The sequence below is a fragment of the Cyanistes caeruleus genome, chromosome 2 (genome assembly GCF_971803275.1).
Source record: "Cyanistes caeruleus chromosome 2, bCyaCae1.hap1.1, whole genome shotgun sequence".
NCBI classification, from domain to species: domain Eukaryota; kingdom Metazoa; phylum Chordata; class Aves; order Passeriformes; family Paridae; genus Cyanistes; species Cyanistes caeruleus.
The window spans coordinates 50,231,260-50,345,290 of NC_141702.1; the positions used below are offsets into that span (position 1 = coordinate 50,231,260).

The 114,031-nt window shown below is 35.3% G+C and overlaps 1 protein-coding gene across 15 annotated transcripts; it reads right to left on the bottom strand.

The window, feature by feature from the left end:
* Positions 1-26,088: 26,088 nt before the first annotated feature.
* TBC1D32 (TBC1 domain family member 32) lies at positions 26,089-99,565 on the bottom strand. Of its 15 annotated transcripts, XM_086876904.1 has the most exons (36): positions 98,931-99,210; positions 98,259-98,352; positions 96,957-97,111; positions 93,523-93,684; positions 92,149-92,326; positions 91,457-91,528; positions 90,151-90,276; positions 89,211-89,289; positions 88,950-89,050; positions 88,802-88,863; positions 88,160-88,304; positions 87,379-87,438; positions 85,548-85,647; positions 85,144-85,281; positions 83,713-83,805; positions 83,313-83,455; positions 82,466-82,590; positions 81,318-81,519; positions 77,966-78,048; positions 76,996-77,134; positions 76,397-76,484; positions 74,827-74,945; positions 74,104-74,220; positions 70,575-70,663; positions 60,307-60,429; positions 58,913-59,021; positions 57,983-58,076; positions 49,588-49,713; positions 42,763-42,846; positions 34,142-34,211; positions 33,231-33,346; positions 32,097-32,251; positions 30,517-30,657; positions 28,534-28,722; positions 26,761-26,872; positions 26,089-26,261 (listed from the first exon to the last, which is right to left on the bottom strand). In XM_086876904.1, the coding sequence occupies exons 3-35, from the start codon at positions 97,109-97,111 to the stop codon at positions 26,792-26,794; spliced, it is 3,864 nt and encodes a 1,287-aa protein (XP_086733030.1). In that variant the 5' UTR covers positions 98,259-98,352; positions 98,931-99,210; the 3' UTR covers positions 26,089-26,261; positions 26,761-26,791. The 15 variants fall into 15 exon arrangements, 11 of the variants coding, with proteins under 11 accessions (XP_086733030.1, XP_086733026.1, XP_023779786.2 ...); XR_015283151.1 differs by lacking the exons at positions 98,259-98,352; positions 98,931-99,210 and adding an exon at positions 99,239-99,565 and having other exon boundaries at positions 33,231-33,403; XR_015283153.1 differs by lacking the exon at positions 26,761-26,872 and having other exon boundaries at positions 33,231-33,403.
* Between the last annotated feature and the right edge of the window lie 14,466 nt (positions 99,566-114,031).

Sequence of the window (114,031 nt, forward strand, 5' to 3'; positions counted from 1 at the left end):
GAGAAGCATATGTTTGCTCTCTGAGGACGTGGAAACTAAATCACTTTTTAATGTGAGTACTAAAACTCTGAATTCTGTCAAGCGAGCTGTGTTGCATTGCCTTGAAATTGCTATCACACATTCATGAAGAGCAAGAACTGTGTCTCTGCTTTCATCAAACAGAATTTTATGTCTACCAGGTGCTAAGTAAAGTTCAGAAGTGTGAGTGACAGGCACATGGCACAGACAGGGGATTTGGAGTGCTGTACAGGCAAAAGTAATTTTGGAACCTTTTGAATCAGTGTGTGGAAGCATACAACCTCACCATAAACCCAGGAAGGACTGTTCAGAAAAAGAAAGTGCTAGTAAGTCTGAGATCAGGTCATCAGCCAAATCTGAAGCTGTTTAATGATGCCTTGGAGTGGCTATCTGAAACAGAAACTCATCAGAATAAAGAGAATTAAAGTGGGTATTTATAGAAGACCTTCCATATGTGGTACACCTTGGGCAGTCAAAAGCCTCTGAGAGGGGCGACACCAGAGATAGAAGATGGTCACGAGTTTTTCATACAGTTATAAGTTTGGCCCCTGTACATATCAGGAGTTAATCCTCCAATTACAACTTCAGGTATTGAAGTAATTTACTCCAAGTTATCCCCCCCCAATTTATTATTTACATGTCTTGGGGCCTGAGACAGTAAGGTGTCCTTGAGTTTCAGGTCTAGAGAGGAATTGTTTTCTAGTAGTTGACAGGCTGTGGAGCTTTAGAGTTATACACTAAAACAGTATAGGATCTGAAAAATGTAAATGTTAAATCCTAAGGCATCAGCAGCAGATTGGAACATCTATTATATTTTTTTTTTCCGTTCTCAAGTGTTTTAATAGCAAGGACTGAAAGATATCTGTCTTCAAGGGGAGTTTCAGTAATTTTAATAAACTGGCAAATATCTTGTAGAAAACTGTGTTGCTTTTATGACAGATAAAACTTTCAAGTTTTTTGAAGTTGAGTATTTGTAACATTTATTTTAAGAAATGCAACCTTTTACCACTTTATCTTAATAGCTGGAGCAGACTGAAACTGGGTTTAAAATAACTTACCAGGAAATAGCACCATTTATTGAATTTTACAGACAGGGGTAATCTTAATCTAAACCACTTAACAGGAAAACCTTTCTCTTCCAAAGTATAATGGGCTTCAATTTAAACAAGTACAACATTTGGTGCAAACCTCTGTTGTTCCTTGAGGACTTACACACTGGCTTTGTCTCTGATGTTTTCAAAACTTCAGTGCTTCACTGTTAACAATGAAAGAAAAGTTAGACTTTCAGGAAGGGCTACTGAATACAGTTGATATTTTTATGTATACAGAAAAATATTCAAACATGGATGCAGAAATTAAGCCTTAAACCAACTTTTGTAGTCATTTGAAGTTAGGACTAGAAACGTAATTTATAATGAAATTCACAGTGTGTAACATCAGATGACAGGATCCCATCTGTTCATTTGTATTTCACAGGTCACTGACTGAAAGAAATTCACTAAACTGTTTAATCAGTATTTGATAGACAAGTCTGATCAAGAAGGCACAAGATAATGATGTGAAAATGTTACGAAAATCAGCATTTGCCACTTATTTGTTTAGCTTCTTTCAAGTCCTATCCATGCCTGATTTAAAATATGCCTACTTCTAAATTGGAATACTTTGGTATGTTCTTCAAGACTATATCAACACTGAATGCTCAAAGTGCTGAGGAAGTAAAGGATGATCTTTCTAAAAGTCTTCCTTAGAACAAAGAGTTGTGATATTTGGATGAGGATGTGAAGTTTTGAGAGCTGGGTCTGCAGGGGTGTACAGTATCTTTGCAGAGCATCTAAACTTGATCCTAAATTCTGCCACCAACCTCCTGTGCAAGTACATAATGCTGTTGCTTTACAAAGAAATTTAGAAATCTTTTTATACCATCTTTAGAAGAGACTACATTGGAAATCCTTTATCTTTTAATGTAGATACACCTTTTTCATGTGGACTAAGAAATATTTTGCCTCTAGTTATAACAGGATATGTCATGTCCTGATGTTTTACCCAGTGCTAAAAAAGCAGGGCAGGTTCTCAGTTAGATCAAGGATAGCCTTACCAAAATCATTGGGACCATCTGATCTCACGAAGAGTTAGTTGTTCTACTTGAAAATCTGGCTGTCTAACCTTAAGATGTTGTTTCATTTTCTTCTTTTGAGACTTCTATTTTATCAGATTATGATTTTTGCTTATGTCTTTTAAAAGATTCAGAACCTCTGGGGAAAAAAAATCTACCAAACAAGCACCAAAACAAATAATACTGTTTATAATGCTGTTTTGCTAATTGTTATCGACATTTGGACAATATGAGTAATATATTAGAAAATGTTTAGGCAATACCAGAGGGTAAGAAGATAAGAAAAAAATGTCTGCTAGTTTCCTAGTTGAAAAGTACTGTGTAATTTATTTCAAATTATAGGAAAGTTTATCCTACAAATTACAAAAACCAAGCTACTGACAGCGTAGGTGTGTTACTTAATTTGTTTTAATTTAGTGACAGGCTTTTGAGTCTAAGATGTTACACAACTACATCTCCTGCTTTCATTGCAAAGATACAGAATGTTCTTGTGCATTCAAGGTATAAAATTGCCCTTTGTATAGCTCAGGTTAAGCAGTTTCCTGATTTTGAGGGTACCATAAATCTTTTAAGCCAAGGTACTGGTGAGCCAGTGTCTTTACATGATTGTTTTAAAGCTGCTGCATATTGCTAGTTCTGATTCTTCCATTACACTGGGAATGAAAGAAGCTTGTTTAAAGACTGTTTACTGCCACCTTTTAGCATAGAGTACTAATTTGCCATTGAAAAGAGGATTAAAAAGTACAGTGATTTGTCATCTTCTTGGGGTTGCGGTTAAATTAGGTCTTGTGAGAAGAGAAAGGGATTTGGGGACAATTCTGGAGGATATGTAAAAATATGAAATGGGTCATAAAGCAATGGAAGTTATATTTGAGACATACTGGTCACTATGAAGTAGAATGAGAATCTGTTTTTTTCTCATGTAGCATCAGGCCTTATTAATAATGAAATGGTGCCTTATCTCCCCAGAGATGCATCAGTGAAAGAAATTATCTGGAAAAACAGCCCAAGACATCTTACTAGCTGAAGGCCTAAGAGCAATCATTTCCTAAAGAAACCTGTTTATTCACAAGCTGAGGGATTTCAGACAAAGGAGGAATGTATGCCCTTTCTCTAGTTTCCCTGGCCAGATACAGCTTTGCTGAGAGGTTACAGAGGGGCCCTGGTCAGCATTTTATCTAGACTTCTTCACCTAGCTCAGCCCCTTGACAGAAACTAAGAGCTGAGAAGGTCTCTATCCTCAGGTTCTGCAGTTCTTACACACAGTTTCAGAAGGTAATTTAACATTTTAAATTACTCTTCGGAAAAAGTCAGGTAAAAACTTCATCCACACTTGTGATGACTGTACTTTTCAAAGTTTCAATCAAGAACAGCAAGCAAGATACTTTTAACACCGTTTTGGAAATTTTAAAATTTTACTCTTGCATTTCCTATTGTTAAATCATTAATGACAGTGTGATCTGATCTTTAATGCACCTTCACCAAATAAGCTAGTTATGCATAAGATATTTTTCCTGTTACTCAGACAATTAGATCAGGGCAGCTAGCCCACAGGAATTTTTGTCTTTTTTTGTTTATTTTTCCTGCTGAAATCTTTTCTCTAGCTAGCTTAATTTATGTTAAATTAAATGGGGCTCCAATGCTTCTTCCTGTTTCTACTTTGCTTCTCTCAATATTCATAATTTTTGTTGAAAGATGTTTGTTGAAAGAATCTTCTGCTTCTTTTTCAGGTTTCCTGAGCCACTTTCAAATTAATTAGGCAGTGTAATTTCTCCTTGTGTATCTCCACACCTGATCCTTATTTTGGCAATTTTTACACAGGCTGTATAACACTTTTAAATAAAAGCATAGAATAATTTTAGGTTAGAGATATCAGAACAGGTTCTCTAAAACAGGAAATAGGGCCCAGAGACTTTATTTTGCCTGTCTTTCTCTCCTAGAATGCTTTTCGATATACCCCTAAGATGCGATTGATATTGGACAGCTGAAATGCCTCAAATCAGTTGCCTCATTTAAATGCCGTACTCTGGAAATACTGACAACATCCAAAAGACAGAGCTTTTTTGACCTGAAAGCTAAAGCATAATATTTAACTTGTTGGCCCAATAAAAGGTATTGCATTATCTACCTTGTCAGTAGTCACTGACATTCATAGTGCTTGGCCCTTATCCTAGGATACATAAAATGCTTTTGATAAATGACTCATGAAAAGGCTGGATAGAGAGTGGGCACAGTGACAGCAGCATAGCTCTCTTCCCTGCCTCATTCGAACAGGAGAGATGGTGTGTTTAGTTTCTGAAGTACGGGATGTTTCAGGATGATTACTGTAATTGAATCTGTAGCAGACACATTTTTGGCTTTGCAGAGGTTGTAAAATAGCATTTAATGTTTTTTTTCTGTCTTGAGTCCCTTGCAGAGGCCCCAACCTCTTCCCATCCAGAGGAGTACCAGCTGAGGTAATAGCATTTATGTTTGTGAAGGCCCTCAAAGTGCACATCAGACCAGCTTGTTTTATGTGCTTATTGGCTTCCTGTAGAATGGCAAGACAAAGCTGGGGACTCAGCACTGTCCAGATTGTGTTTCCAAAGCCATTCCTTGACACCTGGCACTTCAAGGTGGAAGCCTTGTCTCAAAAGTTGACTCAGGTAAAACAGAGGTTTCTACAGGAGAGTAGAGGAGGAAGAGAACTCACTGGCTCTGGCCCAGTGCGATGCAGGAATATTCTGAACTAGTCTTGAGCAGGGCTTAAAGTCAGCATCACTCACTAAAGAAAACTCAAATCTGGGCCCCACTAAAATAAAATATGCCTTAGCCATTCCTCTGGAAAGTCAGCAAAAGACTGGACACTGTTTATGCAGACAGTGGTCTATAAATTTGGGGACTGTGAAAACTGCTTGGATGCTACAATGAACTGTGTTTTTAGGGGTCTATGGAAGAGATATCATTTCAGTACAGGCTGTGTAGATTTGAACTGATATATGGAACTACTCTATCCTCATCCCCAAAGATTTACACCCTAACTAGCAAAATCTGAGGGCAGAGAATGATATGAAAGATAATTTATTAACTGCTGAGAAATGCTGCATGATAGTAAGTTACAAAGAAAAGAATCATTTAGGTTGGAAAAGACCTTTAAGACCACTGAGTCCAACTGTTAACCTTGCTCTCCCAAGTCCCTAAACCATGTCTCTAAGTGCCATGTCTATGCATTTTTAAATACACTGGGAGATGATGACTCCACCACTTCCTCATGCAGCTTGACAACCTTTTTGGCAAATGATTTTTTCATAATATCCACTATAAACCTGGATGATTCTGTGTTGCCACTGGAGCACTGTCTGGGTAGCTGGATCAGTCATGGTGTGCGCAGAGCTTGGTGAGGCAGCAGCTTTCTGCTCAGTGGGTAACAGTGCTCCTTGGTTGAGCTGTCTGGGCTTCAGTGCCCTTCCTATGCCCCTTTCTGCTCAAGGTGTCATTCCATGCCCTGGCTGACACACCATACCCTGGCTATGGGCACTCCCCAAGGACTTCTTTTATAGGGTTGGGGTGCTCGGTTGATATGGCTTCTGGCCTCACCCAGGTCTCATTTGCCACTGTGGCACAAGCTGTGAGCTCCTGGCAGGTGTCTCTGCTCCCCTGACATTCCCCTGGATCGGGAAACACCCATGTGCAGCACACTAGATCTTCCCACTGCAGCAACTGAGAACAAATCTCACAGGGCAAAAACAGCTACCTTTTAAAATCTCTCAGGTTTTTAAGTGTAGGTATGGTTGATGGACTTGCTTTTCAGATGTATTAGTATTATTGTTGGCCTCTTTTGTGGTCTCTTTTGTTTGATTGTTTGGGTTTTTCTTGAGGAAGTTATTGTTTCTTTTCCCCCCCTCAACATATTTTAATGAAACAAGTGAAAATGATGTAGAACTTTAAAACTTTTCTTGAACTCACAGAAACTGACTGAACTTGCATGTTGTGGACCTTCTTGGGTTGGAAATTGCAAAAATATTTAGTATTCAGATATTTATCTTATTTTAAATGCTAGAGACAGCATTTAAAATAAGGCAGGTGCTGTATAAACAACTCCTGTGTCCTGAAGTTCAGGTGTATTGAGTATTAGTAAGAACTTTTCATTAGGGATCTTAGGGATGAAAGAAATGGGATTTAATTAAAATGCTACTCAGAAAACATGACAAAGTTCATATAATAATGATGGGAAATAGTCTGACTGGGTCCTGCTGAAACCTTGATGTGCCTTCAAAGAATCTTGGATCTAATTCAGTTTGGTAGGTCAGAAAGTCATGAGCACAAAAAAGGGAACCTGTAATCTATGTGGGTTACCATTTGAATACAAAAGAAAGGTTGTGACTTGCCTTTTATCTTCTCTTTCAGGCCTTTCAGATGCAGAATGAATTAGAACACAGTCATTTATATTTCATTTGAATGCAAGTAGTAGGTTGAATGCAGTGGTATGTCCAAGCTAAAGCCTTGGACTTACCACTTACAGTGAAATGTAACTTTGGAACTACTTTACAGAAAGATCAAGCTTGTAATAAGTAAATATTAGAAACTATTTATCTGCTCATATTTTATTTCTTCAATCAAACTAGCTATTCATCTGTTTTCCACCTCTTGCCAATTTTGGTCTTTTTTCCTTAGAGAAGTAAAATATTAGCTATTACTTCTCTTTGGTGCAAGGAATGTTCAAGGGAAAATTTCAATATGTATTTTAACAGACCAAAATCTTAGGGAGGAATTTTTACTGCAGAAGGTTTTGTCAAAAGAAAACCTTGATGACACTACATAAAATGTATCTTTCTGGTAAACTGCTGGGAACTGTTTGTTTTTTGCTTTGTTTTTACAAAAAAAAATACATATTTTCATCTGACAGGTCAAATAACAGGTATGGTTCTCTTACTTTTTTTCTGGTAGTTATACCTTTATACTTATCTGAAAGGTGTTTACATTACTTTAATATCATAACCCTCTTATAGGGCAGAAGAATGTTAGCCTTCAGTCATGGACAGGAGAAGTGGGCTAAATGCAGCCATTCAGTAAATTCTGTAAGTTCATAAATGGAGTCACTGCAGTGATTGATGAATATATTCTTTTATCTCTTGGGCCTATTCTCACATAAAGGTCAAATTGTCCCCACGGATCATGGAGGTTGGTGTATCAGTGGGAAGGTTTGTCATCTCATAAGTGGTAGATGAAATTATGAAAAATATTTATCCAGTGGGGCATTTTGCTTCATTGGGAAGGTTGAAAGGAAGATAATATTTTTATCCTTTAAAACAACCAAACAAGATGTTTGGCATAGCAGGAGTCCTATGAATAATTAAAACCAGTGATCATTCATGTAAAAGTTTTCATGGCAGAAAGACCATTTTGAAAAAAGAAAAACTAAAATAAAGAAACCAAACCTAGAAGCATAGTCCAACCTTTCTGATGCATTATTTGGAATAAGAAAAAGATATGTGTAAAATGTGTGCTCTTCTTAAGGAGAATTCTGTTAGCGTTTGTGTTCAAAATTTGTATTGCAGTTTGAACAATTATTTTCGTTTTATGCTGTTACATTTAACAATTGCAGGTTGAAGTTCTCTTGTAAGTTCATGTATTTATAAATAAATTTAAAAAACAAACAAAAAAACAGATTACTTCTACAAAAGGCACCTGGAGATGAGAATGAGTCATGGTAGGTTATCAGTCCACTATGAACTATTGGCTCCCTCGTGTGCTAGGACAGATTGTGGGTGCAAGAGCATGGATCTATTAAAGAAGTTAAATGGTCGCAATGGAGCACACTGAAAACTTGGTTTAATAAAGAAATAAGAACATTTTAGCTCTTAGAGAAAGAAGGGGGGGGGGGGGAAGTAAAAACTGTACAAAAAGAAAAACAACCCTAAATTTTTTTCCACCTTAGAGAGAGAAATCTTAGAAGCCCTGTCAATTTGGTATTTAATTTAATTTGAAGCAAATTAAAAGGTAAATTGATTGAAATACAGAGGTACCTAGCAGTTGGGGATTTCTGAAAGTAAGTAGCTTAATAAAGTAGCAGAAAAAATTGTACACCACTGCAGAAAGGCATAGTCTAAGCAGATGTGTTTCCATAACAAGGAATACACTGCTGCTTTTCAGTTTTCTTAAGGTGGGCAATTAAATAAGACCATCAAGAAGCATGAGAACCCCTTAATGCTTGAGCTTTAAGATTTATAGATCAAACAGAGCAAGTTTGGATAGTTGGGTGAGAAGTGTGGCCTGTGTTGTGGTCAAGTACTTGATCACAAATCACTTATTCAGCCTGAAGATTTGTGGCTTTTCTGTAAAAGCTGTTTTCTTACTGGTGCTTTAATTCATACTGTAAAAAGTCTCTTAATCCTCAATTTACTTACAGATAGGCTTGTTCAGAGAATTTATGTTTTTTAGGAATGCTTGAACACTTACATTCTAATTCCCTCAAAATCATCCATCCTTGTCAGTTTTGAAGGTAAAACTGTACCCTCTGCATCCCTAGCTGGATGGATTTGGGATCAAGCTGCATGGGTCCTTGACTATGCGGTGGTTTGGGTTTTGGGGCAGAAACAAGGAAAGGCCCTCACAGAGCATTGCCACATTTTTGTACACAGTGTGTGTCTGGCCACCTATGGAGTCATTGTGGGCCTGCTAGTGACAGTCAGAGATCTCTATCATCATTTAATTTAGCTTCCAAATGAAGAGATTTGGCCAGATTTCATTCCAATGTGGAAATCTTTTAACTGCACTTCAGATAGAAGAAAGTTGCTAACTTTGTTTCTGACTGAAAACCCAGCAGGGAAGAATGATTTTTGAAGTGGTAAGAACATAAACAGTCTGTGCCATCTTTACTCACCCTAGTAAGATTAATTTCTTGCAGATCTGGTCATTAAACAATAGTCTGAGGTGGACTATCAGGAAACCAAAGGCATTGAATAAGTCAGCTTCACTAACTTGCAATGCTGGCTATATCTGGGTTTATAGTGCCCCTGTTAGCTAAATCAGAAATGTCACATAAGTCTGAACTCATGACATTGCTTCCCAAAAAAAATTGGAGAAAATCACTAGCTTTTATAATGAAATGTCATTCGTGGTGTGGACTGTGCTTTCTAGATGTGGCCTGAAACAACTTTCATAACAGTTGAAGTGTCTATTTATAGAGTGTAAGGGAACTAGAGACCAAATGCATTACATCTTTTCAGCTGAATTCAATTTGTGATTCTAGAATGGAGACTAGGCTTTTACTAACAAAGCTTGTAGTGAAGAAGAACAGAACAGAAAAGATAAGCCCTTTGCTCTTTTTGCTATTCATTTCTGGGACAGAAATGTGTGTGAACTTTTATGAAGGTGCAGAACAGCACTTCAGGATATTTTGAATAGTCTAATCTTCTTAACGAGCTTTTAAAATATCTGTTGGTGTTTTTCAAGTTGCAGCCTATTTCAGCTTTTATTTAGCACTTCTGCTTTTACTCCACTCCTGCACTGTCATAGCCAGAGACTCCATACATCTGTGTTTCAGGGGAAGGCAGATTAAATACCTGTTTTGCTTTGTTGTTTTGTCTTTTTTTTACCTAAGTCTTCACATTTTTTAGAGTACTGTGACATTTACTTGTTTGTGCATTTTCACATATCTTATTCCTAAAACCACTGTTCAAATTTAACCCTGATTTTGCAGTCTTAGTAGAAGAGCCTCATATGGGTTAATTTCTGTAGCTGCCAGATATTTTGATGAAGCACTGACCACTTTGTCAGAAGAGCATTGTCTCTGCTCAGGTTTAATATTCCATTCATCCTGCTGCGAGTTTTCTCATCTCTTCTTGAAGGAAAAATGGAGTTATAGGAAAGAGACAATATCCTCTGCAACTGTAAATCATTGTAGGATTGATTTTGGTGGGAGGATGAGATGGGGAGACAACAGTATAAAGGTATAAGAAGTAAGATATTTGGCCATAACAGGCAGACAAAATGGGAAATTTTTGCAGTGCAGTACCATATATTGTTTCTTTCAGGAAAGATCTTTCTCACACAAAGGTGGCATCTGTAAGAGTTTGTACATGTCCAGCCTGCAGCACTGCAGTGGGTGAGGAAACTGTGGGGAGGAGTTCAACTTAGACCTATCTGCCATGAATATTCTGCCCCCAAATGTGCCCCTAGGGTGTACAGTGAGACCTCAGTGCACTAGAAAATGCCAGTGGATGAATTAAAGTCAGGAAAAGGTGATTTTCTCATCAAATTGTGCCTACCTATACAGAAAGGCATCAGTATTCAGTCTGAGCTGATAACAGGTTTAAAAGATGTAGTATAATCAGTGCTGCCAGGAGACAGCGTAGACACATCATTCCTTGTGTGCTGCTGTAGAATAGAAATTACATTGTCCCAGAAGGCTCTGTTGAAACAGAACTTTGAGCTTTGTGCTTTATGAAAAGTTGTGATACTTGGAGATCAGTGAACCAAAAATTTCTTTTTTTTTATTATTTTTTATTTTTTCATACTTATCTGAGGAAGTAGAAGTTTTGGCATAGTAATATTTGCTAAAAGGAGTTCTTGAAGGTGGCCTCATACTCTAATGCCTACAGCAGGAAACAATAACCTAAACAGCCTCAGGGAAGGCTTTTAAATGGACTCCAGGATACCCAGTAGACTCTGTTTTGAGGCTTTCTCTTGATTTTACTGAAGCTAAAGTAAGGAAAGAAAAAATTTAAAGGAAACATTTTCCCAGTGTACATCTTTGACAGGATGTCATACTCTCTCTCAAATATGTGTCTTACTCTCCAGTCTCTGCTGAATGAATAGTGCAGGGACCGATGCTGCCAGTTGGGATGCATGCAGAAATAAATAACAGAATGTGGAAGAGAAACAGTTTTATGTACTATAGTTAGAGATTATGAAAGTTACGGAATCACATAAGGAGTGTAAAAATCTTCACAGTTTCTAGGAAGAAGCACTGTCTGGGGCCTTTTTTCATTTAATTTTCATTTATATCTCTGACTAGTTTTTGAGAGAACAGCAATCTAACATTTGAAACCCACAGTCTCTTTTTAGTGTTGTGTGTTACTGTGGAATATCACTTTTGCATAAGTCATGTGAGCATTGCTGAAAAGTCAGGAAATGTCTCAGCTATGAAAGTTGGATCCTTAAATGGTGATTTATAAAAAATTTTAAGTGTCTGGGAGTCTTTTATATGTTTGCATAGAATCAGCTCTTGTAAGAAGATAAACATGAAGCCATAAATAAGCTTCAATGTTATTAAAAAATAAATCAGAACTTAACAATAATGGAAAATGTATGATTTCTCATTCTTCCTAAAATATAAAAAAATGTATAGAAAATTTGCCTTACAACTTCTGTTAGAACTGAGGAGGGTGGAAATTTTTTTAATTTTTGATACCTTTATCCACGTATTGTAATGATTTCTGCATGCACTGATCACAAATCGTTACTTCTATTTACAGAAATGAAATCTTCCTAGATGTTTGGTAAAGACCAATTTAATTCTGAATGAGGATAAGGAGAGTTGATCAAATGAGTGTCAATTATTTTGACGGCAAATAAGGGACAACTTGTAAATCAGCTGTCCAGGAAGCATGGCATCAGTGCTTACACGGACAGGGAAAGCAATATGAGCAGTTCCTTGTTTTCCTCTTCTGTCTCTTTAGCTGTCTGTGTTAGTTTTGCATCAATTCATCAGCAATGGCATTCTGTAAGAGGTGTCTCATTGCCTATCAGAGAAAGCTATTGCTCAAGACTATAGTGCTAGGCAAAATGGACATATTCTATTTCCCTTCTTTCTCAAAATATGAACTTTTGATGCTGGCTGTTACTTTCTTAGAGGGGATTATGTTTCTGATATTTCTGAGAGCCCAGAGGATGATCCTAAATACCTCAAAGAGGCTCAGGCACCCAGTCACTCTCTATGAGCTGAAGAGCAATCAATTATTGATCTACAGGAACCAAATGTCAGTTTTCCCTGACACACTGAACGCACAAAATTGATACCTGTTCTCCCCTCTTTCTTGCAGCTGCTATTAGATTAACAGGCATCCTCACAGAAAAAAACTGGTCCATTTTATGCCACATCATGGTGTGTTAGAAAACTTAGGTAGGATGGCATTAAAAAGCCTGGAATGAGCTAATCATCTGGGACCTTCAGAAATCCAACTTCTGGCAGAGCTGACCTTGTCCCAGGTGTAGCTATGGCATGTTAATGTCTGGTTCAGAGCTTAGGGCTGAATTAGAGCTGAACATTGCAGACAGCATAGCAGGATAGAGCAAATAGTGACAAACAAATAGAGAAAAACAAAATTGTGCTAAGGAAAGGCATGAATGACCGGCTGTGTTTCTTTATTATTACCTTGTAATCAAAAATTTGAGTTTGTTACTGACCTGCTGCTAAAGCCAGTACCATTAAAGTGGAACTGGAGTGTTAATAGCGCAGGTATTTATTTCTGATGCTTATGGCTTAATGTACCTTTAATTAAATCATTTGGAAGAACTGCTTTGCTTTTCTTGAAAAGGTGAAAAAATGTTGGTAATAATCCATTGTTAATTTAGGAACATCATTTTTGTAACCTTCAATGCAATTAGGAAAGGTTGCTTGGATATTTTGAAGCAAAATGAAATGTTGGAGCTTTGTAACGCATTCTGTAATCTTTTCACATGTGTACCTCTTAGCATGCTGCTAAAACAGCAAGGTGATAACAGTAAGATAATTTTTTCTTTTTGTAATTTTCTCAGTGCTTTCCCCATAGCAAGTACTGCTGAGCCTATGAAAGATATGCCACCAAATATTCCCTTTTACATACAAATAAAGATGGAAGAACAAGTGTGTTATCAAGACTGTTGAAGTAGATGGGAAAATTACCCTGATTAATCAGAGACCAGTGTGAACTTAAAATGAACTCTTAAGTGACTGAAAGTTCAGTTCTGGCAGTACTGAAAGCATGGCTGGCTGGTCGAGACACCTGAGCTTCCCACTGGCACCCATTCACTTGCCTCTAAGCTGAAGTCATGGCTCAGGTGATGGTGGTAGAAGGGCAATGAGCTTGGGTAGGGTCCATTCCAGAGGATGTACATCCCACTCGTTTGCTATTTGTGTAGGGACAGTGGGGAAGGGAAATCAGAATTAAAAAGTGAGGAATCTAAACTTTCTAAATTTTTTTCCAAGGGGAAGGAGAGATGTAGTGCTTAATGGATGATGGTAGATTTCTTATGAGGTCTAAAAGAAGAGCCTATTTGTTTTTATTAAAGAATATAAATGGGGAAGTTTGCCTTTTGCTCTGATACCCACAGAAAAAAAAAGATAAATTTACTGTGAATATTGCTGATGCAAAAAGAGCTTCTGTTCTCATTAAAATTCTCTCCATGCTAGCATATAGCTCAATTTGCTTCTACTCAGTCTTATTTCAATACCTGGCATGATGCATCAAGAGAAAAAGAATCTTCCTGAACTGCAATCACTGGCCTATGGCAATGGGTGGTGGTAATGTCTCCCCTGGGTCTATTTGTAGACAGCATTCAGGTCGGCCAGGGTGTACCCAATATTGCTTTGCTTAGGACAGAAGAGTTTGCGCCAGTAAAATGCCTTTAAAACAGAATAACTGGTGTCCAATGAGACAATATTTGTAAGATACTTCTCTTTTTTCCAGACCGGTATGGTTGCGTTGACTCCAACTGGATATGGAGTGCCCACCAAAACTTCTTTATAACTCCACCCTTCAGATGGACAGGGGAGAGGGAATATAATGAAAGCCTTTTGGGTCAAGAAAAGGACAGGGTGTTTTGCTGGGTGTGAAACAGTAATACCAATGGCACATCTCCTTTCCAGGTGTATTTTTGGTCAGGAACATCAAATGTTCCTAAAAGTCATTAACTGGTCATGGGCTGGGAAATTTTTTATTTTTGGGAATCTATATTTTTCCGTGCAAAAATAAAGGATAATAAATGCATGCTTTGTACTGATAGATTATCTTAGTGAAACGCAGCTATAAAGAAAAATTTTCAGCTGCCCTTTAATAAAAGTGCATACCAGTCTGCTGGTGCACAAGGTGCATAAGGTCTGCTGAGTTTGCACTTCAGGGCAAAGATAATTTAGAACCCTTAAGGAAGTCAAATTACAATCCTGAGATTGCAACAACAGTCTTGAAAGCATAGGCACAGGACCATGATGGTCCCTAAGACCATAAGCACAAATGAATACTTAATGATCAGTCTGGATGCAGTCTGCAGAGAAACTTGTTTTAGGGTATAAAAGGAAATGTCATTTGGCTTACCTGGGCTGACTGAAGAGGCTGTAGTGGAACCGAGGTGTGTACTCTGAACAGTGCTGAAAACTAGAGTCTCCTGCTAGAAAATCTGTATATTGTGAAAAGTGGTAAGGAAAATCAGCAAACGTCTGTTAATTCTTTTGCCAAGTACTGTATGCAGGGTTCAGATAGCTTAATCAAAAATAGAATTGTGCATAAGCCTGTGAAAATTGACTATAACTTATTATACAGGTGTCTCTGAATTGTTTTTGCAAGTCTGCAAGACAAAGCTCTGACTTAACTGTTTCTATACTTCAGAAAAGGACATGCAGAATTTATCCGTGTGATAACCTCTGCTGTACTGAGGCACACACAAGTATCATCACTAAAAAAAATCTACCCAGGTATTTGGTCAAGGTTTGGTTGGTTATGTTCTGGTCAATTTGTTTGGTTATATGCCTTTGAAAACTGGATATTAAACATGAATGCAACAGGACTTGGGGAAGGGCTTCAAAATTTCAGTCTGTATTCACTGTCATAGACATATATTTTCTCTCTGCATTTGGAAATAATGCCCTCTTAATGCAGCCACTGTAGAAAATCCTGCTATCTGTTCAGTTGATCACGCATTATGATTTGGTTTATCCTTTCAAGTGGGTTAGAATAAATGAGATTTTCCACAGCTGAATTCTTAAATTGCCTTAAGCTGAACTTGGCTATTGATGATGCAGTGAAAATGGTGAAAGTTGCATGACACCATTCATCAGTATACTGGGAAAGTAACACCTGAAAGGATGGGACGGAATGAAGTAAATGTTATCAGTTTAAAAAAATATATAAAAAAAGGCAACAAAACCCAAACAGTTACATTATTTACTCCAGTGTTACAAAAATGTGGAAAATACCAAAAATAGCTGTTCATTTTCTGTGTGGAAGAAAAGTGAAGCTGCAAGAATTGGAGACAATGTATTTGATTTCCCGTTAAAGTGCAGAAAACAGGTGATTAGCAGTAACAGAAGAAAACAGACTGTGTGAGGTTGATATTGGCCGGCTGCTAGACCATCAAGGTGCCACTGTTTCATTCTGGCACAGAAGAGATGTTGGGAGAGATACTGGGAGGAACATGGGGGGGAAAAAAAAAAAAAAGAGAGAAAAAAAAAAACAAAACCCCTGTAGTAATAATTTATCCATACATCTAGAAAGGATGGCTAAAATGTTCTTACTGTTATTTTCATAGTGTGGTTCCCACACTAGCCTGCTGGACCACCTGCCTTACCTTGCTGCTCTTTTGATTTTTAAAATATTGGCTTTGAATACCAAGCTCAGTTTTAGCAAAGATTCAGAAAGACATCAAAAAAACAAAAGGCTTCTGTGTTTCAAATGATCTGCTGGGAACTCAGCAGGTTTGAAGCCATGTTGGAGGTGGCATGTGTCATCATAGAGCCATGGACAAGCTGGGCCTCACACAGCCTGCAGCTCTGCTTGCTCCTGCCAGGCTCCTGGAGATAAAGCAGAAAGAGGATGAGGAGAAATGCTACTCAAATAGGTATTTGTCTAAGTGCTGATATAATTTGGGGTGGGCCATTAGCTATAAAGCTTATGTTGAAGAACTCTGGCCTGCAATCCATTAATCTCTACTGCTTTAATCCACAGCCATTTATGAGCTTGCTGCAGCTCTGATGCCATGGGCAAAGTGGACTCTAGGTAAAGCAAAGCAGCACAAATAAGGATCACTGTCATGTGCATGAACATTACAGACAAAGAGGTGAAGTTGAAAAGTGTTCCTAGTAAACACAGAGGCCTTAGGTTGTGAAATTACAGATCCTTACAGTTTCTTTAGAAATGTTATACATGTAGCAATATTAGCTGGCATAAATTTCTTTTATTGACCTCTTTGGTGTGCAAGCAGGCTGACATTACACCCAAGATTTAGGCATTATATGGTATAGATCTAGGAATTATAGAAGAGCCAAGTATTAATGTTAGAGTTTGATTTAGGTTTGGAGATCTCCCTGCCTGAAGTTTCACAGGCTGAAACGTCTACAGAGTTAGATCAGAGAACAGCAGTGAATCTTAAAATATCAAAAGCAGATTAGCCTAAATACTCTTAATAGTCGGGTCTCAATTCTTTTGTTATTTTGGGAAGTGGTCTGTATCATGATTTCATCAAGATCAGAAATTTTACATTTCTCCCATTGGCATTAGAGAGTGGTGTAGAACTGAAACTTCAAGTCATGTTAAAAAACAATCAGCAAAAGATCACTATCGAGCTCCATTTTTATTTCTTTGTAGTGGTCTGAGGATTTTCTGTCTTTTTTCTTTCCCTTCTTCCTTCTCCAATTAACTTCTGGTGTTTACTTGGAAATTTGAGAAACCAAAATATTTTGTCGTTTAATTCCTCTTTTGAAAACTTCTCATCTATATCAGGTTCTAATACTCGTGTTTCACTTTCAGTCTAAAATACAGAAAGGGATGTGTAATCTATCAAACTATGCATGTGCTTAATACCTACATTTTTGTTAGTGAAGGCCATTAATATTTTTTCCTGAATTTTTTACTTTTTTTTTTTCCTGAACTCCTTCTCTTTGATGAACAGCCTTTGCTCCTTAAGAGCTTTTGTACCTTTCATCTCTAAACCTGGTGAAGTGCTGCATTGCTGCATTTCTGAACAGATTTTCTCTAACAGCATTCTCTCTTCACAAAGAAATGAATAGCTCTTGCAGAATGGTATGGGGCTAGTCACAATTTGAGGAGAGTGAGAAAGAAAGCAGTCTCCTGAATGAATGCTTTCCTACTGTAAGTGGCTAATTAAAATCCATATTTGCTTCCTGCTTTGCAAAAAGCAATTGAGATATGGATTATTGGTGGCTTGTGGATAAAGTCTGAAGAAAGCCACATGGTAAAGCAGTGAACAATTTGCATCTAGATATTGAATGGTAATGTCTCAGTGATGTATATTTGAACTAACTGAATGACCAAAATACTGTAAAGCAAAACTGAGCAAATTCTTATGTCACACACCCATGGCTAGCTGTGAAACATCCAAGCATTTTTAAAGGTTTCAGTATGAACCACACCTTCAGAAGGATCTGAGTACATATGGGAATTTGAATGCCTACACAAGGAATTGGATGCTAGATGTTGAGTGGTGCCCCACACTCTGAAACAAATCTGTTCCTCTGAGCTATGCTCCAAGAATTACTATCTGTTGTAATGCTATTGGAATAACTGTATCTAAGCAAATTAATTGAGACTTCAATCCAAATAGATTCAAATCCAGTAGATTTTTTTTTTTCTGATTGAAAAACCTGGAATTATTTGAGCACTTCTGATTTATAAGAAGGTATTCAGAGTTTGCAGTTTTTCAGTGAGTCTTGAACTGGCTAGGCTGACATGGAGAAGGGAAAAGACAAGCTAGTTCAAAGCTGATCATTCTTGCCTGTAAGTCTGTACTTGGTATAGTTGCCACCACTTTTGGAGGAGCCAGACTGGGAGGGTAGGAAGAGCCTGATCTCAGGTAAGGCAAGGAGAGTTTTCCAAATACTGGCCATGTGTTTATAGGGAACTTTCACTGTAAGATGTTTCAGAAGAGCTGCCTCAGTTCAATATACTGGTACTTTAAAAAAAAAAAAGGGTTTTGTCAAGAAATTTTTGGTTGTGTAAACATAGCAAGGCATTGCACAAAAAACACCATTCTACAGTAGGGTAAGAGCTCATGTACCCCTGGGGGCTGATTGTTGTTTCAGGGAGATGATGCTTTCATATCCATTGAAACTGCAATTTTAAATTCAGATGGTCTCTGTTGTGCTCTGATTATTTTATGAAGGGCCTTGCTTTCCAGCTCCATGCTGGCATACTAATTTGATAGTTATTTCTTTTCTAATTTCTTAGTCTCAGACCTAATCTTCACACTCCTTCTAATTGTTTTTTATTATTACATTTACTGTTTTATGCTCTGGTTTCTCTCTGTACCTTAAGCAGCTTGCTGCCAGTGCAGCATCTTTGCTACACTACTGTGCACACAGTGTTCACTGCCTGTATTTGCATAATGAGCTAATCTTTGTTGGCTGATTACTTTGTGGAAAGAATTGAACTTTTAACTGATAATAATTGCAATCTATCAAACTGCACAGTCACCTCACAAATGATCAAGGTATGTTTGCTCAAAGTTCTGCTGAAATTTATGAGCTCTCACTCTATTGACACCCAGCTCTAGAAACTTCACCAAACATTCAACTCTGTCAGAACAGAAATTGGGATCTTATTAGGTCAGTTGCTCTGGAGTTAATAAAAGTAAGATATTTCTAAAAGAAATCCCAATACTGTTCTTTGTATAAATAATGATGTATCTTAATATAATTTAATTTGAGACCAACAGAGAAAAGCACATACTTTTCCAAGCTATAGTTTTAAACTATAAAGTGTATAGAGTGCTTTGCCTTGTGCACTGAGCTTATGATGCTAAAATTTTCTTTACAAGCAGAACGCACAAAGCTTTAATTTCTTCAGACAGATTAAGTATGTCTAAAGCTACGTATTAAGTTACCCATCACATCTAGCCTAAATTGCTTAATTTACCTTTTTTGTGAAAAAGATTGAGTGTTAGCATTGCTTTATCTAGTCACAGATGAAACTTTTGAGGTAGAATTTGCAAATTATATAATCTTAGTGAAATTGTCATCAGGATTAAATAGAACAAAAATGTATCAACATTGGCCTTTACTACATGGCAGAGTTGAATGTTTTGCTACAGTCATAAAGAGCAGTTAAGTCCCTTGGTTTTTGTTAGCAGCACATCCTTTTTGTGAATGACTTTTTCATAAACACAGTCCATGAGATTGATACTGTATTTCAAGGAATTCTTCATACATTCTGTCCCATGTCCTGAATTTTTTTGAAAGTGCAATGGAAACTGCTGGTACAAATACTAAGGAAAAGGCTCTTTCCTTAAGAGCCTTTCTTTAAGCTAAGGTGGAAAGGGACAAAACATTCTCCATGTTCTACAGTTGTGGATCTGCAGCACGGAGAACTTGATTTGCATGCTACTGCCCTTGAGGAGGGATGTGGAATGAAGAACTGAGCACAACCCTTTCCTCACAAAAGACATTTGAAGACATATATGTGGAGTTCTCCATACTGCTCATACTTTTAAGTAACAGAGTATTTAATTTATTACAAACTTCCAGACAGATTTGTTAGGACCTGTGACAACTTTTAAAGAGTAGCAAGTTGGACAAATCCTTGTGTGAAAAGGCTGTGGTTAGTGTCAGAGAGGCTGGAGAAAAGCTAAACTTGGCTCATCCAAAGCCACATTATGAGAGTCCAAAATCAGAGTTGACTGTATTGTCATCAACCTGGAATTTGCAAGTAATGGTACTTGAACCTTTAGAATTTGTACCCCTAAGTACCCCTAAGATGAGTTTGTTATCTTCTACTATTGTGTAACTTTGCTGTTGTTTTTTAAAAGATTCAGGTAACATGGGTGTACAAGGACCTTAGAGATAGACACTGGCAGCTGTGGTATATAATGGAGGAAAAGGACAGTTCAATAAGCAAGCTGAAATAAAAGCTATATGCCAAAGAAAATCTGCTGAGAGTCTCAGCAGGGTTTTTCTGAAAGGAAAACTTTTGTTTTGTTATAGGTGCTGAGCTTGTTTTCTTAGTGTCCTGGGGTGACTTTATGATGCTAAATTGTATCCCCATTCATCTATCCAGACATAAGTTTTGGGCCTTTAAAACTAGATCTGAGAGTGAAGTGGGGGTTGGGGAGAAGGAGAAACAATGGAATGTCTGAGGTGTGTGTATTCAAAAACATAGAAATAAGAGCTTTGGCTCTCTCTCTGTACGTGTTCTCCGCAGCACAGACAGGGACACAGCTCACCTTTGCTTTTAGTTCATTTTTTTACCTAGCTGAGGCAGAGAAGTTCCCCAGACTGTGGCTTTTCTTTTCCTGGACCCCTTCGGAGGTTTCCTCCCTAAACTAGCCCTAAACCAGGACACTTAGAACCACAAATAACATTTGGATTTTTTCAGGTTTTTTTTATCCTCTGCAAGGGTTATTTGGAAGACCAATTCTTACATTTACCTCCTCTGCTCTTCAAAGTCAAACTGGCTGCTCACAATCCAGAACATGATGTACCATAAAGAATGTTAATGTATTCCTTTAAATCTTTGAAACTTCTCCAGTGGCTGAAAATTACAATAGAAATAAGTTCATATTGGGGGAAACAAACTATTCTTATTTTGGGATTTTGACACTTTCATCTTCTTTACTGTAACAAAAGACAGTTTAAGTGCTTGTGACACAAGTAGAGGAGACATTTTTCCATGTGCACACTATTATTCATGTTATAGGTTTTCCTTGTAATCCTGATAGGGCTCCCACACCCCACCAGAACATCTAGAAAAAAACCCTCACAAAATAAGATGGTGTCCTGCTGTTTTAATTATACAAACCAGCTAGTGGAAGGATCTGGTAAGAGTCAGAGTGGTGCAAGCAGTGAGAGTATTTATTGCAGAGGCAGCGATTACAGATGCAGCTTGTTGTTTTAGCTGCCCAAAACAGCATGTTCCAGGAGTTCTTTATTACTGTTTTTCTGTAGTGAGTGTTACATTTTAAATAATTCCTTGTAATTTTGGGGGGCAGTGCTGATGGGGAGGTGGGCTACTTTTTCATAAGAGACATTTAAAAGGATTTGCCACTCTGAATAGAATCACTGTGGATTTGGAAAACATTTGATAAAATCCGTTGTCAAAATTCTGTTGAGGCAAACTGTCTCATTATTATTCAGCACAGAGGATGAGCTAGCTGATTCAGGATGGAAAATATCCCTGTTTTCCTCAACATAGCATGTTAGTATTGCATGATATTGCCCATAGCTGTGTGAAACAGCTGGCACTAAGAATAGCCAGAGTGGTAGCTGCAGCAGTGTTGCAGGCTAAAAACAGAACAATAGCTGTTAAACACTGGTATTCTCACACTCCTTCAGTTCAGGATGGTTTGGAAGTTTCAAGTCTACTGCATATTGAAGGTCAAGGCAATTGTTCAGGATATAATTAGTTTCTCTAAGGGAGAAAGTTGCATGGCTCCAAGTGACTTGGCTGAAAATTCATCAAATTTAGTTTTCATGGGAGTCTGAAAGGTTTGGGACATCTAGAGCCCATGGTTTCCTGTCACTTCCAGATTCTGTACAAAATTAATTTCCTACAAATATCTGAATGACTCCAAAGCGATTTAGACAGATGGTCTAACTGGCTTCATGGGCCTATAATTTCCCTCAGAAGGAATTCCTTGCCAAAGTTGTATTTGTTCCAAACTTTGGTTTCTATTTTCTAACAGGAGGCTTTTCTCTGTTGATTTGGAGCTAGAGGAAAAAGTGCATTATAACCAAACACCATGCTGAATCAACATGGGGAATAAGTTATTTTGGAAAAGAAATCTTTACCTAGAAAATCCATGACAGAATTGTGACAGTACATTGCTCACAACAGTGGGTTTTACAAATCAGGAAAAGGTTGATCTGAAAAAAACCACTTGTCATTTGCCTTGTAAGTGAAAATTGTGTGGCAGTAGATAGTCTGGATAATTCGGTAAAAATTTACCATATCTAAACTATCAAAAACTTTGAGGTGAGGGAATTGTTGTGCTTGTGAATGTCTGTATTAAAACTAAACCAGCATTTTAAAAACTGAGTCAAATTTTAAAGGAGTTAATTCCCACAACATGGGTGCATCTGATTCCATGACAGGCTTTGAGTTATAGCAGAGAAAATACCAAGAGCAGATAAAGTCTTTTGAGAGAGTAAACACTAATTTCTTTTAAGTGGTTAATTTCCCTTGGAGTTCTTTATTCCTGTGGTGTTTGTTTCCTTAAAAACCTACTCCAAAAAAGCCTGCTTTCCTCATTCATCATTTTAAGTGAATTTCATGTATTCTCCATGTCTTGTTCTATTTCTGAACAGGAAACTGACCTTATGAAATATTAGTCAGGTGTCAGTTCCTGATTTAGCACCATCTAAACTAATTTTTCAAACCATGTTGAAACCTCCCTATGCACCACTGCTCTGTATATTATGCTTTAAGGCCTTTTGTTTTTTGTAAGGAAACAGAATCAAACAACATTATGCTCTGGAGCTGTGGGGATTTTTTAATTTACTGGTGTTTTCATATCAGAGGAACAGGGAAGATGTTTTTTCCCTGATACACTGCTGAGTATACAAAACTTTTTGAATCTGTTCTTGCTAGGTTAATAAAACTGGTACCTCATTCACAATCTGAAATGTAAAGAATTGCTCTCCTTTAGCTTAGGTTTTGAATAAAAATGAACTCTAAAAGGACAGGATCCGTGTATATGGAAATGTCATTTTAAATCACTCGAAACTACCTTGAGTAATCTAGCTTGAAAGAGTCATATCTCTTGTCTACTTATGTTAATAAACAAAATGCTGGAAGTGTCATAAATATAGTCCACAGATTTGCAGAAACAGTAAAAAACACTGCAGTTCTCCAAATTACTTCCTCATGGAAAAAAGAATGATAGTTACTCCTCCTGGTACAAATACACTGTTACATCTCAAAAAACTTTTTGATTTTTATCTGCTCAACTAGGTAAAATTTTATCTTCAGATCTAGCCCAATGTGATATATAGGTAGATATTATAATTTGAAAGGCAAAATATATGATATTACCATCTATTCTTAAATCTATGGACAATTGCTATGGATTAGCAAAAAATTACTTTAAGACAACACAAAATGGTTTGGAAAATCGGAAACTTTTTATCTGTTGTCCTAGTGATTGACCTGGACATATTAACTATTTTGCATGCAACTATTTACCATTGATTTATTTTTTTCCCTACCACATCTAAAATGTTTTGTTTTAAAGTTTCTAGTTGCTTTCACTGCCACTATTTCTCTTGTTGCATGAACACTATATATAGTAATGGAGAAACTGTTTCCACCTGCAGAATTGTCATAAAAAAAAAAAGGCAAGCATTATTGTATTTTTTTTTTTTTTTTTTTAGAAAGACACTCAAAGTTTCCAGAAATAAAATAATTTGGCAAGAGGCAAGTAGGCAGACATGAAGAGGTAAAAAGTAATTTTGGATATTAACAGTTTTTATCCCAAAAGGCTGACTCATGCTGCAGAGACTAGAGGTGGTAGTTTGGAAACTGTGTATCTTTAAGAGACAACAAAGATGTTTCTATCCAGCAGGACATCCCAGCTGATGGTCAGGGAGATATGACAGACAGGCAGAGGCAGCAGTGCTCAGCTACCTCCAGTAGGAGCCTGGGTCACGACTGCCGACGATGTATTTGGGAGGGTCTTGTCTTCCTAACAACCAGCTTCTTAGTTTTCTCAAGTTGGGGATTTATTTACTGTCTTGTTTTGGGGGTTTTGCACCATTATGTTTATTTTAAATCAAGTTTAGTTACACATTTTAGATACTAGCAAGGAAATACTTCTTATCCTTTAGTGCTTGGGCTGTCACTGGGGATTGGGAACAATGAGAAAGCAGAAAATAAGAGAGAGAAAAAGCCTGACAGAGGTAAATAAAGTCATGATGGAAAGCAAGGAGGAAGCAGCTGGAAGAGGAAACCAGAAAAATACAAACAGATTTTGAGATAGAAACTATCTACATCTCAGCAGAATAGCTCCTTGACAAAAAATAGGGAACTGACTGGAGAAACTTATATATAAACCAGCAAATCTGGATAAGGGAGTCTTCAGACTGGAGGTAATATAGCATGTGAGCATGTCTTCAGGTATCTGTTGCTAAAATGGTCATTTGTTTTCAGACCGTTATTGATCTAAAGAAGATGCCATTGGTTTCCCCATCACTTCAAGCTTTATTTCAGTCTACTTGTAATAGGCATCAATGTCCTGTTTCTGTCATAGAGCACAATGGAATTTGAAATTATTATCAGGTATTAAGATTTAGCATTTACATAAAATTTTCATGCACTCTTTTATGGATGTTCTCTAATTAATAATCTCAGCATATACAGACTGTATGAAAATATAGCTGTTTTGTAGGTGGGAAAATTGCAGTTGATTGAATTGCTGAAAGCAATGCAAAAATTGCTTTTATCAGTAGCACTGCTTAGTACTGAGGCTTCGCTTTCTACTATTTATATTTGACTTTTCTTTCTGGTTATTGTGTACTGGATCTCTTTGGATTAATTTGATGCAATAGTGATGAAAGTTGTTAATATTAAGGGTCAGCTTTGCAGCACCTCTCTCTTCTTTGTTGCGGGACAAGGAATACAAGATGAGAACTAGAGTCATGGCTAGAGTCCCTGGGTTACTCATATGGCTATCACAAGGGCCTATTGTCCTGAAAAATTTCTACTGCTGCTAAAGGAACTGATGACTTACTTCATAATGGATATTTAATCAACCATGGTCTGTCCAGAAACATGTATATGTTAGTCTTCGAGTGTTATTCACCACCAGGATGTTTGTTATTTGTTGTTTCTTGGCTTGAGATATATGCCAAAATAGGGTTATTTAAGAAAAGAGAAACTGCTATTAAGGTTAAAAGAATGAGTATCATGAGAGTCACAACATTCACTGGCCTCAGTGTCAGGCAAACACTTGGTTCTATCAGTTCTCATCATAATTCCCTCCTCATACTTGCCAGCCTCTTTTATTCATGTAGGTGAGCTAACATAGTTCACAGAAGTGCAAAAATATTTAAAACATATCTTTGCTAGACAGGAAAAAAGCTAAACTTGTGAACTCATGAAATGCAGAGTCAGGGAAGTAGAAGTTAGTGGCAAAACCTTTGTCAGTGTTCACTCTTAGGTTGCATATCATTTCAGAAATTTCACTGCAGGTTCTAATGTGTTTTCTAATTTGAATTTGAGTATGTGCTCAATTCATGTATATATCCATTTTATCTAGAAAAGTTGTTTTTCAGGAACTTTGCCGTAATGTTTAGTTTGTCTCCCAGGAATGTGGTAACAATATTGGATAAAGCTAAATTCAACATTTGTGGTTTCCATTGGACTTCCAAAACACCTACTTTCTCATTAATTTCTAATCAAAATATTTTGAGATTCTGGACATTCTGTAAAGAAAAAGTTACTACATGTGTTGAGAAAACATAGTATTTTCTTTTTTACACAAATAATAATTTTTAAGGATTCTAATTTCATTCAGAACAAAGGCTAATAATACTTTATTACATAAAATTATTTTTTTAAAAAAAGACAGGAATAACAAGTCTTTTTTCATTGCATATATTTGAACATCCCATTTTCTCAACATTATGCACAAAGTTGGAACAGATAATTTCATTTTCATGTGTTGACTTTTCATGCATATGAATGCACAACAGCAGTTATGACTGGATATAAAAAATAAATCCTTTTGTCAGACCTGAGCAAAATACGAAGGCTTTAGGATGGTGCTACAAGGAGATGACAAAGAGACAATGAGTTGAGAACAGGTTCAAAACTTTATAAGGAAGACACTTCAGCATCCTACAGGTGGCTTCTGAAGCTGTCTTCTGCTAACTGAAAATGAGGCTGTGCACATATTCTGTCAGGGAAAATCTGGTTATCAAAAGTAGGTTATGTCTTATTGAAAAACTATATTATGAAAACACCTCTTATTTATTTTACAGTATGTACATTTCAACAGCCTGGAAGATTTTAGGAGAGACTGATGTATCAATCAATCAATCAATCAATCAATCAGCATCCTTTTAAAGGATTTAATCAAAACTGCAAAATAAAGTGCTTGTTTGCTTCATCTATGTATTCTGTGCTCTTATAGTCTTCATGTCTTTCAGCAGCATTGGTCTGTAGAGCTCCTCCAAGCTTTCCATGTAGTCTAAATAATTACTCACTCGAAATCCATGCAGTGCTTCCTCCTGCACAAATACACACAGAAAGCATTCATTAGCTAGGGAAAAAAAAAAAAAAGTACAACTCAAATTTAATCAGTTCCAAGCTTCTAAAGATAGCTCATTTTGTTCTGATTGTTAGAGCCTGGCTGTTTAAAATGGATTTTATTATGTTTTATTTAGGAATACAGATTTGGCATTATTTGCTTCCAGGCAGTTTTTTTCTAAACACACTTGCATGGGGACACTGTTTACCTCATTTTTGGAGAATATTTCATTGAAGATTTTTAAGCAAAACAAAGTAAGCTTTAAGAGAAAGTCAGGTATTAAAATAGTCTTTTGAAAGAAGATTTCTACATCAGCACATGGCATAAGTTTATAAGTGTGGCTTTTATATCCAGCTAGATTCTAAAGAAAAACAATAGATGTGTATTTTTAAAATCATTGATAAAAGAAGATCTTTCTGAAGTGCTTAAATAAAAATAGAATAAACTGTTCTGTACCACTACAAGTGAATAATTCTTACTAAATCCAAAACACAGTAGAATAAAGTGTCCTCAGGAAACAAACAGGTAATGTTCCTCCTCATGGCTACTGTATTGGAAGGATAAGGAAGATGCACCACAGAACACAGGATCCTAAAGAATGGTTAGGTAAAAAGCGTTAATTTGCTGCTGTTGTGTACTCATCATCTACTAATCAGTATTACCGCTGCTGGCAGTGTGTGCTGCAAAAAACTCTCTGGAACCAGTCTCTGTGGACATAAGCTGTACCTCTGGAGTATTAACTGTGAATCTCTGCTAAACAGAATTCTCTTGAGAGCATCTGCTCAGGCTTGGAAAACTGCACTTTGACATCTGAACAGGAATTCAAAATAGTTTCTATATTTCTTCTCCTCTACACAGAAGCAAGTGAAAGTAAGATTTTACCTTCCAAGTTGCTCCTCATACACTGTGAGAAGGCTGACTATAATGGAATATAAAATTTTATATATATATATATATACACATATACACACACATATCTGGAACTAAATGGCATGTAGAGAGAGGACAAGGGGGAATGGTTTCAAACTCAAAGAAGGTAGGTTTAGATTAGGTATGAAGAAGAGCTTTACTGTGAGGATGGTGAGGCACTGAAGAGAAGTTGTGGAACACTCTAGAAGTGTTCAAGGCCAGGTTCAATGGTGTAGTGGAAGATGTATTGGAACTAGATGATGTTTAAGGTTCCTTCCAATCCAAACTACTCTACAGTTACAGTTTTTTTGTTTCTTTTTTTAGTTTCAATTAATTAAGACTTACAGGAGGACGAGTTAAGTATGCTCATTTTTTTCTGCAGTGGTCACTCAATAAATTGCAAATATTCTAGTACTGCATTAATTTGCATTCTTTTCTCATTAATTTAACAATACCATGCAAAAACTTTAGTCTGTTTATACTGCATGTTGCAATATGAATTCTCTCTTCAATATTTTACATATTCTATCCAGTAATGCCATCAAGATATACAAGATTTTTAAGACACGTCCAAAATCAGGGAAAACAGAACAATACATTCAATTCTACTGTGGATACATTCATTAGACTGTGTACCAAACATTTTCAAGGAAGCTGATTGGGCTGAGATTTTTTCGTATTTTAGAATATGTAAGTTGGATGCAAACCAGTTTGAAAACTATTATCCTTAGGGCAGACTATGATGCAGATATCTAGTTCTCAAAAATTTTTTGACAGGTGAAAAAAGACCAGAGAAAAAGACAAAAATATCCCTGTGAAGAAGAGCAGGATACTGTATCTATTTATGACTACAGCTATAGCTATGCATTACCCTTCAAAAAACACCAGACCCAAACATAATTTATAACTGGGAAATAATATGAAATTGTGAGGCTGGTAATACAGTAATTGGTATTTCATCAAACTATCAGCTTGCTCAGCTTTGTGCCACATCTCTACAAGCTTCAGCAAGAGACCACAGTGCAAGCCCATCTTTCTGGAGAGCATGTTGTTCAATGAGATTGAGCCCATGTACAGAGAACTGAATCAAATGCTCTCATGACTTAGTGTGCCTATTTTCTTTGCTCATGAAGGAAATCTCTCATTCCAAAATGCAGGAAAGCTATTTTCTAGAAAATACTACACATAATTTCCTTCCAGGGAACAAATTAAATTAAAGTACTATCACTCATTTAAAATGACTGAGTGAAATTCAGTACGAGTTTCAGATTAAGTAATGTATATATCCTCAGTATTCAGATATTTGCTTCTCCTCAGCAGTTGAAAAATTAAGAAACTCTTACTTTCAGAAAAACCTGAAGATCTCGGGCCTCTGTGTGCTTCAGGATGTCTTGCTGTAGGTGTCTGAACACAGAAATACACATATATATTTGATAATCAGGACCAAGGAAAATACATATGGCAATGTAGTGACAGATCTCACTCCAGTCCATGTAATTCCAGAAACACTGAGTTATCCATTGCAGACAGATCTAGATGAGAATGAAATTGTATATAATTAAATCATTCTATACATTCAGTCATAATGATCAGCTTTATCTCTTTTCTATATTAGAGAACCTTTTCCCTATGACATTACCATAGTTGTGAAAATAAAAGGGATAAAGTACAAAAGCCAAGATTCACCATTTTTTAATGCAGAGCCTCTGAATAGACTCCTAGTGAGTTTGACTAGATATAACACCGACACAACACCCTATATCTATGCATCTCACTTGTATGAGTATATTCTGGCACCTCCTGAGGTTGAAACTCAAATACCAATGAAAGCAAAAGTGATTTTTTTTCAAGATTTTGTTGTAAATGTGGCCTAAAGGGTAATGACAGTGATGAAGGCATGTTCAATGTGGGTTTTCCTTTCAATTAAAGTACTTCTCTGCATTATAAATGAATGTTAGGTCCTTCTCTACGACACATTTTCTTTTAATGAAGTGAGTACGAACACCGTGACTCCTTTGCCCTGTTCTAAATTACAACGTATTAAGAGGTATAATGCACATTTCATTTAGTTCTAGGCCACAAATCTTCTTCTAATCATTTCTTAAAGTGTTTAAAAATACGCAGCAGAATTACCACAATTCTAATTAGATGACAACAAATATAGTATGGGAGTAAATCTGTTTTGGGGTATTTATTGAGGCACACAATCACTTTTAAATACATTAGAACTGTTTCCACAGTTCAAACATTGTTTTAAATGCTGCAGAAGAACTGCAAAATCACACAGAAGATACAGTGACACCCACAAGTGGCATTTCAGTAACTCATTAAATAAATGAAAAAAATCCTTGCTAGCAGTTTAGAACAGTATCTAGACTATTACTAAGTTTACACAATTAAAAAACAGTGTAACTTGCACAAGAATAGCTGGTAGAGTGCTTGTCCCCATGTGTTTTCCTCATCCCAAAACCTTATTACAAGCACCTTATTCCTATGCTGAGATAAATTCCTTTATCTGCTACTCTTCTCTCCTCAAAAACCAAACCCCAAGCTGACTACTTTAAGCAATGTTTGTACCACACTGGCATCTGCCAGTCTCTTCTGATGGAAATCTCACAGCAAAAAGGAATTTTGAAGGCATAAGATGAAAAGTATTTTTCTTGCCTGGCACAGCAATGCCTTTTCTCACTGGTGAGATGTCCTTTGCACACACAATCTAACTCACTGCATGGAGCTCTTTACCCTTCATCATGAATGCAATCTTTACAAACATGCTTCATCCATAGCTTTCCATACTACCAAACAATTGTTTGTAAGCAAAATGAAAGTTGGTGTTATAGATAATTATTATTCTGTTGTAACACCTCTTTAATATGAAAGAATAGTGTGTTACCATTTTGTAATAGTTGTGGTAGCTCATATAAAATTATTTTTTCTCTAATATCACAGGAATGGCTTACTAGTATGTAACTACTAAAAATTATTCATTTGTCTCCCATGGGAAATTGAGATAATAATTTCAGGAAATGAGATATTCTGTTTAAATGCTAAATATGAGGATTTAGTATATATTATTTTTAGCAATTTTTCTGCATGAACATGTAATAAAAGGTCATCAGCTCGAGTACACTGGTATTATTCTATGAGTCAGTTACTTTCTATTTTCAGAAGCTCTAAGTCATTACATGTTCTTATCTCTTACCCTGTTTTATAACCACCACACAAGCACCATTTAGGAAAAATGGACAGTGGTTCCTCTGTGTTCTTGATTTTGTAGACTTATGTCAATAGATTGATGATTACTTTAATACATTTTGATTGGTTACCTGGGATGGAGTGAAACCAGACATGTGGAAGGCTGAACAGACAAGAGGCAACTCAGCTTTCAGCAACATTTCAACGTGGTGGGCAATGCAAAAATAGACTGGGTGGATGCCATATTCCACTGTTGTAACAGGCAGGTGCATCTGGTTAACAACAACAACATCATCATCAACAAAATTGAGGAACAGGATTACAGACTATAGAAATGTGCTGGTTTTTAATATCTTGCTGTGAACAATATGTAAAAATATATATTTTTATACGTAAGATAAGTAATTCCAATAATTTTAGAGACAGGAAACAGCATAAACAAAAAAGGTTGTACTTCCATCAAGAAAACCATGTAGGTAATTAAAGAAAATTGTTGATAAACATATCTTGATTGTTACTGTGCATTTGCACTCTAGTTCCTTATTGTATACAGGCTTTAATTGTCAAAACAGTGATGGAGAAATTGCTGTTATATTTTAAGCAGGAGAACAAAGGGGGGAAAAAAAAGACTGATTTCTGTTGGATTTTTTCCTCCATTTAGTGGTGGAGCAGAACTTCCATGATATTTGAAGTTGTTTTATGAGTGCACATATCTTTGCAGTATGTGTGGATGGTGTGAGTGAAATTCTATTATGTGCAGCAAAAGGAGCAGAGGTTTTATCACTGTGGAAGGCTCTGAATATCAATTCCCAGTTCCAGTTACCCTTGGCACCAGTGGTTTTTCAGCACTTGCACAATGGAACAAATTTCAACACAAATTTCATTATGCTGGAACAACCTCAGGCCAGGCTCATTGCTGAATGGACCGATACCGTCCTCTCTTCTGGTGACAAGACAGATCACTTGGTATTACTACAGAAGCCTCCATGCAGAAGTACAGAATCTAGACTGTGTTTCTTGTACCCCAGAATTCTCTGATAGAGACTATAGTTTAGGGTTTATGTTCAAAACATTCAAGACAACATGCAAATGTACAAAGGGTTTTATTTTAAATAGCTGTGATATAGAATGAAAGATAGAAATGATGCTTCCTATATTACAACCTCAATTCAGAATACTGACAATTTAAAATTGTCAATCATAGAGTATTTTTGCAGTAATAATTTTTAAAACGTACTAAATATACTCAAATGTATTATGTAAATTTCAAAACTGTCACTGAAAAAAAAAAATCAAAAAAATCAGATGGATGGACTTGCTCTCTTACTGAACTAATTAAAATAAAAGGTCATTCAGCAGTATCACAACCTCCACATGGAATTTAATGCCACTAACAAAGTTCGTTTTACTGCCAGCTTTAAAATTTGTAATCACTGTCTTCCTATTAGTCTACCTGCTACATCTCTCCTTTTATGCAAAAATTTGACCCAATAACAGACCTACATTATCCCATGAATTTTTCAGGGTCATGTATTTAGCCAGGGGGCCTTAAGGAAAATACAATGCATTAGAAAAAAATAATAATAATGAAAAAAAACCAAACAAAAACAAACAAGGAAACCCAAAAAAACCAAACCAGGGAGATTAATAAAGTCTCATTTGTAAACTTTCAAAGCAGACTTTCAGAAAGAAATAGGTTGTAAATTCTTACGGATAAATGCAGTCTTGGTGGCCAGAGAAATGCTGAAACAAGAAGTTGTGAAAATTGCTGAAGAAACGTCAGTGTCTTCTCCCTGTCCCCTGACATTATGAGGAAAATAGAAGATGCAAACCAGTCATAACCTGCAGAGTGCTCCTGCAAGCAGCCTGAATGGGAAGGTTAAGGAACTTGGGCAGAGATCTCCTCCTCACTCTCCTGCATCAACCACAGCTTTCCTCCTTCCCAGGCCCAGACATACAGAGATGGGAGCTGGGTTGTTAGACATAGCCAGGGGGAGCAGAGCTACACAGAAGGCATCATTAAGAAACAGTTGTCTCTCAAACTGAATTAAGAGAAAAAATTTAAGCTGTTTTCCCCATATACTAATTTTTTTCAGTCCATATGTATTCAAGCTAAATCAATAAAAGTAAACAAAAAGCAAGCAAATGCAAAAAAACCTGCACCAAGACAAGTGTGCTTATAAAGTGCAAGAAAGGAGAATAGTGGAGGAATAAAACAGGAGTTAAAATTATTGAAAAAAAAAAAGTAAAAGAAAGCCTTAAAATGAGACTTGGCACATTTTGACTTAATATACCTGAAGTATAATTTAATAGTGGTATGCAAATCTAACAGAAAAGAATATAACAAAGCTTGTTGAAAAGCTGTTATCTGATTTATTTTTTTCACAAGAAGTTCCACAGTAGATCCAAAAGAACCAAAAGTCTAATTGCTCCTGATGATCAGACTACATCTTCTTATCACATTTATTACGCTTATATAGGCAGTATCATTACCAGTGTTGGGATTGTGAGAGTACCAGAAATACTCATTAATGTTCAAAGGTACATTGCTGTGGGCTCTTTATCACATTCAAAGATGAGATCCCACTCCAAAACAGCTGATGACAAAAATGAATGAGGTTTGCACTTCTAACAAAGTATGGGAACCAAAATGGTGAATATTTTCTTGAGTGCATTTGGTATGCATTTAACTTAACAAAATTTCAAAGTAAAAGTGTTCTTTTTTTTAAAAAAAATAAATTCCATAAATGTTACACACCTACACCTCTATTAAAAGTACAAACAAGGAGGTCAAATTCAACTGAAATTAGAAGACTATAGAACTTATACCATCAGGAAAGGATACGAAGTGAAGATACCACAGTTCTTCGCTGTTGTTTCAGAAACTCCTCACAATTCATTAACACAAAACACAGCCCACTTTCAGCATCTTCTTTTAGCAAGTTTAAGTATTTTCCATATCTATCTCAAAAAGTTTAAAAAAAAACCCTCTTTAAAGATTACATATTTTTTAAATTCCTAAAAAAGAAGAACTCATATTTAATAAACCTTTATTTAAAACTTAAGCTGTCATAAAATTGTTCATCACTAAAACTATGCTGTAGATATAACCTTCTATGCTCTATCTAGAAAGGGTACACAGCAACCATCTGTTGCTCATTGTTACAAATCCTGACTCAAATTCCCTTTAGTTCAGTTTTAAGAGACTGGGCTGGGGAGAAACAAGTACTCTAATACACACAACTCCATTTCTTCATGCACAATATTTAAAATTTTATACAATTATTGTATGTGTAATTATTATAATCAGAATTCAAACATTAATGCTAAATATAGGAATCTGTAGAAATACAGACATCGAACTTCTCCATCATCGCAACTCTGCAAATTACCAGCCAAATAGATTGTTTAAATGGCATATAACTAAGCTTAGCTAAACAGAACCATTTAGAGAAGTAATGTGAGGGAAAAAAAGACACATAATTCAGGGTAATGCAAATTTATGGTAAATCTTACTAGCACGTTACAATTAGTCTTTACAAAAGTAGAGGATAATAACATACACAAACTGTAAAGATAATTTAATTATGTACTAATACCTTTTTCAATTCCAGTTAGAATTAATTTTCTTAAAGTTTATCTTAGATTTAAACAGTATAAAGAAATGAGTTGATGGATTAAGTATTATTAAAGTCATTCCATGAAAATCAAACAAATCCTAGAAATACTCCAGGGAAATATTTTAATACCATGTACCTGACTGTCATTTCAACACCAAGCTGCTGCACAGATGAAAGATTTTCTTTCTTCACATCTGCATCCATGGCTAAAACAAAAGGAAATAAATTAAATAAAGTATCATAAGAAATATGATTTGAACTGAATGCTAATGTAAAGCTCTTTCTGTGCATGAATACCAATTCTGGAGAACTGTTTCCTATTCAAAATTATTTTGGTAGTGTTTGGAAAGGATTCATAAAGAATCTGCATTCTTCACAGACTTTTTTTTAAATCAAAATCACCCTCTTTATAAGGAAATCTTCATGGTTAGTATGGTTATCATGACAGTTATCAATACGTTTACAGCAAGAGACATCTTTTCCAGCCCCAAATCTTAGCAGAATTTTGTTCTTTCTGGCCTTGAAATCAGAGAAGGCAACCTACTCTGATCCACTTTCTTCCACACCAGAGGCCTCAAAATTTCCTAGCTGTAATTCCAACTTTTGTTAATAAAATTCTATTTCGATATGAATCACAGGAAACTCTAGAACTGAATGACTTAAAAATTAATTCAATCCTGTATTTACATGCATTTTTTCATACAGTAAAATATACTCCATTTTCTTCAGTTGTATAAATTAATTTAGAAAAATTAATAAATAATGATTTAAAGCAACCATTGATGTTGAATTTGCTCAAAATATTAAATTCTAAATTAAATTTTAAATGGGCATTTTCCCTATAAGGTACATGTTATCATCTAAGATAACTATACTACAGATAAAAATTGAAGTCTAATAATATTATGAGTTACAAAGCTGAGGGAATAAACCTTTAATATACGTCTTTGAAAGTGCTACTAAAAAAACCAGCAGGAAATTAAACAAATGAAAACCCTTATTAACTGACATTTGTTAAATATGTAAATAATTGACATGGCAGCAGCAGTTATTATATTAATGTAAATGATAAATGTAAAAATCTAATTAAGTAGATCACACAGTAACTTCTTATGTATTTTTCCTATATTCTCAGACAGAGAAATCAAAGTGAAGGATTCTCTGGTTATTCATGTGGGTAAACACCCTATTTTCCTGGAACACAAACAGGGACTAAGGTATTAAAGATGAAATAGTTAAAAGTTCAGAGAGGAAAGGACTCAAAGGCAAAAAAAACCACAAACAAATAACAAAAACCAAACCAAACTAAAAAACCCCACCAAAACAAGAACAAAACAAAAACCACAAACAAACAAAACCACAAAAAAATCCCCAAAATCCCTCAACCAAACAAAACAAAAAACTGCAAAACAAACAAACAAAAAACACCAAAAGGAAGATTCTGTCTGGTCATATGAGATGCGGTAGGTTAAAATTTTTATGAAGAAAATAATATAGCAAAATTACACTCAAGAATGAAGCAATAAAATTCAGCGGAGGAAGTATGGAAAGAATAAAACTCCACTCTATTTTATAACTTTGACAGTGAGCAATAATTTAAGTGTTATGATTGTGAGAAATTAACCTTATACCTTTGACATTATACATAATAAAAATCAACTGCTCTTTGAGTAAAATGATCTTATTCAATAATCTGGTGGGACTGAGCAGTAAACCCACATCAGAGAGGTTTTTTGCAACCCAAAAACAGAAGTTCAAATATCTTTTGCATAGCACACCAGCAGAGCAATCTTTGGAAGAATACATATAAATTCACAGGGCATTTCAATTAAAATCCCACAGAAATAACTGAAATATTCATAACTTTTAACAGCTTTTGTTCCAAGTTACCTGTTTACTCAGGCTGCAATTGCCAAACTAAATCAATTCATTTTCAAGTTTGTGTGTGCAAGTAGGAAGGCAAGAGGCATATATACATCCTAGAAAATAGGGGGAATTTAATTGAGTTTGCTATGGCTAATGACTAATTCAGTCCTAACACCACCAGGTTTAATGGCAGCAGAGGGCAAGAACAATGAGGTCTAAGCTCCAATGCAGTCCTGCTTCCATTTTGAGGTGGAAATGCAGGTATCCCAGGCCAGCAAGGGTGCAGTGAGGAAAAGCTGTATCACAACCCACTGTGTGAGTCCAGTATACATTCTGTAAAAGTTTACAACAAGTACTGAATGCTCATTGTCCGTTAACATTGAAAGAATACAACTCCACTGATTTTCATTAACTTTTCTCCTCTGTTGTAACAATTTCTTAGTGGCTGGAAAGGGCTTTTTTTCCCCACCACACTTCCCTCTGATATTTTCCTCTGTATTGTGAAGGAAAATAAAATTAACTTGAAGTCTGGATTGAATAATAGTTCTCTATCACACAGTACTTTATCAAGGCAAAACCTCTTGCTTTCAGATACCACTGTATTTGACATAATTACAGCTCCGTACTCTGCTAATCCACAAATTGTGCTTTTTTGTCATGGGTCAAAAGTTTTTATTTTCCCTTTTGTTTTTCACTTAAACTGGAAAGAGTAGGCTTAAGAACACTGCAAAGTCATTTAGAATACTCAAAGGACTACTTCCCACTGATTAAAATCTGGACCTAGAAATCTTAAATGCTCCATTAGTGTTAGAAAAATGCTATGAAAAACAAGTGGAATATTTAAATACTGCATATTGCAATCCATGGACAAAAAGCTTGCTTGTTGTGACTATTATTGTGATGATGCCCATACATGTGATTCAAGGCACTAACTTAATTTTATACAAGAGTTTTTTGACCACTATTTTTCAATACACCTGATATAACTGTCCCGAAACACAAAAGGTTTTATAACAAAATGTCATGGAGAAAAATCAGTTCTCTAAATAAGAATCCCATTTATTCTCAAAGACTAGATCACCTCTATGAACCATGAATTAATAATATGATACAGCACTCTGGCTATTATTAAATGGAATGAACAAGATACTTTGGCAGCTTCCTTTTTATTTGTCTTAAAGCAAAAAAAAAAATCTATGGTGAACAGATATTTCACACTTCTTTCTTTAAAAATGGAAAACACTGTAAAACAGAAGCCAAAATTAAACTAGTGACTTGAAGGATATAGGAATTCCCTAGGAGCTGATTTAGAATTTAAGAAAATTCTTAGAAAGCACCTCAATGGGCAGCACTTTTCAAAATGTTTTGTGGCATTCAGGAGCACAAAAAAGAGACTCCCATGAGGCATGATTCCCATAGGCAAGGATGTATTATTATTATTATTAAACTCAGTCTATAACTAAAAACACTCCAGCAGCGCAAGTTAACTGCCATCCATAGTCCTGTGACATTCTTTCTGATCAGCCTACACTTCAACTAACTATATAATTTATATTAAAGATTGGTTCTTATTCATTTTCCCTCTTACTGTGACAAAGCTTTCATATGTTTGAGTCAGAAAATGGGCTACATCACATTCATACTGAAATGACAGGATGCCAAGCCGAAACAGACTTACAGCATATTTCATGTAACTTGTGTGGTCTTTGGGTAATATTTAATTTATTTCCCTGTTTAAAGTGCTGTCACTCTGTCAAAGACACCACTGGGTTCTCTTTTGGCTAAGTAAAGAATATTACTAGAGCTGTCACTCACATTATTGGTTTAGCTCTTTCACTTCCTGATGTCCAGGCCAAATGGTTTTACGTCTATATAAATAATCTTTAGAATATGCTAACAGAAGCTAAATTTTAACTTCAGTGACAATAAGAAAGATTAGGTTTCTTGCTATGGATGAAAAAGACTTTTGAGTCAAAGAAAATATTTAAGTAAAGATTCTGAAAACATCTGAAAATACCAAGATAGCTAGAGCCACCTGCATAATTCCCACAGATGCTTTAAAATACTTATAAGTATATAGGTATACTCGCTATCAGATTTCTAGTCCATGGCTTTGTCCATATAAACTGAAATTGTGAAACTCATATTTTTTTCCTATGATTTATTATTTTTGTTAACAAACCAGAAGGTTTTAACTTACTTTTCAACAAGTACTACACACTGACCCTGCCCACTGGCAGATACCCAAGCAGTCAATATTAATCTTTATGCTTTGTCAGTAACTATCCTTTCTCATTCTGACATTCTTATGGAAGTTTTCTATTTTAAACATTATTTGGAATTGTGGCAGAGCAAAATTTATGAGTTTCTCTCTATACTCTGTTCCGCCATTTTGCTGCTGTTTCTTCATGATGTCATCTCTGTAACCAGGCTACTCATCTAGAACACTTCTGGCTGTCTGACCTCATATTCAGTTAGAATTATCTATAAAAAAACCTTTTTTCAAAGTAAAGTATTACTTTTGTTGGATTTGAACTGGGAATGAACACAATGTAAACAAATCCAAGAGCAATTGCTGAAGAATGCTGATGGCTTCTTAGAGGTAATCTCATGTGCAATTCCACATGGACTATCCAAAGTATCTGTTATGTCATCAGTAGTCTTGTCATAACAATACAAGACCAAAATATTCATATCTAGAACTTCATTATATAATGATCATCACAAATACTCAAGCTGTTTCTGGCAACAGCTTCATTAAGAATGAACCACATTTTCAGTCCTGTTATCTAAACTGGCAATGGGTAAAATGCTTTCTGATAACAGCATCTTCAAAATGGTGGACAGTTTGAAGAACTGCATTTATCAAATGATTCAGAAAAAAAATGGAAGAATTCCCTTCCTACCCCCTTCCCTTTCAGCCCAATTTCAGGATGTAATCCCATATTTCTCATTTGCTGCTTCTTCTGAACAGCTCTATACTGATACCTTCCCACTGGTGTTTTTTAAATTTCTCAGTTTGTTACCCAACCCACCTGACCCCTCAAAGATTAAGAGCTCAATAAATGGCAGAAAGTTCCTATGAGATTTTGTTCCGTCAGAGAACTAAAGCTCATCTAGGAGATGGAACACACCATGACATTTGAGTTTTATGGCCACGACCTGAAATCCCTGAGGTTCTGTCCCTTTGGCAGTACACAACAGAGCTGTTTCAGAGACAAAGTCCAGTGGAAACAGAGGATTTGACTGCAAGGTCATCTGCAAAAGCAGAGCCACCAAAAAAAATCTGCTGATCACAAAACGCTTCAGGAGTCCCAAGTCTGGAGAGTCGCAACACACCATGGAGCTCAATTAAGAGGCAAAGACACCAATACATTAGATGACTTCACATTTCTCTGAATAGTTTCTCTAAATGGGTTTGTTGAAACCTTGAGAAAAATATGACATTTTCACAAAGTGTTTCTGTTATATTGAACTGGAATTTGCTAACAGAAAGAGCAAAAGGCTATTTTAGGAACTTCATATCCCTAATATAGAATCTATGGAATTTTACTACTACAGCAAATTTTAGTTTCTTGCCATTTTATTACCTATTACAGCTAGACACCAATGATTTGGTTTTCAGTGTTTTAGGATTTGTAAAGGAGAAAGAAAAAATAAAAGCAAGCTAGAAATTATTAATTCTAGAAAAGGAGACAGACAGATCATTAACATATACACAGATTCAGTCATCTGAATAAACGTCACAGCAGTATCATTGCTGCTAGCAGAAAGTAAACTTCATGTAAAATTTGTGTTACTGTTTATAACTGAACATTGCAACTGCATAGTGTTTTATCAGATATTTTTTCCTCCTCTCTTATCTTGAAAATGGTAACAACCCAATCTAATTTAATTTTTCCATATTTGCAAATTTTATGAGAGACTGAAATCCTGAGGGGATCCATAGCAGATGGATGACTGTGTTATTCTAATTACAACTAGCTACAGGTTTACAAAGCTGTCATTTTTTTAAGATGATCAAATTCTCATTTCAGGAAACATGATAAACGCTGAATATGTATGTGCTGTACTGAATCCACTTTCATGAAAAATGTGACTTTTCTTCATTGAAATGAAACAACAATCAGAAACTGGTTTTCAGTTCCCAGAACCAAATTTATGTAAGAGAATGGTGGACACACACAATTGTCAAGTTCATGTTGGCTTACTTAGATGTGAAGCTAGAAAGATGTTACCTTCTAACAACTCACTAGCTTTACCTTATACAGAAAAAACATCTCTGTAACTAGTTTTAGAATTTAGGTTGGATGGCTCTTACAGGAGCATATGAAAATAATACTGTGAAATAACATGGCATTCAGTAATTCTCCTTGAAGAAACTGCAATGCTTCACAAGGACTACCAGAAAACCTTGGCAAATGCACAGAAATCTGGCCAGTCGTTATTCAATCAGTGAGAAATCTAATTTTAAACAAACAAGGTCTGATAAAGATTTGAGTGTGTTTTGTTGTCCCTTTGGTACAAACATAGGAAGCATAATTCATACCTGGGTTCTCAAAGTGCATTAACCTTCCTTCATAGGAAGACCATACTGTTTATTTTATGATGTAAAAAAGAACCCAAAATGAATGTAAATTTAGATATATATGACCGGTTCTTAAAATCATGACCTTTTACTGTTTCAAAGCAGAATTAGAATATGATCACAGATTCTGTTTTAGAGCCAGATTTTTGCTTCATGTCAATCAGCATGAATTTATTGGTCTAAACTAAATTCCCTGGTTAACCCTTATTGCTATACCTGTCTGAAAAGGTGCTATGACATTTTAATAACTATTTTCTTATAAAAGTTAGAATGAACCTTTGATGAAATGTGTTGTTTGCTTGAGCAACACTCTTTCCTGGGCTAGAGAGCTCTTCACAAAAGAAGTCTGTGATAATGTTGTTGCTGACAGGGAAAGAACTCAGTAAGGCACCAGCAGTCCTTTGCCTACCTCTTACCACCAGATTACTGACTACCCTTGAGAAGACTTCTCACTTTCCCATTTCTAAACTTGTTTTCATTGAAGCACATGGACTATGAAAAGCACTTGCACATGGAAACTGTTCATTAGACAACCCTACAAATGTTGAAGCCTTTATTTGGTAACTGATCAGGCAAACTTAACCAGAATTAATGTCTGATAGTGCCTGTATAAGACCCAAAAAAAACCCTCATTCAGAAAATAAAAAAAATAAAAAAAAAGTTTATAAATGCAAAAAGAAATATGAGTTAGTTAATCATTAAAAGAAAATCTTTAAGGCTCAAGAAAACCAAGAAGTGAGCTTTTCACTATGTTATCTTTGTTTCTGTATCTATTCTTTCAGATTTTTCATTCTAGATAATTAATTGAATAGATGCAATTGTCACAGGATTTTCAAACTTGGTCTTTTTTCAAATTTTAGAGAAATAATGCAATGTTTATGCCACCTCCATTTAATCAGTGGTTCATGGTGAAATCAATTAAATAGAAGATCTAGGTTCAACCTTCCTGAATGAATTTTAAATCCTAGCTTTGATCAAAAGGTTGAGGAGAGTGGATAAAAAGTTAGGTAGTTGACTAAGTGAATGGCATAAGGCCTACTCTTTGTCTTTAGAGATCTTGTACATTAGTTGGAAGCACTAAGCTATCATAATTAAGGAAGAGAGGACTGCTGTCTTTTCTGAGCAAGACATCCATTTGGAGGATGCACAGCCAGATGTTTGTTCTTCCTCTAGTTAGTTTTAGCATTTTAAGCTTTTGAAGGAACAGCCAAAATTATTATTTGAATTAGGAAGTCTCAGAAATATGTAATTAGCAAACCTTGTGAGTCCATGGAATTATTTTATTGCTCATTATGCCTCATGAGAAGTTGAAAAGTAAAACAGGACAAGATACACTTCCAGTATCTTTCAAGAAAATATAAAATTGTGATAGAAATAACTGTCCCATCAACAATTTTCTTCATAAAACAAAGAGATTCTTAAATTAAATTAAGGGTATCCTGTTAGCAAGCTTTTGAAAGGTAAAGGCCACTACATAAATAGAAAGACAGCTTCGAAAATTTCTAAAGGGGTTTTATGCTTTGAAACTTCAGAGGCAGGCCCCAAGTCTCCAAGGATACTATATTTGCATCCTATAGATAGAAGAGTAAAATATCAGTATAAATAACATACTCTTCCCCAAAGCAGGCTTGATTCTCCACAGTTAGAACTGTATCTAAATGGCTGAACTACAACCTGAGAGAACAGTCGTGGACAAACAGTGAAGAATGAAAGTGCATTTTCCAGCAGATATTAACAATGGTTCTAAATATTCTAATTTTACCTGTGCTTCAAAGTATTAAAACACATTACTTTACATTCAGAATAAATCAGCTTTATCATTCATCCTTTATTCTTGGCTGTAAGCACAGTCTCTGTATAAAACTAACACTCAGATTACTCTGACAACAATTAATACATATCCTTTAATACAATATAAAGTATATAAAGTATGTATCTTTCTGGGGCTTTCAAAACGTGAGTCAGATTGCTTACACCATCTTAAATATTTAAGCCACCAGCTTTGTAAATCATACATAACAGGTGTCAACAAATACTCTGAATCACACCCTCACATACTCTGCATCTTCATTTTTCTATTATACATAGAAATGTGAAAACCCATCACTAATAATTATCTGTTTTATTCACTCAAACACATCATTTTCTTCTCCAAAGTGAGGTATTTCCCACCAGTGAAGTAATGAATTTCTGAGCTGTTAAAGTACATTTTAAACAACCCCCAAAATGATACAGATACATTTAGAAGAAAGGCAATTTAAATATGAAGAGGTTGCATGGCAATAAATTATTAGGAGACTGACCTTTATAGCTTCCCATGCTGAAATAACAATCTGTTCTGCTTTCAGAAAGATGTGACACGAACTTTTCAATTAATTTTGCCAAAACTGCAAGAAAAAACCCATTAAAACATTAGAGGCAACAAAATATGGAACTACGTCACCTAACTAAGTGACAATATGTGGGAAAGTAAAGCTATTTAAATTCCTGCATATTTATTCATTTTTTTATGGGAGAACAACTCAAAACATGCATTGCACTTTTACATTCCTAAAACCATTCCTAACTTAAATTAAATTTTAATAGCTTTATTGAGAATATATTCAGTGCAAACAGAAAGGGAATCTCATATTATCTTTATATCCTCCAAGGATTACTTCAGAATTTGTTACATGCTTTCAATATGAAATGAAAATTAACTATAATTAAACTATAATATCTTAACACATTTGTTTGTGTATGGAGACAGGAAAGAAAAACAATAAAACAAACTAACCACAAAACCAGTCAACCAACCAAAAAACCCAAATAAACCCAACATCCCACATAGAACAAAAAGCTGATACCATCCCAAAATTATGCTAACAAAAAGCAATTGAAGTTTAAGGGCTGTTTCCAAAAAAATCTCAATATAAAGAGGCTTATGCCATCATAAGATAAAAATTATTCACTTAAATTTATGCAATAGGAATATTTCATTTGGGAAATCTGCATTTAATGATGACCATAATGTTCTTAATTTCTTGCTACAGAACTTTGAGTCTGCAGATACTGCATAGCTAAGTCTGATGCTGGTATCTGTTCACTAGGGAGGAAATCTTATCTCCCACCTTGAAAGAATGTTAGCCAGGAAGTTAACAAGAACTCTTGGTGACAAATCGTTATCCAAACTGTCCCTGATTCCTCAATTCTGCAAGTCTGAGGCTATAGCAACTGAACATGTGACACCACACAAGTTTAAACAAAAGTTATGAGAAAGCCTTCACACAACCTGCATAGAAGAGGCCCATATGAGGTAAAACATATTAGGAATTTAGGATAGCAACAATGAACTTTTTTAATAAGTAAATGCTATCCTAAAACAGCTGCTGTTGACTCCATAAATACTGATACTTCTCACAAGAATGCAAAGCTAGGGAGTGTATTTAGAGGGTAACAACTGCTGCTACCTGTGGGATTTCCTGTTTAAAGACCATGTTACCATTTCCCTGGCAGCACTTCCAGTTAATAGCAATGAAGCAGATCCTGTTCCCTCATTCTTGCACATAACCAGGCACCCACTGCCCAGGTGGGTTTGCTGGTTTTAAACTGAATATTCACAGCATCATAGAATGGCATGGGTTGGAAGGGACCATAAAGAGCACCCAGTACCACTATATCCTTTAAGTGGACAGTGGCAGGAGCAGCTGCAGCACTGCAAGTGCGGTGGAGCAAAAACACATGCTGGAGGTGGAAATGGAGAAAGCTAGAAACCTCTTGAGCTAGCCATGATGACAGGAAAACTGATGAAAAGCAGTTAAAGAGCAGTGCAAGCTCCTTTGGGAACGAGGAGGAGGAGAAAGACAGAACTTCCACCCACAGTCTGACGCTTGTTATGCCAGAAAAACAATGCAGAAAAAGATTATATAATAAAGACAATTGAGTATTTTTCTAATTATTTTAAGCTAACATACTAAAATTAAATCACAATTTTTCTTGGTCTTAATTGCCTAAAACATTTACAAAAATTTATTTACACTGAATAAATCCAGAAAAAGTTTGTAAAAGGTTGTGCTTAAACTAATGTGTGTAATGCTAAAAAAAGTTTCAGTACAACAGCTAAACATGAATTTACAGTTAGAGCTCCAACTCCAACAGTAACAAAATTAATTTTGCATTGCAAAGGACTACTAAATTAAAACTAAAAAACTACATGTGTAATTTATATTCTTATGCACTCTTATAGTGAAAAGAAACTGCTAATTAAATATAATACAGCTATTTTTAATCATGGTTAATAAAACATATGGGGCTAAAAAAAACCAATTTACTGCATAGAAGAACAATAATTTATTATTTTTTGAAGAATATACAAACACACTAATCCTCACTAATATGCTTAGTGGAATTTGGCGCACAAGCAGCATAGCAAATATTTGTGTAAAATGAGCAAATGTGTCTATTCCTGAAACCGTAGACAGCAAAAAGCAGAAATTAGACTTTAAATTTGTAACTAGCTATATATTTTCTGTAGGACTATTAGTATGGTGATTACTGAAATATGCCATACTGTAATAATAAATGGGAGCTATGTTAAGACTAAAATGTCCCATAATTCAGAAATTTTTAAGCCAAGTTGGGACATTGTACATTTCTTCCTTTTGTGTCATAAGGCATCCACATGTTTGACCTAACAGGTGAATACTTCAGTTCAGTGCTTGAGTTAATAGAAGTGACTGTTCAGCTGCTAAGCAGTATTTTGAAACTCAAGTACTAAATTGATTTTCACCATTTGAAAGTATTTATCTAAGTGCCTATAAGGATCTTTGAAAATATTTTAATCAAGTTTGAGGGACAAAGACACACAATAATGTGTCTCAAAACACATGTGATTAATACATAAATAGAGGGAGGACACTGTCTTTTCCAAAGGAACATCCATGTGAAATGACAAGCAGCTATTTTAATTTTTGTCTTTTACTACTGAATCATTTAGCTGCCATTTGGACACTGTAGAAACTGGTTCAGTGATTCTTCATTAATTGGAAAAGAAGACAAATGACATTTAGGCAGGTTCATTGTACAGTACAGCCAGTATTGCTGTAAAAGCCAAAATTTTCAGATAAAGTTTGTGGCCTACCAACACAGTGAAAATGTTGATTTTCTTAAATTATGGTAGCTTGGCTGTATTAGTATTGAAGTTTTTAAGAGTCAAAATAAAGAGAATTTTAATTTAGGTGTGTGTAATCATATATGAAATAAATGGAAATGTTTTTAAATATCTTAAATTACTGCAGTATGCTCATAAAACACCTAGATTCCTGCAGGATTTTCTTTTTCCTTGAAGAAGTAGTGTACAAAAGGAAGGTAACTGAAACAGCTTCAAAACTGGGTAAGAACACTGCTTTGGAAAAAGCATGTGGTTAAAACTTTCAATAGGTAACAACCACAAGCACTAACCTAATTCCTACTCTGAAAGTTTTAAGCCAAAAAAGGTCAAAAAATGCAAAAAGCATCAGTCTTTTTTAAATCCTCTAATATAACTAGTGTAACTGGATCATATTCTATGACCCAGATGTTTCAGAGGCTTTTAAAAGAAAATACAAAGGATTCTTTTAATAGCAGTTCTGCTCTCAGGCACAAGGTGTGACTCCTGGGGATGGTCCAGTGCAGGGACAAGAGCTGGATTCAATGGTTCTTGATGGTCCCTTCCAACTCAGCTGATTCTGTGACTTCAGTTAGAGGCTAGTAATTCAAGATTCTAAGATAATCTTAGATTACTTTTTTGCAAGAGTAGTGTCAGAAATTTTTAACTCCATCAACCATATTTCAGTTTAATAAATATATGAAAAACAGAGTTAGCAATTTCATTATTGATGGCAACAAGGAGGATTTTCAATTATTATATATTAAAATGACAAATGAACAATGTACATTTTCTCTGAAAAGAAGAAAAGTTAATAAAAATTCTGTCAATGCTTCCATTAGAGATATATATTTATGTAACATATGCAATGTTCAAGTATTTTCCTTATTAATGGAAAAAACAGCCCTTTAAATCCAAACCAAATCTTTACACACCTGCACACACATTCACATGCACTTGCACTGCTTAGAGTGGCTCCAAACTGATTTGGGGGACAGAAGAAAGAATTTCTGCTCTGAAATTGTTCTTTCTGCGTAACATAAAGGCCCACTGTTCCATTTGTATTCTGACACAAGCTTCCTTGGAAAATCAAGGACATAAAAAGGCAAACTTCTATTCTATATTATTCTAAAAGCTTCTTTTGCAAATACAGTATCAGCATTTTGTTATCCTGAAATAAATCAGCACACAACAGTCACTGGTTCTTTATCCTATGGGGAAATTCTGTAGTTAGTTTCAAGTTTTTGTTGCAATTGCTAAAGGCTGCAGCACACATACATCACAACGACACTGCGTCAAAGGCTCATTGTATTTTTTGTCAACAGGTTTTGATAGAGCTATCTTAGATGATGCAGAGTTCACAAAATATTAAAGGATTCCAGAACACTGTGTTGACTGTAACCACTCTGCTTCCATCAAACATTTCATTTACGAAAGCTGAAGAAAATTCCTGTGTTTTACTGTAAGTTCTCACATGCAAGATCACGAGCTGCTATCTTTTCTTTTCTTGATTGGTTGATTTTTATTTAAAAAAAAAACAAAACAACGATTTGGAGGTAAATTAATAGGCCTTAAAGAATGCTGCAGATCAAAATCCAGATCCTCAGAGAGACAGGTGATGGAAAATCTGAAAGACTCTATGGAGTAAATAATTTTAGCTGAATTTACTATCCCTATCCCCATCACATATGAAAGCTTGAGAAGAATAGGATTTGGGAACGGAATATCTCATTATGAGGGAAGAATGTTAGCATATAATTGATATTATCTCTGCAACACCCTTAATTTATTTTGCTTTGGGTTCAAAGTCTCCTAAAAGGGGAGAGAAATAAGGCTGTTGAATCTGCCCAGAAGTCAGCTGCTGATACAACATTAACTGGGAACAGATGAAAAAAGAAGTTGCTGGAATGGCAAACAACAGAAATGCCTTCTGCCATATCTGAAGGACAAAAAGGAGAAGATAATTGAAAAAGGCATGGCTAAAATAGTCAAGATGAGTTCAAGAGAAAAAAAAAACGCAAAACCATAAGCCACCTCTCTCTCAATCATGTGAACTATTTGAACATGCACTAGGCTAAGCCTAGATTCATACAGAGTAATAATTTTCTACATAAATCTAAGCTATTGTTCAGAGGAGTTGATTTGCTCACTTCTTTTTCTGCAAAATCTTAGATGCCTGTACACAGAAAGCTATTTTCAAGATGTACTAAGGACACTTCAGGGAGGCTACAAGTACTATAAAAACTACCAAATACTACCAAAAGAAGCCAAGACAACCAAAGGCTCTGACCATGGTTCTCTAGCTGATAAGTGACCCAAAGAAAACAAGGAGCTATATACCCTAACACCCACAAATCTGTGGCACCTTTAAGGAAGGAATGACTGGAAGATTATTGTGCTTAGAACAACAGACTGTAGGAGCTGGTTAACTACAATATGTTTTGCTTTTAGGAGACCAAAAAAATTCCAGACTTTCAGTCCTAACACATTAAAAGACATGCAAGCCTGAGGAAGGTTTGTATCCCCTTTTAGAAGTTAAATAAAGCCTTTCAAAACTGCATCTTGATGTTTGAGCACAGAAATTATTTAAAAGCTACAGTTGGAGGTGATGCTTTAGCAGAGAAAACACCAGTCTAAGGCCATCCCAAAAGCAATGCATTACCAAAGCATTTAGCACAAAAGTATTGACCAAGTTAATGGGAGAGTAATCAACATGGGAATGGTGAATTAGAGATATTGATAATGTATAGTTTGCTCAAGAATTTTTGGATGGAGTTCAAGCAGGTTCTATAGATTCAGAATCTGGTAATCGTGACACCAGATCACAGAAAATTTTAAACAAATCAATATACATTACACTATACAGTCCTTGAATCTAATGTTGTCTTTGCTCATTATATATTGGTTTGACTCCTGTTCCTGTCAGTCCCCCTTAAAATGGGCCCAGTACAGAAAGCACAAGTGTACATCTTTGTTCTGTAAACCATGGAGATTGCTCCATCTGTAACTATAGAGAAAGCTTTGATTTCTGGACATCTGGACTGAAGTCACTCACTCCTCTGAAATCTGGGAGAGCTTCACATTCTGCAAAAGATACACAGTAGCACAGCTGTCTCTTGTAAAATGGATTTTCTTGTGAAAGTGAACATGAAGCTGTCTTAAACCACAGAGCTGCAGATATTTTGCTGCTTCTGAAATATCTCCAAGCAGATACAGAACTGAAGAGCTTTAAAACAGACAGTTGTATTAACTGCTTATCTAAATAACATAAAGGGAAACCTTGGGCACCGATAAGCAAGTTAGACTACATACTGACCATCTGACCATAATCAGAATTCCTAAGGGAAAGGAATCCAGCAATTTCTGAGAACACCTTGGTTCTTTATGGCTACACAAGCTTATATGACATCACAAGGGAATTATTCTACTGATTTATGTCATATAGATGATCTGTGTTTTTGCTTTGGCTACTTTGTTTTTTTAACTGAGCTATAGCAATGCTCCTGCATGATCACACTGATCATTAGAAATGCATATGAAAATTAAGAAAAACCTGAATGAATGGGTTCTTTGATATTTAGTATGGCTTACTTCTGATATTTTTATTTAAATTTCCCATTAATATAATTTCCCAATCCATGTTAACTCATTCACTGATCTCTAAGCATCTGTTTTCTTTCAGGCTTTCTTTTTCATTTTCTCAACAGCTCAATAATGGACCCTTTAGAGATCTGTAACAAACACTTGTATTTGAGCCCTCTTTCTCTGTCAAATTTCACTGACAACATAAAGGGATAACAGTCATAAAGAGAAAAATAGGACATAAAAGCATAAACCTTATTTTCTTGGGAACATCCCATTGAAATGGCTTTTAAAATCAACACAAAATTATGGACTACTTAGATAATGTATAGATAATGTACTCCTCAATGAAAATAAGAAGAGTTGCTTACTAGTGGCATTTTGCCTGCTTCCTTTGTTAAACTTCTTAACTCATACTCACTTGGTCCACTGATGCTATCTGGTTTGGTTTTCATGACTTTGCAGAACTGCTTTCTACAAATTTCTGCCCACTCAGTTGGCTTGTCTGGACTTTTCAAGACTTTTAAGAGCTTGTCAAGATCTTTATCTAGAAGAAATGAAAAATTAGTGTTATTATATAATGATCATACACTGACAGAATAGTTTGAGTTGAAAGATCATGTAGCCCCAATTCCATTGCCACGTATATTTTGGCAGACCTCATAAGACTACATAAATATGCCTTTTCCTAAGACAAACTGGAGAAGCAGTCCTAAAGCTGAAGACATTCTGCTTTATACAAAACAGACATATTCTTTCTGCTTACTGGTAGGGTTTTGTACTTATTTTGGCTGGGGTAGAATTAATTTTCTTTGCAGTGGCAGGTACAGGGCTGTGTTTTGGATTTGTGCTGAACACAGAGTTGATAATCTAGAGATGTTCTAGAGATCCTTCTTACACAGACTCTGCCTTTTCTGCTTTCATACTGCTACCCTGGCAAGGAGGCTGGGGGTGTGTGGGAAACTGGGAGGAGACACAGCTGGGACAGGAGACCCAAACTGACCAAAGGGATATTTTACACCACATGATATGCTCAGGAAATAAAGTGGTGGGGAGAAAGAAGAAGGGGAGGAACATTCGGAGTGATGTTGACATTATGACAGTTGACATGGTGGCGTTCAGTCAAAGGTTGGACTCAATGATATCTGAGGTATTTTCAAACCTAATTGATTCTGTGTTTGTATTTGTCTCCCTAAGTAACCATTACGGATGATGGGGTCAGACTCTCCTGCAGATGTCTCAACACCTGCCTGCCACCAGGATGCAGTGAATTAATTCCTTGTTTTGCTTTGTCTGTGTGCATAGCTTTTGCTTTTCTATTATACAATCATAGAATAAGTTGAGTTGAAAGAGACCCATCAGGATCATCAAATTCAACTCCTGGCCCTATACAGGGGATCCCAAAAATCACACCATGTGCCTGAGAGTGTTGTCTAAACACTTCTTGAACTCATAAAGGCTTGTTGTTGTGACCACTTCTCTGAGAAGCCTGTACCAGTACCCAGCTGCCCTCTGGATGAATAGTATTTTCCTGATATCTAATCTAAACCTCCCCGACTCAGCATCATTCCATTTCCTCAAGTCCTATCATTGATCACAAGTGTGAAAAGATCTGTGCCTGCCCTTCCGCTTCCACTCATGAGAATGTTGAAGACCACAGTGAGGTCTTCCCTCAGTCTCCTCCAGGCTGAAAAACCAAGTGGATCTCAACCACTCCATGTATGGCTTCCCCTTCTGGCCTTCACCATCCTCACTGCCCTCTTTTGGGCACTCTCTAATAGCTTAATGTCTCTTTTATGTTGTAGTGCCCCAAACTGCCCCCAGAACTTGAGGTGAGGCTGCCCCAGTGCAGAACAGAGTGGGATAAGCCCCTCCTTGCCCAGCTGATAATGCTGTGCCTGATGTCCCCCAGGACAGGATTGGCCTTCCTGGCTGCCAGGGCACAGGTAAAGTTGCTCCTGGAGTACTTGATACTGATATGAAATCTCTTCTGGCCATCTTGAGGGGAAAAATAAAGATGGTACCTGAGACAAGAAAAGTGCACATGCATTTGCTCCAGCTGTGTACAATTCCTCTGCTGTTGGATCAGTTCCTATCATTAATCTTGGATAGATAATGCAACCTACACAAAGTATTCACTAGGGTGAAGAAAATTCTTTATACCTCACAAGATCTCCTTTCTCCTGTTTCTATATTTTGGATACTACAGAAATGAATGTTGCCATGAAAGGTGACACTTCTTATTGAAGTGTTGTCCTAGCGTGACTTTATGATTCTTGTATCCCAAAGCAGCTCTTCTGTTTACGCTGGATATTAAGTTCTGCACCTTTAAGACTGGTTCTAAGAATGAGTGGGGGAAGAAGCAGTGCTCAGTTTACTTGCAGACACTGCACTTGCTCCCCCGCATTCCTGCTCCCGGACTGTGCTGTCCTGCAGGACAGGGACAGAGCCCTCCTTTGCTTTTAGTCCATTTTTTTACCTAGCTGAGGCAGAGAAGTTCCCCAGACTGTGGCTTTTCTTTTCCTGGAACTGCTCAGCCTGCTCTGGACCGAAAGCCCAGACAAACCCCAGAGCTCACACCTGTGGCCCAGCGGGGCAGGGACGCGGCACTTTCCAGCGCAGGAGGGACTCACACCAGCCTGAGCGAGCCGAGCTACACCCCACGAGAAGGACTCTCTCTGCATTGGCCATCTCTTCACAACAGCAAGAGGTTCCATTGCTTAACAGTATTCATTTTCTCATGTTTGTGAATACTTTGCTTGTTAAATAAACAGATTTTTTTCCACTTTTCTCCAAGCAGATTTTTTTCTCCTGAACTGGTGGGAGGAGGGGCTGCTTGAATTTGCTTTCTAGAGGGACCCCTTCAGAAGCTTCCTCCTTAAATTAGCCCTAAACCAGGGCAAGCGTCTACAATTTGTTTGAGCCAGTCTATGGATATTTAGAATATCTGCTGTCACTTTTGCTTATTTATAGCATTTCTGTTTCAAAACACTCTTTTCAAATGATCTTATTCTTTTAAGATTATTAGAATATTTTCAACAGAATTATGATTTTGTATGTAATTTAATTTAAACTCATCTAAAGAGCTTAATGATTTCTAATTAGTAGTTTGTAGCCCTGCCATTGGAATTCATTATACAGTACATAACATTTCAAAACAATCTTATTATAGTAACTTAATTATTATCATTAATAATGACCCCAAATTAATTAACCAGAGATTTCTTTGTTATCCTCAAATAAATAAGTCCTAGTGTCTTCCCAAATAACACGCAGTGATGCTTAGAACAGCTTATTTATGAAAATTTCATGTGAAGGATTTAACTCTTAGAGTATAATCAGTATGATTTCTAGTTCTTCCTCTGCAATTTTTTGTTATTTCTGAAACAGGTGAGTATTGAAAAAAATCCTAGAACTGCAAAGAAACACACCTCGATATGAGCTAAACAGTTATTTTACTTCCCAAGGATTGTAGTAATTCAGTTTGGCAGACAAGGACCAGAGACTACAAGCTAAGATTTAATCAGTACCAGAGACCCATGCAACCACAATAGTGTGGTGCAGTCATGTATTTAATATATCCATTACGAACTGTAACTGGTATCATATTGTGGAAACTTACTTCAGCTTATTTTCTTCCAGGTAAACCACCTGTTTCCCTTAAGTTGTCATTAAATGTGGACTATCACTTCCTCCAGCAGGTCATCACAGTAAAAAAAAAAAAGACGACAGAACCTCGGAGTTTTTTTGGAATGACAATTCCATACAAAAACTCATGATATCAAAAATGCCAGCTCACTTTCACAATTTAGTAGGCAACTATAACTTGCCCAACAGTATTACCTTGCAGCTGAAACTTAAGCAACAACACAGTTCTGGGCTATACACATTACATGTTTCTGAGGGCAGGCTGTCACACTACCACTACCACTAGAGGTATTCTAAACACAACAACACCCAGAAACAGAAGCCCTACTTTTATTTCTTCTCTTTTCTGATTTGTCACTATATGAGTTCACTAGTTATCATAAATTAATGACCTGAATTCTACTTTTTTCCTGAAAAAATACTAGACCTGCTGAATGATGTGAGGAATAGAAGTGAGGGAACATGCGATGGAGAAAAAAAAGAGAAGAGAAAATATGAGGAAGAATATGACTAAGACCTTCCTCTACTGACGCTAACAAGCTCTTAAATATGGTCATGATTGAAAAGAAGCTAATGTCAATTTAATTAATCTACTGCACTCCTTCTCTCATCTTCATATGTGCTTATATTTTGCCATCCCATCTCTTGCTTGGACTTACGTTGTGCTAGCATTGGCTGTTCTGTGTAATCCCATGAAAAAAAAGCCAAAACCCCCACATCTACTAGTTTATGAAGCTCTGAAATTGTAGCATAAATAAGCTACACATACATGCATGTATGGAATCTAAGCCACTACATCATAATAGCAAATTTAAATTGATCACCCTTTTCTAAAAGATGCTGCTTTATAAGTCTTTGACTAATTCTTTAGCTAGCTTGTTTAGCTCTTCAAAAGCAATTAAGACCTAGAAAAATTCATGAATGTTTTAGAAAATACCAGAAAAGAAACAAACCCCTTCTCATCTGACTGTGCTTTGTGGTAGAAGTGGTTTTTTTTGTGATTAATAACTAAGACCTGTAAATCCATGCATATCTTATTCAAAATCTAAACTGAGAGATGAATAACCTGACTACAATTTATTTGACATAGAATGTACAGAGATAGATAATTTAGGAAACTTCATTTGCATTTCTACTTTCTACTCATTCATCTTTATTTAACTGACTGGACTTAAAAGGAAAAGGCAATAGTCTCATACACGAATACCACGACCATGAATACCAAATATAAATAGGAGAACAAGTGAAAGAAGTGTAGGTGATAAAGGCATTTATGCGACAGGGAAGACGACTGATTCTTTGACAGAAAGTTTAGAAAAAAAATTAATGAGACTGCTAATACTAGGTATTAAAAAAAAAAAAAAAGGCTGAAATCAGATTTAGAAAACAAAATCAAACAAAACAAACAATCAAGAAACTCTCAATGAAATCAAAACTGAAACATGGCAGCAAGTTCCCATTCAAGTTAGAAGTATAAAGCAAAGAACGCAGAGAACAGTGGCTGAGATAAAGTATCAAAATATTTTTGATAAGATATAGCCACAGACTTTTGGACTGTAGAAGAAAATAAGATTAATGAATGGTGGGATACCCAAGTTTAGGGAAATGCTAAGCAGTGAATGCATCATTGCAGGACATTTAGGGACAATATTCTTCAGCCATAGTCATTACCAACTGTCATAACTTCAGAGCTAGGACTAGAAAAGGAAAACATATTCTGTGCAAATCAAGAATGAATATTACCATTTAATAGCCTTCTAAATGGTTTAACTTTTAATAATCTATACTATAATTAATACAACAAGTAAAAAAAAACAACAAAACTTTTCACAGTTGTATGCTGAATATGAAAGGATTATATCATTCTTTGAAAACCACTTAATAGCTCTTCTTCAAATTACCTTAATGAAACAATAACTGAACAGTTAAAACAAGAAAATCAACAGGCTATCTTGCTGCAGTGTAAACAGGTAGAAATGGCAGAATTAATTTTCATATATAAATAATGATCCACGTAATCATTTGAAGTTTCACTATAAATTACCTTTGACAGAAGTGAATCATTAATATACTACTATCCAATAGCTTTCAAACTCTAACTACCAGCTCAAATGATTAGAGCATATTAATATACAATCAACCAAATTTATTTTTCCATAAATCCTTTCCTGCAGACCCATAGACCACACAGACAAACACCTAACATCTGTAAACACTGATACACTACAAATTTACCTCAAATAAAAATATATGTTTTGAGTGAGTCTGCTTACTTAAAGTGTCCCCATGAAATGGAAGAGATACTCCACTACTCAAATTCAGTTACTAAATTTACCAACACAAATTGCATTAGAGTCCTTTTTTATTCAGTGAATCAAAATACGCACTTGCCAGTATCTGTGATCACCGTAATTATATGAATAAAAGCAAGAGTGTTAAAAAAAGATTTATGTTACAAAGTCTTCTGCCTTGGTGCTGGTAAACATGTTCCATACACTGTCAGAATTACCACTGCTCTGCTTTTTATTACAGCTCATTAGTTCTCCTCCCTTTGTACCCCAGACTGAACCATAAGGTGTTGCATGTTTACCACTTCAAAAGAATTTGTAGAATAAAAACCCTACCCACTTCTTGGGTTTTCATGCTAGAAAACTAAGTGTGAACAAGTCCTTTTAAGTAACCACCCCTCATAAGCTACTTTCAGTTTTATCCATGGTTTCCATTATACCAGATACAGTCACAGGATAAACGAAGTCCAGGGATCTAGAAATGAAGCTTCCTTTTCCCTGATCTAGTTTGGCCACACTCGTTCCAAAATGTTCTGTTATGGCATCTGTCATTCAACTCCATTTGAAGGGAGGGTTAGAAACAGAAGTATTAGCAGTATCATATTCAAGAGCACATCTGCAAATATTTTTTTTTACTCTCACCAGCCATCTCCAATATCTATTATATAAATATATTAAAAAATCAACTCAGGTTACTTTTTTTAAACCTGCCATCACAATTACATGATGGATATAGGATGGATATAGGATCTTTGCATTTTCAGAAAGAAAGAAAAGGTAAGCTTCTCTTGAGGTGTCCATATGTCTTGAACAATAAAAGAGGACACAAATACGAGTCAGGACAGACAGAATAAAACCTACAGATACAGCTTTTTCAGCCAAAGAAACTATACATTCTTTAACAGTACTAAGAATCCACTAGTCTTAATTATTCATGTCATAGAAACACTCAAATTAAGAGGACTGGAATGATACCTCACAGGTTACATAATGAAATACCACAGTATGAAATCTGAGGACAGACAGGTTCAGGGAACCGGAGACATTGAGCTGGCCTTCAAGCCTTGTCAACAGATACAATGAAGCAGTCATGCATTCCCACTCACACCATGGCTGCAGAACCCTTGCCAGTCAAAAGTCTGTGTGAACCCTGTCCATCTCCTTGCACTAAAGCAGAATGAAAATTTAACAAGTATTTTTCTAAACTCCAGATAATCTCCAAACACACAACATGCATTCTGAATATTCACAACAAAGTTGTAAGATCTTGTATAAATGTATCTCATGGATCCATCTCGTAATCATATTTTTAACATCTCTTTGTGAAAGAAAAAGTCTATCACTTCTATATCATAGTGTTTAAAAATATAGTTCACACATTCTCCATTTTCTATTCATGCTCTTGATTTCTTTTTTTGCAAGCACTACAACAGCAATTTATGAATTTTATTCTTTTATTTTTTTGATCTATTTATTCTAAGGCTTTCTTTCAAAATAACTTACATATCCTGAAAGCTTCAATCTGACAAATCATATGTTCACAGTTCAATGATCTGTTGTTTTTTTTAACCTAGTACTGAAATAGAACACTTTCAATGGTTTATTTCCCTTTCATTTTCAAACAAGAAACACATAATATTTTGACTCCACTACCAAACCTTCTGTTCATTTTGCAGTTATACAATCTTTTACTTCTGTTACCATTAACATCAAAAATTTGCAAACCTTTGAAACTTCATTTCAGCAGACTTACTGTTAGCCAAAGTTTTTACCCAAGTTTTCTTGTTGGCTCTCATCCACAAAAGTGACATCTCTAATATCAGTTTCATTATCCCACCGGGTAATGATGAGCAACAGAATTATTCTGAACAGGAGAACACAGGGATCCTTTGAATACGTCATGAGAATAATAATAACAATACAAAATGTGTTTCCAGCCCAGAAGTGGTACTACTGCCTCCTTGAAGACACCCACTTTACCATTATCTGATTGCTGTCTTATGAAACTTGCCTTGGGAAGCCTGGAACAGTATTAAAAAGCTAAGATACAGAAAACTTCCTTCTTTTATAACTTATATGGCCTTTCCTCTAGTCAGAGCAGGAAATCACCTTTTAAATTTTTTTCACCCAGATATATACAAACAGACTATTTTATAGTCCACAGTTCATGCAGAATTTCTATCACTTCTGCAAATCTGTCTCTGCTAAGGATATTCACAAATAATTTCTAATAAGTTCATCTCAGGGATATAGTAAACATGAACAAATACAATGAATTATTTATTTACCAAACCATTGACCAGATTCTTCTGCATTGTCTATGCAAACTAAAACCTTAAAACAGTTTCTCTGTGTGAAATAAACTGCTGTGCCTAGGTAGTTCTTCAAAGGATTCTTCAGTCTGCTCACATTCCAAATTGATGTTCAGTGTGGAAACCAACTATCCTAAGCACTGTCTATTTCACACACCACCAAGCTCTGTAAACACAGGGATGTGAATCACGAAAATAGTGTACAAAAAACTCTGCAGTTTAAGCAAACTGTCTTGCTTCAGTTACTAGAGAGATGATATAAATGTACCTTATGAGTCACCCACCAGAGACGAGCCAGGAGGTTAATCTTGAAGTTTGCATAAGAATTAGATTACCAAACAGAGCTTTGCAGATTGACAGCTGCACAAAGCCAAACAAGCAAAACCAAACCAACTTATTTAGCTACAATTGCAGCCAACACTGAAATAACCTTAAGTACTTAATGAGATTATAATCTCTGGGATGTGAGGGTGGGGAGCAGAGTGCAGGGAGAAAGGAAAAAGAATTTTTTTTAAATTGACTGAGATGTTTTCATGAAATCTACACTGCTTGTGTGCTTTCTTCATACCTTGTCTGAATTCATCTTTCCTAGGTATTTCTGCAAGATAGCACTTTGGCACAGGCAATGATGAAAACATTGGCCAAGGATATAGACCACTGCCCTAAAAACAGGACCAGAAACAAATTAATTTAGCAGAAAAATTAATAGCTTTTTCTCGATTAACACGCAAAGGTACAGTTCCCAGAATTACTGCCTATGCACTAAAATTATGCTTGATACTACAATTTCCAATGAGATGTGCTATAACTAAAAAAAAAGATAGCATTTGAGAATACAATTTTTTATGGTGTATATTCCACTGACAGTTTTGATTTTACAGTTCCTTTTTTCAACCACAAAGGAAATTGGAAGTTTTATAAAAATTATTAAAAAAATCCCCAACAACCTACTAAATCGTATTTCCAACTTTATACATTGCTTTAGGTGTCTTTGTTGTGCTGACAGTAATCTGCATTTCATCTTTATGAGACTGACAGCCAGTGAGAAGTAGAACATTAAAATAAGTTGCTTAACAAACACTCCATTGTTAAAACATCAATGAAAGCTCCACGTATTAGATGCTGCATATGAAAATCCAAGCATGGAAAAAATATCAAATACAATGAAGATAAATGGAAAGCTAGTAAAGAAAACACAGAAATATAAAAGTAAAAGAAAAAAATCACAGACAAATTGTATTTGCTTAAAAGCAACATTAAAATGGAGCAAAATAAACATGTCATCAGAATGTAATATGTCCTAGGTACATGACAATCCCCAGACAGCAGGAGCAATGTATTTGCTCAGTGTATCCCTTCTTTAAAATGTTAACACTTCATAAAGCCAAAGGTGTTCTGGTGCTAAATAATTTTTCATATGCTGAATTACCAGCAAAAATGTTCAGTTAATGAAGGCAGATGTTACAGAAAAAGAAACTTGTAAACTTTAGGTTCTAACCTTATCTAATTCTCTCAAAGGCAAAATCCTTTCCTGTGGTCCTCCGATCAGATTTATCCTTACAAGAACATGGTTTCTCTCCACTGACAGACCATCAATTATAAAAACTCTGTGCAAAAAAAGCCCAAACAAAACACAACAAAATTAGAAACTTAGATGAACTGACTATTTAATTTAAAAAAAAATTAAAGAAGCAAGAATATTTTGAGAAATATACTGGAGTTAAAACACAGCCTGGAATACATATAGGCATAAATAAACAGAAACATGAAGCATTTTGAGATGTCTCCAAACATTGTTCTAACTTTGTGCTTCCCTACCTGATTAGAAACATTTGAGCAAGTACCAGACCCAGAAGAGTAGAAAATCCCACAAGTTTTCTTATGTCACGTAAAAATTATATAATTAGGGCAGTGACAGTTAATCTACCATCAAAATTTGCTCCTTAATTGGCCTACCAGTATACTTCCGCTGTCACAAATAAGCATGGTCATTCACTATTTGAAACACAGACAACATGCTGTATGAAGTCATTGTGCAGCCCAAGGTACAGGATTTCTGAATGCAGTAAAAATTCACAAAGTTTCTTAATAAAAGTTATTAAGTTATTAAGCATTAGTAGGGAAATAGCAGGTTTCATCTTCAAATAGAAAATAACTATCATCACCCACACTGTTTGACTTACATTCTGTAATGGTCCCATATGACAAACAGGAAAATACTTAAAACTCAGCATGCTGTGAGAAAGGAAAAAAATGTCTGTAACTAAATGACTGTCCTCTTCTGTCCCAAAAATACTCTTTTCCTTTTGAAAGGATGTGCTGTGCAATTTCTTTTAAAAGACAGCAGTGGAAAGTCATAGAAGCTGGAGAGCTGACTGATCTACAAGTAAACTGTTGGAGTGTTGACAAAGCTGCAAACCAAACAATAAAAACAACAACAAAAATACTCACCCATAAAAACTTCAAAGTACTGATGATGCCTTTAATTCATTAACATTAAACCAATACCCTGATTTTATATTAAATACATAGCATTAAAAATATTAAATTAAAATTTTAATTAAAATTTTAATAAAATACCTACATACACAAGTCTTAAACCCTTTTTGTTTAAGAAACAACTTAAGAGTAATATAACTAAAAAGTAGAAAAATAATTCCTTTTTTATTTCTTACACTATTGGGGTGAACATGGGAGAAAGAGAAAGCTATTGCATCTTTTCATAATTTAATACTGCTGGCAATCCTGCATGTAGGGAAACTTACATTAGGAAATTAGAAGTCAGCTTAAGTGAAAGCATTTGTATGTTTAAAGCCACTAAGGCATTCATGTACTTGTTCTCAGAAGAAGAGTTTGATAGTTAAAATAACATTTACATCAATCATTTCTTACCCTGGTCCTTCTGAAGTTTCTGTGACATTTTCCTCCTGAGCAGTTAGTAAAACTTGAGACACCTTATACTGAGTCTCCAAGAGTAAAAGGGTATTGAGCTCACAGCACAGCACATTTAACAGCCTGCAGAAGGACACATTGAAATGGCAACACATCAGTCGGGACTCCAGTAACGCACAGAAAGACAAGGGTGAAAATGTTTATGAGATCTTGCAATGGAAAGGAAGGGGAGGAAAAAACAACAAAAAAATCCACTTGAAGTGTCTGAAAAAAAACAAGACACAACTAAGTTAGGAACACTCTTTTATATCCCTTTTAACCACTAAGGTGACACAACCCTAAGCAAACAGGGAATGGTTCCCAACAGTTTTTTCATGTGCACTGAGCAACCAGAGAAAAACTCACTGGTCAGCTCAGGCTGCTTTTGAGTTTACACCACAGTGTAACAAAAACGATACAGGCTTAGAAAGACATTCCATATGAAATGTAAGGAAATTATACAATAATAGGCTGGTAAGGCAACTCAGAATTAGGTCGTCTGAAGGAGGAGAAAGGCAGGGAGGTAAAAAAAAAATATATATATCCTTTAGAAAAAAAGACTTTTAAGCCCTTCTGCATAAGCAAATTTAACACAGTTCAAAAGCAATAAAAGCTTCAACATGTAACATAACCAATAAATCTGCTGGGTAGGGTTTTTTTAGAGAAACACAAATAGGAAATGAAATTAATAATAAGAAATGTGCAAGACAGTACATTATATACAATTTTCTTCCGTAACTTTGGGGTAAATTAACAGGGTAAGTACTCAAATATATTTTCATATAAATCTGAAATAAAGCAATCCAAATCATATTACATTTACTTTTAAGTAATCTATTCATTCTAAAATCACAACATAATAATTTCATTGAAGGCTTCTAGTTCAAGGAAAACAATGTAACTAAACATTCTTGTTACTGATTTTATTTCCTACTTTAACACAGTCATAAAATGCAACATAAATTAAGGCTGATCATCATTATATTTTGCATTCACATAAGAATTGATATGAACCAGAAAATACACTGTTTTAAATTCATAGTCTGTTAGTCAAAGTTTATTTTCTTCCCTGTAATTCCTAATACATTTCCAAATATGAATTTCCTATTTCTGACAATAGCAAAATTCATAAGCCATTCTCTCAATAATTTAACACCTGAAAATTCATACAGTTGTGGCCAAGGATTAAACAGTCAAGATGAGAATGTGTCTCAGTTTTTTTCCTGTTTTTTTAAAACAACTTGATCTGTTCAGTTTCAGTACTCTTCAGCTTTATTTCTTTTACATTAACTCTTTTGTGACATCAGTTTGTTCTGAGTACTTTTCTAAGTTACAGAAGAAATGACAGTTCAACTATAATTTTTATTATTTAGAAGAAAAAACCCAGATAATAGCACTGAAACCATTATGAAGAGGGATAATGTTTTCTGTTAAGTACAATAAATGGCAAAGACCTGTTTCCAGCAGTTAAAAACCACTTGGGAGAAGACTAGTAGTTGAGAATGCTTTATAATATCTCTTCTGGTAGGCAAGGCAGAGTGAAAAAAAACCAAACAAGAACAACCAACCATGAGCAAATAAAATTAGATATATGGAACTGTGGTGAAATAAATGACAAGATATACAAGATCTAGTGTGAGAAGCTACTCAAATTCAGTTTTCACCTATACAGAAAAATATATTTAAAAATGCTATTATGGAAGTACAGGTTATTTGGTTTAATGTGATATTACATTAATTACCTTCCAAAGTCAGAAACATATAAAGCTTACAATTAAAAACCACAAACACGCTTTATAATGAGTATATCTGTAACCATGTTTGAATAGAGCTATGAAGTTTTTTGTTTGTTTGTTTTTGGAGCATAAGAACTGGTACAGACTGCCCATCTCAGTATCTCATCTAGAAGAAGTACATGCTTATGAGAATGTATGAAACCTTTTAAGATATAACACAATAAGATTAAAGCATATATTTCTGAGAAATGTTTTAAAAATTTCTTTGGAAAGCAGAAGACAGAATTCCCAACCTGAACAGTGCTGAAAATTGGAAGATACACTTTGATAAGGTTCTTGTAGCTGGGAAGAACCCAATGCAACAATATAGTCTGGGGATCAATCAGTCAGAAAGCAGCTTTGCAGACAAGGACTGGGGGGCCCTGATGGCATGAGCCAGAAACATGCCCTCCTGGGCTGTGTAATGAAGCCAAAAGTCGCTTGAGGGAGGTGACCCTGCCCCTCTCTTGGTTCTGGTAAAGTCATTCCTGGAGTGCTGGGTCTAGTTCTGGGCTCCCCAGTAACAGCATCACACAGTCACACTAGAGCAGGTCCAGCAAAAGGCCAAGAGGATGACTAAGGCTTGGGCCATCTGACATAGGGAAAAGCTGAGAGAGCTATGACTGCTCAGTCTGGAGAAGAGGCTCCTCAGGGGACATCCTGTCAATGTATATAAATATCAAACAGGAAGGTTTGAAAACTGAGTCAGACTCTTCTCAGTGATACTCAGTGAAAGGATTAGATGTAAATGGCATGAACTGAAAGACAGGAAATTTCATTTTAATATACTCTGATGGTGGTAAAATAGTGGAACAAATTGCCCAGAGATGCTGCAGGATCACCAGCCTTGATAATATTCTAAACCAGACTGGACACAGCCCTGAGTAGTGCTCTGTAGTTGAACCCACTTTGAGCAGAGCAGTTGTACTACACAATCTTCCATTTCCCTTTCAATTCTGATTATACGATTCTGTGATCACTACTTATATGATATACCATACACCCAGGAACAAACTGCATTGCATATAAAATAAAAGATTATCTGAAGGCAGTCCTTTATAGAAGAGTAATTTCAAAGAAATTCAGAAATATCAAAATACATATCATAGTTGTGAAAATATTCTAGAAGTAATTCTGTTCTGCGTTTCCTGCCCTATCTGTCTGTCTTGAAAGGTGCTCCCTGGATTCTGCCTCTTCAACTATGATTTCACAACTAATACTTCACTGTAGAAAATCCTAATCTAAAAGAAGGTATTCCAACTAGTGCTTTGTTCCACAGGCTATCTTCTTGGTTTTGGTATGTGGAATCATAATGACTTCTTTAATTATGACAGAACAAAAGGTCCTTTATGGAAGATAAATCAGCAAGTAAATAAACCTTGCTATTTTTATGTTGTCTCTCTAATTTTTTTTGCCTGAAAATAATATAATTAAACTGCCCATTATTTACTCTGAGTTGCTAAAAATGTGTATTATGAGGATAGCTTATTAGCATCTCAATACCTTTTATACGAGTTCCTTTTAAGAACACAAAACATTATGTCCTTTGTTCTTTTTCCCAATGTCAAACCACGTTTCTCTCAAACAGGACTCTTATTATGGTAAACCCAATTCTATTTTTCTGTAGTTCACACTACACCACTATACACTATTCTTCCTTACTTTCATAATGTATGTTCTTTCCAAAGCCACTCTGATGTTCTATCCTCACTGCAGGCATATCTGCTAATGCTCAGCTGGTGGTGAAAGATACAAGATACTATTCTTGAACACAGAAGCTGTAGAAGTCTGTGGTGGGTTGGCACCAGTCAGCAACTGAGCCGCTCACTCCCTTGCCACATGCGCCTGGCCAGTCTCTGACCAATGAGACCTGCAAGACTAACCTCCAAGCCCCTCAGTTTTTATTACTGAGAGGGATATTGTATGGTATAAAACATTTCTCTGGTCAGTTCAGGTCTGCTGTCCCAATTGTTTTCATTCCCAAACTCTTGCACATTCCTAGCCAACTTGCTGGGTATTGTTGATAAAAAAGCGAACTCTGTTGCTGAGCAGTTCTTACACAGCATCAGTAGAAACATGCTGTGCTATCAATACACTTTTAGTCCCAAATTCAAAACGAAGCACACATGTGGGGTGCTATTAAAATACTTAACCCCAGTCCAGCAATACAAAATTAAACTTTATGCTATAAGCAGCATGAAATTTCCACCATGTAGAAAAAATAAAGCAGCTCATTCAAAGTAAACTATACTGTAATCTCAGTAATAGATGTGTACACGCAGCATAAAATGGCCAACTAAACACAAAATACTTACATCACTGCTACAGACAGTAACATGATGCTGGCATAGAGAACTAAACTGGTCTTTAGCAAAAGCTTTTCTTTTGGCTTGTAGTTACTGCCTTCTACAGATATAGGCATGGCTGAATCAGGCCAGTGCAAAATACATAGCATGAGAGCTCAGCTGTGGGACAAGGTAAGATTGTGGGGTTTTTTATCTCTCAGGAATAAATATTAAAATCTGAAGAGCAATAAAATAAGGACTGGAAACTCTTTGCATTAGCAGGACCTCCTTTTCACTAAATGAGTATGTAGAACAAGAGTGAAATCCAAGGCCAAACTTGCTTTAAAAAATTCCAGTGTCATCATCGTTTGGGACAGCCTCAAAGCATTTAACATCAGAGCTTACATTAACAATTTGATTTATTCTTTATTATGCTTTGAGTAAGAGCCTAAACATCAATAAGGACGTGGATCCATACAGTGAATGGCAATTATTATCAAGTACCAGACCAGCAGACAAAGGCAATGGCTAACAAAAAAACCCTAAAGAAGTCAAAAGCCACTCAGTTAGTGTTAGAACATGAAGGACATTTGGAAGCTTCAGCCAAACAAAGCTTTGCACACTGCCTTTGCAAACTGAACATAAGGCATTAGCAATGAGCAGATAGAGAATGCCTCTGCATTTGGTCTAGCTAAAGGATTGAGGCTTCTAATTGTTCCACTGAAGGAAGTGCATGGTTTTGAAAAAGATATGAATTTCTGGCTACAGAAGTTATACCTTTAGTGCCTAGGGTGCTGGAAGGTACTACCTCAGGGCAGTCATGTTTTTCCCAGAAAGAAAATTCAAAGACTAATGTATTCCTTACAATGTTTTCCACATGAAAAAATTTTCAAAAGAGCACCTGCTTCAGCTATCCAATGTACCTAAAAATGACATGTAATGTGGTTGTTAATGATAAAAAGTTTCCCTAGCTAAATAAAAATGCTTTGCATGAACATCACTTGCCAGTCTAGAGGACTCAGAATTGATGAGTTTTAATTTCCCTCAGTTAAGTAAAGAAAAATAAGAAGTCAACAAGTGGCATCTGATCACAGAATATACAGTTCCTATTTTATTAATAATTACTTGTTTTAAATTACTAAACCTAACAAACTTCTATTAATGTATAAAATTAGCAAAAAATTGTATTAACTATGTAACTACATGATCACAGATAATGTGGAAGCACTGTGACATAATCCTGTTGCAAATCCCCATCACTAGTAGTCACTAATCTAACCCATACCCTGTCTCCTTTTACCTTTGGATTCTTCTACTCATAATGCTTTCAAATAAAGAAAAAGGAAAAGAGAGACTAAATATAAACAACATTGTGTTGAAATCATTAAAATCACACATTCTCTTAATTAACAATACACATAATGCAAATACAAGTAAGGAATGACCTATTTCATATACTCAGGCTACCTCACTACTAAAATTCAATAAGATAAGGTGGGTTATTTACAATGCAGCTGACAAAAGTAATGGAGGTGTTTATTATTTGTATTTCCTAAACTCACCAAGTTATCTTTTTCCTAACATTTTTTCTTTTCATTTAATTTATTCACCTGGATTTCACTGAAGTGTTCTAGATGAAATTTTGACAGATACATACTGCTTTAAGGCAAATTTCAAGATGCTGACTGATTTTGATGTCACTATAGTATAAGCCATTTAAATTTTATTCCCTAAATCTTTCTCTGCTAGTTTTTCAGGGCAACAGAAACAGATACACTGCATTTTCATCATTTTCTGCACTCATTTGGTAAGCGAGAAAACATAAAAAATATATTTACCATGATATTTCATATAACAAAGAAAATGTGACCTAACAATGTCAAAATCCCTATTACACAAACCTGAAAATAACAAGCCAATAATCTTTTTATATTTGCAGCAGACAGTAGCTTTACAATCCTGAGGCTGATAGAGATGAGCGTATGACTTAGACTAATATTTACAATTTTCTATAATTCCACGGAAACAGAAATGCATTTATTCACACAAAGCATTGTAATAAAAACTGTGTTTTCAGCCTTCCCTTACAAAAGCCTAAAATAAATCTATTTCTCATTGCAGTTCATATTACACTTCTACAAAATGGGTTATCTTCAGATATCTCTTATGATAGGCAAACACATTGTGTCCTTCAAATTAAACAGTCACAATCTGCATATCTGAAGGAAAAGGGTTTACCCTTAGAATTTTCCAGGTATTTCCCTGCAGAAGGCCAAACTCTTCAACAGAGTGCTCTCCTTGTTGCTTGATGCTCATTAGCATTAGCACCTTAGTGAACAAGTGCGGAGCTAAAAAAGATTCTTCTGATTCAGCATATATATACAAAAGACCTTTTAACTTCACAGTATTTAAGAGTTTTATTGACTTATGGTCAAAATAAGACAGTGGGGAAAAACTAAGATAACCAAAGAAAGAACAGGTCTACTCTTTAAAGTATTCAAATACCCCATACTGCCATATTATCATATATCCACAAAAAAGAGATTCCAGGAACAGTGTGTTACAAAAGTATTCTATTAAGTAAAGGGAATTTTTTGCAAACTACCTGTAAACCGGCTCTTATCCCCTCCCACTGCCCACAGTCTATGCATATTTCAATAATGTTGTTTCTCCTGTTTTTCACTCAAGCCAACACTAATTGAGTATCTTTGAATTTATTTTGGGGTATTGATAACTGTTTAGACAGGAACCTGTTTATCAAAGGTAGAAATTTTTACTCTGCCACACTAATTCAGCTAACAAAAAGGTGTCACTAACATTCACAGGAAACTTATTTTCTGAACAGAGGGAATAGCAATATGTAAATGCCTGGATAATGCTTCAGGCAAAGACTTTGAAAGTATATATATTATGCATATAATTTCTTGGCAGGCTGTAAAAACTCAAAACCCATGAATATATTTACTGTACTGAAATACTAGACAAATTGTGTTGATAATATATAAAATCATTAATCTGAAAGATTCCTTTATTAATGTAAGTTAGACATTCAAAGAGCTTGGCCTTAAATGAGAGGTGGTGAAGACTTCTAGTGACACATTTAAAGAATACTGTTATTTCTGATATGCAGTATCTTTTAAAATCAGATCAATGGGTACACTTGTATCAGAGAAATAAAGTTGATCAGTAAGTTCAGAAAATACTCTGTATTTAGTATGTTAAAAAAATATTTCTTTAATTATGGCTCTGAATTTCCTTTCTGTAAGATTTGTGCTCAAAACAAAGTTCAGAGCCTCATAAACCAGAAAAAACACTGGGAATTTCTGCATTAGTTCCTGTGCATCCAGATTTTCAACCTGTACAAAAGAGTGGCTGAGACAGCCTTCAGTGTTCTTTTTTCAACTGATATTGGCCAACTGGGAGACTTATCAATTGTAAGTAAGTGTAAATCTGCTTTGAAGCTGAAAGCTGAACTGACAGTTTGAAAATCTTTCTATACACAAATTAGGGACTGTCTATATAGTTGCACATTTCTATTCCTATCTCCAACTTCTTGCCTAATATGTTTCACTTCTAATAAATAAATATATAATAATTATAAAGATAATAACCCTTTTTTTTTTCAGTTAGCTTAAAAGGACCTTCAAGTGAACAAATCTCATCACAGAAACACACAATAGATGCAATTAATGCAACGAGATGTCTCTGAAACTACTGAAGAACCATCCTATGCCAAGATAATTCTGAGAACTTAAAAAATTAAAACACAAGCAAAAAACCACAAACAAACAAACCCTAACAAAACCAAAAAATAACCACAAGAAAACCAAAGGAACCACAGATTTGAAATTAGCTACAGCTTGTGGTGGAATTTAGTATTCTGCCCTTGACCACAGAAACCCTTATCTATATGAATGCACCTTTCACAGACCACCACTGTGGTCTTTGGTGGTAGACATTTAAAGATGAGGAGATATTGGCTATGCACAGCATATCTAGCTTCCCTATGTTTTCCCTTTGATTTCTACTGCATGCACACCACTTTACAGAGTGTTTAAGCTTAAAAAGAGAAGTTGACAGTAGAGCCTCTGTCTTTAAATTTATAATTCAGAATTCATACTTATTCAAAATGAAGAAAATTATCCACAAGAGAATGCAATAATAACACTACAAACATAAATATATACACCTGTGCATTTTGGATTAAACAGGCTGTGGAAATACCTATGTATTTTATGTTTTATATGCAATTACACAGCTAATAACTAAAATAATTTAAGACACTAAAGCTCAGTATACACAATAAGAAAAATATTCTAAATTGCAGAAGTTGTTTAACAATCAAATAAATAAATGTGTAACTGCTTTGAACAACAAAAGCAGGACTTTACAGTATAACCTGTAAGTTAAACTAATCTGAAGTTCAGCACTCAGCTCTGGGTGCACCACATATATAAATAGTGTATGGCTGTGTAGATCTGTGAATAATTTAAAGAATTTATGTTTGGCTGCAGTATTGGTATTAAGTCTAGCAGAAAATTTTCTAGACATGCTTCACAAAATCATACTGTTTTTCAATGCTGCAATTATCACAAACACCTAAATATTTAACTTCTACATAACAGCAAAGAGAAATGTAGATATTTTGCTCTAATTCCCACATTTTCAGATCTGTTAAGCATCTAATATTATTTGGTCTTACTCCTGCTGAACTTAGAACTCTTGATGGAATTTGGTCAAGGAGCAAACCAACTACACAAAGAAAGGTTCCTTTTATAGAACATGGGTGTCTGTAGTCAGTATCATTCACAGAAAAGATCATGGAACTTTAAAATGAACTGTATACCTCTCATATGCAGGCAATATAGGCGACAGTTACTTGCAAGTCTTAATAATCTAAATAAGTCTTAATATTGTAAATCCTGAGTTAGAAGGGACTCATCAGGATCTAGTACAACTTCTGGCCCTGCACCACAAGGACAATGCAAGAATCACATCCCATGCCTGAGAGTGTTGTCCAAATACTTTTATGAACTCTGTAACACTTTGTGCTTTGACCACTTCCCTGGGGAGCCTGTTCCAGTGCCTGACCATTATTTATTTTAAACTGTAAAACTTCTTATTTTCTCTTCATCCTAATTAAATCAATGGAAGTTCTGTCAAGCTTTCTATGGAATCAATCTAATCCTAAATGAAGAACAATATTTTAGTTTTCAAATTTCATCTTAAGACTTCTCATTCCTATATAAACTAGTGATTTCCTCCAAAGCAGCATTTATAACTTCTGATTTATAAGTCCCAGTCATATATCTCCCAACTCCAATTTCTGCCATTGTTCATCTCCTCTATGCTCATCCTTATCAACAAAGTATACTGTATCTTACAGTTATTCATATATACTATGAAATAATTTTACTCTGATATCAAAGTACAAATATGGTTGCAAAAAGGTAGTTTCAGAATTTAATCAGTTGGGCTATATCTTGCTCAAGCAAGGCTATCAAAGTTTTCCATATCATGAAGTACAGTCCAATAGATTTTCATCTCAACTGTCCAAAATAAATTCCTAAAAAAAATGTGAATTCAAGGATTTATGTATTCATTGTTGGAAAACAGAATAAAACTTCAGAAACTAATTTCTCTGTTTAAATTATAAAGCACTGAATATTTCAATACATGAGCATAACAGTGTAAGCATCTTTTAAGTGTACCTTCAAGTTCTAGAAATATTTGGAATGAAATATTACAGTCTTCAAACTAAGTTTGTGAAATAGGTGATAATTAAACAAATACTTAAAAAACCAATTATAAGTACAGGGAGGCTACATAAACCAAAGTGACATAAACATAGTAAAAATAATTTTAGTATTTTGGTGTACAGCAAATGTACAACTTGTTTTTTACAGTCAAGTAGGTAAAATAACATGCAATTTCTATCACTGCTTCTCATATTACAATATATCCATTTACAGATAATAGGATTAGATTCACCACTGTTCTCATCTTGTAGGCTATTTTTCATTTAATCTTCTTATAGTAAAAAAGGGGGGAATTTCACCTTTATAAATAATAAAACCCAAACAATGTTATCTTGTCAGAAGTGACACATCCAAGCATATTATATCCTATTTAGTTAATGTGACCAGAGAATAAAAAACCTGCATCTTACCTCAGACCAAATATATGGGATTGTTCATAATTGAATAAGGAATGAATTTTAGCTTCCGAGTTCAAAATTATAAGCCTGTCAATGATATCCTGTCAAAGGAAGAGAAATGAAAAAAATCATGTATGCTTTTATAATTTATGCACATCATAGTTTCATAGGGATATTTATTATTGAATGAAACCTATTATTAAAATACATACTGAAATTATTTACTGTATGTAATTATTATCAACAGTCAACTGCAAAAATGAAGAGGAAAATGGTAAAAATTTCCTACCCATGTAGAAGGTTAGAAAAAAAAATCTGTTTAAAAATATAAACATAAAAAAGATCTTTGCGTATCAACTATCCTAGTTCTTTATTATTAAACCACCAAAAAAAAGTTAAATATTTTTTGTATGCTTGCAGTGTGTACATGTCTATTTTAATGAAGAGAACAGCAACTTCTTTAGTACAATAACCCTTTCTCACACTGGCTAGTACTACATGCTTCAAGACACAGCCATTTAGTCTCAGTATAGCAAGGCTTGGCTCAGTTGTTGAGGCTTACACCTTTCATCTTGGATGACAGACAATGACTTGTGGCTACTTCTCACTTCTTCCACAAAGCCAGTCTAATTCTCTTCCCCTCTGGCATGCTGCATATGCAAACTGCTTCTGAAGAAATTATTTCATTAAAAAAACTAAGGAATAAACAAAAACATTCAGTGATGGTATCATGTCAGAGACAGATTGCTATGCTATGGCTAGAAAAAACAGATTACAAAATCCTTATGAGCTTTCTTTAATCTCAATTAAATACAAAGTTTTATTTTCTCCACATTTGAGAAGTACAGTTTCAGAGACAGCAGAGGGAGCTATTATTTACCTAATTAGATCACTGAGTAATTTCAGTAAGATATGAAGGGAAAGTTAAAACCCATACTTTCATGAAATCCACAAAAGCTCTGGTTTTCAACAAAGAAAAGTAGAAATCAAGAGTAAAACTCACAATAGTAGAAAAAAAAGATTAGAACTTTTCAAAGTAAACTGTCTTCATAGAATGTACTCATTTAAAATACAGTGAAAGCATATTTTTCCTATTAGATTTTTGTGACGGTGGGGGAGACTGCTTTTTTCACTTAGTACACTTACAATAAAATTCTCTATTAAAAAACTCAACTTAGACCTCAAGGCTGCCCATAAAAATGATAATGCAACCAATTGATTTGTTTGGGATTTAAGATTTTTTTAGATATTTGTACACACAAAGAGTTTTAAATGCTAAGGGATATTTCTCTGGCATCAACTTCCTTCTCTCATTTATAAATCAAAGCATGGAGCTGCAAGGGAGTACAAAGACCAGGCACAGTGAGAGGACTACTGAGAAAGGAGACTAAGCTCTGATTTGGGATTTTAGGAAGGAAGATAATGAACAAGGTCTAACACAAGATTACACCCAAAAATGTGTGGATAGACCTGCTCTGCTCAGCTGCAGAGAATAGCTTAAATAAAATTACAGGTCAGATATAATCTACTCTGAATGCCTAAAACAAACCATCTAAGATTCTTTAAAATCACTGAAGAAAATCACCTTTTCTAATATCTTACAATGCTACAGGTCTAGAGGGTACCTTCCAAACTAGATTCCACTGAACATATATATATATATATATATATATATACTGCAGAAACCTTCATAGACTAAAGGCAGGGAGAAGAACCCTCACTTATGGATTCAATTTTCTAAAATAATTTTACATGCCAAACACAGTACAGAGAAATCTTGCATGAATTAATAAAAATTTTCCTAAGGGCACAAATAAAAAAACCTGATTAGTCTTCAGTTAAAAGTCGTAAAAGCTCAACTGATAATCTGTTCAACCAGTGATACAGCTGGTCAGATAAAAATACAACGGAGGTAAAAATTTTTTAAATCCCAGGTATTCAAGAAATAAAGGATATACAAAAACGATTAAGTTTTGTGCATTAGCAAATACAGTTTAGCATGAACAAGCCACATTCTGTGGCAATGTGACACAATTCAGAAATAGAGAAAAAACAAGGGAAACAAAGTAGTTAGTTCTTCCAATCAGATCTTCTAGTGGCAGAGAAGTTGCTTTTACTTTGCTTCCTGTAATTAAATCTGGTCAAAATCTTTTACCTTTTGCTTTCTGCAATCACTGCCCAAAAACATGGTTATAACAAACCTGTATCTCTTAACTTCAGAAGTTTTCTGGGTACTTAGTCTCAGCCATTATAAGTTAAATTAACGTTAGAGGATCTGACTATTTCATTTCTGTTAACTACATAATCTTGGATGCAAATGGATTACAAATGGATTGCTAGGCTTACAAAACCCACTGCTACACTGTAGTTGTTGAGACAAACCTCATCCAAAATATCTTTATCTCCCCAGGGAACTTTGAACAATTGTATCAGTACTGGCATTTCTAGAAACCTAGAAAATTTCATAAAAATACTCAAGCACTTCAAAAGCTAAAATAACACTGGCTTTCAAAAGTTACAAAAATCATTCTTGAGATCTACCACAATTTGAATGCTCTCAAATATTTCTCATTCTCAGCATAGATCTATCTTCCTCACTCCCAGTTCCTTAAAACCTTGATAACTGAACAAAGCTATCTTTCAGTAAACACACTAGCACTGAGTAGATTGGAAAAATTAAATTTATCATGCAATTTCTTCCCAAAATCAGCAAAACAATATTGCAAAAAAGAACTCAAAAATCCCTTCCAAATATAACATACACTATTATGACAAACTCTGTCTCAACAACTTAAAATATCACCAATCCAGAGCCTGTGCAAAACAAACACTTCAACGTAACAGCAATTTGAAATGCTAACTCATTAGAAAAAAAACCTGATTTTAACTGCCACACAAGGTCACAAATTACTTGTCTGTGCTTTGTAGATGAGAAAAAGCTGTAACTGACTGGAGTAGAATGATTGAATACAAAATAATACTAAATACAGAAATGGTGAAGCTTTTTTCCTGAAGTATGCTTAACCAGTAGCTTTCCAATTGATGATTTTTTCCTTAGTGTGAATCGTGTCCTTTAAAAAAAAATAGCCTGAGGTATGTGGCTTTTGTGTTTTCATTTTGTTTTGTTTTGGTTTTTTTCCTTTATTCTTTTTAAATCCACAGATAATGTGATAGAGCAATGCTGTAAAAAATACAAGTATATACATATTTTCCAACATTTTCCTGTATGTACCTGTATGCACCTACAAACATGTCTATTTATGTTACATTTTTTCTGTGGGAAAACACAATTCTAACACAAGTGATGAAAGATGATCTTTAAATCAGGCATCAAAATTTTTATTACCTTTAAGATTTCAAAATGAAAATTTAAGTTAATATGAAGTGTTATGTGCATATACTGCCCTCATGCTGCATATAATACAAAATGCAGAAAAATTCAAAATCTTTCAATAAGAAAAAAATTTATTCTTTTATAACAATAACATTTTCTCAGGAAAAAAATTTCTTCACAGAAGTATTTTTCTTTCAAAATACTTACAATTATATCTGTGGGTATTTCACGGAATGAGTACATAGGTTTATTTGCTATATCTCGTTTACTCAGGAGTTCAAAAACTGCTGGATAAGTGAGCACATTTACCAGAAACAAAAAAGACTAGAGAAAGAAAAAAAGGAGAGAAAGCAGGGAATATTAATCAGTTAAGGGCAACCAAGTAAGTGTTAGCAATTATTTGTCATTTACATTACCTTTGTTCTTACGCTTCATAAGCTGAACTTAACATAGAGACCTGCCCTAAATAAGACTGCATACCCTGGTAGGCATCCATGTAATCTAAAAGGGCAGTAGTGTCTGAAATATCTATTATGTATCAAATTAGATAGACAAGCAATTTTGAAAATTACAGTATTTCATTACCACATAATTCTAAAATCTAGAGACAAAAAATACTCTAAATGCACCACTCTTCCTGATTTTAATATGGTAATCTGGACATAAACTGATAGCTAGCATTTAAGACTTAGTTTTGTCATGATTGTTATTCATTATCTAATAGTTAATCCTTGGCATTGTGAACTGCCATGCAACACAAGAATCCTTTATCAGCCATCATTTAACTAGTGTATTATACCAATTTTGACACATGTGCCAAGAAGCAGGCTTAGTTTGTAATAAAAATTTACAGAAAGGTATGTATCATTCTATCTGAACCACAGCACTGCTTCTTTCCATACAAAAGCATAAGATTAAATAATTTCTCACCTTCTGACAACTTTGGTCAATAGGATCAACTGGAGTAGATCTTGGTTGAGTTATTCTCAAATCATCTTTTCCACACTCCAAAAGAGCCCATAATTCAGTTACAAGTGCCTTTATAAAGCCTGAAACAAATGTTTTTTCTAATCATGAGGTTCATAATAGAAATATTTTACACCACAATTCTAACAAAGATTGACAAAATTCTCTATGCTGAAGGCTGAAATTTCACAACACAGATTGCCTTAGGGTTACTATCCCTTCTATTCTCAATCCTTTAGTCAAAACGACCTTTCTAGAGCAGTCTGCTTTTGTTCTATCTACAATCTGCAGCAATGGTTTCCAAAGATCATTACACTAGAGTAGAATTGTATTTATATATCTTCTATGTAAATGAGCTTCTGACCTTCTTTAAAAAGTTAACTGCAATGGATTAAAGATTAGCTAGTATTGTCTCTGTGGTTCTAAAATACAGATTCACTATAACTCATTAATAAATTAAAACATACCACAGCAAAAAAGGACAAGAAATCCCCCAACTTTAAGAGAAGCACTACTAGCTGAATTTAAATTGTTAAAATTTAAAAAGTTAAATATTTAAATAGAAGAGGAAAGAGTTATCTAACTCTGAAATCTTCAAATGTAAGGGCTGAAAATCAATGCTGAATATTTTTGGTATATAATTTGTCTCTGACACCAAAGGGTATAAAAAGGCTATAAGAAGTAATTTGGCTGAAAACCTTACAACAGGACAGATAGGTAACTCCTTGGTAGATCTGCTCCCTGCTTTGTGAAAAATCCCAGAGGCATAAATAGTAACTAAAAAACTCATCAGTTTCCTTGAGTGGCAGAATTTTCCTGCCTTTCTGACAGTCTTTCAGTCAACACCAGCCACTTCTAGATACTCAGAGAGATGATTTGCAACCTTGGTACCTCATGGACTTTAGCAACTTAAGACACTATCTTAATTTTATTGATGAAATTCTAGTTTTAATATAATGGATACTTGGACTGTTGATGATATGGTAACAGTTGGGTTATCTGAAATTCACTCTGAAGGGACGTTGTCTGAATTGACAATTCTTCTTGTAGCACAATCTCATTTACATCTCACTAATATGTAACTGCATGAATGACATTTAGGCCCTTGCAATTCCTCACCCTTTGACAGTCAGTAACCATGGAAATGTACATACAAATTAAAGACATCAACAGATATTAATTCTGATCTGCAGATCAATAAGAAGCACCTGCAAACCTATTTTTAAACAGCACAAATGTCTTCACACACATACAGAAAATTTCTGGAAATCAAACTAGTGAAGTAAAAATTTTGTATAATATCAGAGGGAAAAAAAACAACCTAAAATGCTGCATCAAGATTAATGAATGACTTGAAAGCTGTAGAGAATTAATTTCCACCAAGAAGAAATTAACAAACATTTAGGAGTTTTTGTTAGTACTGTGTAATTATTTTACACAGATGATCTTTTTCTAACATCTTTCTCACTGTCTTTTTCCAAAATGCAAGACTACAGCATGCAATTACTCATAATAACATCATTCTTCAATTTACCTGAATTCTGCAGAGCTACTGCAGCCATTGGTGTTGTTGCCATTTGAGTAACAATGACTCTATTACCAAAGTCTTCATATTCATTTGTCTGTTGATAAGAAGTATAAAAGTGCAGTGTAGGTAATTCAGAAGACATGAAACTCTCAAATGATCTCTTAAATATTGATCTTTCTTACCCTTGTTTACAGAATTTAAACCACTTTAATGCTTAGACTTGAACAGTTCATAGATATTACCCTCTACAGACTTACCAGGGTCAGATTCCTAACCAAACATCTTTATAAAATATCTTATAAAAATTTAAACACAAAATACTGTGGTTGAGACATGCAATATAAGCAAATAAAACCATTAGTATTATAATGTTCTTGTACACATTCAGTAGGATGCCTTTGGCATTACTTTTTTTTGTCCTAAAAATGCACATTATCTGATTTTTTGTTTATATTTTGAGCTTTGTCTAGCATATTTAGATTTCAACATGACCTACTAACATTGTCTAAAAGAATTTGCACTTAGAAGAAAAGAAAATAATATTTTTTTCTAGCACTTCAAACTTTACAGTAAAAAGTAAACCATAAAGACTCTGCAATGCTTACCTGGATTTTTTTTGATAAACTGTTAAACATAAAGTTCACACAGTCATTCATGGCGCCTGTACTATGAAGCAGAAATAGTCCTTTGGGTGTGGTAGAAAAACTTAACAACGCATCTAACAAAGTTTCTTCCCATAACAAACTGCAAGAGTAACAAAATAGTAATTAAAAACAATAGGTAAAAATTATTATTTTAACTCTCGAAGCCAAAAATGTTATTAAAGGTCAGGAAGAATTTTGTAGCTCTAGTGAGACCAATGCTAGGATACTTTCTCTACCTACCACTATCCTTTTGGCAAAAATACTGGGTTTGGCTGGGATAGAGTGCATTCTCTTCTAAGCAGCCGGTAAAGTGCTGTTTTTTTGGATTTAGGATGAGAATAATATTGGTAACACACAGATATTTTAGTTACTGCCAAGTACTGCTAATCAAAGTCATGAACTTTCCAGCTTCTCATGCTCTGCAAGTGAGCAGGTACACAAGAAACCACCAGAGACCACAGCTAGGAGAGCTGAGCCAAACTGGCCAAGGGGATACCCCATAGCATGGAAAGTCATGCATAGTACATAAACTGCAGGGAGTTGGCCAAAAATCACTGTTAAGGGATGAGCTGGGCATTGGTCAGAGAGTAATGAGCAATTGATTTGTATGTCACTTGTTTCTCATATGTGTTACTTCTCTCTCTTCTTTTCATTACTATTAATATTATTATTACAATTAGTAGTATTAGTATTATTAGTATTACTGTATTTTATTTTGTTTCAATTATTAGACTGTTTGTATCTCAACCAATAATTCATTTTCCTGATTCTCCTCCCCATGCCATTGGGATGCAAATGGCTGTATGGCATTTAGTTGCCAGCTGGAATCAAGCGACAACAAAGACGTGGGGTTACAAGATGTCTCAGCTGTAGTTAAAGCAGCAATGTGTGTTCACACTTATTCATGTGCATAAGTCAAGTACCAAATTACCTGTTTTTTGATTCTTGACTTATTGATGAAGTGGAGTCTGCATCAGTTACAGGAGTAGGCACTCTTTCTGAAAGCAAACTTGCCTGTAAAATGAAAATAAACAAACACCCCCTTAAGGTTTATTTACACCATTTTTAAACTCCAGATCTTGTTTATTCTCTTGTTATATACAAAAGGAAAAAAACACAGTGATTAGTTGCAGTCTAGTCTTTGGCACAGAATACACTAATCCACTACACTGTTTTTTATTCCAGAAAAGCTTATTTTTAACTTCTTCCTTGGGTATGAACAATTTTAAAGATAGCACATTTTAAATATTTTTATTTTACTTTACTTTCCAACTGGAGACTCCCAAATTGAAAACTGGCATTTAAAAGAAAAAAATGAAGAAAAGGAAAAAAAGAAAAAAATTGTAACACAACTCTTTAACTCCATTTCTGTCCATGGAAATAACAGCCTCTAGAGTCACTATACCAAACTTATTAATTAATTAATTCTGCCATTATTTATTTTTTTATAAATTATATAAATGTATCTGTATTGGTATGGATGTCATTAAAGTTACAGACATAAATTTATATACATAGTTTTATATTTGATAATTTAAATTGTATTTGAAAATAATTGGCATGAAAGACAGCATATTTAAAATTAGTTATTTAAGTTGCATTATGTTTATGGAAGAAAAGTCAAATTACACCATTGAAATAAAAGTGAGCAGTTATTAATTTACTGCCTTATAAATCTGATGCACAAAATCAACAAAAGATTCTATTAAACTAATCAATTGTACTGGATCTGTTGCTCCCCTGTTATTATCATCTCTATAAATTCTGTCTCAGAATTCCATCAGATTCTGCAAAGAAGAAAATTAATTTCTTTCTCCATTAGTCTTAAAACTCTGGGAGATATGTAAGAGAAAAGGATGTAAGTTACCAGTCCAACCATTAAAAAATTGATACTACTGCTTGGAAAGACTCCACCACAGTCCACTGGTTTTTGTTACTCTATAAATGGTAATATATTTTATAAACTTCAGGTGTTTTAAAATTGAAAAGTGATATAAAATATTTTTACAACTAGTAAGATGATGGAGTTGACTTTCCTGTAATAACCTGCTGATTCTTGAAGTCAAGAATATGTTGATTCTACTTCAGTTTATATATACCAAACTGAAGTGAAGAAATAGCATTTTGTAGGGTAGACTTTGTTTTTATTCAACACATTTAGTCTACTTATCTTGTAGATGTCAAGACAATTTGTCTAAATCATGTTATATACCATAATAAGCTACTTTAATGTTGAAAGAAGTCTGTACAAAGTGCAAATGCTGTGGATTTTTAGAGAAAATAACTGGAAATGCCCATCAAAAGCTCTTAACAGTCTGCCTGTGATAAACATTAAATAGAATAAAAACAGACCACTTTGAGTAAAACTGATGAGTTACACAATAGGAAAGCATCAAAAAGAACACTGCTGAGTTACGTCAATTACAGCATGAATCAAGCGAACTAAGCTCCTTAATTCAACAAAAAACCTCAAGTGTCAATGCAAGAAAGAATATAAGTTTCAAAACCAACATTCTTTGATGAGAAACAGAATTTATTAGGATGTAATTATGATTTTAATATTAATATATTTTATTTTTAAGACAATGTATGCCATCATAGCAATATTAATATATGAAACAGTGAGAAATACCCACAAACTGGTGATTTAAGTATATTCTATTCATGTTTTACCCTTCTGGTATTTTCTGCCTCAGTTTACATTGTGACTGTATTTTTTAAATACCTCATCATAATAAAAGCATACAGTAGAAGCATACAAGAAGGAAGAATAGCTGTTCCATTCTTTTTTCCCTTGCATTTATTTTCTCTCCCACTTCCTCACCTCCAGAAATAACAAATTTAGTCTTTTAGTCCATTCTTTGTTCCAGCTTGATCTGATCCCTCTCTAAGATGTAAAAAAGACAGTCCCACTTTTCAGTGTAAAGTGGTTAACACACCTTGACTCTGGATTTCCACTACGAGTTCTAATACATACAGTTTAAATATGCTTTCAGTTAAGCTGGAAGCCAAAGTTGAAGATTTGTTTGCTATCTTTACCTAAATTGTGCCAATGTTATTTTAATGATTCAAATGTTGGAATTTGTTTCTCTGTGAACTTTTTAAAAACTGCGCTTGCAGAACCTGACGTAAATTCTCCATCTTAAGTAATTTTTTATAATCACAGTAATTTTCACACTGCATTATTAGAACAATGAAAATAGAACTGACAATGATGAGGTGACTGGAGCATCATCATTTATGAAGCAAGTCTAAGAGAGCTGGGCTTGTTCAGTCTTGAGAAGAGACAACTGAGAGGGTTCCTCATCAGTATCTGTCAATATCTGAAAGGAGGGTGTCAAGAGGAGGGACTCGGGCTCTTGTCAGTGGTGTCAAGCAACAGGGCAAGAGGCAATGGGCAGAAACTGATGCACAAAAAGTTCCACCTGAGCATAAAAAAAACTTCTTTACTGTGCAGGTGAATAAGCACTAGACCAGATTCCCCAGAGAGATAGTGGAGTCTCCCCCACTGCAGATAGACAAGAACCCTCTGGACACAATCCTGTACTATACGCTACAGGATCATGCTGCTTGAGCAGGGTGGTTGGACCAGTTGAGCCACTGTGGTCTCTTCCCATCTTACCCATTCTGTGGTTCTGTGATAACAGAAAGCAAAATACACAGAACTGTTGGATCCAAGCACTTTCTGTCATGTAGAAAAAACATAGGACTAGCAATCAAACTGAAGTTGAAGTACAGAGTCTAAACTTCCTAACAAATCCATGTACTCAGGTAAGACAAAAACTCCTGCCTGGCACTTCTCACTATGGTCTCTTGAGAATATTTCAATATTACCTCACTAACAATTGCAATCTGCTTTTTTTTTTTTTTCTCCATATATCCCACATATATATATGACATATATATATGACACAAACCAGTTCAACTAAAAATTAGTAAGAGCACATCTTAGGAGTATTTTCTTTCAAAATATCTCAAATCAAGAATGAAAGCAAGATCTGTGCTTGTCAGTGGTTATCATGACACCAAGTAACTTGTACCATCAAGGACAATGAATGACAGGTCTCCCAATGCATCAAGAGTTCCTGATTTAATCTTAGGCATAGAAGTCTCAAATTAAACTTCAGCTAGGTTCACATTCAGAAGGAAAATGTGCAAGCAGAACTTTTTTGACAACAGTTTCAAGTACTAACTGCTTAAAAATAATTAACCTGTAAGAACAACTATTACACAAGCTGAAACTCTCACAGTAAGATTTTTTCCAATCCAAAAGCAAAATTTACCTTTCTCCAGGCCTCTGCAATAGATTCATGCAAGCCATAAGGAATTAGCATCTGTAGACCTTCACAAGTTCTGTATATTTGACGGCATACAAAAATGAAAGTTCCTTTAACAACTGACATAAACTCAGATCCAGATAAAAGAGGAATGTCATCATGAAGAAGTTTCTTTGTAAACTGAACAAGTACATGAGCAGCTGTAGGACTAGAAATAAAATAATGCATTTAAAATTTTGTTTTGTAGTAAGCCTTGCAACAAATCCTCTGACTAAGTTTATTTACATTTTTTAGGGGAAAAGAAACTATGGAAAGAGACTATGATCCACTATGGAGGGACAAACTATATTATAACTTGCAATGCCAGTCAGAAGAAAAGTCATCACACAAGTGATGCCACTTTGGCAAACAACTATTCAATGCAAAAATATATCCATTCTTCCCACTCAGCCTACAGGACTATGAACTACACACTCTGTGTTTTATAGGAGTCCAGCTGGGAATACAATTTTGAGATTTCTCCATTTAGAAGACATACACTCCAAACATTTTCATGACCTGCATCTTAGCTGTTTTCAAAGGCTCATCTCAGTTTTACTGCTGTTAAAAGTTTTAGCATCAGTTAACTATATTCCATCCATAGGAATACACTGATCCTAAATTAGGTACAGTGTTACACATGGCAGCTTCTTACACAAGATCTGTCTCTACTAAATGTATTGAAATGTGAATGCTACATTAAATCTATTCTTTCAATAAATTTGGTTGGTTTTAACACTTATTCTAATAACAAATAAAATTGAAGAAGAGAGGCCTTTGGTCTGAAAATATGAATATCCATTATGAATATAATGGAACTATATTCGGAAAGGGAAACATTTAATTACAAAATAATTAGAAAAAGAAGAAAAACATGAAAATCTCTCTTATTATAAGCATTTTGTTACATCATCATTTCACCTGGTCCTACACATAAATATCTCCCCTATACATCTATGAAACACTTCCTACTTTAATTTATAATCAGATATTTTACTCAAACAAAACCAAAATGTATCACGTTATAGACAAATGAAAGATGAGCAAACAAGTCTCATAGGAACAATGTAATTCAATGAAGTGCTCACTAATGCCATGCATTAATGCACTCTTACCTGTCTTTGGCATTTTTTTCATTTTCTCCATAAAGAAGAAGAGAAAGACCATCTTCTGAACCAGCAATCCTTGCCAAAATATCGGCTACATCAAGCAAAGTGGTTTCAATACAGTTTATATACATCTATTTGGAAGAGGAAAAACAAAAAAGAAAGCTTTAAATTCAATGCTTTTGTGAAAGTTGTTTTTCCAAGTCTGTCTTAGGTATGCACCTCTTGAAGGCCACCTTTCTGATGATTTCTTAATGTCTTAAAACACTGTAAGTTACCAGCCTACATTCAAACGTCATCACACAGAAATCTTCATCATAAAGAGCACAATTTCCCAATATTTTCGTAATTCTTACAGAAATGTTTACAATAAAAAAAAACAAAAAAAACCCAAGAAAAACATTTTCTTTTATCAATCCAGAAAATAGTAGCTTTCCATGTAGAATTATATATTTTACTTACACTAGTTATTGAGAGCACCTAACTTACAAGTTGCCAACTGAATTTAAAAATAATAGTAGGTTGTTTTTCAAATAAAGGTAGAGAAAATATTCATCCAAGAAATGTCTAAATGGCATCAGAAAAAAGACAAAACCAATGAGAAAAAATAAACAGTGTGTTTTTTCCCAAGGAAAGTAGTCTCACTACAGCACAATTTTTGCTACTATTCACAAGACTTCCATGTCACACCATTCACAGTAACAGACAAAACTATTCAATACATACTATGATAGTTAATGTATAAAATATTACAGAAGCTATGATAGCACGTGAGTAAAGAAACCTTTTACACAGAAAATATGGAAAAAGTATAATATTCTACAATGTAAAAATCATTTGGAAGATTATTACAAACCTCTGTGCCACTCAGCAAACTTTGAACAGGATGAAGCAGGGCATCAATCACTGTGTCTGTATACAAACACTCAGCGGCACATCCTGTTTGATCACAAAAAACTTGCAGAATCTCCATAACAAGACTTTCTGGAGAATAATTGTCTGGTGAACACACGAAATATTTATTTATATTTTAACTTAGACAAATATTTCTATATGATTTATGTAGTTGCTTCTGAATTAATAATAATTTTATTAAGTGCTGATTCAACATAGAGGGAGGAAGATATGGTAAGAGTGGAAGGGGTAAGAAAAAACTACACTAGTAACAGACGCAAATTAAAAATTGCAAAAGAAGTTATCATACGCCTCATTATAACTAAATATATTAGTGTATAAGGAAAAAAAAAAACATTTACCTGTATTTGCTTCCAAAGCTGTGTTTGGGTGACTTGGAGAGTAATAAATAAGTTGAACAAATAATACCAACACATCAGTTATCGATACGCTATCTATTAAGAAAAATAAAATTAAAAAAAGAGAAAGTATTTTGTAAATTAAAGACTAAGTTTAATTTTCCAAATGAAAACGGATTTTGTGAATATATGTAAAAATGCTTTGCTGTATAGAGGAAATCAGTTATGTATAACATAAGTGATAAAACAAAGGACATATATGTCCTTGGGACTCTACTATGGTATTTAACGATCAACTTTTAAGACTTGATCTTGCTCTCAATTTAGCCAATTGAAATTTTATAATATCTTTCACTGCAACAAATGGAAGACAGCATTTCAAAATACTGAATATACATGACTGTAGAAAAAAAGCATTACTTTACTATTAGATTAAGTGAAACTGGAAAAGAGAGAGGCTATCACACAACTCTCTCAGATCTGAAACAAAAACAACTAATGTAGCTAAATGCAAGATGGAAACAATTGCTCTGAGTTTAATGTAATAATGGTAATAGATTGGCCAATTTGTGAGGAAAGAGTTACCATCTATGAAGCTGAGAAGGACAATGTTAAAAGCAACCACCATCCCTAGATCTCTGCTGGATGGGTCATAAATTGCATAAATTAGAAAAGCACTTTATTAGTAGACCTTTCTTACTCACAACAGCTCCACACAGGGTCAAGACTTGATACTCTAACCAGAGGGACAAAAGACAAGTCACAGAACTAGTATCCAGTAATGTTTCAAATTTCACATTGAATTAATAGAGACGTTAAAGCAATGGAATGCTACAATTTCCCTCACAAACTTCTTGACAACCCTGCACCATGTAGATCTCTCTGACTGTCCAAGAGCTTTTCTATCTCGTATCTTGTGTCCCTATTAACACCTCCATTCCACAGGTACAGAACATTTCTTCTACTTCTATCTTAATTAATAGATTAAGCTCAGAGCACTTGATTTCAACTTGCTATTAGCTTGAAATACTGATTTTTCTTTCACACCTGAAAAACAGTTCTGGTCCCTGGACATGTCTTTCTTCCAACCAATTACATCAAATGGTTTGACAGAAGCTATTACTCACACTTAGAAAAACTGAATCACTTACACACTGGTCCAACTGTCCTTCAACACGAAATTAATACATTAAAAGTAAAACACATTAGCAATCCATTCAACCACAACCATCAAAGAATAAAAAACTGTGTATAGATGCTCATTTATAGATATATACACAGACACCACCTATATGAAAGTTTCCAGACCCAGAACTGGTAAACAAAGTATTGTTCTTCATTGTCCATACTATTGCAGTGAAAATATATAAACAAATATCAAGAATGGATACAGTTGTTTTCAACAGGTTCTATTCTCCTCAACTCTCATCCTACCTTTTTTATTTTTCAATTGTACTGGAAAGATATTCTGGCCTTGCTTATAGATCAACAATCTTCCTAAGAGGCACAGTGAATGAACAAAATAGATGTACTGCAACTCTGGTCCAGTGTAAGAAAAATTCTGCATATCACCTGTAACAATAAAGCAAAAAAATTAGAACTTTACTAATGTAATTTACAGTACCTAGCTACTTCCTGCAACATAAGCAGATAATTTTGTATATAAAGACACCTTAAGTAATTAACTGCTGCTATTAGTTTTCTCTTAAAAGATAATCATACAGTATTTGGGGAAGAAATAGAATAGACAGAATGTCTTGCTCTTGAGGTAGCATGCTCAAAAGCCTAAATAATGAGTATGTGTGCACATATAATGTGAGACATGCAAAGATACTCACTACGGCGCTGCTGGGAGAAGTCACTGACTTCAGAATTTTTATTAACTGCTGCCTTGCAAAATTCAAAATAATCAAGACATTGCTGGACCGCTGCATTAATCTGTGGAATAAAGCACAAAATAATAAAGTACCTGATATTTCACAATAAACTCATTCTCTCTTGTATCCAAGTACTGTCCTTTAACACAAGAACTTGAATATCCACTTCACTTCAATGACTTCATTTTTCAGTGCTTTGGATGGATTAACCAAGAGGAGGCAAAATTGACAGGGCTATTAAAATATATCACCATTATTATTACATTATCACACAATCAGCTCTAACACATAAAGACAGTCTATGAAAAGGAGTACAGAGAACATGGAAGTGTTTTGAGAAGTCAACAGCAACCTGTGAATGCCCTACTGTCATTACTGTGAAAGATTTTAAATTTTCACATGTGAAAAAGTTTGTCTTGAATACACCTATTAAACTGTAGGTTTAGTTGCTAGGTGCTGTCAGTGCTACAACTGCTCTTGGTGGTGTATCACTGTCATAACACTATAATGTAATCAAGGTATATAAAAGTTTAAATATTTTAATCATGGTTGTAGCAAGGAAAAACAAAACATATTGTCCTGGTTTCAGCCGGGATAGAGTTATTTTTTTCTATTTTCTTATGATCCAAGAAGAATAGTTAGATTTATTCCAGCTTGGAGCTGCCAAGATTTATTCACAAGTGTAAAAATACAGATATACACAATAAAAAAAAGACCCCAACCTTAATCAGATGTTTACCCTCTGCTTATAAATTAGATTAGACTACCCTGCTCATGGACTTTCTATTATAAACTCTGTTGTATGAATCATGCTTTATTCTATGTCATGGAGATGGAAAAGATAAAGGTCTCTTATAGTTGTCTGTGTCCTTTTCTATATTTTTATCAATCCCATATGTTTTACATTTGATTTCATTTGTATGACAAGATTTTATAAAACAAAGCCAAGTCCTTTTTATATGAATGGATCTCATACCTACAGTGGTCTTATTAAAAACAATGAAAATTCCATCCCTGTAAAGAGATCTGCCCATACAAAATATATGATAGATTAACAGCTATATTACTAAATGTGTTTTCCCAGTTTGATTTATCTTGCCGACTTTGAACCCTTAATGTTTCAAAGAATACCATGCGATTTTTTTAGCCTCTTTTCATCAAAAATCCAAATTCAGCACAGTGTATTTAGTGTTTATCATGCACCATTTGTCATTTCTATGTTTTTTTTTAAGTAATCCAAAATATGAATGAAACATAACAAATTAATAAATTATAATCCTAAATAAACACCTGCAATAAAATATTCAAATTCCCCTTACTCAGAGCCAGCCATATACACTTTTTTGTGGTTATCAATAATCCATTTAAACAAAGAAAAACTGAAAAAAAAAATTTAAATCCAAAAGGCTTAACTAGGTGAAGAATATGAAACAGCTCAAAAAAAAAACCCAAAAAAACAAAACAAAAAAACAAAACCAAAAATAAAATAAAAAAAAAATATTAAATTGCAAGTAAATTTGCCTCAGTAATTCATCGAATCACCTGGGCTGAAAGAGGCCTTAAAGATCATCTAGTTCCAAACTATGCCATGGGGGAAGGGGCATCCACAACTTCTTTGGGAAATCTTCTCCAATGTCTCACCAATATCACAGAAAAAAAGTTCCTCCTAATATCTAATCTAAATCTACTCTCTTTCAGTTTCAAGCCATTACCCTGTGTTCTATCAATAAATTTTATTTACAGACTATTATTGAATATATAATCAATAAAGTATATTAATAGAAGTACTTACCAAAGATTTATATTTCTTCTCTAGAAGCCTAAATACTACTCTTCTGCTGTAATATGCATGCTTGAATGACAAAGGAGATGTAATGTCAACTGCAGAGAAATGTTCTAGTTTTTAACTAAAAAGTAGAAATTATCTCTGTCCTAGTAGGCATCCCATATACAGTACATATTCAGTGTATTGAACTCCAGCTCAAGTAAGCCAGTATTATTCTCAACTGAGACTTTTGTTTGCAGTACATTTATGACAAAAAGAAACTACATCATTAGAAGAAAGTGTAGTAAAACACACAGTTAAAACAGAAAACATATAACTATGCTGAAATGCTGAACTATGCATTTTGAAATTTCCAAGCAATTCCTAAATTTTAAGTTTATATATGGTAGGCTGGAAAAATATTTAATGTCCACTGAAGTTTGCAAGTTGTGTGTAGTGTGTAATATATATATAACTATCCTTTCATGTTCATCACTTCTTCCAAAAAAATACTTGTATCTTTTGATGGCTGTCAGTCAATTCTACCAAAGGAAATGAAGACATAAAGCATAGAAAATAATCAGAAATTTCATGAAAACAAGTAGCTGAACAGAAATTGAGGTGGATAGTAATACTGAAATGCAGCGACCATCAAAGTCTTAAAAACCCCTACACTTCCTTAATTACAGTTCTCAGTATAGGCTGTTATAGGACACAATAGGTCCATGATGTCAGAACTGTAACTTTTCAAAATAAATGTCTGACATGAACAAGTTGTGAATTGTTGGGTTGCAGGTTATTTGCTTACCGTCCATTTCTTAAACCACACTGCTTTGATATCTAGCAGAGCCAAGAAGTGCATTGGACTCAAGAAATCTGGAGAGGCAGGATGATTAGGCTTGTGTTTTAATGACAGAAGTGACAAGGTACTCTCCACTACTTCTTCCATGTACCTTATGACACAAATGGGAAAAAATGGGCACAAACCAAAAATATCACTGAAGTTCTTCCACCAGTAATGCTCAAGAACAAACTTCTCATAAAGCCTTGTTCAGACAAATCATAAATATCAACAGCATTATCTTTACCTTGATCTTGTATGGGCATTAATTCTTTGTAATACTACAAATAAAATTAATATGTATCTATATTCTCCTAAATTATTACATCTTTTAAGTGCTGAGTATTACACTTGCTACACTTACATCCCAATTATTTTTGTTCAGAAGTACTTAGAACACTCCAAAAGCTAAGTAAGCAGCTTAATATGACTACTCCTATGTAACTTCCCCATTTTACTTTTCCCGGCTTCTAATTTTATTTCCCTTGTTATCACTGACCAGCCACTGTGCATCCTATAATCAAGCCTTTGCCAAAATTACATGCATCTTATTTTCTGTCAATAACTATTAAATTAAGAAACAGTTACAGGGTCTTGAAGGTGACATACTTTTCTGGATGTCGAATCCAGGAAGATGGTGCTTCCTTTTGGTACTCATTTAAAAGGCGAACCTAAAAATGTAATTATTAAAATTAAAAAATAATTCATGCATAATGTTTCAGTACTGATAAAAAAGGTACAGAAAGTTCATTTTTACCTTTTTAAGTAAACGATTTACATCTGAGTTAGATACATCCAGACCAGCTGAAATATGAAGAGAATATTCTCCAGAAAGAAAGTACAATTCCAAGTGTCTTGCTAAAAAAAGAAGAAAAAGAGAAACCCAACAACAAAAAACTATTTTGCCTCCATGACAACAATGAAAAAACAGGCTGTCTTATACAGTCATAATTATAAAATTTAACTTTTCAAAAAGTACATGACCCATGAAGTTTGAAATGTAATTAAATTCACATACCTAAACTTGTATAGACTTCTTTTGTCATATTAAATGGAGAAGAAGAAAAGGTTTTTGCATAGAACCTGAGAATTTTCTCCTAAGGGTGAAAAAAGCAAGCAGTGTATTAAATAGTCATTAACTGTGTATTGTAACTGCAAAATAATCAATATATCATCATTCTTAATATTGTGTATTATTTATCTAGACATCTGTACAGATGTTAAGCATGTTTTTATAAAAATATAGTTTCTGATCACAGAAATCTCCAGTTCAAAGGAAATTTTATTCAAATACTTGAACTACAGCACCAATGCAAAGCTTCACTGAGTTACAGAGCAGACCAAGGAACATTACTTTTCCATTAAGAATCAGTGACTTGTAACTATCACAGTTTTAAAAGAAACTGTAAACTCAGGTGAAAGAGAAATATATGGCAGCATCTGGGGCCACTTTCCTATTTATTTGGTAATCACTTTAAAATTTGAAGAAGCAAAGAAGTTTGACATAAGAAATAATCTAAAAGCCATTTAAGCAGCTCTCATTTCTTCCTCATCACTGCCTATGTATTATTACTATGTATCATTTTCTCATTATCATGGAGCATAAACCTGACTTGAGCAGAAAATATTAACACGACCTATTTTACAAAGCAGTTCTGTCCATGTTTTTTTTGTGCATCTTTGAGAAAAGAAATTCAAATGTCTTCACTGTCATTAAAAGAAATCCAAATGAGTACTTTGGTGTCTAAAAATCCTATTGAAAGCCTCTTGCAGTCCTTTAAACCAAAGGACTTTTAATTTACTGTAATCCTGTATTTCCGTTACTTCAGAAAATATGTGTATATAATAATAAAATGTCTTGAACCCTGCTGGACTACTTATGTGTAACTTCATATACCTTTTTGGTAGTCCTTTCTTTGGATACAAATCAGATAATTAGATACAAAACATTCCCTTACACTGAATGTTGCATCAGGATCTGCAAGGGAGATCGTCAGATGCTTACGCAGATTAGGCCAACTCTCAGAGCTCAGGATATCAGAGGCTGGGGCCAAGCACAGCGTCTGCAAAGCTTCTTGGCGAACCTGGAACAGTCAAAAAGACAAACACCAAAAAAACATTCACAGTAAACTGAAATATGTAATTTACAAGTGAGAGGGAGGGAGGAAGGACAGGAAGGTACAGAATCTGGCTGTAGAATGGATAAGGAATAACAGATACTTATCTACTCCCATATTTTTTATGGCTATTTAGACAAAACACTACATCACTGAGTGGGGAAATGCATGCATTCAAAGAAGTAATAAAACCATTTTAAATGAGTTTTTGATACTGAATGCAAGGTTTATGTTCTACTTTCTGCCTGCAATCAAATATTTTGCTATTGAGGTCACTAAACTATAGTGAGTATAGTCACTAAAGCTCACAGCTAGAAGCAGACACAGTTATTAAATATTGTTTTGTACGACTGAATTTTCATCAGCATTCTAAATAATTTCAAGTAAAGCTTTTTTTAATTCATAGACAAGTGTCATCTCTAGCAATTTATTTCATCTTACTGAAAGAAACTGCAGGACATGTTAATAACATTTAACAGCATCAGACTTTTTACCTAGTTTTCCAATAAAACTCCATAACAATGTTTGTAGCAGCTCCTACATACCATGCCTTTTTCAACTGCCAGACAAGCCCCAACAAGTCTTATCAAGACAGCACACTCAAACTGATATTTCTTCAAGCTTCAAAAATACCAGCAGCTGGTGCTGATTGTTGGTTAGAGACACAAATTAGTACTGCCACTGAAAGGACAGCAAACCTAACTTGGACTTATATTTTCCATTTGGCAGCAGGTTGTTGGCAAATCAGCAGGCATCTCTCTCTCTTCTGACAGAGGTAACTCAAAGGGCAACACAGAAGTTACCAAGAAGGGTAAGGGACATGTATACAGGACAAATAATGTTCAGTAACTTTATTTATCATGGAACAACTTTTTTTTTTTTAACTAAAAATGCCAATCTATAGCACATAAATCTCTAAAAAGAAATAAAAGATACTTGCTGCAACACTAGTTTTTGAACCACACAGTTACAAACAATGAAGTAACTGCACAGCAGAGTAGCTTCTGCACTAAAGGTAAGATAGATGAACCAACAAAGATAAGTTTCCACTTAGGTACATATGTACTTTTACGTACATACAAGCTACTCCCCAGTATGCCATAAACATTCATATGTATTAACATTTCATCTCTCCTTTTAAACTTACTTCCTTGGGCTGACTAGGGTCAAGCCTTTCTGTGAGCAGCTGCAATTGTTCTTGACTCATGAATGCATAACTCTGTAATACACATTATAAAATGATGATTAGCATATTTTATTAAACTGAACACCAGAAGATTAAAATCATCAGTCTTTCTGATACCTAATTTACTTTTAATAATTAAGACTTCAACATTTACACTAATTTTACTATAAAGTCAACATTCCAAATGTTTTCTGCTATTTGCCCAAAGTTAAACTTAAGATAATGAAATTACTATGGCATATTTTGTTGGCTTTACTTCAACGTTTTCTCTATCTTCAATAAATCCCTTATAATAATTCATACAGCAAGAAATGTAGCATAGCTCAGTAGCCTGGAAATGAACTGCATGTTATTTGGCTTCTAAAGTAAAATCATAAAAGTTAGATGATGTACTGACTTTATCTTCCTATACCATACTTGGATAGGTACTTTGGAGCATATAGGCATCATACTGATCTCATCTAGCATGTGATGCCTATAGTAGCTAATATAAGCTTAGTACTTAAAACTGAAAGAAAAGCAAATTATTTGGGTTTAAGATACAACAAAGATGGGGAAAAATAGTCTTCCTCTAAGGCCACTCCATTGACAGAAGCTTAACAATTTTGCAGTATCATGATTATTTCATAACACAGAGAAAAACCCCATTGTACTTGGTTGAAGGAGGAGTCACTGTCAGAACAGTTGTCTGTGTAACAGCCACTCTGATGTTCTTCCTTTGCTTTACTAGCCAGCTCCTTATCATGCATCCGATCTTCTTCAAACTTGTTAATCAAAGATTCCACCACAGCCATCATGACATTCTTCAAGGCATATATCATTTCTCTGTATCTTAAAAGTAAAGATTATTTTAATATATAAGAGCATAAAAATCACTATGTAAAAAATAAGAAAAAGAAATTGCTACATCATGAATAACTGAAAATGACATAATGCTAATTTGACTTGAACTCACTGAATTTACAGCAATTAATGAATACCAAATCCAAGGAAACATAAATGTACCTGATGTGTTTCAGTTAATGATATTCTAAAATTACAATAAAAACTCCTTTTTTCCAGAAATATTCAATGAAATACCACTATCATAATTCTATTTTTGGATGTTCTCAAGAAAGAACAACATGAATCCACCAAAAAGCCTCCTTTTTAGAAGAGAGGGACCCTCCTTTTCAGGGACAGGAGGATATGTCCCTGAAAAAACAGGCCAGCTTTCATCCTTGTTACTGTTTATTTCTCATAGTTCATCATCCAATTTTACTGTTGCTATAAACTTCAAGCAGAACCAATAGACATGAACACATCATCCTGATTCAAGATCTTGAGTACAGGATATGCACACAAAATAATTTTCTTTCAACAAAACCAGGGTTTTTCTAATTTCCATAAATTGAAAAATAATATCCACAAGGAAGCAATTCAAAATAAAAAAATGCTTCAAAGAAGCTTCCTGTTGTAAAATGCTGATATTTTATTTCAATTTTTTTTATATTAATGCTACAATTATTTATTTTACAGTCATCAAAGATACAAATTATCATACTGTGCTTTAATACCCTCCTACATGTCAAATTAAAAATATAAGATACATATTTAGCTCACTGGAGTTTCTTCTACCAATTTGAACAGGCACAAAACCCTAAGGTCCTGATCCTTGAAACAAAATAATGCAAACAGCATATTTCAACAATCTGAAAAAGTCATCCTAACATTTATTTCCCTATTTTCTTATTTTGCAACACATTAAAATAACTGCTGATGCTAAAATCCTAAATAACTCAAAAATTTCACATATTTTCTACCTATCATTTTATGTAATTGTTCACAACCTTAATTCCAGTGTGAGACAAAGCACGACAAATTGCAATGTAGGGCAGCTATATATGAATTTCTTAGCACTGAATTTGGTTACAGGTTCAGAATTTTTATTGGTTCAGATCTTATTTTTTCAAAATATGTTACAGAAAAGTGAAAGGAAGACTAAGACAAAGAAGAAATAGAGACGTGAATTACAGGTATATACTCACTCTTTTGATTCACGGGCTTTCTTAGTAAGATGTTGGACAAGAGTGTCATAGCCAGACATTTCACTCTGATTTTCAGCAGAGGTACATTTTTCTGTTTCTTCTTCAATCACAGGTCCCACTGTATTTTTTATGTATTGTCTGAGATATTTCACAAACTCATAGCTGCAAGAATTATGCAAAATTAAAATGTAATATCTCCTTTAATTCACCATGAAACGTTTTCAACATTATATCAACAACCACTATCTTCTCTCCCAGCAGATCTGTTACCCGGAGGAAAGAGTTTATGACTTGCATAGAAATAAATTTCAGGAGTGTAAAATAACACATTACAGTTTGATTTTCTTCAATATGGTCATTGATTATCAGCATATTGTAAGAAGAAACAATATCAAATAGAAGAAACAAACCAATAGTTAGTTTATCAAATAGCACAATTTCACTTTGTGCTTCTTCTAAAAGTAGAAATCCACTCAGACAAAAGTTCAAATATTAAGAAAAGAAACAAAGTATCAAGAAATTTCAAATTCCAAAAGAAACATTCCTTATAGCACTCTGATCATGTCTTGGAGTATAAACTGTCTCCTAATATTATTTATGCATTATGCATACAAAATTAGAAGATACACAGAAAACACAGTTTATAAATTAGAACATATGAGAACACCTATGGCCTATGAAACTCTATGTGCCATGAAAATACACAGATGTTAGTCAAACTGACAAAAGAGCTGCCTGTGAATACAAAAACATATCAAATTCAAGGATTCACTACTATGCAATCTTATGATCAGATACCCACAGACACTTGCTGAAAGAATAGAATAATCAGAGGGAGATCTCAAACTAAAGACTCTCCCTGGGTCCTCCAACTTTTTATTAGCTATAGAAATTGCTAAAGAGTACTGCTCAGAATAAATCAGTTTTCATTTTTGGATAGTTTTGTGATTTACATAAAGGGCAAGGCAAACAGAAACACACAAAAGAGTAATCATATAGTAAGAGCAGATGCATAATTTAATCTGATTTGTATCAAAAGTAGATGTGCAACTACTTCACACTAACTTGGATAAAAAACCCCAAAAACAAACAAAAAAAGCACACAAAATTGTATCATGATAGATACCTCCTCAGTGGATTGCCTACTTCAGGTTCCATAAGGTCAGTATATTTCTTTTCCCCTACCTTTCCATTCTTGCTCTCAGTGAAAGTAACAGAAATACAGCTCAAGAAGGATGCAAAACGTATTTATTTCTGTGTTCATTAGTGAAATTGCACACAACTCTCCACTGCATTAAAGCTTTCATGAAACTGTCTCCCCCCTTTGTTTTATAAGGGCAACACTTCCAGGCTGTATGTTTTTGCAGTGACTCCTTCACTCTGAAATACACAGTAACCACATCACTATTCACACCACTACTTTAGTCTTCACCTTCTGCATTATTCTTCCATCTTAGACATGTTTTGTAACAATTATATGTTTCAGCAATGACAGCATTACTTCTTCACAAACAGAATCAATTCAGACTGATCTGGTAGGATTTACAAAGGTATCACACTTGGGGTGGTGTTAAAAATGCCTCTAATGTAACAGAAAACATGCTAATTATGTAGTTTAAAATTCTGATGTCTACTACTGCACAGAAGTTTTGTACTTGATTCAATTTTCCTTTTTATTAGCTTTCTGAGGATCCTGGATTTCTGTCTTTTCTACATCAAAGTGGGAACAAAGTGTAAAGTAAGGCCTCTAAATCTGGTAAAATTACTGCCTGCAAATAAGCATGAGGCAGGCAGACACAGTACTGCTGAAAATGCTGAGCTGAACTAGAGCACTGGACAGTCCAAAAGCACACACTACTAATAATAGACCTTGCTATCTCAATTGATAGGTCAAGGAGAAATTTTATTAATGATCTCACTTATAAATGACCATATGACCTCTCTGACTTTCCATGAAAACCATTCTCTATTGCCGTGGGTCACAAACAAGACAAGAATACCTCCAGAAATATTGCAGCACCAGACAGTAATCCTCATGTTCTGAATTTTAAGATCACTTGATTTTCCATTAAATGTAAATTAAAACTGTTCTCATGAAAATAAAATATATAGGATCACAAATTTTCTAAAATAAAATAAAGAGTAATGGATGTAAAAGGAAAAGCTACACAGGCATTGCTTCAACCATTTACATACTCTGCTCCCTCACCCTGGCTATTCTATTAGGTTCTTAGAAAAAAATGACAAAAATAATTTCAATTTTTTTTTTGTTTGAGATTTATTGTAGATAATCTTCTCTTAAATGTTTTTCTTTCGGAATTACATGTCTTTCAACTTTGATATGTTTACAACCAAATTCTTTTACTCTCATGCTTGTCACCCAGCAACCTACTACTCAAAATTCACAAGAGTACAAGCAACAGTGTAATCCAATACAATTTGTAACAAAAACTAAAACTGAGCTAAAATACCTTTTAAAGAATCTTCAAAACACATGCAAGCATCAAGATTTTAAAACTGCAGTGAAATTTTAGATAAACCCTAGTTCTATTTCACTTATTTACTTTTACCTAACTCCTACTACTGACAAAGGAATGCTAATACCTAGGTAAATTTAAGAGAATGTAAATAGTGCCAGTTCTGAAAAAAAATTATAGGGAAGCAGCTTTCTCAGAAGAAAGAGATCTGTTTCTTATTAAAATGTATTCAAGTCATTTCAGCTTGATATTCTCTTGGCTTCCCATAAAATATGTACTAAAAATCTCCCATGTAGTAAAAAAATAATCAAGTTATAACATCATGGAAAGGAAAGAGGAGTGTGGGATCTGAAAATCTAGACTGCATGTAAGTGAGGTCACACTGTCAAATCTGATTTAACAGCTGTGTGATGGTGATACATTTGTTTTACTTAAAAAATAAATTAAAATAATGATTTGAATAGATTGATAAGATAGACATTTTCAGTAATATAGGCCAGAGAGAACCAAATGGAAGCCAAATAGCCCTCTGAAAAAGTACTCTATTTTGAAAAACAAGACTGTGATGTCTAGCAGGTGTCAAATATACTGAGAGTCTCAGTGATTACTCCTTCTAGCGCCTTTTCACATGTGCATTTAGTACATTATGTGTGCACATGCACCAGAGCTTTGTAAATTCCTCTTTCACAAACAGTTAATGAATTACTACTACAGTAAAAAAAATATATTAGTAAGAGTGGATGGAGAAAAAAGCAAACCAAGAAAATGACAACATCAATTTTATTCTTTAAATTAGCATCATCTGAGAGTTGATTAGTGGCAGAAATATCTATAAATGTACAAGTATACACACATTTACAAAGCAATATAAAGTGTAGACATTTCCCAGGAATAATACAGCTTAACACATACCAACTTCTTCCAAAGATTAAAAATAGCAAAAAAAATTATCTTTACTTGTGAAAATTCTCATCCGTTTCCTCCAAATGCAGGAGAATTTCTTCTGCACATTCTACTGATGGGGCTCCAGTGATTTTTTCCTTCACACTCAGCAGCAACTGTCTAAGCATAGATTGTAATAGAGCTTCATCTTCACTTGTAAAGTGAGACATCTGTAGAAAACAAATAGAAGGAAAAGAAACTCATTGTTTTGTTTTTCCTCAGGATGCTAAGAAAAGCCTTAAATCCCTTAAATTGCCACTTTTTTACTGTTATCAACAGGATTTTCTATCAAAAGACACAATCACAGACAGGAAATATTTGATAGAGCTTATCTTCAGACAAATTGAAAACAAATCAATCAACTCAGTTTCACTAAAACTCCTGATATTGTAGCACAATGTTCAAAAAGGAGATATACTATACATTAAAAAAACCATGAATATTCCTATTTGTACTTGGCCATCACAGAGGCACAAGACCACATAGTAAGCTAAAAAAAAAAAAAGGAGGGAAAGTTTTACAGATGTAATGACTGTATCTTGATAAGAAAACTTTATAAATAGTTTTTCACCTGCTTCTCACCCACTATTACTACCCAGTTTTGACCTTGGAATCCCCCTGCTCAGAGCTATTGCTGTGCCCATGACTGAAAGTACTGCCAGCTTTTCCAAGGGCCAGATGGAATTATCAGAACAGTTTAATTGCCCTGTGCTAATCAACAGCAGTGACCTGACAGAGTCTTGTTAAATTAAATGGAAACTGCTGGGAAAAACTAGGAGGAGAAGAAGCAGTGAGAAACTGGAAACATCTGTCAAGTCCAGGAGATAGACATCAGTTAAATTTTCAAAGGCTGAAAAAAAAATACACCAGCTCATTTTTGATCTTGATTAGTAAATGGCTTAAAAATCTTTATATATGCCATGGAATACATTCAAACCTCAGAGGCAGTTTTAGCTTAGACATTTCTAGCCTATTTAAGGAAAAATTACTTAGAGATATTTGACTTCTTTGAATTAAAAATTAAAGACCCTCTAAGCACCTGTGAATAAACTATACACACACACTTGGAAGAGACAACATAGTAAATTACTGCTGAAGTATCAAATAGTATCAAGCAGAAACAAAAAATAAAATAAAAAAGCAGCAGTATAGCACCAGCTGAGTTCCTCAACATAGCACTTTTCTGTGGTAAGTAAAGCTGACCACTTTGATCATAATTCAACATTAACTCAGTCATGTTACCAGAAATTTCATTAAACTAAAACTCAGAGCAAACAGACAAAACACCCCAAATCCCTTGCAATAATCTTAACTCACTGATTTGCAGCTGTCTTTTTCTTATAGAATCTCAAGATACTTATAGTCAATGCTCTTTTAGGTCTATATAAACATCAGACAATATCCTAATTCCCTGGGGGAGAAGAAAAAAAATCACCAAGTATTTTGGTATAAATAGGCATTTTTAGAAATGCAAGGTATCCAGACACTGGCCGGCAGTCAATGCAAAGCCCTGCTCAGGTTATTCAGAGAGAAATCATGAGAATATTGCAGCTTCACCTCCAGTTTGCCTTGAAAAGTCTAACCTGGCTTATGCAACCACTAACAAAGATACGTATCTTACACTTTATTAGTGAAAGTCTGTGTTTTGTTGTGCTTGGGTTATTTGGTGGTTGTTGCTTTGGGGGTTATTTGCCCAGCAGGCATATCCCCCATTCAGCTTCCAGGCAACATTAAAATGGTCGTTTTCTCCCTAAATTACAGCTTTACCCAAAGCCCTGTTTGGGCACTCTTTTCAAGGTCCCGGCACTATCCCAAATGCAAATCCTGTCCCACAACTCAGGCAACGATTCAGAAGCGGCCCGTTTTTGCCAGCATTTATCCATACACAAGCCTCCGCCTGGACAGGGAAGCAATTTTAGCAACAAACCGAGGAGAGCAGCCCCCAGAACGCGAGCAGTGCGAGAATCCCTGCCCCTTCTGGCGCTTTACCCCCGTCCTTCGGCTGCGCACCAGGGCTGGCCAGCAACCAGCATTCCTGGGACAAGCCACGCACGAGGAGAGCCGCCGTTCTCTTCGCAAGCGTCGGGAGATGCTACCCCTGCTCAGGCGCTTCCCTCAGCTATCGCTGACAGCGCGGGCGACCTCTGCCCGGGCACCTCGGATGCGCTCGCCCCTCCCACCCGCTCAGCTCCGCCACGCTCCCCCGTGCCCCGGGAGCCCCGCATTCCCAGTCCCGGCCAGCCCCGGGCCGGCTCCCTGCCCGCAGCCCGCGCCGCTGCCCGGCCCGCGGGATTCACCTTGGCCGGCCGCGGCCCTTGGCAACCGCGGCGCCGCCGCCGCCGAGTCTCGCCGGGCCCTGGAAACATCGCGAGAAGCCGCGTGGGCCGCCCGCGGCCCGGGCGGGCGCGGTGGCGTTGCTGCCGTGGCGGCCGCCGTGAGGGCTCCGTGAGGGCGGCGGGAGAGGAGCTCGGCCGGCGCGGGGATGTGTTTGCTGTACGGGCATCCCCAGCTGAGCTCAGGAATGCTCAGCTCTCCTGGCTTCAGGCTCCTCTCTGTTTAGCCAGGGGTGGTGGCCCCCAGGTTTCCCTCTCAAAGGAATACAGTCGTGCTGTTATTCCCAGTTTACATCAGCAGGGGAGCAGGCTGTCTCAATAAATAAAATAATGAACGGCAAGGAATTTTTCAGTCCTCTTTAACTCTACATTCCCTCCTGTAATTAAGGAAATATTAAAAATGACAGTGTTTTTTTCTCTCAAATAAATACATAAAACATAAAGTTTTGCATAACACAAAAACAGGAAAAGCAGTTTGATATGATTTCTATTGGGTCATCTATAATAAACCAGAATATAGTTACTGTAAGCACTCATAACGATGTTCATCAGTGCTTGCATGCAAGGTATTACACAGAGCATTAGTTTCCTTTCCTCCTACATTTTTCTACTGATTCTGATGTTGGGTGATGCTAATCTTCCACAATGATGTGTCCCTTAAATGTTATCTTCCATGTAACACTAATCTTCCATGAGGACTGGTTCCTTTAACTGGACCTGTAGCCCCTTCAGTTAACAGGGCTCTACTTAGTTGTGGGCATCTACTTGCACAGTGGAATTAAGTTTGTAAACCACAGTACGTCTATTGAAAAGGGATGATTCAGGAGGAACACAAATCTCTCTTACTGCCTATTCTCAGAAACCAGATTTTGATGGGTTGCAACAAATTTTCTGTGATACCTTTTGCAGTGAGCTCTTCGGTGCTTGAATATGGCCAGTGCCCTCAGGTACCCACAAAATAAAACTGGAGAAATTTTCTGCTGACTGCTGCTTGCAAAGGGCCACCAGTAAACTGACCAAAGTCTTGTTAGCTTGGCCATGCACTCTCCCATCTTCTAAAGTGCACTGTTTGGAATCGACTGCAAGTGACAGCAGTTTATTCCTCATCCATGCCAGGTTCTTCTTTCACAGGCAGCGGAATGGTTTGCTTCTTTTCTGTCCTCATACCAACTGAGAGGTGCTGTGGTGCAACACTTCTAATTCCTTTATCACTTCACGAGTGCTGATTCAAGTAACAGCATCTCAGTTTCATAGCTGATAAGGAATAGAAAAAAAATCAATGTATATATTGTTCAGCATCTGTAGTCCTTATTGAAAGAGTCTCCACTTTAAGAAGCCTTCCTTATCTTATAAAACACCTTATAAGAAAAGTTACGCTTGTAGTGTCATCACAGAAATATGTCCTTGTGATATTCCTGAAATCCTTCACTTTCTTTCTACCCTCTCCCACCCTCTATATTGCATCCAGCTTCTTTAGCCATGCTTTGTAGACATTGGAACCTGGAGCCTTTTCTTGTGAATAAAGCTGGCACACCTCAGATGCCATTGGCCATGATTATAAGGATGCATCCAGACAGACACCTTCCAAAGGGTGATACTCCAGAGTGAACACTATTCTGAAGTACAGTATGTTTACATGGATGGATGTCTGTCATGTGAGAGAGGTTGCAGTCACTGTGAAATTGTTCGTGTGGCTTTCACACTGGTGAAATTCCACTCTCTCTTACTCTAGAAATTCCTTCTCCTTGGTAAAAATATTCCAGATGATCTCTCTCATTTGTACAAACAGGAAGGCCTGGCTTCTAACTCCAGTTCAGGAAGGCATGAGATACAAATAACTCTCATAAGATCTCAGCATTGTTAGAAAGTCACAGCGCTGACTTCTTTAATTTTAGAAAATTAAAGGAAACAACAAGTACACAAATTCCTAGAGTGTGTAGCATATAAAGTAAGCAGAGTTTCAAACTGAAAAACATTATAGGAATGTGAGTAATTTAAGTATTGTAGAGTAATTTAAGTATTATAGAGAAGTTTAATTTAATTGTATAGTTTTCTCCTCATACCTTGAACATGTCCCAGTTTTGAATTATCATTTTATGCCAAATTTCTGTAAATTTGAAAAGTTTCTGCAGTGTCTTCAATGTGGCAGACCAGAAAAAAAAAAGGAAACTGTGGAAAAGAGAGGAATCTTCTTTACAGCTGGTGGTAGTAGTGGAAACAGCTTGTGTTAGTGCCCATGTCATTATGACAGAAACACAATTTCTTTCCCCACTTTCTGCTCTTTCTAGCTTTTTTTCTTCGCTGTAACTTCCCACAAGAGTACTTTTTCTGGATGATACACAAAGTCTGGAGAAATTTTTGATTTATGTAGTTGATACACAACTGTTAGTTTCTCCAAGACTCTAGCTAAGACTTTCACAAACTCTGTATGTAGGACCTACTAAAGGAATTGGGGTTTAGTATCTCATAAAAAAATGTAGCACAGCCAGTATCTATTGAAATTCCAGTTTATCAGCCTTTCCTTGGCTGATACAGTTTACAAAGGATTATATACCAAAGAACTAAAAGGGAAGGCAAACTTCACTTGACTAGGGCAAACTCAACCAAACCCAAACAAAAGCAATATTCTATTCTCCCATTTCAGTGCTAAATGAAGATCAGAAGGAGCCAAGGTTTCCTCACTTTAGAGTTTCCCAAACTGGGACTAAGATATGAAAAGGAAGAAATAAGTTAGGAAAGGAGAAAAAAGTGTGAATTCTGGTTCTGGAGGTAGCACAAGAACTCTTCACCACTTTTCTGCTCACTAACATTCCTTAAGCAGTTCTTGAGCTTGCAAATAAAAAACGAGGATACTTCATCAAGCCTTGTATGAATGCTGTGGCATTTGTTGCCCTTGCACGTCACATCTATGGCAGTTTCCCAAATTTGGAGGAACAATGAACATGTTTTAAGACATCTTTAGATCATAATCTAATCATAAATATCAAAAAGGAAACTGCTTAAAATATTACTGCTTATGGGAAAATCTTTTTAAATAATCTCCAAAGGAAATTTTCTGTTTTGGAGACCATCTGTCCTTTCCTCCCTGTGCACTCTGGGGAAATACTAACCCCTGGATAGATGTTTCCGTTAAAACAAACACTAAGGAAATGGTGGGTAAATGGTCACAAGGGTTGCAGGCTGGAGAACTTATACTATCAGCTGCACTTAGAAGTCTTGTGTAAGAATACATGCAAACAGAATTTATATCAGTTCCGTAACAGGGAAAATGTAAGGTGTCCTGACAGGTCTAGAGTTACATCAGATGACTTTGTACATACCTGTTCAGAGCTAAGCTGGTATGAGATGCGTGTAAACTATTACAGGAATCAAAAATCAAATTAGGTCAGTTTGCTTATTTGGTGATTAAATTTCAGTTATGCTGACACTTCAAAAAGGCTGAAGATCTTACTTTGCTGTTCTGATCTCTTTTTTCTGGAAAGTGAGAAACTGGCAGGAAATCGATAGAACTCTCACATAACATTGTTAAGCACCAGCTCTGAACCAGCCTGTCCAATACCAATCAGGAATGTTATTGATTAAAAATGTAACTTAATGAATATATAGGTACTGATTTTTCCATCTGTATTTTATGACACAGTTTTCAATAGATGCTCTGATTGTGGTTGTAAAAGTAACTACTGGAAATGAGGGGATAAAATCTATACTGGAATGCTAAGTAACTACCTCAAAGAATCAAAGACAAAATAAGTTTCAATGATAATATAAATATCCAAGTGCCAATAAAATAATTTTCCGATCCACAACTTTCCTTTGATGAAACTTCAAGGAGCCAAGGACATGTGTTACTAGCTCTGACTGGCCTTAGGCAGACCTCTTATCATCAGACTTAGGTCTTTGTTGGAAATTGAGAATAATGAAATTATCTTTATATGCCATTATGAAAATTAATCTCACAGAAGTACAACATAATAACCAAGTGGCATCACAGACCTTGACTTAATTTTCTATTTATTTTCTAATTAATACTTTGGTCCTTTTTTATCATGTATTTCCTGAAGGTGGCAGCAATATTCAGGAGTTGCGTGAATTGAACCTATTGACCTGTAATACAACATTTCTTTCAATGTAAATATACTTGTATTTATGGATGTTAATAATATGCTTAAATCAAATTTGATGACATAATTGTAGTTGTAGACATAGGATGTACAGTATCACTAGAAAATATGAAGAAACTATGTTGACCTGGAGTGTTAGAATTGCTTGTTCTTTTGTATGATAAATATTTGTAAGCTAAAGAGGATTCCAAAAGTGTTAAGTATTTTTAATTAACTGTTTACTATTGCTTGCAGTTAAAATTGTCCATTTCATTGTCTTCATTGAAGCCTGTATTGTACGCCTTTTCTGAAGTGAACTGTAAGCTCATTTGTTGTAAATGACACTACATGAGCAGTTCAAAACACTACAAATAATATGTGTGATCACTGAAAAAAGATTATAGCCTGTCTGTAGGATTCCTTTCAGTTCCTCCATTTGATCTTAATCATTTAAAATCACTGCTAAAGCCACTCAGGCCAACTTCCTCACAGCATTGCAGAGTTTTAACTAAAAAAGAAACTTTAAACTTATTTTGTTTCAGATGTGGTACACTACATTGTTGTAAAATGCTTCTGCTACTGAGGCAAGGCAGTTGCATCAACATTAGAAATACAAAATAATTTAGAGAACTTTTGTCTCCTTTCATTTTGCTAGTGGCTGCCTGGTCAGGGAATTGCAGATCCCACTGCAGTTTAAATGGAGGATCATGGAAGCCCACAAAGATACCTCTGCAGCAGCACTCTCCTCCCCTTTGTCTTTCACTAACACAACTGCATAATGTCAGGTCATTTTTCTGCCTGCACTCTTCTGTCAGCTCCAGGGCTGCCCTCACAATGCATCCAGGACAAGGGCCCAAGAACTGGTACTGCTGTCCCAGAAATGCCACTTTGATGACTTGGTACAAGAGAGTCATGGAGCTCCTGTAGTGGTCCAGCAGAGGACTATGAGGATGATGAGGGGACCTGGAGCATCTTTTTTAAGAGGAAAGGCTGAGGGAGCTGGGCCTGTTCAGCCTTGAGAAGAGACAGCTGAGAGGGGACCTCATCAATGTCTACCAGTATCTGAAGTGGAGTGTCAAGACAATGGATCCAGGCTGTGCTCAGTGGTGCCCAACAATAGGACAAGAGGCAATGGGCTGAAACTGATGCACAGGAAGTTCCGCCTGAACATGAGTCAGAACTTCTCTACTGTGCACGTGTCCACGCACAGGAACAGGTTGCCCAGAGAGGTTGTGGAGTCTCTCCCTCTAGAGATGTTTAAGAACCACCTGGACACAATCCTGTGCTGTGTGACTTGAGCAGGGAGGTTAGACCAGATGACTTCCAGTGGTCCCTTCTATCGTTATCTACTCTGTGATTCTGTCAATTGCGTAGCTGCCAATGACCATGCTTCCAAAGAAAATGCAAAACATAAGCAGGGGCTTCCTTGTGAGTCTTTACTGGTCCAAATGGACTCTCTAATCCTTGCATGCCTTCAGATCTGAATGTTTCATCCTGAGAGAAAAGTAAGGAAGAAATTGGGGTTTTCTTTTCTTTTTTTCTTTTTTTTTTTTTTTAAATAATCTCCACTTCTAAATATGCATGAACACAAATGCTACAATTTTAAATTATGCTGACAGAATTTATTACACTGTGCTTCTTAAGGAGTTTGCTCAGCAAACTTGGTGGCCTTTTTCAGTAATTGTATGTGAATATTCCTGTGCCTTTGTATTGTCCATCTTTCTTTTTGTCCTTACCAATGACTGTTTGTGCTACATCTCAAAACAGTACTTTGATATCCTGAAGTTGAATATTTTTATAATTGCTCAATTTATGTTCATCCTTAGTAAAATATTGCTAAAGTAACTTCCTTCAGACTTCCTCTCAAGATCAGCATTAATTCCTGCACTTCAGAATTCATTCATCAGCTCCTCTGAGCTGCTGATGTATTCTTTTGCAGACACTGACTGCTACTCCTCTTTGCATTTCTGCTCCCTCTTAGATTTCCCTAAAATGTGTCATTGCTATCACTTCCTTTATTACACCATTATTACTACAAGTTATAAAAGTTATTTTGTTACTTGTGGTTGAAGTGTTGAGCCACCACACCTTCCCTTTCCTGTTTCCCATTTGTCTTCTGGAAATTGTACCCATCCAGATAAACTACTGCTCTCTTTACCCAATGGCTTATCCTGCTATAGTTCTGAATCCCAGTGTCAAATACAATACAGTTTCCTTCCTGCATCATCAACCAAGTGCTGTCTGTAATCTTAATATTTGCAGGGAGTCAAATACTGGAAACATTTGCTATGTAAGCTGTTGTTTTATATTCTCTTGTTAATATAAGTTATGATCTTCTTTTAAGAGTCTTTTCTACAAGTACAGATTAATCTAGCCAGATGTGACGCACAGATAACTTTGTTCTGTTCATTTTTGGAATGTTGTAAAATGTTTGAAAAGTAAGCAAATCATACTCTTTGCTGCTTGTTTGAAGCTGTACTCTTTGAAAGACAGGCCCAGGAAGACAGAATTTGGCCCATTCTTTGCCATGCTTTATTCCTTTGTGTACTTACAGCAACATGAACTGTGTGCTTTGTTTTTCAAATATTCTGTGTCCTAGCAAACTGTGACCTCCTCCTTAAAGTGATGTTTTAAAGAAATAGTAAAAGCATTGCTTGGTAACAACACTGTTTATTTAAATTCTAGAAAACCCTTGGTTTTACTTTTTCTTTTATTTTGCTTATATAATGTCTGTGATCCTAACAGAATATTACATCTGAGAAGGATTTTTGGATATTTTCTGAATGAATACAGTGTCTTAAATAAAGGAAGATGGATGAAGGATAACACCAGTCCTGAATGCCTTAATACACAAAACATGGTCTTTTAATAAAAAATTGTTTTAAGGTTATTATGTAATCTGTTGTGCAATGGAATCTAATTAGTAACACACACTCCTTAAGATAATGAATCTAATGTCTTTGGAAAAAAAAGTGTTATAGTTTTGCATTATTGAAGTCAATATGCCACCCTCATCTCTATATAATTCCAGTGAATTTTAGTGTTAAGAACAAATTTGATTCAGTAAATCTGCAAATACCAATTTCTCTGACATGAAAAATAATCTCTAAATAATAAGAAGAATATTTAATATTTTCACTGGTATTTTTTAGTGCCCTCGTGATGTGAGATGAAATTCCAATAGAGACAGGATTTTGTCAGTCCAACTCCTTTCACTGAGGAATAAGACAAACACTTCTATATCTTGATACACTCATGCTCATGGATTCTTACAAATTTTGAAATTCATATTTTATCATACAGCTTGTAAAGCTGGGTTGTTGTGACCCAAAGGCACAACTTGGCACTTGGCCTTGTTGAACCTCAGACAACTGGCTTTGGTCCATCAATCCAGCCTGTCCAGATCCCTTCTCTGCTCTTCAGTTCAGAAAATTCATCTTTTCAATTCTTTTTTTTTTGGGGGGAATCACCTTCTCCATCTAGGCAATTGTACTTACACACCTGTCTGGGCAACAGCCAGAGCAAACACACGCTGAGCCCCTGTTCTCCTGGGTTAGAAGTTTATTGGAATACACAAGATGAGACTCAGGTCTCTTGATTCAGAAGGTATGTTTTTTCCAACTTGTCAGTGGTCTTGTTTACTATACCAGACCTGCAGTGTGAGCGGCTGTGCTGCTGTGGTGGAAAAAACTGTGATTCTGGACTAAAAGTAACGTGATTCTGGAGTAAAGATGGGGGTTGGAAATTCATTTACCTGGCTTTACAGTCAAAACAAGTGGGAGCATATTCCATTTTGATAAGGCTGAGTGCAAACTTTATCCCTTTGTCATCTGTCAGATGGGTTTTGTGAACTTGTGATTTGACTGGAGATTGATTATTCTACTTGGAATCCTTGGAGCACTCCTGTAGCATGCAAAGTATGCTAAGAATGTGATAATTATTATTTTAAAACTAGATTCCCTTTTGGTGCACTCTTTTCTGCTTAACTGAGGTTCCTGGGCTTACACTGGAGGATAATGCAGTAGCTGGAAGAAAGAATCCATGTGGACGTAGATTCTAGGCTATTGTAGGTTGATTTATTTGATTTATGCTGATGGATCTATCAAAATATACCATTCAACCTGTTTTAAGGAGGAAGGAGGATTTACTCACACATGAGTAGTTCTCAAAGCTCTCAGAACACTTAAAAAATACATTTCTGCTTATTTTTTAGATTAATTTTGCTAGCTTTGATGCTTTATAGTGTTTATAGCACTGAATAATTGTAATGCCATTGTGTTTCATACTCTTTATGTTACTGCTTATGCACCATATGGTATTGATGTGTATTATATTGCATATAACTCAATACAATAAACATAGTATTACAAAACAGAGTTGGCGGATTTTTATTATAGGTAGGTTACCTACTGTGATGAAAATAATATAAAATTATAGGGAAATTATTATTCCCTTTATTCCTAGTTTTTATTCAAGAAATAATCCATGGTAAATTAGGTGCAATTCCATAAAGTCTTATGGAAGCATAGATCTTGGTATAAAACAGTAAATAAGCTCTGCTAGGATTTTATGGTTTTTGCACTTGTCTTTGAAAATTAGTTTATATTTGTAATGCTTTGCCTCAGAGGTTACCTGAAGATCACTCCTGAGTGTCATTGCACATTCTCAATTGTTTCTGAAGGCAATGGATGCCAAGAATCTGACTTTGCAGATCAGAACCATTTATTCTTTTTGGTATTTACCCCATGCAGATTTTTTTTTTTGCATGTTAACCATGACACCGCAATTCCTTGAAATCTTAACACAGTGATGAAGCTTGACTGTAGCACTGTGGTTAAGTACTAATGTGGGAGTGTTGGTACTTTTTTTTTTAATGAAGTCCAGTCGCTGTTTAATATAAAATGGATGAGTCCTGACAATAGAGACAGTCCTACAACTCATTCCTACCCAAGTGTCTCTGCAGAGACAAGTTTCCATTTGTTGTCTTTCCCTCCCTCTTTGGCAAATTGTGACCTCCTTCACAAATCTTCAGCAGAAGAAGAAAGCCCTGCTCAGCCTAGCCTGCTTCTCAGACACTAAAAAATTCTCCTAGGAGCAGGTTTGTTTTGAGTTTGCAGTTTCTGGAGCTAAGTTAGATACTGTCAGTGGGCACTGTGAGACTGAAGTGTAAAGAGTTGTGTAGGCATTGGGGGTTTTCAGAGCCAAATAGGAGGCTGCACCCTAATTTTCAGTTTCAGACCTTCTGAATCTGGTCCTAAATGTCTTCCATTTTTCACATGTGCTTCTTTTTCTAGGTCAATGACAGGTTATATATCAATTTCTGCTACCTAGAATAACATAATAAGAATAGGATGTAGAAGATGTTTGTATCTTTATATAAGCATAATGGTTTTTTCAAATTTTCACTTATTTTGTATAAATGTAAGACTTTTTATCAGACAGATGTTTCAGCAAATTAAAGTCTGCATGGGGTACAGAAGGCAGTGAAGGGCAACCTGGATCAAACATATAAGGAACTGATTAAGTGTGCTGTATGTTTAGAAGTTTTATCTACAAAAGAGACAGCATGTAGAAAAAATTCTGTCAGCCTTTCACATCATCTGTCTGTCAAAGATGATTTGTATATCATTTATTGTTAGCTGAACCTGTCATCTCCCAACACTACATATTGTTTGTATCAGAGCACCAAAGCCTTCGTTCATAATACTTCATGCAAATTAATTTGTCCTGAATAATTTTTCCAGTGTGAATAACACAGACTTTGTCTTAATCCTGTTACAATTTTATAGCAACACAAAACCAGTGGAGCTACTTCACTTGTATCATCCTCCCCTTCAGTTTTATGCTAGTGTAGCACAGCTATCAGAAAGAAATTACATCTATCTGCACTAGCATTAGTGTCCTAGTCATTCTTGGTACTATGAAGGGATGTGGTGCCAGCCCCATGGAAAGAGTGCCCAAGCCAGGCCCAGACTCAGGCTCCCTGCAATCATTATTATTCATCCTGCTGTAACTGTCCCCCCCTGGAATTTTAAACACAGGCACTGCAGAGGCTCATTGGGAACAAGTGAAGCTGTTCAAGTGCTGATTATTCTGGCAGAGCCTGAGAAAATTAGTTAATAATTAGGTGTGAAATTAATGTACACCTTCTGTTTTCCTTAGTAGATTTCCCTTGTTGTTAATTTGCTTCTGCACCACCAAGGGACAAAGTACATTTAAAGAACATACGTGGCAATGAGCTTAAAGTGTCCCTAGGTAAACCTTGTTACATTTGTTATCTACATTTCAGTACTGTATAGAACTTTGTCTGAACTCTTCAAAATGTCTCACTCCTTGAATCCTAACTATGTATAGTGCCCGTTTGAGCAAAATTTAATTGGCTGATGAGAAAAATAAAATATTGCTTTGTCTTTTTGTTACATTATGTTTTATGTCTATATAGATATCTATATACATATATAGATAGATGCATAGTAAATTATTTCATTATATCTTATCATGTGTGTTTGCATTTCAAATATGATATTCGAGGGTGTTCATATAGAATGTAGTAGCTAAAAATTGTGTGACATGATGTTAGACCTGCGGTGTGGTGCCTGATGTAACAACGTGTTGTTGGAGGGGTTTTATATATTTCTGTATGCTAAGCAGAGTATTTTACTCACAGGGTTTACTGTGAGAAATACATAAATGAAGTTAAGTAGCCCCGAAAACCTCTTTAGGAGCTTGTAATTATAGACTGCACCAAAATGCAGAATGAATATTATCAAAGTTTCACAGAAGTTACAGCTTTCACTGTCACCCGCAATGTAGAGTGTGGGAAGATCTCTTGGAAATCTGAAGTGATGCAAGATAAAGTTTGAATCTCTGCTCCTCTTAAAAGGTTAGAGACTTTTTGCTCTGACAGGCCATTTTTTGGGCCCTTCACTATATTTTAAGCTAGCTATGCCAAATAATTGTTTCACTGCTTATTCTGTTAACTCAGACTGTGACTTTTGTTTTCTGTAACTTCTCTGACTTTTTTGACCACTCCAGTTTACTGGACAGTAATATCTGTATGATATCTATAGCACAAAGGCAAACATGTAAGTGTGGAAGCTTCTATAGGAGTAGGCAGAAGCAAGTGTCTTGAGAAATTTAAAAAGCACACATTGCTGTAGCAGGCAGGGTGCATAAGGAAATGAAAGGTTCTTTCCCTTTTTCTACAGCAGATCTGGTACGGAAGATCCGCAAGTCTTTAAGCTATTGCTTTGTGGCCTGTTTTGAATTTTGTGCTATTCAGGTGTCTCACTTCAGCTAGAGGTAAGAATACCATTTTGGTCAGCTAAGAACATTGTAAGATGGCATGCCTTTTGACAGACTCTAGCAGTCTTTGAAGTAGCTCATGTATAATTTCCCAAACTGTTCTTGATGCATATGTCAAGCAATCAGGACAAAATTGAGCTAACCCATCAGATTCAGATTAGCTTTCTTGCAAGAATGTTAACAGAGGGAATTTTTGTGATCTCTATGGGTTTATTGTAGCAGTATACCAAAAGGTAGCACTTTCCTTTCTTTGGATGCTATTTACCATCAAAAATCTAGGAATAATCTGATGGGTAAATAGTTGGGCTACTTGTAAACTGTGGTAGGAATATATGCCAACATTTCAGTTTACAAAGGATAGTACTTGCATATAAATCCAAAGAACAGTTTATGTAAAAATTTTTAAGAGGCTGATTCATCAAAAATCAGTTACAAAAATACATTAGGATTAAATAGAATCTAAATGTTATGGCTGGACCTAAGTGCTTGATTATACTTTTAAATATCTGGCATTGAGTTTCCATAGTCTTAATAAACCGAATTTCTATTTCTTCCAAAAATTGTTTCTACTGTTTATCCCATTTGAATAAATATTAATGCTTGGACTGCCTGGCAGGGGAAGAGAGGCAAAACCCTTCCACTCAAGTCACTGCTGGTGAAAGCTCTGAGAAGCACCTGCCACCTGGACCATGACCCATGCCTCAGTGAGGAACTGTGCCTTCATCAATAGGTAAAGCTGGTCTGCTCACCATCTCCCAGGATGAAAAATTTTAAGGCTCTCTTTGTGCAGTCTTAGGTTAAAATATTTTTAATACAAGCTTATTGCTGTTATGGATTTCATCAGTTTTTTGAGGTGGCTGCTCTGTTTTTTCTCCATCTCTTCCCATAATCCCTTTCTAAGGCCACCCATTCTGCTTCATGCATGCTCATGAGTAATATAGGACCGTTTTTATCATGCCCATAGCTAATCATCTTTTTGGATTATATGTCTTTCTCTTTAACCACAAAGCGTTTATCTAAACTAAAACCTTCTCTCCAGTGTTAACTTATGAATGCAAGAATCTGAGAATCTGTATTTTGTTAGTCTGTGATTTGCATTCTCTCTTTTTCTCATAACTAGCATACTTACTTCTTGCCACCAACAGAAAAGCTTTCCTCTTTGTCTTCTTTGCTTTTTTGCTTTAAGTTTTCTTGGAATTTGCAATAGGAATAGGAAAGTGGAAGAGGTACTTGGAGGATATTGAATCCTTGCAGGTCCATGAAGAGACTGCCAACTGTGTTATTCATGTCCCTCTGCCAGGTTCTTCTTCCTCCCTCTTCTTTAAACCAGCTTCCTTTGATCATCTCTTTTCCCTATCAGTTTATCCAAGAGGTACATAGCCCAGAGTTGCTATTCTCATTTATGCCTCCACCATTCTCCTGCCTGCCCTCCTCCCTTACTGTTCTTTCCTTTTTTTTCTTTTCTTTTCTTCTTTCCCCTTGTTAGGCATAGAAAGACTAGGACCTTGTCCTCTGGGCTTTCTTGAACTTTGGGTGCTAGCCATAAGCTCATTTCACTATAGCAGAATGTCAAAGTCTATTTAAATCCTTGGAAAGACTCCAATAATTTCTGGGAGGTTTTGGTACTGGCCGTGAGACCGTGGCTGTGTTGGTCAGAATTTCTTTCTGTAGCAACCTTATCCAGGAATTCAGGGGAATGCCACGGCTTACCCTCATTCTTGAAAACACTTGTTCACTGTTATAGTCAGTGGTAGCTACAGCAGCAGTGAGAAACTCTTTCTTGATTTGTTTCTTGATCTATTAGAAATATACTTTTTCTGTGATTGCAATATTATGAATTTTTGCTCCCTTTCCACAAAAAAGCCTCCTTTTTTAATAAGAAAGTGGCGAACTGCATCATACAATACATCTGCACTTTTACAGTGATGCTTCACATACCAAATATTCCTATGATATGCAATTTCCTTTATTTTTCATAAAGAAAACTATAAAATGCTTACTCCTAATTTTTACTTATATTTACCTAATTGTTTCCTGGTTTATTTCATCCATATCATATTAATGTTAACATTTTTAAAGAAATATCTGTAACTGGTTATGTTGTCCTTCAGTCTTCCTTCAACTCCTTGCCATGTTTGAGGTATTCAACACTTAATTGTACCTAAAATTAGTCCCAACATTCTGACCACTTCTGTTACTCTTTACTGAATTTCTTAACTTACAATGTTTTTCTACTTCTTGAAAGTAGTTTAAAAATTCTCGATCTATTAGCCAAATTGTCCTATTCAGATTTCAATATTTGACTGGTAAATTTGTGTAGCAAGGTGGGCATGATGTATTAATGTTTTTAATGAGCTATTAAAGAAATTACTTTGCATATCTTGGAACTTTGAATTTTCTTCTTGGCACATATATCCTAACTATGCATACCTGAGTATCTGTGAGTTCTTGGCATAAGTTACATAAGATCTTTTCTCTGTAATTTTTTTTTTTTCACAGTTACTTCTGACCTCAAGATGCAATTTTTCCAACCTTTAAGAATAAATCAGAATATCCTCTGGAGTATTTTATTTTTTTCTGAATTTCATGTGTTTTTAAATCCTTGGGGTTTATGTGCTGGATTTGTGCTTTAAAGTTACGTCAAATGAAGGTAGTATAAAATCTATGCAAGCTGAGCCACAAATTACATTTTGTTGGTTGATATTTATAATCCTTTCCTCTCATTTTACTGCAATTTCTCAACTGTAGAATTTTTTTTCGAATTTCTTATCTCTGCCAACTTAGATGTTCAAAGTAATTTAGTTTATTAAAAAACGTCAGCATGATCCTTCATCATGGAAAAAAGAGGTCACTGCAATACTTATAATTTTGCTGTTTCAGACAGACGAAGAATAGTAGTGTGAGGCAGATAAGCCATTTGTTCCATGCTATGAATTTGAGCCACAGCAGAAGACAGTTGTTCATGTCAAAACCAAATCCTCAAGTAATTTATCAAATCTGGTTTAGATTCCAGGAGAATTGTAAGGAGGATGAGACAAAGGAGATAATAAAGCATTTTGAAGAGATCTCTGATGTTATCTTGTTCAGGCAAGCAAATGGTAAATTGTCCCATCTGCTTCTAAATTTCAGGCTTGGATGGAATTCCTGTATTAAAAACAAAAAAGAAAACCAGAACAAAAAACTCCAACAAAACACTCACCCCCCACAACAAAACAAAAAGCAGCCAAACAAAAAGCCCCCAGCAAAAGTAAACTGATTAATAATGCATGTCCAAATGCTAACAAAAAGTAGTAAATGGGGCATAGAATAAGAGAACAGCCTAAGTTGGAAAAGATAGGAAGTTCATCTGGTT

Excerpts from the sequence above, each read along its gene's own strand:
- TBC1D32 (XM_086876899.1), bottom strand. The coding sequence starts at position 99,307 with ATGTTTCCAGGGCCCGGCGAGACTCGGCGGCGGCGGCGCCGCGGTTGC. Across the intron at positions 93,685-96,956 it reads ACGGATGAGAATTTTCACAA|CTATGAGTTTGTGAAATATC; the intron begins GTAAAGATAATT and ends TAATTCTTGCAG. Across the intron at positions 76,485-76,995 it reads GTTTATCAAAAAAAATCCAG|ACAAATGAATATGAAGACTT; the intron begins GTAAGCATTGCA and ends TCTTATCAACAG.